This window comes from Gastrolobium bilobum, unplaced genomic scaffold, assembly GCF_033153095.1.
Source record: "Gastrolobium bilobum isolate Gb01-03AN ecotype WA unplaced genomic scaffold, APGP_CSIRO_Gbil_v1 utg54096, whole genome shotgun sequence".
Taxonomy (NCBI): domain Eukaryota; kingdom Viridiplantae; phylum Streptophyta; class Magnoliopsida; order Fabales; family Fabaceae; genus Gastrolobium; species Gastrolobium bilobum.
The window spans coordinates 47,026-191,204 of NW_026896312.1; the positions used below are offsets into that span (position 1 = coordinate 47,026).

Here is a 144,179-nt window from a genome sequence, read left to right on the forward strand (position 1 = left end):
TTTCGTCAATCTAACGGTTATAGTTTATTGAAAATTATTTAATTTCCAATAAATTATAATTATTAGATTGACGGAAATCAACGATGATTAAGTTTGTTGTAAAGGTAATAAACTTTTTTGGTAATAAATATATTCTGCCCCTTTTATATGAGGTAATTATCTCATATTATCTCACTTCAAAAATTTTATCCACTCTTTTTCTTTTTTCTTTTTTTATCCTTTAATGGTGGCCCCACGTGGCTTCTCTATGTAACATGAGAGAACTACTCTCATGTAAAATGAGAGTAACATTTTCCAAAAATAAAACCCATTTTTTGATTAAAATATAAAACAAACTTCAACTATATTTTACTTTTTAAAAAAAAAAAAGGATATTTTTTGTGTTTGAGTTAAAGAATTTGATATTTCTTATATTATAAAAGATAATTTTATATTTTATACACATATAAAAATATATTGATCCTATATAGAGCAATATGAAAACAAGAAGAAAAATATATATGAATTCCATATATTTTTATACATGTGTAAAAAGTAATTTTATAAACCCTTGAATTAAAATGGAATATGTATATATTTGTGATTGTGTTACGTTTCATTGTTCTGAATCTTCCGAGAACTTTTTTTTTACTTATTATTGTTTGTAACTTTTTTCAAATTGAAAATATTTTAATACCAAGCTTGATAAAATAATTATTTACAGTTACTTTTTAATTTGTTATGGATGTCAGAGGAATTAAAAATTGAATGTAGATTGACTTACACAAGATATTGCAATTTTTTTCAAACTTCTTTGACGCGGTGATTTTGAATTCTTCTGCCAAAAAAATAGAGGACGGAGAAGGAAAGAGAAGAAGAAAAGTCTTCCAAAATAAAATAAAATAAAAAAATTTGCATCTTTGCCTTCTAGAATAATTTGTAGATTTTAATAGTCTACGAAAACCAGATTTATATTTATGACCCACACGTGTTTGAAATAAAAAAGGCAATTTTTCTTAAACAAATTTCTTCCTGGTGGCCTGGTGGGCGTGTGTACGCAACCATGGTCCGAAAATCTATGAGAATTACGAAATTTGAATTAACTGAATTGCAAAGTGATGTAATTATGAAACCAACAAGAGCTTATTTTTCCACCACCCTTCTCTTTGGGGTAAGAGCGATAATTTTCAACACGCGCGTATTAGTGTTTGTGTCTTGTTCCTGGCAATTTGTTTAAATTAAATAATTAAATATTTATTTTAAATTTATTTATTATTTTAAAAAATTTCAAGGAAAAAATGTGTATCATTTTTAATGATGTAAAGTTGTGTCATTTTAAGTGAGAGAAAGAGATAGATAAAGAAGGAGAGATAGTGGACAAAAAAATATAAAAGTGTGAGTCTCACCTCTTTGTGAGATGACACAAATTATATCATTTAAAAAGATAAATATTTTTCGCTTCTTATAATAAATACCATTTATTTTCTAATCAACACTAATAACTTTAGTTTTTCCTTCTAAAATGCAGTTTATTTAAAGGAGTCAAAATCCATCACAAATAGCCATGCATATATTCTTATCAAAGACTTAAAAAAGTAGTTTAGTGAAACATTCAATAATTGACTTCATGGTCCCTCTTAAAAGGTTGAGATTAGTGTCAAGTAATATAAAAAAAATATTATTTGCACAATATTTTATTGAGTGTTTGTATATCATCTTAGAATATTTTCATACATTTTCATAATTTATAAAGAATATTAAGAAAAGGAATATATTTTATTTTGGGAATATATTTTTATTTTGGGAACATAAAAAGTAGTTCATACTTTCTTCATTTGCTCTTTCAAAGAATTATTAATTGGATTAGTTAGAGGATTCAAACTAATTATACCATTTCATTTTTTAATAATAAAATTGTTATATCCTAGGGACAGAGATGTCCAGCTGAAGACTGGTATGTTAATCTTGGATTTAAACGACCTCTCTCAAGTATCCGTAGGGAAGATAACTATAGAATAGCAGATCACTGTGCACTATCATAATAACGGCATAGTCAAAGGGTAGAGTGTATGCACAGTGACAACTAAGAGAGAGAATTTAGAATATGTGTACTTTATTGGCTTAATCCCTTATTTATAGATGTGTTACCTGACAGAAGTGAACTTTTTGGTCTCTTAGGAATATTAGGGGACTGGTTCTTGATCAATTGCTACTATATTAGGATTAATACAATTAAGAAATATTTTCTTAATTTTCGTCTTAGCCGTTAGCCCTTCTTGGGCCTTCTAGAATATCGGTCTATTTGCCAGGTCCATAATAGTTGCCTCTCAGCCCGGTAGTCTGGATGTCCGGACTGTCGGGATGTATATTATGTCGGACTTTAATTCTATTTGACAGGGATAGTTGGGTCACTATGCATCATTCTGATCGTGTTCGTGATTATTTTTCTTGGCATTTGGAGGTCGACCATATTCTTGGTCCGAGCTTTGTTAGCCATTAATCTGTGGTATATGGCTTTAGCCATGATTGTGTTTGTTTATCATGAGTGGGTGGAAGATCTTTCCATTTGGCCCTTGGGGTAAGCCTTGGCACTGGGGAAACCTTTCGGTTGACAAATCCCCTACACTGTCAACATCTATTTTGAAGGGTTTTTCCATTGATTTTGATGTTGCTGGGTTTGTGCCGAGCAACCATGCCAATGTTCTGTCCTAGGGATAGAGATGTCTAGCCAAAGGCTGGTTATGTTAATCTTGGATCTAGATATTGTCTCTCAAGTATCTATAGGAAAGATACCTTAGAGAATAATGGATTACTTTGCATTATCATAATAATGGCATAGCCAAAGGGTGAGGTGTCTGCACAATGACAGCTAAGAGAGCGGTTTATAATGTATGTACCTTATTGACTTAACCCCTTATTTATAGATGAGTTCTCTGACAGGAGTGGACTTCTAGGTCTCTTACGAATATTAGGGATCTAGTTCTTGATCCATTATTATTGTATTAGAATTAGTACAATTAAAGAATCTTTTTTTAATTTTTCTCTTAGTCGTTAGTCCTTTTTGGGCCTACTAGAATATGGACTTCTATGTCAGGTACATAACAAAAACAAAAATTACATTCTTCAATACACAATTTTTTTTTTTCATTGTGATGTAGAAACAGCGAATTGCAATTGAAACATCAACTTGTTGAAAAAAAAATACATTACTTTGTTAATAAATCTATTTTGATAAAAAACATTAAAAGTACTTGCAATAATTTTTTATTTTTATCAATGTGTGTTGGTTCAAGTGAAAGGAATTTGAGCCTCTTAAACATATGATTTTAAGTTAAATTTCAGATTTACGGGTATAAAAGAATATCTTCATAAGGATTCTCACCTTTTGATGCTTGATAGTATATTAATAAATTTTTATGGGTACTTTATCATAATTTATCTTTTATTTTTTAAAAAGGTAACTTTAGTTTTTAATATGCAATAAATATTTGATAAATTGTTGGCTTATGCTTTTCTTAAGATTGAAGGAGTTGGCTACCGTAATGCATGATAATATGTGTCGCACTAAACGACACCGAAAGTCAAGCCGTCCAAGGCTCCATGTGCATTATCAGTTTATCACTAACGCGCAGATTCTATCCCATTGAATTATCCTAGGAATTACGCTTTGGTTTTGGAACGAACCCACATGAAAGGTTTCACAATCTTTTGAGATTATGACTTTTTTTTTTTGGTAAACGAGATTATGACTTTTATTTGTTATAAGATAATTTCTTCCATAAATAGAAAGGTTAATCTTACACGTAATACTTCTGAAAAATTAATTTTCTTATTATTAATTTATTATTGTATACACACCACCTATGTTGTACCGGCGCCGACACGGGACACGGTATACGACATGATACTCCGACACATCAATTCTAAAAAATATTAAATTTTGACAAGTTAGGACACGTTTTGATATTATATAATATTTTTAATTTATGCAGTATATATTATATTCAATATTCAATAATTTAACAAAAAAATAAAGCTAAACTTATAATACCCATCAATTTTGCAAAGAAACATAAGATATCCAAAATATTTATATTAAACTCAATAAAATTGTAATCATAATCTAACAGATCTAATAGTTGGAACTTAAAATACAACACAATATAATCTTTGAACCTTTTTTTAAGTCTTTGCAACGAGTATTGAAGTGTCAGGGAGAATAGTTGTTAAAATCTCGATTTATCACTACAATTTTACGTTTTTACGATTTTTTCCATCAAAACGATTTTACCAATATTCCAAACGCTTTTACGTTTTTACGATTTTTTAGGATTTTTTTACATTACGATTTTATGTTTTACGATTTTTTTAGTTCCCTTCCGATTTTACTTAGAATCTCGATTTTAACAACATTGTCAGGGAGTGTAGAAGTGCCGGGGAGTGTAGAAGTGTCGGTGAGTATCGGACACGACACGTCAGGGTTTTTGAAGTGTCGGTGCTTCATAACACATCATCCCATTGTTCTCAATTTTTTCATTATGCACAAAATTTACTATTACCTTGCCTTTTCCATAACCATCTCAGTTGATTAATCACGATATTCTTGAATCGAACATGTTTTAAGAAGAATGCATATAAAATCAAAATAATGTTGAATACACAAATGTGATCAGTGATAATAAACTCCGATCGGTCACTGACTCGTTGAAATACTAGGTTAATAGGTCACTGGTTCAACTGCATGAATTAAATATATATAATAAATAAAAAATAAAAAAATATGTTAGCTAATAATTAGAGTTATATTAATAGTAAGTGCTATTAAATTATAATTTATATAATTTAGAATCGAATCTCATTAGTGCTATTTTTTAAGTATTTTGTCAAAAAAATTATAAAAATAATTTTTTTAAAAATCGGTGCCGATTTAATACTGGTTGAACCTGATTTAAAATCAATTTATCAGTTTCATATCGGAACAAATACATAATTGATCCCATATCTAAACTGAATCGATTGGGATTCAATTTACTGGTCAACCGATCGAACTTATCATGTCGGTTTCTATAACACTACACGTCACTTCACATTTTTACCTTTTTCATCATGTGATTATAAATCATCACATCTTAGTTTCTAGAGATGGCAAAGTGGGCGGTGTTGAACAAGTGGCCTCAAACTCAAGAGGGGGGTGAATTGAGTTTTAAAAATATTTTCGAAAAATGCCTCACTTTCTTTCTTGAAAAAGATTTTCTTGAATTAATATGATCTATACACAAGCAAGGCTAAGAGAATAGAAATCAATACAAGCAAATAATATGCAAAGTGTAAATCTAAATAAGCTCAAGTAATCAAATAATGCTAATGTAACGAGATAAAAGGTTAGAGAGATTGCAAACACTATATATCCTGGTTCGGTCACCACCACCGTGACCTACATCCAGATTGAAGCCGCTCGTTCAACTTTCCACTAATGATCAAGCTTCAAGGGTGCTTGACAAACCACTACAACCTTAAAGACTTTTGGTTCTTGAAACCCTTACACTTCCACTCACTTTCTTAGGCTATGAGCAACCTTTACACTGGGGTCTCACTACCCTCAACTCAAATAAACAGAATGAAAGTGTTTAGAAATAGATTTGTACTCTTGAAGTACAGATTATACAAGTTGAAGCTTATCAATGACACAACAATAAAGCTCAGAGGAGTTTTATGATCAGAATGAGTAAGAACAAGCAATGAATGATTTTAATTCAATGAGAATGATCAAAGATGATTGCAAAATCAATGGAACAGTAAAACTTGGCTTGCTGGTTTGTAATAGATGAGTTTATATAGGTGTTGGGACGAAACTAGCTGTTTATAGTCGTTACACTGCTTACTGTCCAGTAAGTATTCAAATATTTTTCGTAAAGTATTCGAATACTTTTCTTAAAGTATTCAAATACTTTGTTCTCAGCACAAATATTCGAATACAGTCAAGAAAGTATTCGAATACTTTCTTGACAGAACATCAATAATGCAGTTTTATGAGTTGTTAAGCATTTCTTTTAGTCTCTAATCACTTTTAATGTATTTCCTTGACTTGTACAAAATGTTTTGAGGTTACGAAATATGTCAAGGGTCTTTTTCATAATAATTAAAGCTTTCAAGTGATTGATGACATGGATAATGCATGCATAGAATTAATATCCTTTGAGCTTATTTATCCATCATTAATCAATTACATTTACATTTAAATCTAAGCTATCATGAACATGTTGCAATGTTGATCTTGTGTATTGAATGATTTGCTCTTGTTGTCTTGTTGAATTGCTTCCTTGGACTTTTGATTGTTGCGAGTTGTATTATCTTTGATGTTGCTTCTAAGCTTGTTTGTTATCATCAAAACTCTTGTATAAATGAACTCTTCATTTTAAGTGCTTTGGTTTCACAATCTCCCCCTTTTTGATGATGACAAACTCAAATTGAGAAGAAGGATTAGCGTAGTATATATTTTGATAAGATAATATTAGGACTCCCCCTTAATATATGGATAGTTGAAAAAGCGGAGTTCTATATCTATATTTACCTTGTTTTTACCTTTCATGATTATGCTCTCCCTTTTTACCTTAGTTTATGCTCTTTTTGACGTAAAGGGTAGGTTGTGCATGTTTTTCTCAATTTGCAATTGCTTCTCCCTCTTTGGCAACATAAAAAACAAACGGATAATTTAACGCAAAACAAGTAGGAAATTGAAATGCAAATCATCATAGATAAAGTCATAGTCATAAAAAAATCAACATCCAACCAGATAATATAAGTAAACCCAAAAAGCAAAAGGCAGCATTAGAGGTTAGTGACATCAAAAAGATATAAGCCGCTCGTTCAACTTTCCACTAATGATCAAGCTTCAAGGGTGCTTGACAAACCACTACAACTTTCAAGACTTTTGGTTCTTGAAACCCTTACACTTCCACTCACTTTCTTAGGCTATGAGCAACCTTTACACTGGGGTCTCACTACCATCAACTCAAATAAACAGAATGAGAGTGTTTAGAAATGGATTTGTACTCTTGAAGTACAGATTATACAAGTTGAAGCTTATGGGTATTGATCAATGACAGAAGGATAAAGCTCAAAGGAGTTTTATGATCAAAATGAGTAAGAACAAGAAATGAATGATTTTAATTCAATGAGAATGATCAAAGATGATTGCGAAATCAATGGAACAGTAAAACTTGGCTTGCTGGTTCGTAATAGATGAGTTTATATAGGTGTTGGGACGAAACTAGCTGTTTATAGCCGGTACACTGCTTACTGTCCAGTAAGTATTTGAATACTTTTCGTGAAGTATTCAAATACTTCATCTGGTATTCGAATACTTTTCTTAAAGTATTCGAATACTTTGTTCTCAGCACAAGTATTCAAATACAGTCAAGAAAGTATTCGAATACTTTCTTGACAGAACATCAATAATGCAATTTTATGAGTTGTAAAGCATTCCTTTTAGTCTCTAATCACTTTTAATGTATTTCCTTGACTTGTACAAAATGTTTTGAGGTTACGAAGTATGTCAAGGGTCTTTTTCATAATAATTAAAGCTTTCAAGTGATTGATGAGATGGATAATGCATGCATAGAATTAAATATCCTTTGAGCTTATTTATCCATCGTTAATCAATTACCTTTACATTTAAATCTAAGCTCTCATGAACATGTTGCAATGTTGATCTTGTGTGTTGAATGATTTGCTCTTGTTGTCTTGTTAAATTGCTTCCTTGGACTTTTGATTGTTGCGAGTTGTATTATCTTTGATGTCGCTTCTAAGCTTGTTTGTTATCATCAAAACTCTTGTATAAATTAACTCTTCATTTTAAGTGCATTGGTTTCACAGGCGGCCCGCCCTGCCCTGCCATCAACCCATCAAAAAAATGAGCCAGCCCACCCTACCCCGCCCTGTTTGGTGGGTTAGGCGAGTTGGCGGGTTGGCACATCAGCCCGAGCCTATTTTACATTGACCCACCTCGATCCACCATTAACTCGTCAAAAAATGAGCCTGCTCCATCCCGTTTAGCGGTGGGGCGGATTGGCCCACCCAACCGAGTCCATTTTGTCAGCTCTATTAATTTCGTACACATATAATCAAATTTTGCCACATATACCTTAATACAAGGAGTTGTGCCTTTAAATGACGTGAAAAACATTATTATAAAAACCTTGAGTTATGTGTAGATGATGTCTTATACTTAAAATCAAAAGAAAATCAAAATAATTGTAAACTAATAAGTAATTATTTAAATTTTAAATAAATACAATAGTAAATTAATAGAAAAGTTACTAATATCATTTATACACAAAATTTATGTGTAAGTACTAAAAAATGCCGGAAGAGAAGAAATATTTTGCTTAACAATTATGTTTCACCCTTTTAACTTTAATTTTTCTTACCTTAAACTCAAAAATAATTTTTAGCTTAAAAGAAATTACGCCAAAAGGCATTAAGATAATATATCTTTCCATAGTAAATATTTACAAATTTTAATAAAATTTCATTTATTCAATGTTAAAAGAGAGAAATAAAAACAAAAATGTCACGTGATAAAGTTATATGCGATTTTAATCGATTCCATGTGACAATCAAGTGATTGATTAATGTTGAGATAATTTTATCTTCTACGTAGGTATAAACTATATTGCATCGATATCAATACGAGACACGGGATATGATATGACACGACACGTCGACATGTTAATTTTAAAATTTTGACGTATTAGAACATATTTTGATATTAAATAATATTTTTAATATATAAAATATTTTACATTTAATATATATAGCAGTCTATAATAAGTCATATAATCAATCAAATATTAAAATTTCATAACATAAATATAAAGCAAAAATAATTTTGATGCATTGTTAATTTTTCAAGTCAAATTTTATAACAGAAAATATTTGATTTATAAATTTTTTTTATGTTTAGTTAAAAAGATAAAATAAAATATAATTTGGATCTAAAAAAAAATATCGAAAAATGTTGATCGCATGTCAGAGCGTTGACCAAATGTCAGAAAATGTTGAACGAATGTCGGATGAGTGTCTATGTCGACTTTTTAATATATAAAAGTATGTGAAGTTCATGTGAGCCATATGAAAAGAAAAGAGAGGAAAAAATATAAACCCCATATATTTTTATGTATGTAAAAGATAAAAATATTTCTTATAATATTTTTTTTTGGATACAAATAAAAATTAAACTAATAACATAGTACAAATTATTTAAACCTCTTATCATTAGACCAAATTTAATAGCTTATTTTTTATAACATTAATCGATACATTAATCTTTAAAATACTAAATTAAAAAATATTTTAAAAAAAAGAAGTGAATGATAGAATGCAGCCAGCCGGCAAGGCAAGTGGTGCTCCACGTCACTCCAATACCATAACAGCACTTGTTGTTCCTCGTAGGGCCGCCAATTTGGATTCTCTGAACACAACACAACTCAAACTCAACGACTCACACCCACGCTCTATACCAAGCGCGTGTCACACAATCCTTGCCCCCTTTTGATTTGTCTTCTGCTATCACCTCAGCGAAGAAATATCCTTCTCACTTTCCCATTTTCTTTTCCATCTCGTTTCGTTGGACTTTTCAAAATCAAGAACCGCCACCCAAAATTCGCTGCCTTTCTTCGCTGTTCTCTCTCTATATAATAATGTTAATTATTCTTTGTATATAATATAATAATAACCCCATCTTTTAGTTCCAATTTGCCCCTTTAGATCGAGTTTGCTACCAAAAGAAATATCAAAAAGTTTCTCTTTTCTCAATTGGGTTTCCATAGTTCGTTGAATTTTCCATCTGGGTTTTGATTATCATGGCTCCAAAGGATCCCAAACAAGTTGCTGCTGCTTCTGGTAGTGGGGGTGGCTTTTTTGCTTCTATTGCTTCCAGTTTGACCAATTTTGGCAGTGCCATGTCCAAATCCGTTAATGGGTATGTGTCTTTTGGAGTTGAAATTTTAAAGTTGTTAAATTTATCTGTTTGGGTGTTGTATCTTTGTAATTCGTTTATGTGGGGTGGCTCGAGATCATCGATTTGCCCTTTCTGCTAAATTTTTTTTGTTTTGTAACAGTGTTAGATGCAAGCGATACTTGCTTTGGATGATCATCGTTCTAAATTTGTTTTGTTTGTTTGTTGGATATATTATGATATATCACCATCTTTACTGTTATGTGTTAGCTTATGGTTGTTTCCCACTTTCTAAATGAATGATTTAGTGTAAGAGCTTCTTGATTATGTTGTGATTTGTCCAGCTATTATGGTTTCAATTTTCAGTTTCAGCATCACTGGAAATGTGGCTTGTAATGATTTGATTCATTTCTTGAAGCTTGTGTTGGTTTGATTCAGTTTCATGAGCTGAGAAGATTTACTTTGTTGATAATTTGTGATGTTGTTACTCAGTTTGGTGGGCTACGAGGGGCTGGAGGTTATTAATCCCGAAGGAGGAACTGAAGATGCTGAAGAGGAAGCCAAAAAGGGACGATGGAAAGAAGAGGTATACTACTTATCAACATCTTTATACTGTATATCACAGTGAAAAGAAAGGTCACAAGGCTTGGACTCATGACTGTCCTAACAAAATATGATGACCAATAAGGAGTGAAAGAATCATCTGTGTCAAAGCAAATTTATTATGTGAGGAAGTTGTTTCACTGGTTGATTGAAGCAATCAAGATTAACTCATAGACATAAAATTACTGCCTGTCATTTTTGTTAAGAGAGATGCGAATGTGCATATTGAAACTTGATGTTTTTCACTTTATACTTCCGTCAACCTATCAGATTTGATGGCATGTTAAGGCAAGCTTCTTGCTATGTCATGCTATGATTTGCTGATGATATGCAGTGTAAAACCAATGGTCTCTTTGATTACCTGGATAAAAGTTTACATTTATCACATGGTGGACTTCGGAGAATTTATTTAGGGTTCCTCATTTCTGCTGTCACTGCTGATGGAAAAGCTTGCAGCAAATATATTTACATAAGATACGGAGCCGGATCCAGAAATTAAAAAATAAATAAAAAAATTCAGGATACGAAACCGGATCCTAATAGAAGTAAGTGTTGCTGTAAATTTTCTGATCTGCAGCAACATGAGAGCTATTAAAGCCATTTATTTATTTTTTCATATTTATAATGTATTGTTTCTGCATGTTATCCCTCTAATGTTCCTTTGTACTTTACAGGATCGGGATAGTTACTGGAAAATGATGCAAAAGTATATTGGATCTGATATCACATCAATGGTGACACTTCCCGTTATCATTTTTGAGCCAATGACAATGCTACAGAGAATGGCCGAGGTATGTTTTGTATCACATAACTTTGGTGCATTTGCTTTTGCTATTACATTCACACAAACTATTTAGCAAGTGTTCTGTCTGTAGAATCTCATTGGTTGTAACTTAATTTCACAGATTATGGAGTACACTTACCTCTTAGATATGGCTGATGAGACTGAGGATCCATACATGAGACTTGTATATGCTTGTAAGCATTACTTTGATACTCTCTCTCTCTCTCTCTATATATATATAAAATATATATATATATATATATATATATATATTCATTTGTGCGTACATTGGATGAAATATAACCGTACAGATGATTTTTGTAGCATCATTCTTTATATCTGTCTACTATGCTTATCAACGGACGTGGAAGCCGTTCAATCCAATTCTTGGTGAGACTTATGAAATGGTTAACCATGGTGGCATAACATTTATATCAGAGCAGGTGCGTCTAAGGTTCTTTTATTTTTCTGTCAGTTCTTTAAACAAAATGCTGAATCAACAAAGTTTCGGTGGCTTTCTTTATGTCATTTGTTTTTTTGGCTTGGCTTCCCTTGCTATCCATATTTTAATGGAAATATGCACAATTTTCAGTTATTTTGTGATGCTCTTATATTAGTTATGATTCTGACTTGTGGTTACCTGTGAAAACAAATTACTATAGGTTAGCCATCACCCTCCAATGAGTGCTGGGCATGCTGAAAATGAACATTTCACTTATGATATAACATCAAAGTTGAAAACCAAATTTCTTGGCAACACAGTTGACGTATATCCTGTTGGAAGGTAATACTTATTCTACCTTTATCCATAGCTCTTCTATTTTTGTGAGATTTGTGGAACTCAATGTTGATGTCGACTGCAATTCAGTTCATTAGCAAGCATTTTCTCTTATTATATCATTATATGCATATGTAACGTGCTCTTACTTGGGCGCAGAACACGTGTTACCCTCAAAAGAGATGGTGTGGTTCTTGATTTGGTGCCTCCTCCTACAAAAGTTAGCAACTTGATTTTTGGAAGAACTTGGATTGATTCACCTGGGGAGATGGTCCTGACAAATATGACTACAGGGGACAAAGTGGTGCTGTATTTTCAGCCATGCGGCTGGTTTGGGTATGACTACTTTCTCTTGAAGTACAGTTGATTTCTCCTGCCATCAAATGTTCACTTGTATCCTGCAGTCTGTGTAGTGGATTCCACACTAGCCTTTAGGACCTTTTTAAAAGGATCCGACACCATGTTGATTATATCCCTTGAAGTTGACCAGTGCCTCCACATTAGTCAATGTTCATATACAGGGGTTCCTTCTCTTCCATGTGCATCGTTTCTTTCGAGAAATTTCCCATTTACTTGTTTTCATTCTATTTAATGTATATTTTGAGTACTGAAAAGCATGAGTGGATTATAGCTTCCTCAAGCATTTACTAAGAAGCAGAGTTTTGTATATTTCTTTCAAACTGTCAAGAACCAATTCTCTTGAAAGCTTAAACTATAAGGTATAAGTCCAGAAATTAGCCTTTGGACTTGAAACATGGACACTACACATACCCAATTTACCTTATGCTGACTTTTAATTTAGTTATGAAGAGCGAGAGCTACAACGATTGAACTCCTGACATCGTCAAGGACCAACTCTCCTACATGCTAGAAATGGTTTTATTGTTATATCTCTAAAGTAAACATTATGCATATTTGTCTTCCAATTGACTTTTTGCTCAGCATGTCGATTTTTAATTTCATAACTTCTCCAATGCTGCTTTCATATATATTATCCAACTTAAGAGGCATTTGCATTTGCAGAGCTGGTCGATATGAAGTGGACGGATATGTGTATAATGCAGCTGATGAGCCTAAGATACTGATCACTGGAAAATGGAATGAGGCTATGAGTTATCAAGTTTGTGACTTAGAGGGAGAACCACTTCCAGGCACTGAGCCGAAAGAGGTTCGCTATTCAACTCACGACACTGTTAGACCTAATTTTTGCTGATTATAAAAGATGCTATGCTATCACTTAGTAGCATACTATATTCTACAGATTATGTTGTTACAGTTCTTCCTGAAATTGTAGTAGAAATTAGTGACTTGTCTGAAATTTTGTATGCAAAGCTCATCATGCTTAATGAGAATACCTACTTTATAGTTTACTACTTTTTTAACTAATGCTTTTGTAGGTGATTAGATTTGGATTATATGATTGGTTTGGTTCGCATGGTTGGATTGCATCAACTAATTCTGACTGAAGTCTAACTTCATGCAATTAAATGCTTGGTTATGGAAATCAGGAAATGAACTATTCAGAGTGTCTTTTGACACGTGTCATCACTCTTTAGTCTTCAACTCCTCATCCTTCATTGCACATAAAATTGTATGATTTTCAGGAGAGATGATAGTGTTTAATGTAAGAGGGCAAATCTGGAGCAGTGGTAAAGTTGCTCCTTTGTGACCGAAAAGTCATGGGTTTGAATTCAGGAAACAACCTCTTTGCAAATATGCAAAGGTAAGGTTGCGTAAAAGGATTACCCTTACCTTACCCTTACACTTGCTAGTTGGGGTTTAATGGGGAGTGTTTTTCTCCCCTACTTTCGCTAGTCGGGGTTTAATAAGAGTGTTTTTTTTTATGATGGTGTTTAATGTCAGTGTTAGTGTGGTTTCCTTTTTGTTGTTCTGGCAACTTGAATTGTTTATTTTGGAAATTAAATTGTTCCATTGTGCAGTCTTGGAGAATTGCTGATGTTCCCAAAAAGGACAAATTCCAGTACACATATTTTGCACACAAGATTAACAGCTTAGACACTGCTCCCAAGAAGTTGTTAGCATCTGATTCTCGTTTACGTCCTGATAGAATGGCCCTTGAGAAGGGTGACCTATCCACATCTGGCTATGAGAAAAGCAGGTAACTACTCTACAAAAAAAAAAAATATGAACAAAAGGGTTAAAATTTTGATTGTTTCTCTTAGGTTGTGTTTGGTAGGAGCTTTCTTGAAATTTACCTAGGCATATGAGATTGGCATTTTGAGTTTTCCATGTTTGATACAGGGTATTAAAATTTTTTCCTTGCTAAGTGATTTGCCTAGCCATTGATAATTGTTTGCAAAATCTGATAAAATGCATGGTACTCAAATTCCACTTCCAAGGTGGTATTTCACAATAACTAGGTAAATGAAAAAAATTTGGCACCATGACTACCAAAATTACCCTCTTGTAAAGCTACCTTCATCCTTCAGCCTAGGTACTGGAAGAAGAGTGCGTTGAACAGAGGCAATTTCTAGAGATTTGAATAGTCTAAATGATGTGGCAGTTTCTTAACATAACTCATATCAGAGCTGAATGGATGTTTTTGTGGCTTCTTTTAACAATCACGAGGCTGCATATGGTTGTTTTTCATTCAGGTTGGGAAGAACTTAAGCAAAAGAAAATACCAAATGGTTGTCCATGTTTTTGTGGCTTCTTTTAACAATCACGAGTCCAAGTATAAGCAAAAAAAAAATACCAGATGGGTTTGATCTAGATGGGAGAAGGTGTGAATGATTCATAAGATGTGAAATCTGCTTTCCAGTTTCTCCTTCACGAAAGTACTCTTCACACAAACAAACATATTTTAAAGGGTTATTTCGTAATTTTAACCTGGTTTCCCATCAATATTTTATCTTCAACCAAACATAGATTCAGAATATTTAACCCAATTTTTCCGGTAATATTTTGCCCAACCAAACAACTTTTTTTTAACTTTTCTACCTAACTCACTTTTCTTGAAGATCCCTGGTAATTACATTTCCATGGTAAAAAAAAATTTCACGTGTACTAAACGCTCCCTTAATTCTTTACAAGGTGTGCTTAGGGTGAGAATATGTGTTATTAACTTTTTTTTTTCTTCTCTCTTTTTCTGGAAAAAAAAAATTTTAATTTAACTTTTCAATTTTTTCGGTTATGTATTATATATATGGGAAATAATAGCCTCATGTTGCATAAGAAAGTTATCTTATTCCATACACTCCTAGAATTTTGTGTCAATTTTTTCTTTTTAAATTGTGGACACCACATATCTATGTCACTCACGTGAGAGTACTATCTCATGTAACATGAGATTAGTAAACCCCTATGGGAAATTGTTCTCTCCAACTGTAGGAGATAACTATCTCATGTTACAGAGACATAAAAAGATGTGCCAGTAATTTTTTTTCTTTTTTATTTTTCTTTGACTTGTGGGCTTCACATTTTTTGTTAGTGTAGGAAAAAAAACTTTTCTCATGTTAAATGAGAGATGTATTACCCTATATATATATATATATATATATATATTATTAATTTTTGAGAATGAGTCTTGGAACAATGGTAAAGTTATTTGTTTGTGACCAAGGAAGGTCACGAGTTCGAATGTATGAAACAATTTCTTTGTAAAAATGCAAGGATATGGTTGTACATAATCAACCCTCATCCCTACTCATAAAGTCAAGTAGCCTTTATGTAATGGGATTTTCCCTTGTTTATTTATTTATTTTCCTTAATTGTTCTTGCTTTTATGTGTTTGATCAATTGTAGACCGAGCTAACTTGGGATAAATGTGATATTGATGTATGTTAAACTTATTTTTGTAGTTTGGAGGAGAGGCAGAGAGCTGAGAAGAGAAACCGAGAGGCCAAGGGCCATAAGTTCGCTCCTAGGTGGTTTGATTTAACAGAAGAAGTAACTCCTACACCTTGGGGTGACTTGGAAGTTTACCAATACAATGGTAAATATACTGCACATCGTGCTGCTATTGATAGTTCACATTGCATTGAGGAGCCTGATAGCAGATCAGAGTTCAACCCGTGGCAATATGATAATTTGGATGCTGAATAACCATATCCTTGTGGAATTCTTTCTATTTTTTTTTTTTTTTTTTTTTAACTGTCATGTTATTATTAAGTTTGTAATGTATCATGATTTGAACGCTTGAGATTTCATTTTGTTTTTTGGGTTTTTTTTTTTTTGGTTATTGTAGCATTTGATTAATTAATATTAGCTATTTTAGTTCATCAATCTTATTTACATGGATAAATGTTAATGGAAAACTAGAACTGTCTTCCTTGCTCCTTGTGACCTTTCTTGCTCCCTTAATTGTATGGTGATATCACTTATTTACTCCACTTGTTCTTTGATGTAACGGCAATAATAATTCAGGGATAACTTCATTTATCTATCTTAATATTTTAGAGATGATTACATTTACATTCTTACTTTATTTTTTTAAATGTACACTTACTTTCCTTAGTTTTCAGTAATTACTAATATATATATTTTTTCCGAAAAGAAAGAAAATAAAATGACAGAAAACTTACGGGGCCAAGCAACACCCTTATGATTCCTATCTAATAATTCCAAGCACCTCTAAGGTGGGGAGGTAAAAATTGAGTCTCGATTAAAAATACAAGCTATACCAGTGAGTAGGGGTGCTAAATAAATCAGGAGCCTTTGGTTCGGCTCGTGAAGATTTGTGTTTATATGGTCTCTAAAATTGGTTGTTAGAACCAGACTTTGACTTGTATAAAAGCTCGTTTAATAAAAAAGTTTCAGGCTTCAATTTAAAAGCTCGGCCTTAGAGCTTCTGGCTGACTTAGTATATTAATTTTTATTTTTATTTTATATTTTTTATACTACTCATTATAGCTCTTTATCTCTTCTCAATCTATTTCACTCCATTTTATTGGTTAAACAGGCTTTTTGAATGATTTGGTTCTATATTATGCTGTTTGGATATACATTGAATTTATGAATCTTTGTAGAATTATTAGCGCTATTGATTGTATATTATGTTTGAATAAATTTTTGTTGTCTTATTTTTTTAACAGGCTAAACTAGACTTTTATTTTTTGTAAATAAATTAGGCTACAGGCCGATAATTATATTTATAATAGGTAATAGACTAGGTCAGACTGACATATTTAAATATAGACTTGATCTTTTACGACTTGACTCAGCCCGTTAACATCGTTACCAGTTAATTAGCTAGCTACCTCATTCCTTTCCCTATAAATAAGGACAAAAATAATTTGCCAAGCTTGGTTCAGTAAGTTATTGATTCTATTGATTAGGCTTGCAAGAGGATGATGGGGAGGGCAACCTACTTTGACTAGCTTAATGGCTACCTCAGAATCACCTTTTTAAAAATCCTTAATTCATGAATTTGCAAGTGTAGGAACAGGCCCCAAAGCCTAGCTTTGATTGAGCTACATGTGCCTAGATTCCTAGCAAAACCCAATAGCCAGCGCCCAATGTCATCGTGCAGAATTCCACCACACCCCACTTTGCCTATTATGTCTCAAAGCAGAATCATTTGTGTTAATGTTTGATCCATCCAAAGGGGGAGGAGACCACTGGATTAGGACCTCTTGTTTAATCTGTACTGTACTTTTAATAATTATTTTCTTAAAGTTTAAACTTTGATGATTTCTTTAGGGAATATTTGGTAGAAGAGAAAAAAAAAATTTACTAGAGAAATACAATCAATGGAAAAGTGATTTTCTGGGAAATTATAAAATAATTATTTGGTACGCTGAAATATTATTAAATTTTTTTTGATGTAAATTTACTATAAATTTGAGTTTGTTGAAAAAATTAAAATATCACCATCAAGGTGATATTCCCAAGTGGACATTTTCCTTAATTTTTACACTTCAAAAATTTTTTCTCAAAATTTTTTTCTAGATAAATTTTCCTGACGCCATATCAAATATGATCATTTGTGAATCCCATCTACCACTTTCGTAACATTATGGAAAAAATCTACTTACCAAACAGCCGGGCTACTCTCATCGTTGATTCTATAATAGCATTTGACAAGATGTATTAGAACTAAATAAAATATAAGAATTTTATTTTATGTTTGATTTATTTATTTTTTAAATAAAACTAAACATAAAATTAAAAAGTGATAATTTTATATAACAAAATAAAATTAATCAAGAACTGCTATCAATTCTTCATGCTATTACTAATTACTAAGGGCCGTTTAGATGAGCTTTTTTTTAGTCAAAAGTTACTTCTTCTTTTTTCAAAAAAAAGTACTTTTAGAGTCCGTCTGGATAAGCTTTTTTTTCTTCAAAAATTGTTTTTTTAAGAAAAAAAACACTTCTCAAAAAAAGTCTGTTTGTATGCCTGCTTTTAAAAAAAGCAGAAGTCATAAAAAAAATCAAAAACTTACTTTTTTCAGAAGCTAAAAATTTTAACTTCTCAAAAAAGCAGAAGTTAAAAGTCAAATATTTTTTTTAAAAATCAAATACTTTTCTAAAAATCTAAATAGTTGTAACTTTTATAAAAAGTACTTTTAAAATAAGGAATTGATAAAAGGACTTTTTTAAAAAGTGAATACAAACGGGCCCATTGTAAAGTATATTTGGATGTCTGCTTTAAAAAAAAAACAGAAGTCATAAAAAAAACCAAAATCTGCTATTTCCAGAAGCTATAAATTTTAGCTTATCAAAAAAGCAAAAGTCAAAAGGCATTTTTTTTTTCGAAAAAAAATATTTTTTAAAAAATTTAAATAGTTTTAATTTTTATAAAAAGCACTTTTAAAATAAGCGGGTATAAAAGCAACTTTTAAAAAAAAGGTAATCCAAACGCACTTAGGAACTTGAGATTTCGTAAGTTGTTTTTTAAAAAAGTTCTTTCTTACGAGGTTGACAAATGTCAGGGTCTGATTCCACAATCCAAGCAATTAAAAAATAAAATTAAAAGGATACCAAAAAAAAATTAAAAATAAAATTAAAGTGGGTTATATAGTTGTAATGCAATGTCTTCGTAGAGGGCGTAAAGAATTTATGTGTAGGTAATATTATTTGAGACAAATTATACTTATAATTTATTTTATTTTTATAGTTATTAGATTAAAATTAAATTAATACTTCCACTTAATATTATTTTATAATCATTAATATGATTTTGATCCAATAACCATAAAAATAATTATAAGATATTATTTATACATATTTCGTAATATATAATGAAGGTAAATGAAACAAAATATACTAAATGAACACGAAAAATAAAATAAGGGTGCATCAATTCAATAGTAAAAGACATTACAAAGGCATTATTGCATTGTCTCCATGTATAATTTCTTACAAGTAAACTTATCTACCTTTATGTACCATTAAACTATTTTCTTATTTATTTTCTTTGAAAATTGTCCACCAAGTATTATTTTTATTAAAGAATAATAAATAAAACTATAAAAGTGCATTTTAAGAGAAGAAAAGTACATACAAAAAAATGAGTTGACAGAGGAAAGGACCAAAGTGTACTTAGGCAAAGGAAGTGGAGCACCAATGTTTTTGGTCCACAATTGCAGGAAGGTAATTGGTATTAGAAGGTGTCAACTTAACATTAAAACATATATATATATTTTTTTTGTAAACAACTTAACATTAAAAACATGAAACAGAAGAAACACTCTCTTTTGATTTTCTGAGTGTCAACTTAATAGTTTGTTACAAAAGACCAGCTATATATCATTAGGCTGAGACTGGTTACTCTCCGAGTCTCACTATCATAATCTTCTTCCCTTCATTCACTTTCCACTTCTCATGTCTCACCACACAATGATTTATCACTCTTTCTCTTTTTCTTTTTTTGGAAATAATCACTCTTTCTCTTTCTCACCTGTGTCTTAGGCCCTTTTCTTTTTTATTGAAAATATAACTTTGAAAGCAATATTTTGGACTTTTTAATGCTTGCTTAATAAAAAATATGTTTTCCTTTTTTTTAGTGTAAGAAGAATCTTTTCTTAATTTATTTTTTTTGGTACATGTCTTTTCTTAATTATTAAAGAGAGAGAATAATGACTTACCCTTTTTAAATTAGGAAAAATTCTGTAAATGAATAAAAAAAAAGTTGAGCTGATAAATTAATCAAATGTTAAAGAAAGTTCAAAAAATATAATGCATTATTTCATTTTATGTTTCTTATTAAAGATATTTTCATAATTATATTATTTTTCATCAAATAACAGTTTGAACTAAAATTATTCTCCTTCCATCTCGTTTAAAAAAATAAATAATAATTAAATTATTTCCTTATTATACCAAGACTTCTATACTGAGAATAAAAAGAAAAGCACCTTCTTTTTGTTTTTAATTTCATTTATTACTTTTTCTTTTGGGTTTAATTTTGTGTTTCTTTCTTAGCAATGACATAATATTCAAAACATTAACTTGTATAAATTTGTGTTTCTTTCAATGCATCAGTATAAAAACATAAATAGCAGCAAATTACCAAAAATAGATTCGTGGCTAGTGAAACCCCATAAATATTTTGCTTTTTAAACAAGTATCGCTTTTTCTAAGAGAGGGTAGTATTTTCGGTACTACTATCGCACCAAGTGTTTAGTGTGACGGTTATAGTTGCATTATATATTTTTGAAAATATATAATACAAATATTAAAGTTTTTTTTTCTTCACATCAGTCGATAATTTTTAAGTACATAGAAAAAATAACTCTAATATTTATACTATATATTTTCGAGAATATATATATATTGCAAATATGGAGGTAGTATATTAAAATTTTCCCTATACTTTGTGTCATTATAATTTGGAATTTCAATTTTTAGCATGTGTTCATCTTTCAAATAAAAAGATATAGCATCTATTGAATGTAATGAAGCATTTGGCAAGTGAATTTTCTAAAAAAATTTAAATGTTTTAAAATTTAGTTGTTATGAATATGTTATATGGGCATATGAAAAACCATTTTTAAGTGGAATAAAATCTAAATCTAAATTATAAATAAATCTTTTAGATTTTTTTATTAATTCCCGCAAAATCTAGGCATGAACATTTAATGGAAATAAAAATTAAGTCCCTTATTTGATTTCATGCATGAATTAAGTTCCAATCTTAATCCAACATTTGCATTAATATCATTTTTTTTTTTCAGTGCCACTTTAAAAAAATGAAAGAAAAAAGTAACTAACCTCATTGAGATTACATTATAAATGATGAGTTTGAAAAAAAAAATTGGGGACTAGTTGGCAAAAATTGGACAAGTAAGAGGATCAAGTTTATGATACTCATTCAATCATTTGTGTGTGTTCTTTGTGTGAACGAGATAAGATGAACCCAAATGAGTGGAGAGTCTTCCACGTGGGAAACAAAGAACTGCCATAGAGAGAGGAGTGAGTGGATCACCCCAAACGAAGGAACTGGTCCAATCCAAGTGGTTTTGCTTAGACAACCTGCTATAGCCGGTATACTGACATAATGCTACCGGTTAGTCCCTTCCTAGGATGAGTGGTCAAACGTTTGCAAAACAGTTAGTTGGGGTTGTGAGGGGTTTAAGAACACAAGGTGTTTGGTGGTTTTCAGGGGGTTTTTGTTGATCAGACATAGCCCAATTCTCTAGGTGAGAATTATTTATTGCCTTTCATGAAAAAATAAATTCTTTAGACATAACAAAAAAAAAGGGTTGATGCAAAATAGTTCAACATTGATACAAACTAACAAAAGGTTTTTCTATTTGATGGTTTTTGTTCATCATTCCTTTAATGAAGCAATTTTTCATCATTTATGTTGTTGTTTTTTCCTCTTTGAGTTTAGGAATTTGCATTGCATATCTTATTTCTCCAATTCTTTTCTGGGTTCATTCATGTTCCTTTCCTAGTGCTTGATTCATTTCATTTTATCTATATTCCTTCTTTTACTGCTTTTTTTTTAAAAAAAAAAAAAAAAAATTGATCTCTCTCTGTCTTTCTCTTTCTCTCTCATATTGCATAGTGGTAATAAATTTATTAACTTGTCAGGTGTTGTCTCCTTAAAAGGGTCACCAGTGGTCTGAAGATCCATTTGGCCTATATCTTAAGTAAACTGATGATATGTAATATTTTTTTGCCCTGGTGTTGTCCAGTGTCTTATTTGCTTGTTATTGGTGTTATGTTTAATTGGGTTTAATATGATTGTGCATGGATAATTATAATCATTATGTTGCAATTCTGGGTTTTTTTTGTTTTTGAAAATTAACTAACAAGGCTTTATTTATTTTCCAAATGTTGAAGGGTATGTTATCTGCATGAGTTTCAAACCGGATGAGAGTGTCTTCAACATGGGGTGAAATGTTTTCTTCCAATGTCCACTTACATGTAAGTGTTTCAGTACCTTATTTTTGTGATTACTTTATAATGGCGGAAACTTATCTCAACTGGGGGCTTCAAGATTGCAGCAACTGCTAATGTCATAATCACACAACCCATTCCCAAAGATTTATTATCATGAATGTAATGCCATGCTATTATTCATTCAATTTTGGTGTAAATGTTGGTATTTTCTCTCTACTTAAATGGTTCATTGTCTGCTCTTAATTTTATTTCATTTATCCTTGTTACTTTGTAAAAAAAAAAAAAAAAATTCTTTTTTTTTTCTTTCTTGATTTTACCAATTGCATCAAATTTTCTTTATCAAGAATACTTACTAATTAGGCACTGTAAGAAAGCGGCTACTTTGCTTTCCTTTCGCAGAAATGCAAAGCTGATCCTTTGCATTAGAACTGGTTTTTGACTAAATGAAATAAACCCCTAAAAACATTTTGCATATGCAGCTTGGTACAATGACTCCTCTTGAGATTCATCAGTCTATTCTAGTGTAATAACTATGGGAAAACATTATTGCATGAGAATTCAATTCTCATGTTGTCACCCTTCGATTTGCGTGCACAATTTTTTTTTTTTGGTTTCTTTTTTTAATAAATGTGGGACCCACCACTAGTTGAGTCACAATACATGAGAAAATCAAACCCCAATAACTATTTACTGATATTTGATTGTGCTGACACGATTTGATATTGGAAGTTTGCAAAACTCAAGGAAGCTGGTTATATTTTATCTAGTGACTTTTTTCTTATAGGAATGATTGTCTGAGATATGGTGTTGCAGAAGAGGTTGAACTATGGTTTTAATGGCTATCAGGTGCCTGTCATTCCTAGAGCTTCTAGATCAGCTAGGGTAAGAAAATGATTCCCCCCCCCCCCCCCCCCCAACATTTCCTGCTAAATTGAGGGCAAGCCTTGGAGCAACGGTAATATTACTCCTTGTGACCAGAAGGTCACGGGTTCGAGTAAGGATATAGCCTCTTTGCAAAAATATAAGGATAAGGCTACGTACAAATGACCTTTACAAGTCATGGAGGCTTGTGCTTCAGGGTTTGTCCTTTTTATTTCCTTCTAAATTGTATTGTGTGTAGAGTTTCAAATCCTGATAATTACAATAAATGGTTTAGGGGAGGGGCGCAATCAGGAAGAAGCCTGACAGCAATCAGATACAGGCTTTTGAAATTTTGGCTAGTGTAGCTGGCAACTTTTTGCAGGAGAATGAGAGTTCCATTCCTGATAACGCTGATTCTGTGAAAGATCCTCATTCTTTTGCTGGTATTAACATAAAAGACAAACAAGAGGATGAAGTAGGGTCATTTAAGGAGAACCTATTTGAGCGTGGAACTTGTAGTGAAATTGCCTCTACCTGTGTCCCTGGTTTGAAAGGGAAACATGACAACCAAAGGTACTTGTTGAATGGCTATTTTAGTTCAATGATAAACTTAGTGGCTTTGGAAACTTGTCATTACTCAGATTATTATGTTGTATGAAACTTTGACCAGAGTCATGGATGATTCATCTTTTCTTGGCAATCATCTTGAAGGCCAAGGACAAAATGTCCTTGAGAGGGAAGATGAACGGATAAAAGGGGGATGCGTAAGTGAGAAAATCATCCACATTAAAGGGAGCTCTGATGGATTAATAGAACTAGGACATAGAGCATCTAAAGATTGCACTTCAGAAAATTATGTGGAAAAACCTTCATTGGAGGGACGCAGGAATCTTGATTCTTTACCCAATGGTTCCTCTGCTAGTAAATTAGTTAATAGAGATGATGACGATAACTTTGTTAGGTGCACTCAATTGAGCCCCAAGAATAAGATATCTGGCCAACCACCAGATATGCTAAAACTGAAGGATGCAAGTACTTTTACAAGTGGTATGTAGCTTTACTAGCAGTTGATTTTTAATTTAGTTTAAGTCTCACAACAAGTATGTTGTGTTTCTAATTATGAAGCAAGCAATCTCTATTGTTGCATGCATTCATAATAGTTAATCAACTTCATAAATTTGCACATTCTGTATGAGTATGACTATTGACAGTTCCATGAATTGTTGTGTTGTCATAGATGAGAACAATAGTAGGGACAATTCTTTGCTTGAAAATTCACAAAGGATGTATCCGTTTAAGAAGAGGAAGTTCTTCAATCAGACCTCATCATCTGCATCTGATAGGGGGTCTCACTGTCAAGGCATGTTTGATTCTTCTGACACCAGAGTTAATGGCACAAACCACAGTGCAGGTGAAACAATGCATGGCTGCCTGCTTTGTTTTTCTTTGTAATGTATGTTCCCTTTTAGGTTTGTATTCAGTTTTAGCTGAATGATCTAAACTATCACATGCAGCGATTGAAGAATCATCCTCTGTAGCAGGTCAACAAGTACATCCTGGGTCAAGAGGTTGTAACGGTAGGAAAGTTGGTGAAATGATTTACAACATTTAATCCATATTTTGTTTGACATCTTGCTATGTAAGGTTCTGACATGATTTTCATTTGTACTTTTCAGTGAAGCTTAGTATAAAATCCTTTAAAGTCCCAGAGCTTTTTATTGATATACCTGAAACTGCTACTATTGGTTCACTGAAGGTATGTGATTAAACTTTATCTTAGAGAGACACAATAATGACATCATTGACATGATTTATGCAAAATTTTATGCCTACTTTAGTTGAAGCAATGGAGGCTAACAATAAATGAAACTAAAGCAGCATGTTATGGACAATTTTATGGCATAATCTGAGCCTTAAACACTAAACCACCATAATATGTCCTCTTGCCTCCAGACCAAAGGCAAATAGATTTCGAATGGATAAAGTGTAATAACTATAGTAAGTGTTGAGATATATAAAATCATTAATGTAACTTCACCCATAGCTTAAGCTTTTGGGTTGAATTGGTTCTTTACATGGTATCAGAGCATTGTGTCCCAGGTTCGATCCTCGTCGCCCCCCACTTTCTTTCAAGTGGAATTTCTTTGTTCGCACAGGTAGGTGGACCTGTGTATTGTCCACCCTTCAAGCCCAGTGGGCTCTCGTGTGAAGGGGCGTGTTGAGATATATAAAACCATTAATGTAGCCTCACCCAATAGTTTAAGCTTTTGGGTTGAATTGGTTCTTTACAGTACCTTTCTCCAAGCTCAATAATGTGTAGTTTTGTTTTATTATTAATATTTCTTGCAGAGGACAGTAATGGAGGCTGTGACAGCTATACTAGGAGATGAACTACATGTAGGCATTCTTCTTCAGGGAAAGAAGGTACGAGATGACAGCAAAACTCTGATTCAGACTGGGATATCTCAAGATGACAAACGTCATAGATTGGGGTTCATGTTGGAGCCAAGACGTACTCAAATTTCTCCATCTTCATACAATGAAGACTCTTGTTTTCTAACCACTGGTTCCCGACAAAAATTTTCCAGGTAAACCATTCAACCAAGCATTAACTTGTTTTTATTTGATATATATCTTTCTTGGCCTTTTCATCAGTGGAATCACTTTTTTTTTTTAATCATTGTGTAAGTATCTGAGCAGTTACTAATTTGATCATCTTCAATAAACAGGCAATCAACATCTTTAATGCTACAACATGGAACATATAATGTATCCCAAGAGCGTTCTCTGATCAAAATTGAAAGTTGTGCTGGAGGTGATCTTAATGTTGTCTCATCTCTGGCAGATACTTCAGCTAACAATAACATGTCAAAGTGTCGCACTTTGGTAGCAGTTCCTGCCATTAACATGGAGGCATTAGCCATGGTTCCATTCCGGCGCAAACCTGGGAATCCTGACTTTGCACAGCGCCGAATCAGGAGGCCATTTTCTGTTCTAGAAGTAGAAGCATTGGTTCAGGCAGTTGAAAAACTTGGAACTGGAAGGTTTATTTAATGGAATTTTTTTCCTTTTTATCTTTGGTTAATTGAGTAGTGCTAATAACTGTACAGTATTAAGTATTACTTGTGGGTTTCAGGTGGCGTGATGTCAAACAACGTGCTTTTGATAATGCAAAGCATCGAACTTATGTGGATTTGAAGGTGAGGGATTCATGTGATGCACTGTGGATTGTAAGGGGTGAAATCTCCCACAAGAAGCTAAAATATCATAATTTGTATGATAGTCTAATCGATCATACTTTTCTTCTCAGCACTTGTTTACCTTTTCTTTCTTCTCAATGCTTTAATAAAAGGGCTATAGGTTGTTTTCTTCCGGTTAGAGATATATAAAAATCATTAATGTAGCATCTCCCACCAGCTTAAATTTTTGGGTTGAATCGGTTCTTTACATGGTATCAGAGTCTCGATGTCATGGGTTCGATTCTCACTGCCCCACTTTCTCTTATGAAATTTCATAGCACAAGTAGGTGGACCTGTGCATTGTCCACCCTTCAAGTTCAGTGAACTCTCGTATGAGGGGGCATGTTGGAGTATAATATAAATCATTAAAGAAGCTCTCACCTAAAAGCTTAAGCTTTTGGTTTGAATTGGTTTTTTACATGGTATCAGAGCCTCGGTGTCCCGGGTTCGATCCTCGCCGCCCCCATTTTTTTGTGTGGAATTTTTTAGCACAGGTAGGCTGGGCCTGATGCATCATTCACCTTTCAAGTCCAATGGGCTTTCTTGTGAGGGGGCGTGTTAAAGATATATAAAAACCATTAATGTAGCCTCTCCCATCAACTTAAGCTTTTAGGTTGAATCAGTTCTTTACATTTCCAAATAGTGGAGCAAATAGGTACTTCCATTGATGAATGATCTTCTCTAGTACTTTTCAAGTTGCTAATTATTTCTTGCAGATTTTTATTATTATTCTATGTTATAAAACTAATTGAAGTTGTAGGATGGTTGTTGTCCCTCCCTCCTCTGACGTATATAGAAAGGAGAGATAAAATTGAATATAGTTGAGAAGTATGCAGTATTTTCATTCTGTTAACTATGGGAATGCTGCAGGATAAGTGGAAGACATTGGTGCACACAGCAAGAATCTCCCCTCAGCAAAGGAGAGGAGAACCTGTTCCTCAGGAGCTTCTGGACAGGGTCTTAGCTGCTCATGCCTACTGGTCTCAACAACAATGTAAGCATCAACTTAAACCACTTTGAGCCTTTTTCAATATTGAAGAACGCACAAGAACAAGTACATTGCTGCAAAAAAAAAAACAGCTTTCAGAATGAAGTGAAGTGTCGTTATGCAAAAAGTTGTTAGTTAAGTACGTGTTAAATACATGTGAACCATAATTTAGGTTGTCTAAGCCTATTAATGGTTTGGTGATTTGTACATGATTTTTTGATCGAAAGGGAGTATGGTGTCACTCTTACCATTCCCTGTGGTCGTTTGTTGGTATGCTATCAAAAGCAGACTAGAATAATCATATATGTATAGAAGTTGACCCCTTATGAATTTGTTCTTAGGAACTTGGTTATCTTCGTAAGTTACAAACAATAATAAGGGATGACCTGTGAATAGATGCAAATGAATATCTTTCCATGCAAATAGATGAGATAGTTTCTCAAGCATAGTTGCTGCACTGATAAAGATGTTCTCTATATTTTATTTTATTTTTGTTCTTTGTCCCCATACAGTCAGGGGCTTTGCGGTAGTCATGTTACAGGAATCTCATTTTTATTCCTGCAACATACATATTTTTTTATTAAGTTATTTTTTTTTCAAAAAAAAATTTATATCAGTGGGCCCCACAAATATTGTGTCAGTGACATGATACAACATTTATCCTGTGACATGATGCTTCTATTACCCGTCAGTTATATAGTTCATTGGCAGTAACATTAAGCTGGTTAAATTTGTAAAGTATACAAAATGATATCAATAATAACTGACACGGCTTACAAAGTGGTTTAACATGCAACTTCCTTTTTTTGGCCTTGGCATTTTGCAAGTAATAATGGAACAAGGTGTGGACAACGAAAGAACATGCAGTGATTTTGTAAATTGGAAAATTGTGTACTTTTAAAGGACATAATACCGTTTTCATTTTAAGTAAAATAGTATTATTTTATTTAATATTTAAATTAATTTTTTTTATTAGAGTAAATATCTTTTTTGGTCCTCAGCAAATTTCACGATACCCGTTTTTGTCCCTAGCAAATAAAAAGGCTCATCGTGGTCCCTAAGAAATTCAAAATGGACCTATTTAGTCGAAATCATGGTCCTTCACAAATTTTAAAAAGACCCATATTAGTCCCTAAAAGGACTAAAATAGGTTCATTTTGAATTTCTTAGGGGCCACGACGGGCCTTTTTATTTGCTAGGGATTAAAGCGGGCATAGTGAAATTTGCTGAGGACCAAAAAAATTATTTACTCTTTTTATTAATAACCTCCTACTCTTTCCCATCATGATCTCTCATTATGTAATCGTCTTATCATAAAACATAATAATTTCAATTAAAATGACATAATATTATGTACTTTAAATGAACAAATATTTTTCCCTTGAACCCACCACTTCAAACCAATAAATTTCCAAATCCATTAATTCTTTGCAGACAACATAAACTTCATCTCACAATCTCTGAAAAATAAACCAATGAAAAAAAATAAATACAAATGTTAAATAGGCATTATGTTAGTCTACTCTTGGAATTGGATAAGTAGCAGCTCCTGAGAAGCAAACATGAAACTACATACCAAATCTGACAGGCAAATTAGTTTCCAAGATGCTTTAAAGCATTGAATTACATAATAGGTCAGCTTTGTGCATGAAACTGTATTTGAAGATGATCTGCAGATGGCAACATTTTCCTTGAGCAAATATAACTTTTCCACAATTAATACTTGTGACTAACCAGGTCATAGAGCAACAATCTTGCTGTTTAAAATCAATTTGTTAGTAAAATTGTACAGAGAATAATTCTTTTGTTCCAATTATGTAAGAACTCATGGCAGGCACATTTTGTAATCCTGTAAAATGAGGAGCATAATTGTTAGGTGTAAAATTAAATTGTTTAAAAACCTATATTTTACTTCCTATTGAGCTGTGAAAAAATTAATAAAACAGGTGAAAGGCCTTAAAGGTAGGGAAATCAGCCCATGAAGGTAAAAGTAAAAAAAGAGAAGATTTAGATAAATCCACTTTCTGTTGTTATCACTCCATTGCAGGAATTAAGAGCACGTGAACAATTGGCTGAGTTGAAAGATCTAAACCTACTTAAGCTTTCATCATATCAATTGGTAAAATATTCCACATAGTAGTCTCCCACTCTAACTATTATCCATTGTCAGTAGTCTTCCACTCTAACTATTATCCATTGTCCTTAACGACCTAAACTGCTGACAACTATCAGGTTATCACTCAAATACCAGGAAAGCATACCTAGTATTGTTTCCTATTGTAAATGGGTTTTTTAAAGTGTCATTATGCAAAAGAAGTGGGCCAAATTACAAAGAAAAAGCCCATGGTGGTATATGGCTAATTGAATGACAACTTTTGTAATTTTTGCTTACTATTTGGGCTTTATGTTGCAGGCAAAAGTCACGTGGGCAGATTAGTGAGAACTGAGGAGATGTGGACCGTTGGATCAAAGGAAAAAGAATGGATGGCTGACAAATGCTTTGGTGTTTTTAGTTTTAAGTAGGAGTCTTAGTCTTATATAGACTTAGCCTTTGAAGCACACAGACGGTTTTTTTGGGGAAAAAATGCGTGTTCGACACGCGGTCAACTTTTTGAGACACGTTGACTAGGGGGACACGCGATTTTGACCGAATCCGACACGCGGTCAATGTATGTGGACACGTTTTGGCATTTTTTGTAAAAAAGAAATAAAATTACAATTTAAAAAAAAAAGGGTAAAAATATTTAATAAAAATTAAAAAGTTTAGAACCCTATCTTATCTCGTTCACGCTGGACGCTGCTAGCCACTCCTTCTCTTCTTCGTCGTCGGCCGGCGCTTTTCGTCTCATCTCTGCTTGTTGTCTCTTCTTCCTAGGCTTGTCGTCTACGTCTCCGGTCCTAATTAGAAACCCTGTAAGTCTCTTTTGATCTTGATTTCAACTGTTTCTTCCTTATGTTGATGCTTTTCTCTCCTTTGAGATTGGATGCATTAGCGTGGTGTTTCTTTCTTGATGTCTATGCTAGTTGCTCGTTCCATTATGAAAATTTCATCAGTGGCTATTTTGTGTGATCCAAGGATGTTTTGCTGTCATGATGTGAGGACCACGGTTCTCATATGATTCCTGCATTGATGAATTAGTTGGTTCATATTTTGTTTGTTTTTTTAGTTGTTTTCATTTCATCCATTTTTGAAGGCGAGGCCCTTGCTTCATTAAACAAACCCTCTTTACGAAGCTCTTATATATTATGACATTTAATCGACAACCTTTAATAAGAAGATTTGCAGTCTTTAGTTTTCCTTCCACATTTGCACAAGCCAATGATTATAACAGTATATGTGCTCACATTTCAACGCATTCGTTAGCCAATAATCACATTTCATAACTCAATTGCCTTGTGAATAAGGAAATGGATTATCTCATATATAATGATTTGATTTGGTCATCAGAAAATTTTGTGACTATCTCTTTTGTCATAAACATTTCACAAATGTTGATTGAGTCTCACCTATTTTATCTCTTTCTTCATAGAAATATCACGAATGTATATTGAGTCTCACCTATTTAATGATTCTAAAGAGTTAGATAGACACAAAATATGTTGAGTATGTCTCATATTTCGCATGCTGATGAGGACTCTTGTTGTCAGGGTCATCAGAAAGTCAACTGGGGTCATGCTCATATAGCTAGCGCCCCCAGCCCCCAAGCCCGTAGAGGCTAGATATTGTTGTGGGTCTCTGATTTATTGTAATTTTTTTAGTAGGACTCATGAATAGCTGCTATTAGGATTTTCTAATTCTATTTATATTTTTCTTGAAAATCGAGTGACTTGTAACGAGTGGTGGTGAGCTAAATATAGTACAGACAAGCTGTATGTAGTCTATATTGGATGAACCAGGATAAATCACTGTGTCAATCTCTCTTCTCTTTTCTCTTTTCTGTTTTGCCGATTTCGTGTTATTGTCGATTTCCAACAAAATTTATATATGATCATATTATGTAAAATTTACACTTGAGAGGATTGACACCCTTATAATAATAATAATAATAATAATAATAATAATAAAGAAATGATCCGTTTACAAATATTTTTTACAAATTTTTGCAAATTATATTATGTACTCCCAGAAAAACATAGCGTAACCTAGTGTTCTCCCGTGAGAACATAATGTATAGTTTGTAAGAATTTGTAAATAAAAAGTTTATTGTTACGGATATGAATATCATATCCCAACTACTCACCTAAGAATCTACTAAGAGATAGATTCATGAATATCTCAACAACATTAAACAGTCAAGAGGCACAAGATAGGGATCATATCTCAACATAAAGGGAGTTAAATCCTACTGCAGTTGAGGGTGCTCAAAAGGCCCAAGCCTAGGAAGGTAATCCTATAAATAAGAGCCTAAGGACCCCAGGTAAACACTTGGAACCTATTTACTAATACTGCCCACATTGTGCACACACTTACCCCCTTGGCTTTAAGCCTGTTACTTGTGCACAGTGATTGGGACCTCGGCTATAAGCTTAGTATACAGTTGATATACATTATCTCTGAGCGCATACCATACGGTATAGTAATATGGTCAATCAGGACCTAACATTTATAAATATAACCCTCATAATAATAATAATAATAATAATAATAATAATAATATAAGTTAGAGTATCAGGAAATAACTACTTTCGGCGATTTATTTTCTTAAAGAGCGTCTTGGCATCACTCAACCTACTTGCAAAATCCATTGATCGTAAAGTTGTAAGTATGAACTTTAAGCGCTATACCCCCTTAACATCTCTACTGGATAAGATATCATGTTTATATTTTTTTATGTATACTTTATTTATTCATTTTCAATATTATTAGATCAGAATATCAAAAAAAAAAATGATTAAGATTAATTAATATTTTGATCTAACAATATTAAAAATGAATATGTAGAATAAATATTATGTAGGACTGACAAAACAAGCTCGACCCGGTGGGTCAACTTGCCTTACCTAGTAAACAGGGCAGGGCGACTAAGTTTTACAACCTACCCAGTCCGTTGGGCCGAGTTTTTTTTTTAATAAAACAGATTCTTGCTGTGAAACGGAATGGACTGAATTTTTCAATTCACTTTTAAAAATGTGGTGTGCAGGTCACCGGTTTTGGCACCTCTTCCAGAAGTAACAACATCGGGCTTCTAACCTGTTGTAGCCATCATATCAAACACATATTGAGCTTCTCTGACACATCCTCCTCTCCGTAATGCATCGATCATTTGGTCTCACCTACACGTGACAAAGTGAATAATAAGTTGACAAAAATAACTGAAGGTATAAATTGGGCTAACAAATTTTAATCCTGGATGCTTTTACCCAATCGAAATATAAATTAAAATACTAGCATTTTACAAATTTAAAATTAATGTTTTAAGAAAGATTTTAATTAAAAGTTTATGTAATGTATTCTACAAAAATCTTAAATAAAAAGAATTACAACTCGTATAAAACTGAGTTAGACTAACAAATAACTCTCCCAAGTTAACATTAACTCAGCCTAGTCCAATTTTTTTTTTATATATATAAGTAAAAAGTTTAGATGGGATTAGAGCTACCGGTATCCCAAAAAATTTACCCAGTGATTTAGTCCAAATTAACACAATTAGGTTGTGTTTGAGTTAATTAAATATTTTTGACAAATTAAATTCAACCTAAGTCAAACTTAGTCAATTAATTTAAACTTGTAAAGAATAATTTTAATTCAAAAACTTAGGTTGTTAGGTGATTTATATTAATAGTTTTATATTTCTCTATCATATCTCCTCGTACAAAAATTTATTGAGCTTGGAAGATAGACGATGCATCAGGCTTAATGTAACTGTGCTAAAAAAGTACCATAATATAATATTTTTATTAATACAATGAGAATCGAACTTGTGATAATAGAGACCAATCTCTATATATATATATATATATATATATATATATATATATATATATAAGGGTTCGTTTTTTCTGCAGTTACTGCAGATAATTTATCTGCAGTAAGCCCAATACGACGTCCTTTTAGGGCGGAAATCATGGTGCTTTTGTAATTTTGATTTATTTCAGGGTTATAATAGTCTTTATATTTGTAATTTTTTAAGATTTCAATACCAAAACGACGTCGTTTTTGGGAATAAATGCAGATAACTTATCTGCAGTAACTGCAGAAACATTTTTCCCTATATATAATTATTTATTTATTTATTTAGTTTAGGAACTAGATCCGACTCATGTCAATCTATAAGGTCTTTTATTCTTTTAGGAGACGTTTGGTAGGGGTGAAATTTTTTTTTACCAGAAAAATACAATTACTAGGAAAATGGTAAGAAAGTAAGTTTGATAGAAAAGTTTAAAAAAAGATGTTTGATTGACCGAAATATTACCGGAAAAATTTGCAAGAGTGTTATTGTGAAACATTTTTCATTACACCATTTTTTCACTTCCCCGTCCATTTCCAAAATACCACGCTAAGGGTGTAAAATTGGTCATTCATGAGCATTTGGTACATGAGAATTTTTTTTTTTGTCCGGGAATCTCAATTTTTAGAAATATGATTTTTACATTCAGTTTACGATAATATCTGAAAATTAAAAATTTAGAAAAATTCAGTTTCCCGGGAATCCCCATGAATCTCGCGTACCAAACGGGCATGTGTTCGAATCTAGGAAACAGTCTCTTTACAATTATGCAAAGGTAAGACTGTGTACAAAGATTTTCTCCACCCACATTGCTAGTCGGGTTTAACAGAGAGTATTTTTTGTTATTGTGCCAAAAATCAACATAAATTAGTCTCCTATCCATGCAAGGTGCCTGGTATTTTTTTTTTTCAATAACTTGTACCAAGTGTGGTATACACTAATGTCTACCCGTACTTTACCATCAAACTCAAAATAAAATTTGTACCAAACACACTAGGGATCGGTGACTTTCTTACATTTTCCCATGCCATTAGATACTTTTTTCATGTAAAAAACAAAAAAGAAAGGAAAAAAAAAAAGAAGAAAGAAAGAAAAGAAAACAACTTTGGAGCCATCATCCTCGGCAAGTAGCAACAGCCGTCAAAGTCATGACAAAAGGTGGCATTCCTAAACACCACTGCTATTAAATTTGACCCGCATCAATTCGATTGGATACTGAATTACTGGATCACTAGTTAGATTGATTGATATGGATATATAATAGATATGTAAAAATATATATAAATATGAACATATAAATTTAATTATATTCTTCATATCTAAAATGAATTAAACAAGGTTCATTAAATAAACTCAAAAACAATAAGCATAAATAAATAAAATGCATGCTATTACTATTTCAATTTAAATTGCAACTCAGAATTTCCATAAACATACCTTTCAATAACATAACATTGAACTCATATTTTTCAAATTCAACTACATTAAAAATGACATGTCATATTCTCTTAATTTATTATTCCGCAAATTGCTTTAGTATTAGAAGCTGAAATTTGAGGTTATTGTAGTATGTAGAAGAGTATACTAGCAAATAAAATTACAAAAAGTTTTTAAAATGAGTTCTATATTTTTTTGACAAAATGAAACAATTTTAGCTTTTTGATTTTTTTTTTTAAATGCATGACTCGATCGGATCACTCGGTCACCGAATCTCTGGGTTTGGCCGATTTTGTCCGGATTTTGATTAAGTTTGACTGGGTCGATGCATGACCGATCCAATGTTTGACCCAAACCCATCTAATGACCGGTTCGCCGGATTCCGAACCGAGTCGGACCGGATTTTACAGCTATGCTAAATACCGTTATATTGAAATTTCGAATTTCGTATAAGATCTAAAAAAAATATTCCGTTTAAGACTTATTCTTAGAATCACGATTGACGAATATTTCCACGTTTCTATCGGTACGTGTATCAACGAATATGGTTCGGTTCAAATTGTTTTAAGCGAAATCGAATTTAATAGATGTAGCAATTGGATTTTTTGAACTGAATAACTTTGAAAAAAATCAGTTTTTAAATTGTTTTGAAAAATATAATTATTTATGATACGATTAGATTCAACTCTTTTAATTTTGTTTACTTGTCCAAGAATGAATACGGGGTTAACAATTTGATTATTTTTTTCTTAACTGAAGTGGTTATATTCTCTAAATCAAACCGGTTTTAAAAAATTATTTGATTCTTAAATTGATTAAAAATATATTTAATTTTAAACTAATTAAAAAATATAATTATTGAAGACGAAATTTGGTTCGATTAAATTAATATCTTAAATTCCATTACATGAGATACTTTATGCAAAGTGTTTATTCTTTTGTTGTCACATCAAACACCGACCATTACATTAGCCACAATCACAATCAGTTATTGTCCCTTTCTCAATGCCACCAACAGAGTCAGACTTATGTCCAAAAATATTTGAGTCAATTAATAGACTTTTATTGATTAATAGACTTGGACTCTTATAAATGATTTTATTCATAGTTCATTAGTAAATATCATTATATGACATTATTAAAACATAATATATTTTAATCTCGGAATAGTCAATCATCTCCCTCTACTTTAGAATGTATATTTAAATTTACATAAGAAACATATAAATAATTTAGGACCCGTTTGTTGAAATTTTTTATTATAAAAAAGATTTTTTTAATTAAGAATTATGTCTTAAAAAATTATGATAATTGAATAAATAAAAAATCAGTTTTATTGTTTTTCTTAAAAATTAAAACAGAAAAATATTTATGCATTTATTGCAAATAAGTTAGGGTTCGCTTTATCTGCAGTAAACCTAATACGATGTCGTTTTAGGCAGAAATAATAGTGTTTTTGTAATTTTAATTTATTTCAGGGTTATAATAGTCTTTATAATTATAATTTTAAAATATTTTCAATCCCTAAAACGACGTCGTTTTGAAAACAGATAACTTATCTGCAGTAATTACAGAAATATTTTTTTCAATAAGTTATCTGCATTTGTTTCTAAAACGACGTCGTTTTGGTATTAAAATCTTAAAAAACTATAATTATAAAGACTATAATAACCCTGAAATAAATTAAAATTATAAAAATATCATAATTTTTGTCCCAAAATGACATCGTATTGGGCTTACTGTACATAACTTATCTCTAATAACTGCAGAAAAAGTGAACCCAAATTAAAAACATTAGCTTTTAAAAATAATTTTTTTTAAAATTATTATAAAAGTGTTTTAAAAAACTTATCCAACAGCAACCATATCATTATCATTTAAATCAATGATTATTAGTGTAATTCTTTTTCTTGCTCAAAATTATTGTATAGTGCATTATAACTTTTTTTATACTTAAACCGAGTGCGCGTCTCTCAGCACATGTCAACTATTGCTTTTGTTTGTTTCTGTGGTCCACTTCACAACCACCAAATCCCCAGAATTAAGGTAAACCAGAATCGCTAAAAATTTATGCAATCAGATTAATTAATAAATTAAAGGCATTTCCTTATTCAACGCATATATCATATATGTATAGTTTTTAAACTCAACCAAAATATTCGGAACTAGTGGGAACAAAACAATAAATAACTAAGAAGGAAAAATATTATATTATAACCGAATAAATAAATAAATTAGAAATTAGACCAACAAGCTTTCATGTGATAATGTCAGAGATAGATTCCATCTTTAATTAGGCTTTTTTTAACATATAAAAAAAAAGTGATAAATTTCGTCCACCTAGTTGGATCGAAAAACACAATGATTTAGGTCTTCAGATAGTCTTACTAGAAAAGCTGACGATTTTATAGTTAAAAAAGGACAAGTGTTCCGGTCATTTTGATAGAATTGTAGCATATACATCAAAATTAATCTGGGAAATATGTCTCTCCCACATTAGGAGAGACAATATTTTTCTTATAGATACATTAAAATGTGTCTTTTTTTTCTTTTCTTTTTTTTCTTTTTTATTTATTGTGGTGGGACCCACAATGCCTTTGAATCTGCAACATAAGAGAAGATGCCTCCTACTATATAAGAAAATACAAACCCATACAATATAAATGCATTAATTTTCAAGAGTTGGTGTGGTAGAAATAGGTCTGTTTTTTAGATGGGATAAGGTATATTAATGTAATAATGTTTTTTTTTTTTTTTTTTATAAATCAGATATATGAATCTAAATTCAAAGATGAGTCAAAGTGACTTGGCCAAAGCGAAGGTTCTTAGGAGGTGATATTTCACTGAAGTAATGCACATGAACGACGGAATGAATATACAAAAGGTGCTTCTTTAATGAAAGAAGAGAATATATATGTGGAAAATATATTTTAATGATGAGTGAGAGTATGAATCATAATTGTTTTATCCTTGTGGATCCCATGAGGTGTGACACAAGTATAATATTCATCAGTTAAATACTAACTTGTGCTAAGTTATAATTACAAATGTATATTAAGAAAATGTGTTTAATGTTTCTCATATTATAGAAGATAAATTTATCTTTTATATATACATAAAAATGTATAGGGTCTATGTAAGAAGAAGAAAGAGAAAATAATATATGGATCTCACATATTTTTTTTTTTTTTTTTTAATAACAGGATCTCACATATTTTGATATATGTATAGGAGAGAAATTTTTAATATGGTCCAGGCCACCATGGTCCTTCCACTAAAAATTTGACACCTGGATTAAATTTTTTTTCTTCCTTCTCTCTCCTCTCTTCTCAATCTTTTCTCTCTTTCTCTTACCTCAGTCCTACCAAACTTTTGTTGGTCCGGAGCACACTAATTTTGCTCGTATAGGAGATAAAAATTAATTCTTATAATATAAGAGACACTAAACCAAGAAAATATGCTATTAATTAAGGGTTTTATAAGAGTTATGTTGTAGAAAAAATGATTGTGTAATGTTATAGAGATTCGTTTTACGTGCCATAATTTTTTTCTTTTCTTTTTTCTTCAAAAAATGTGGGCTCCACAAAATATTATGTGTATAAGAAACTTTGTTGTGTCATATTAAATGACAAATACAAATCCCATTAACTAAAATACTAAGCTACAATTTATGGACCATAAGCTATATTTTGAGCTGAGCTTCACAGTAACTCGTTAAGCTTTAAATCTTAAATCATAATAAGACAAAAATAATTTTAGGAAAAGAAATAACTACTTATTATATTCAATGTGATGGCATGAACTGTTGCAATGGCTTACCAACTTGTTTAGGAGATATTAATTTGATCTAGATCCAATTAGGCTCCTTCTCCACTCTTCTCATTCACTAAAGGAGAAACCTTAAGATTCCATAGGACATCCTCAAGCCTAGGGCAACAACCTTTTATATACGTAAGGCCTTCACCCTCATCCATGATGCTCTCAAGTATTTGTATATCTTACCGTTTACACTCTATATTTGTTCATGCATTGACTTGAGTATTGAAGTCTCTGCATATGTATCACCCTTTCTTGTCCACCACAGATAGGGATGTGCGTGGAATGGTTCATAACTGGTTTTAACAAAAATCGAACCGAACTAGTTTTAAACAGTTTGGTTTTCAAATCGAACCGGTTTTCAATCAAAACCAGTTATGAACCATAAACCGGTTGTTAAGTTTAAAACTGGTTTTTTAACAAATTCAAAATCGATTTTTAATGGATTGTGCTATTTTTATAAGTAGTCGTTTGTTTCTCCCAGTTATAGGTAGTTGACCAACTATTTCTTGCAAAAATCTTCATTGTTTTGGAACTCTCAGGACGAAATGATTCTTATAGAAATTGTTTCACATTGTTTTGAGAGTGATTGGTAGAAGAATAGTTGAATTATTTTAAAATTATAAAAAAAATTGCTCTTCGTTCTTTCAAGATTTATGTTACTAAGAGTTTCATTTGAACTATGGAGGAAGGTATGGGTAAGGGTGTTCAAAATGTCCAAAAGAACTAAACCAATCAATAAACTAGTTGCTCCACATTTTAAAAACCGATTATTTTTAAAAATCGGTTTCATATGAAACTGTATTTTATTTTTTATAAACTGGTTATTTACCAAACCATAAAAATAATTGGTTATCCATAACCAACTCTTTTATAATTAAAGAACAGATAAGTAAATCCATTATGAGTTGTCCTTTTAACGGCGCTCTCTCAGAGACGTTAAGCTAATTGATTAATTTAGTTGCCCTTTTCGTTCAAATTTTTTAACTTTATCTTTGTCATTTCAAAGTCTTCGCCTTGTTAAGTTATGAGTTTGCCAGGAGGCCTATATGTGGTTATTTTATTTTTTTGAGAAAACAAGTAGTTACGTTACATAAGAAGTGCTTTTATTAGGATGGGACCTTTCGATTTATGTGTAATTTTTTTAAATAAATGTTTTCTACTTGAGCTGCTTAACTTTTTTTTTGCTAGTTTATTGTTTGGAAGTTTGAGTCAATTGACTAATATAATAGGCATGATAAAAGATAATACTTATTTGTTATTTAATTGTAAAGTAGTTTGGTTATCGATAACCAATTATTTTTATGGTTTGGTAAATAACCAGTTTATAAAATAAAATGCAGTTTCATATGAAATCGGTTTTTAAAAATAATCGATTTTTAAAATGTGGAGCAATTTGGTTATGGATGAGTTTGATTCTTTTGGACATTTTGAACACTCCTAACCACATAGAAGCTACCTTTGATCGATCAATTCTCTATCAATGGAAGTTTACAGATAACTTTAATCTTATCTAGATATTTATATTTAAACAAGTGGCATGACAACCGATCGATGTGCCCATGGAAAAGAGAGACAATGGAGAGTGAAATTTTTGGAGTGCAATGTTTGTGTAACAACTATCTTTCATAATACCATTTTAGTTAATTATTAGATTCATATCAATTAATTATGATTCATATCAATTAGTATTAATAAAATGATTAGAGTGATATCAATTATAATTCGGCTGATGACAACATAATTGATTGGCATCAATTAGGATTATTATCATTCATTGTCATTACTGTTTTATCGTAAATTCTTGTTATAAAAGGCTAGTTAGCTGAATGGAATAAGCAACAAGGAGAAAGTTAGGATTTGTTTGATTACATTTTTGTTTGTGTTTTTTTCTTCATTCAAAAAAACTGTTTCAGTATTAGGTAATGTTACATTAATAATTTTATATTTATCCAATAGTAATATATCATCATAAACTTTTCCTCCCACTCAAATAAAAGTTTATTTTCATTGGGTATTTTTTTTTCTTTTTTCGAGGTTGTTACATTGAAGAGAGTTGCCCCCATCTTTTTAAGGATTTAATATTTCTACATTAAATGTAAATAAATTAAAATTATCTACATTCGCTCCCGACGTCGTTTTGGGTTTAAAAATTTAAAAATGATAATCAAAAAGACTATTATAACCCTAAAATAAGTTATAATTACAAGAGTAAATATCCTTTTAAGTCCCTAACAAAAAATATGATCTCCACTTTAGCCCTTAAAAAAAAAATTAGTCTCGAGGTCCCTAAAAAATTCAAAGTGGACTCATTTAGTTAAAATCGTGGTCCTTCACAAATTCAAAAAAATCCATATTAGTCCCTCAAAAAGACTAAAATGGATCCACTTTAAATTTCACAGGGACCAGACGACTAACTTTTTTTTGTAAGGGACTAAAGTGGGGATCAGATTTTTTGTTAGGGACCAAAAATAATATTTACTCTAATTACAAAAATATTTTGATTTTCACCTTAAAACGATACTGACGGTAGAAAAAAGGGAACTTTTTTTAAACAACAATTTACATGCAATTATTTTCTTCTAAACAAAAATATAAACTGTTAAACTTGTCCCTCTAAATAATGTATTATTCTTTGACCCCTCGTGGAAAGTTATCTTGCTTCGCCCCCAGTTTGTTATTGAGTTGGGTTATAGTTTAAATGGTGAAGGCTTAAGTTGTGCCATATCATATGAACCAATTCACATCTTTCACTTTTTCTCACAATGGGACAAGTGTTGTTGCACTTACATATTCTTTTTAAGTGGAGAAATGTTAACAATGTACTTTTAAACATTTTTTATTATTTAGTAAATGATATATGAATTCCACTAACAAAAATAGATTATTTAAGAAAATCATCATAAAATATAATCTAATAATAAAATTTTTTAAAAGAAAGTATTGCTGCCACCATTCCTCTTTTTTAAGTAAAGTAGAATAATAAATGAATAGATATTCTTTAATCTGAAGACAACAACATCGGACTCCCATAACAGGTGTCTCACTGACATAGGCTTTCAACCTTTTTAGGATTTCAACAAGCAACACTGATCATTTTGTCATGTTTGACAAATTTTTTTATCAAAATGTGTGGCAACAGTAAATTTTGCTAAAATATTACGCGGTATATTTCGATACACTGTGTAGTAAAATATATTTACAAGTAATTCGCTACATAGTGTAATGAAATATGCTATGTCAAGCTGCATAGTCAACAAAAATGACACATTCAAGCATAATTTGATACACAGTATATACAAAATGGTCACCCTTCCCTTCAACAACATGCTCCCATTAATGCCTCACTTTTTCTCCATTTCCACTGGCTATAGCCGGTCATCAATTCCAGTAAACAAAATCAACGGCTCTGATTACTCCTAATCTTTCCCACCACCACACTTTCTCTCTCCTTTTTCACTTCTAGACAACACTGCTACAAAAGCTACCTCAGCACCTTTTTCGCGCTCTCTCTCTCTCTCTAGCTCCTCTTATGCTTTCTCTGGGACCTTGTGCTGTGGAGTGTCTTTGGGAGGTAAGCAAGCTTGTCTCTCTTATGTGTCAAAGCTTTGTTCTGTGTTTTTCTGCTTTTTTTTGCTGTTCATTTTCATTGGCTTTACTGTTTCACTGTTTTGTATATGGGTTTTCATTTATTTGTTTTTGTTTTTGTTTCTCTCTTGTGCCTGTTTGATATTCTTCCACTTAATGAGCTTCATGTTTAAAACTTGGCCTCTTATTAGTGACTACTTTTTATGTGATTAGTTTCTTTTGTTTGGTTTGATGGTATTGGTGAAGTCTAGCACTTTCTCCCTTTTGTTTTCTTGTATTGATATCTTTTAAAGTTTCATTTTTTATTTTATTTTTATTATAGCCCACTTTATGTCTCATGTTCAGGGTTGTGTGTGTGTGTGTGTGTGTGTGTGTGTATTTTAATGATTCTGTTTTGGTTTTGAAGGAGTTTCTGTTTCTGAAAGAGAGAGTGACCAGGTGGTTTAATAAGAAGAAGGGGGTGTTTTGTTGAAGATTGTTTACGACTAAAGTTTGAATTTTTATGTGAAAAACTTTGTAAAAATAGATGATAATGGATCCACGTCTTCGTGGGTTTAGTAGTTCCACAAATGAAATCCGGTTGGGGAATCAATCTTTGCCTATTCTGCAGAGTCAGAGATTTGAAAATGGTTTCTTTGATCAAAATAGGGGATTTGGTTTCCTTGAGTCCAATCTAATACCAGCTAATGCACCTTCATCCTTGGTTTTGACACATGAGGAATCTTCCCCGGAGGACTGTGATTTTTCTGATGCAGTTTTGGGTTACATCAGTCAGATCCTTATGGAAGAAGAGATGGAAGATAAAACATGCATGCTTCAAGATTCTTTGGATCTTCAAATTGCTGAGAAATCATTCTATGAGGTGATAGGTGAAAAGTACCCACCTTCACCATTAGGTAATCCAACTGATGTGGGTGGAGATAATAACTTGTCTGAAAATTATGGTACTTATCTTGATAATGATGGTGATCTCAGTAGCATTGTTATCAATTCTTTGCTTCGAAACTCGGGGGAAATTCCTAACCAAAATTCTCAAGGCAATAGCATTCAACGGTCATCTTATAGCTTTTCAAATAGTTTGATGAGTAGTGTGGAAGGGCCTGTGGACTCTCCAAACAGTATTCTCCAGGTCCCTCATATGAACAGTGAGATTCAATCCATTTTGCAATTTCAGAAGGGTGTTGAGGAGGCTAGTAAGTTTCTTCCAAGTGGAAATGGACTCTTTGCTAATTTGGATGTGGCTAATTTTTCAACTCTAGAGCCTAAAGAGGAGACTGATGAATCTTTTTGTGTTAAGGTTGAGAAGGATGAGGGGGAGTCTTTTCTTGCTGTATCCAAAGGAAGGAAGCATCCTCATAGAGAAGGAGGAGACATTGAAGAAAATAGAAGCGCCAAGCAAGCGGCGATTTACTCTGAACCGACTTTGCGATCAACTATGATTGATAGAATCCTGCTTTATAGTTTAGGGGATGGTAAGAATTACTATATTTCTCGTCGTGAGGCTTTGCAAAATAAGAACCAGAAGATAGTGCTGCCAAATGGAAAATCAAAAGCTACCAATAGTGGGAAGGGACGAGGTAAGAAGCAAAACGGGAAAAAGGAAGTGGTTGATTTGAGAACACTTCTGATTCTTTGTGCACAAGCTGTTGCAGCAGATGACTATAAAAGTGCGCATGAGTTTCTGAAGCAGATCAGGCAGCACTCAAACCCTTTTGGGGATGGAAATCAGAGGTTGGCTCATATCTTTGCTGATGGCCTCGAAGCACGCTTGGCTGGTACTGGAAGCCAAATTTACAAAGGACTTGTTAGTAAAAAAGCATCAGCTGCTGATTATCTGAAAGCTTTTCATCTATACCTTGCTGCTTGTCCTTTTAGGAAGATATCTAGTTTTATCTCAAATGTTACAATAAGGACATCTGCAGCAAACTCAATGAGAGTCCATGTTATAGATTTTGGTATCCTTTATGGTTTCCAGTGGCCTACTTTAATACAGAGACTTTCATTAAGGCATGGAGGACCACCCAAACTTAGGATTACAGGAATAGACTTCCCACAACCTGGTTTCAGGCCTGCGGAGAGAATTATAGAAACTGGACGCCGCCTGGCAGCATATGCTGAGACCTTTAATGTGCCATTTGAGTATAATGCTATAGCAAAAAAATGGGAAACAGTTCAACTTGAGGAACTCAAGATTGATAGGGATGAGTACCTTGTTGTTACCTGTTTTTATCGCGGTAAAAACTTGTTGGATGAATCTGTGGTAGTAGAAAGTCCAAGGAATAATTTCCTCAGTTTGATAAGGAAGATCAACCCGGATATATTCATTCATTGTCTTATTAATGGGGCCTTTAATGCCCCTTTCTTTGTTACTCGATTCAGGGAGGCATTGTTTCACTATTCTTCACTTTTTGATATGCTGGAAACTATTGTGCCCCGTGAGGACTGGGAGAGGATGCTGATTGAGAAAGATATATTTGGGAGGGAAGCATTGAATGTTATAGCTTGTGAAGGGTATGAAAGAGTAGAGAGACCAGAGACATATAGGCAATGGCAAGTTCGAATTCTACGAGCTGGGTTTTTGCAACAACCTTTTGATCGCGATATAGTAGAGAGGGCAATGATGAAAGTAAGGTGTAGCTACCACAAGGATTTTGTAATTGATGAAGATAATCAGTGGATGTTGCAAGGTTGGAAGGGGAGAATTGTTTATGCCCTTTCTTGTTGGAAACCTGCATGACTAACTAAGATGGTACAAGTGCATCTCACTAGGGCTTTGTGAATTAATTTGACTTCTGAGGAGCTCAGGTACTGCAGTTACCCCATTTCTCAGTTCTATTCAACAATGCTGGTTCATGTCATTGTTGTTCAATGCATCTTGAACTAACCTTAATATGATAATTGAACTGGGTATGCCCAGTATGTACGGTTAAAGATCAAAAGTAAAGGTTCAAGCTTTGAGTACAATTGGATCGAACATTGTTCCTGTATAGCCTGGTAGGAAAGTTGACTATCTATTCCATTCAACAATAGATCATTTAGGAAGTCTGTTGTTTGATTGCTAAATTGAGGATTGTTAAATGAACATGATCCAATATAATTTTATAGATAAATTTAGCATGTACTAAGACCAATCCTCTGATTTGATTGCTGTTACTCATTTTGAGGTTTCTACCTGATAACTGAAGATGGTAGCTTGTGTTATTTCATCTTGTAAACATAATCTAATGAGCCTTATGTTCTTTGTTCCTCATGAGTATTAATGAATATTTACTTTGGAGAAATACATGTTCCTCACAAGATGGCATGGTGTTATTTGAACTAGTACCTAAAACAAAAGTTTAAGTAGGTCTATGTAACTTAGATGCTTTGATTACTGGGAAGGACAACCCATTTTCTTAATATAAAATTTGATTTGCCTAATATGGTATACAAATACAGAAATACTACTTTTATTTGGGGGGTTTGCATTTGTCATTTAACATGACACAACAAACTTTCTTACACACACAACATTTTGTGAGGCCCACACTTTTTGAAGAAAAAAGAAAAAAAGAAAATTACGGCACGCAAAACGAAGCTCTATAACATTACACAAACACTTTTTCTACAACATAACTCTTATAAAACCCTTTATTTGGACGTGTTCTGTAATATTGTTGATATATGTATATATATAGTTGGTCACCATTCCTCTCTTGATTTTTCCTTATGTGGGTTGCTGATGAAAGTTGTTTTTTGGTACAGTTGCAGCATGAAACCATTGAAACCCTTCAGCATTAGCTCATTGCCTCTATCTTGTAGTTATTGAAAGCTGACCAAAAGGAATGCTATTTATGCACCTTGTGTTCACAAATTGTTATGGACTTAATTTTGATTCATTGTCATAATAAAATTGTTCTCTACTACCATGCAATCTTAAAAGTGTTTGAATGATGCGTAAAACTTTTCTTTCTTTATTTTTAAAACAATGACAGCGGATTAAAATTACACGCAGTTGTTAATACATGCATTATCCTAATGGTATAGAACATTATATAGTGGTGGACCTCGTGGTCCTTCAAGATTCCTACGGCGAATTGAACTTATTCATTAGGCAATAGTAAGCAGGTGCACTGATAACTAGGCGTGTAAATAGATAGTTTGGACTTTTGTCTAAATAGATTAGGTCTAGAAATAATAGTATTTTAACTCATTAAGTGTAGTTTAATTGGCAACACAAGAGAGTTGAAGTTTGTGCGGATAATCGCGAAACCGACTTGTCTTGAAGAGATAATTATGGTCGGTATATTAAAAAAAATATATAATACTTTAAGTCTAATTTAATTTATTAGTCTGATAGAGCTTAAATTATATGCCTAACTTGAATTAATTTTTAAAAATAAAAGATCTGTCGTGATCTAGCAAGCTTATTAGAATGTTAATTGTATTAAATTAAATATAAATTGCTTGAGAAATAAGAATAAAAAATAAATAAGAATAATTCTTATAACAATTAATTAAACTTTTCAAAATATTTTTAAATGAGAAATTAAGTAAAAATAAATCTATCTCTTTAAAATTCAACCGGTGATAGTGAAGCCTATAATTACAAGTGACGTATAAAGACCGGCTTATAGATTTTAAGGCTCGTTATCATAATTTTTTTAAGTTATATTTTTTTTCCCTCCCCATATTTTAATAGTTATAAGGATTTAAAAAAAAAATGTATACTTGTTCGTTAGGTTGCACCGACACTAACATGGAACACGTGATACGATACGACATGACACTCCGACACGTTAATTCTAAAAAATATTAAATTTTGATATGTTAGGACACATTTTGATATTAATAATATTTTTAATTTATGTAGTGTATATTATATTTAATATTCAATAATTTAACTAAAAAATAAAGCTAAACTTATAATACCCATCAATTTTGCAAAGAAACATTAGATATTCCAAATTTTTATATTAAACTCAATAAAATAGAAATCATAATCCAACGAATCTAATAGTTGAAACTCAAAATGCAACACAACATAATCTTTGAACCTTTTTTTGAGTCTTTACAACAAGTATTGGAGTGTCGGAAAGTGCCGGTAAGTATCGAAAATGACACGTCAGTGACTTTGAAGTGTCGGTGATTCACAGCTTGTTCGGATGTTAAATAAATTACAAATACTTTAAAGTTATAGTAATTTTGACTTTAGAATGTTTGTGATTTTTTTAAAAAAAATTATATATTTCTCTCAAAAGAGTTATTAATCTTTTATTTGTAAGTGGTGCATGCGTATATAGCTGGAAAAAATGTAATGCACGTGAGAATATCTCTAGAAACCATAATCCTGGCTTTTCTAGGAGGGATAAGTGTTTTTTATGTTGTAAGAGATAATTTATTTATCTCCTATACACACATAAAAGTGTGTATGACTCATATTTTTTTTTTTCTCTTCTTTTCACATGACTCCATATATGGGTCCCATATACTTTTATATATGTGTAAAAGATAATTTTTATCTCCTACAATATAAAAAAAACATCAATCCAAAAAGAAGATATTATGTATAGAATTGTATTCTTTACGTGCAATTCATAATTAGCATATACAATTTTCCTTATAAGGAGCGACGAAAATTAGATGCCTGCCTGCTTCTATAGAATTTTATTTTTATTTTTTAATGTTTTTTTTGTGCGTAAGTTTCAAAGCTATGAGAAGCAAGTGAGAAGTCACAAAAATGTTGAATTGATATGAACAAAACCTTGAAAATAAGGAAAAACAATAAAAGCAGCGTGGCTAGCTCACAAAGAGACTCTCAGATTTTTCTTCTTACACATATTTATTAAGCGATGCAAAGAACTTGCTCGAGTTAGAGTGACTAATTATCCGATGGATATATGATACCCTAAATTTTTCTTTTGGTATCGATATTATTGATTAACTATATATAATTTTTCTTGTGAAACCTTATCTGAGAGCCGTTAGATCAAAAAAGATCAACGATTTTGATTTGTAAGCATGTGACATCATTGATCTTTTTTTATCTAACGACTCTTAGATGATGTGTCAAATTTAAACCCTAAACCCTAAACCCCAAATTTCAAATTTGACACCGGTATCAAAAGATCCTACCTCATACTTTTTTATCTGGGAATTGGTTTCGGCAATAAACATTTCGATTTAGTATAATTAGCAACTAATATAGATACTAATAAACTAATTAGCATTTCAAATTCTTTAAAGAAGATATTGATGGTGATTAAATCGAGACATTCATGATATATTGATATTAGTGGGTAATTAAGTCATGACTGGTGGGTGACTTTTGAGAGGAAGATAATAAATTCATTTAATGGCATTGCATAAATGTAAACCGTTTAAAGCATGGACACATAAGCTAGTTTTAATATTTCACATATACAAAAACAATCCGAGATATTCAACAATGCTATATGTCTTCCATATTAAGCCTGAATTCAACTTTTCTTGAGAAAAGTCTTCATTCATTTGAAAGAGAATGGCCAAAAGATACGAGGGACTTTCTATAGGAATTGACCTTGGCACAACCTACTCATGTGTTGCTACATGGCAAGAGCAAAACGATCGAGCGGAGATCATACATAATGAACAAGGGAACCAAACCACACCTTCTTGTGTTGCTTTTACTAATGACCAACGGTTGATTGGAGATGCTGCAAAAAATCAGGCTGCCACTAACCCATCCAACACTGTCTTTGGTAATTGATCTTCTTTTGTTCTTGCATGCCTTCCTTTGTTAGTTATTATTCTTCTTCTTTGCTTGGTAGAGTAGGAAAATTTTATGAGGGAGCGAGAAATTCAAAATTCACACATAGGTAGAGTAATACAATAGCATGTCAATATGTAACTAGATTTGAAGAACTTTCCAAGTTTTTCTTACATGAGGAATAATAAGAACGAAGGGGAATGCTTAGGGTTGGCTCAAGTGACAATATGAGCCCGAGGACAGATGATGTGTCAAAATAATAGGGGTTCGAATCCTAAAGAGAACCTTTGGGGCCAATGTTGGATAATTGTTATGTCGCTCGACTCGGGATTAATCCAACGCTTGTGCGGCCCCTTTTCCAGCATGGGTAGTGGGGTCAATGGAGACCTCAAAATTAAGGTCATGGAATCCAAAGAAAGAACGAAAGGGGGAAATTTATGTTACACTACCTTTCTTTTAATTCTGAATGTAGTTTAACACAAAGGTTTAATGAACTTAATGGGTCGACCACCCCTTTTAACGAATAAATCTTTGGTGCTACTGTTGCACCAAAGATTCAGTGCATCCCATCAATAGAAACATTACATGTCAGCCAAAATTTTCTCTTTTTTGTCAAATTTTTTTTCTCTCCTCTGATATGTAATACTCTTATTGGTAGGATGCACTGAATCTAGGTGCAACAGATGCACTTAAGATTTATTCCCTCTTAACACTTATCCAGCTCCACCGCTGGACAAATGACACATAACCATAATTTTTACTTTTGCAGATGTAAAGAGGTTAATTGGAAGGAAATATAGTGATTCCATTATCCAAGATGATGTAAACTTGTGGCCATTTAAGGTCATTGCTGGTAGTGATGACAAACCCACAATTGTTGTAAAGTACAAGGGTGAGGAGAAGCACCTTGCTGCTGAGGAAATCTCATCTATGATTCTCACAAAAATGCGGGAGATTGCAGAAGCATTTTTGGAGTCACCAGTAAAGAATGCAGTTGTGACTGTCCCTGCTTATTTCAATGACTCTCAACGTCAAGCTACCAAAGATGCTGGAGTCATTGCTGGCCTCAATGTTATGAAGATAATCAATGAACCCACTGCTGCAGCTCTTGCATATGGGCTTCAAAAGAGAGCTGATTTAGTTGGAGAACGAAATGTTTTCATCTTTGATCTTGGTGGTGGAACTTTTGATGTGTCTCTTCTCACAATCAAGGATGATACCTTCAAAGTTAAGGCCACGGCTGGAGACACTCACCTTGGAGGAGAGGACTTTGATAACAGAATGGTGAATCACTTCATGCATGAGTTCAACAGGAAGAACAAAGTGGACATCAGTGGGAACCCAAAAGCCATGAGGAGGTTGAGAACTGCATGTGAAAGGGCAAAAAGGATACTTTCATTTGCAACTGAGACCACAATTGAGGTAGATGCAATATATCAGGGTCTTGATTTCTCTTCAGTAGTCACACGTGCCAGGTTTGAGAAACTCAACATTGAACTCTTTAGAATGTGTATGGATACTGTTGAGAGGTGTCTTAGTGATGCTAAGATGGACAAGAATGAAGTACATGATGTTGTACTTGTTGGTGGGTCATCTAGGATTCCCAAAGTGCAAGAGCTATTGCAAGAATTCTTCAAAGGGAAGGACCTATGCAAGAGCATCAACCCTGATGAGGCTGTTGCTTATGGTGCAGCTGTGCAGGCTGCTTTGTTAACTAAAGGCAATAATAAGGTTGTTCCAAATTTAGTGTTGTTGGATGTTACTCCTCTGTCACTTGGTATAGCAGAATATGGAGATTTCATGAATGTAATGATTCCTAGGAACACTACCATTCCTGCAAAGAAGAAAGAAGTATTTCACACTGTTCAAGATAACCAAGATGAGGCCTTGTTTATGGTTTATGAAGGTGAGAGAGCAAGAGCTAGTAATAACAACTTGCTAGGTTCATTTTGTCTTTCTGACCTTAATCTTGCTCCTAGAGGCCATCCTATACATGTATGCTTTGATATAGATGATAATGGTATCCTAAAAGTATATGCTGAGGAAGAAACCACTGGCAATAAGAAAGAGATTACAATAACTAATCAAAATGGAAGACTGTCTACAGAAGAAATTCAAAGATTGATTCAAGAAGCTGAGATGTATAAGGCTGAAGATAGAGAGTACAAGAAGAAAGTCAAAGCAATGAATGCTTTGAATGAATACGCTTACAAGGTGAAGAATGCTGTGAAGGATTCCAAGTTTAGTGCTAAGATTATAGCATTAGACAAGCAGAAACTTAAGGATGCAATCAGAGAAGCCAGAAATTTGCTTGATGGTAACCTGCAGGCCGATTCATTTGTGTTTGAGACCTGTATGAACAGGCTAGTGAGCATTTTTGAACCAATTAGAGTGAAGTTGAACCATGGATGGAATGATGAGGAAAGTGATGTGGATGATGATTAATAAAAGTTTAGAAATTTGCTTTGGATGTAACAATTTGATGGTGTAAGTACTGTTGGAGTTGCTTCTTTCTTTAGCTTCATTGATTTTGTGTTCCTTAAATATTCTATAATTAGGGCTAGTACTCTTCGAATTTTAAGGGTTCAGACTTGAGATTAATCTTGTAACAAATGCAAATATCTCTATTATTGATATTAGGAAAAAGGGAAAGGATCTCTTTACAAACATTTGTTTACAAACTTTTACAAATTACACTATGTACTCCCGGAAATACATTATTGGCCGAGTATATTTCTGGGAGTACGTAGTGTAATTTGTAAAAGTTTGTAAACAAAAAATTAGTAAATATAACCCTCCCCTAACAAAAATACTCTTATTCTAATAATTGCCATTCGTAATTTTTGATTTCTTTTCTTTTTATGTACCTAAGCTAATAGCATACGTGAATATTTCGGATTTTGGTAAACCATGTAAGGATAAAATTGTTTAGTTAGCACATTAAACACCAACTTTAATAGCTCAAGTTGATTAAGACAATGACTCACAAGAGAAAAGGGATTTAAAAAAATGCAAACTATTTTAAATTCAGGAATAAACTAGGAAGGAACTACAAACAATTACACTTATCATTAACATGACAAGGGAAAACTGATGCGCCGATAAGAAGATAAGAGTTTTTCTCAAGCCTTGCAATAATGAAGTCTATAACTTGCTTTGGACAGTCTTTTACTAAATTGCCAAGACACAATGTAAATATGCTTTAGATAGCACTGATAGCTTTATGGTTCACTCCCAAATTTAGATAAGAAGGATTTTTAGACCATGACAACAACATTCAAAATTAAAAACGAGTAGTGATCTGGGAAAAGAAAGCCTTAAAGTCCTTTGTTGCTGAACCTGCTCCCTCTGGTTTTGATGCCAAGTCAAATGCCTTAAATTGAGCCTCCTCAATATTTAGTGCCTGTTAAACCAATTGAATGAAGGGACAACCAAATCAGAGTTAAGCAAGAATTAAAAAGATGGTGGATTTATTTTATTTTTCTTCCAAGGGAAGTGGAGAGCTTTATTTGTTTAAGTTTCGGATCAGTAGATTGGGTCCGTCATCTGGCCCAATACCCTCAGTCCCACACTATTATATTCCTCCTGGAAAAACCGTACATGGTTATTCCAGAGGATTCTTATGGTGTGGGACCAATATTATTGGGGCAGGTGATGGACCCAATGTACTCGTCTGGAATAGTTTTCATATAATAACAAAAATAGTATACCTGAATGCAGACTTCTGCAACATCAGGTCTAGGTATGGTTCTAGTTTCAGTCTGGAGAAGTTCATCATCCTTCCCTACAATGAGTTCCCGAAGACCTCCCTCTTTATCTTGCAACCCACCAGCCCTGAAAGTTAGAAAAGATGGGAAAGAAAAAAAAAAAAAAAAAATCTCAGCATGGTAGTAGATCTCTCATATCAATGTGCATGTATTTTATTAAATTTTAAACTGTTAATGATAAAATTAATGGTTATTAATGCCACACTTTACTCTTTAAAGTGCATGCCTTACTCTCTAAAGTGCAAGCCTTACTTCAAACGATTTGAATCCAAGTAATATATATTTTTTAGTAAATATGACTTTTTATTTTTATATGTAAGGCACACATTGAACCTAAGTATCGATATTAATTCAAAGATCACAATATGATAATGTTCACTTTTACAATTAAATCTATCAACAGTTCCTTTCTTTTTTCAGAAGTAATGCCAAGAATTTTGAAAGTGTTGTAAATATTAATATTATTTATTTATTTATTATTTGTTGTATTGGGCTTAGCCCATTAGGTCAAGTATTCTAGGTCTTGTATTCTCTATAAATAGAGAACCTTTGTACAAAGTATTTCCACAATTCTATAATATATCAGAATACCTTTGCTCAAGTTGGTATCAGAGCTCTCGATTCTGAGGGTTCTGCTTCCGCAAATCACCATCTTTAAAAACCAACCCTATTTGCCTCTCGCCGCCACAAAGCCGCTGCCGGAAAAAAAAATTCGGGGACCTTTTGGACTGTGAGGACCCCTGTTTCACTCCGTTTTCTTAGATCTATCATTCTACGAAGGTTTCTTTTTCATCAGACGACCGGAACAGCTCAAAAAAAATAATAATAATAATTTCCTGCTTGTTTTTTTGTCTCCTCTCCATGGATCAGCTTAAACCTGCTATTGATAATATGTGTAAGCCATATGACCGTTCTTTGATCTTATCTGGTAAGAACACACGTTCTACATCTCTTCTTGCTTCTTGCACTGATTTTAAAACCTCATGGATTTTGGATTCTGGTGCAACTGATCATATGGCTTGTCGTACTGAGTTGTTTTGTTCTTATCATCCTACTGTTGGTAGTCATACTATATCCGTAGCTGATGGATCCCATAAATCAGTTATTGGTTCTGGTAACATTCAAATTCAACCTTCCTTGTTTCTTAAGAATGTCCTTTATGTTCCTCAGCTTTCTACTAATCTTATCTCCACTCAAAAACTTACAACTGATTTGAATTGTTTTATCACATTTTTTCTTTCTCATTGTGTTATTCAGGATCTTACCACGAAGAAGACAATTGGAGTTGCTAATGAACAGGATGGGTTGTATCATCTCCTTCCAGACCATGCTAGCAAAAATCAGTTATTAATGACACGTCATCCTTCTACTGCAGAGTCTATGATTTGGCTCCATCACAAGCGTCTGGGGCATCCACCATTTAGTCTTTTGAAGTCTATGTTCCCCTCTCTGTTTCTCAATAAGTCGGTTGAGACCTTTCATTGTGATGTTTGTGAATTTGCAAAACACCATCGAGTGTCATTTCCTTCTAGCACTATTAAAAGCAAGGAACCTTTTTCTCTTATCCATTCTGATGTTTGGGGCCCTTCTAAAGTGCACAGTGTTTCAGGTGCAAGGTGATTTGTTTCTTTTATTGACGATTGTACTCGGGTAACATGGATATACTTGATGAAAGACAAGTCTGAAGTACCAGAGATATTTATTCGGTTTCATCACATGGTTGAGACTCAGTTTGGTAAAGGTATTAAAAGACTCAGATCTGATAATGGTACTGAGTACGTCAATCAACGCCTGTCACAATTCATTTCAGACAGAGGTATGATTCATGAGCTCACATGTGTTGATACCCCTCAACAAAACGGGGTTGCTGAAAGGAAAAATCGTCACCTTCTTGAAGTTGCTAGAGCACTACTTTTCCAGACATCTGTTCCTAGTTCTTATTGGGGAGAAGCAGTGTTGGCTGCAACTTTTTTGATCAACCGTTTACCTTCACGGGTCCTTAACAATATCAGTCCTATTCATTCCATGACTTCCTTCTTTCCTTCTGTTCCCATATTGCAGAGCCTTTCACCAAGAGTGTTTGGATGTGTTGCCTTTGTCCATGTTCATAAACAACATCGGAGTAAGTTGGATCCTAGGGCTCTTAAGTGTGTCTTCCTTGGTTATACCCCTTATAAAAAAGGGTACAAGTGTTATCATCCACCAAGTCAAAATTTTTTTGTTTCTATGGATGTCACCTTTCAAGAATCTGAATCTTATTTCCTGGGTCCTCATCGTCAGGGGGAGAACAGTTCTTCAGAAGACTCGTCCCCTTCCTTCTTTGAGCCTGGATCAGTCTTCTCTCTACCTAGTGTATCTGCTCCTGCTGTGTCAGAACCTTCAAATACACCTGAGATACGGAAAATTTTGACACCTAAATTGGTATATCAGAGGAGGAAACAACCCATACTGTCTCACCAGCAACCTCAATCGTCTGAACCACTGGTAAGTCCTGAATCTCCTGTTTCTTCTGAGTCTCCTGTTTCTCCTGAATCTCATATTTCTGATCATGATGTTAATACTTCTGATGAGTTACCCATTAATGTTGATTCTGATGATTTGCCATTTGCTCTTAGAAAAGGAAAAAGATCTTGTCACAAGAAAACTTGTTCCTCCTGTCCCTCTTGTACTCAATACCCTATCTCCCACTTTGTTTCCTCTGTTAATCTTTCTGTGCAGCACAAAAGCTTTGTTTCAGCACTAGATTCTATTGCAATTCCAAAATCAGTGCATGAAGCCTTGAAAGATGGGAATTGGGCTCAAGCCATGCAAGAGGAGATGAATGCGTTGGAGAAAAATAAAACATGGGAGGTTATTGATAGACCCAACGGAAAGAAAGCAGTAGGGTGCAGATGGGTTTATGCCCTGAAATATAATTCTGATGGCACTCTTGAGAGATACAAGGCTCGATTAGTCGCCAAAGGTTACACTCAAACCTATGGCATTGATTATGAAGAAACCTTTGCTCCAGTTGCAAAGATGAATACGGTGAGAATCTTGTTATCCCTTGCTGCCCATTACAATTGGGATATAAATCAATTTGATGTGAAAAATGTTTTCCTCAATGGTGAGTTAGAAGAAGAAGTCTACATGGAAATCCCGCCTGGTTTTGATTCTGTGAAGGGGGAAAATAAAGTTTGTAGATTAAAAAAGGCCTTGTATGGATTGAAGCAGTCACCTCGTGCTTGGTTTAGAAGGTTTACTAAGGTTATGATGACCTTAGCATACAGACAGAGTCAAGGAGATCACACTCTTTTCTTCAAGCACTCCCAAAATGGGAAGCTTACTGTGCTCCTTGTATATGTTGATGATATTATTATCACAGGTGATGATTTTGTGGAGAGACAGATTCTGCAGACACGACTTGCCTCTGAGTTCGAAGTCAAAGACCTTGGGAAACTGAGATATTTCCTAGGGATAGAAGTAGCTCATTCAAGCAAAGGAATTTTATCAGTCAGAGGAAATATGTTTTGGATCTTCTCAAAGAAGCAGGAAAGCTCGGGTGTAAACCCTCTAATACTCCTATTGAGCAGAATCACAAGATAGGCTTTGAAGAGGAGAGTCCTCCAGTTGATAAAGGACAATATCAATGGCTAGTTGGGAAATTGATATATCTGGCCCATACTAGACCAGACTTAGCTTATGCTGTTAGTGTTGTCAGTCAGTTTATGCATGATCCAAAGGAGAAACACATGCAGGCAGTGGAGAGAATTCTTCAGTATCTTAAAGCTACTCCTGGTAAAGGACTGTTATTCCGGCGAGATGACAATCTCTCTTTAGAAGTCTACACTGATGCTGATTATGCTGGATCTGTGACGGACCGTCGTTCTACCACTGGTTATTGTATGTTTCTTTGTGGTAACTTGGTGACATGGAGAAGTAAGAAACAAGATGTGGTTGCCAGATCAAGTGCAGAGGCTGAATTTCGAGCCATGGCTCAAGGCATTTGTGAGTTACTATGGCTGAAAATTATACTTGATGATCTCAAAATAAAATGTGAGGGACCAATGAAGCTGCTATGTGATAATAAGTCAGCTATTTGTATAGCTCATAATCCGGTTCAACATGATCGGACTAAACATATTGAGGTCGACCGCCATTTCATCAAAGAGAAACTTGATAGCGGGTTGATTACCACACCCTACATTCCCACCGGGCGTCAATTAGCTGATGTATTGACAAAGAGACTTCCTTCAGATAGATTTCAAGAGCTTACTAGCAAGCTGGGAATGATAAATATTTATTCCTCAGCTTGAGGGGGAGTGTTGTAAATATTAATATTATTTATTTATTTATTATTTGTTGTATTAGGCTTAGCCCATTAGGTCAAGTATTCTAGGTCTTGTATTCTCTATAAATAGAGAACCTTTGTACAAAGTATTTACACAATTCTATAATATATCAGAATACCTTTGCTCAAGTGAAAGTGTTCCACCTAAAACAATCAGGTATGATGATAAGATTATAGTATTGTGTTGGAAGAGTTTCTTGGTGCAACTGAGGTTGAGTGGATTAAAAGTATCAACATTTTGTATATAATACAATTCCAAGGAAATGGTAAAGCTGTATAAAATTTGATACGTTATTCCATTAAAAGAACACAACTAAGAAAACAAAACACAAAAAACCTGGAAATGCTGTCTCAGGATGGACAGGAATTGATGTACCTTATAATTGTATATGGAACGCCAGAATCAGCCAGATATTGCTCAGCCTTTCTTTTCCAAACCTGCAATCAATATGAAAACAATATTCTTTCTATCAAGGGGTGACTAATGGAAGGTTATGTGGGAAGAAAAAAGGTACTATACTTTTACCAAACTTGCTTCCTTCTCTAAAATGAAATGCAAGTTCTAATAACATAAAAGCATGGCGAGAATGCTATGGGTGGTTGTAGTTCAGAAGTAATAGAGAAAACTTTACTAACCAATATATTCCCATTACCCAATTTGTTCAAAGGATGGTTAAGGTCTGTTCCCCCCATAGACCCTACCAACACAATCTGTTTCACTCCTGCAGCTTTAGCTGTTCAAATACATAAATGTAATTTCAATATGTCAAGCATGAATGAGTGTGTATTATGATCTATGATTAATGGAAAGAATGTATGGATTCTCACCAGCATCTATTTGATTTTTCTGTCCAATCCAGTCAACCTAATGTGTAGAAATACACCAAATTGACCAAAATATAAATAAAAGGAGATGAATGTCAACAATTACTTAAGCATAACATATGGAAAATGTAATATTACCTGCTCAGGATATGCGCCATCATCAAATTGGAACTCAGGTCCTTTACCTTTGGTCGGATTAAACCCAGGTTTTATCTGTGGCACTGCACTTGTGAGGATTATGAGAGCATCTATACCTTGAATTGCAGGAGCAATACTTTCAGCATCTCTTATATCCCCAACAAAAACATCATCTGCAGCACCAATGTTCTGTTTGCTTTCTTCTGTTCTAACCAGACCTCTAGCTACATATTGGTTTGGCCTCTCTTTTAAATTTTTATAAACTATTTGTCCTGAAAAAGTAACACCAATGAAACCACATAAAGAATTCTTCATCAGTGATAAAATGGATAGTGTCTATCCTATTTTGGCTACTGTCATTGAAGGCATGTAGTCATGAATTGAAATTTACTACCGTTTTATAACATAGATTGACCAGAAAGATGACTGACTGTATGACATTTTTCATAATCATAGGTCAAGGCGTGTTTGTTTCTTGTCTATGTAACACATATATCATATAACAACAGGTGCAAATATATTGTCCATTCAAACAATGTGCTAAAATAGATTTGTTTGAAGCCTTGAAAGTACAAATATCATCATGCTAGACCTGTCTCTTCTATGCGTGCTATTGAAGACAGATTAATAAATTGAGTTCAGAATATAGGTTACAATCCAATCTTCAGGTAAGCTAGTACAGAAAAATTGAGTGAGAATTGTGTGTTTGAAGCTTTGAAACTACACATCTCAACAATGTGACCAATCATGGGAAAGGTTGCAATCTTATGTATAATATGCCAAAAATAATCATACATAATTTAAGAACTGCTTCTTTATTGATAAGGCAACATCAACCAACAACCTTAACAGCTTGAAACTAATATAACTAGAGAGATTTTAGAAGATGAAATGTATAGATTGTAACATCTCGGGCGCTAACGAGGGCGGGGAGTGATCGCCTGTGCAAAAGGGAATGGACAAGGAGCGGCTCCTGACAGGCTTCAGGCGGGGGGTTACATGAACGAATGAATCGGATCGACACCCGAAAGAGAGGGATTCCAAAGACTGTGCAGGTATGAGACTGCACAGTTTGGAATAGCTTATAAGAATTAATTGGTACTACCTATACTAACAAGATGCATCTACTTTTCGGTAGTCCGAAACGAAAAAAACTCCATAGTTAAGTGTGCTTGGCTTGGAGCAATTCTGGGATGGGTGACCTCCTGGGAAGTTTTCCCGAGAAGTGTGCGAGTGAGGACTAAGCACGCTGAAAAGTCTCGTATTAGTGTGTAGGGACATGCGTTACATAGATCCACACATTTGATACACTATCCTCAAGCTGATGCAAATGGTACATTAACATTAAACCCAAATAACTGAAACCCTATTCTTTATGGTACACAAAACCTCTGTATACTAAGGTTCTTACATGGTAGTATACGTTTCCATTTGCAAGCCTAAGGCTTAGTACCGTAGAGCTTGTGTAAATTACTAAACAAATGAGTAGTTACTACTGCAATGACTACACAATTTTTTTCCTTGTTGTGTCTTTATTTTATTTTATTTTTAGTAAAATCATATCATGCTGTATCATTATCCCTTACTCCACATAGACAATGTTCTTCTGTTTGGACAGCTTAAGTTTGTCTCAGAAAGCCACATTGTAAACAAATCCTATCATTACATTTGCAGTACTAACAGAACCCACAAAAAATGTCAGAATTTTTCAGTTAAAGTAAATTTAGAGACATTAACCCTGCGTCAGAAATATCAATGCATCCAGATCATCAAAACCCATATTCACAAATCACAACCACTAAATTTATAAATTCCAACAACCTAAAAATCACTGAACCTCAATTAAAACCCATCTAACTAACTCCCACGAAATCCACAAACCCCACGTTTTAAATTCCATATTTTTCACTCTTTTCAGCCAAAAAAAAAAAAAAGAAGCTAAACCTGAAATGTCATTTTCTGGTCCAAATTCTCTCTCTCTCTCTTTCTCTTTCCATAGCAAGAAAATAAAGAATTTGAGGGAAACCCATCAAAGCATAGAACAAAAAGTTTGCACCTGTGCGACCACCAGCTCCAGTAACAAGCACAGTGCTCATGGGGGACTCTGACATGGCTACAACACTGGTTCTGATTCCCACCCTCTTCAGACCCTTATGGTTCAACCGTGCTGCAAGTGACAACGAAGACAATGAAGAAGAAGAAAATTGAAGAGAGGGAAGCCTTAATGACGAAGAAGAAACTGGTTGAGGAAGTGACTGCGCCACCCAACTGCATTTAAGGCATTGGTTGGGAACAGTGGTAGCGGAAACAAAAGGGACACGTGTAGCCATATCTATCAGGTTAGTTCACACAGTTTTCATTCTGCAATATGGAAAAATTTCTGAAGTCAATGAAGAAGAATGAATCCTTAATGACTATCACTATAGCATGTTGTGAATCGTAGTCACATTCACAACTGAGACCAGACACCGTTGTTTCTGTTTCTGGTTAGTTGGTGGTTGGTGCCTTGGTGCACTGTGTCTTTGTTGTAGCACTTAATATCGGTTTTGCGATGATGTTTTTTATGTTTACCTGATCTCAGATTTTCTTATCCCTTCACCTTATCTCACATGATGGACATTACATGACATATGTAATTAGTTTTCTTTTTCTTTTTCCTTTTTTGTAAACTTAAATAATTTAATGTGGACGGATTTAATTTTGCCACGTTAGTAAACAATGCTGGAGTGAAATTTTAGGTTTATTTATCCTTGTCTTTGATTTTTTTTTTTTTTTAATATGTTATAGTAAAGTTGTATATTGTTTTTAATACTAATATTAATACTATTAGTGATATATTTTTGTTGATATTATATACATAACAAAAGTCGTAGTTGAGGATTACGATTTAAATGCAAAGTTATGGCATGTGACTATGATATTAATTGTATTTGAGACTTTAATTTATAAGGGATTTGATTTTCTCACGTTGTATGAGAATTGAATTCTCATGTTGTGATTCAGTTAGTGGTGAACCTCATATTTATTGAAAAAAAAAAAATTATACGCAAATCAAAAGATCACAATATTAGAATTGAATTCTCGTATAACATAAGAAAATATTTTTTCTTAATGAAAATCACGATGAAAATCACATGTAATTCCCAGTGTACACAAGTCTTTCTTATCAAGCAGTAAGTAGTTAATTAACGCTTTATTGTTTGTTTAAGCCCTTAAGATGTGGACTCCTCTCTGCACACTTTCTAATTACATGATTTTTAAAGTCTAAATCAATATAACATTGAGAATGCAGTCTAGTCATGACAAAAGGAATGGATCCATTCTAGAGTCCAAGTTACAAACTGTATGTAAAACAACAGCAAGGAACAGGGCAGCTTAAGTCTTGGGTCATTCCAGCACTCAACATACATGTCATTTATAAATTCACAAGCTCACATGAGATCCAAACAGCTGAAATCATTACATGACAACATTTGTACATAGAGCATAGGCAGAAAACATAACATTCATATTACATCTCTGTCCAATTAATTAAATAAATAAATAACAACATGACTATAACATGCATTCCACATTCCATGAAGATTACCATTGCTCAGCACCTGCAAAATAAGCAGCCCACAAAGGGGTGAGACAAAATCTCAATTAGTGGCAAAGAATGCATCAAAACACATAGTGCAACTCAAGGCACACAAATACAACATTATGCAACAGTTCAGCATTATCTTATTAACATGAAGCCATGGGGACCGTTCTCCATCAATGATATTTTGGTCTTTTAGCCACATGAAACCATGAATGAGGATTGCGCCTTCCTCAATGGTTAATTTGTTTTTACATTAGCGTGAAGCCATGGTCCATGGAGTGTGAGTTACTCCATGGTAATTCAACTTACAACAACATACAAATATAATATTCAGGCACTCAAGGTAACACCATAACATTTTACATCATGGAGATAACGTGTTTCTTAGTTAGATCTGTCAAAACGGGCCAGAGTCCAAGGGTCAGCCCTTCATCCTCATTTTTTAGCCCCATTTTTTTCAGCCCACATTTAGTAGGGTTATTTTTGACCCTAGCCCCACTGACCCTCATTTCTTTTGGGTTAACCCAATAACCCTACGGGCCAGCCCCATCCTTTTTCCTCTGAACCCTAATTATCTGATTTCTTTTTCTAGTTGAGGTTATATTCCTCAATTAATCCTAGCTACACGCCGACCAACATACGTACATATAGTAATATAATTCAGTTTGCTCCAACAAATCACAAATTATACATACATTCAGCAACATAATCAAGGTACTTATATTTTCTTTTCCATGACTTTAACATGCAGTCAAAATAAGAAGCACTACAAACCCAAAACAGCCCTCCTAAGCCACCAAACCTTTCTCCTAACTCTATTACTGAAAGCTCAAGAAAGATAAAAGAGTCCTATGATTTACCTTCGTGAACCTCTTCCAATGGCGAAGGATTTTTCAGCACCCAAACTCTTCAAAGAACGCAATGTTTTCCATAACTCAGATGTCTCCCATTCAGTTACCAATTTTCTAGCATTTGTTGCGAAAAATAATTAACAGCACTTAAATAAATAATTACTTAATACATAATTTAATGACCAACAAACAATAAGTTTTTACTATAACAAAAAATCATATTAAGGTGAAATCGGAATGTCACAGCGACCAAAACTAAAGTATGAAATAAAGTTAGATTACCAAAAAAAAAAAAGTATGAAATAAAGTCATGTACAATATGTGAGAGGTTTTTCACAAGTAAATAATTAGGGTTTCATTTTTCCTAATTTTCCTAATTCTCAAAATTAGTTAAAATTCAATTTCTTGATGGATGGTAATTAAAAGTTATAATAGCACAAAAATACTAAGGCAACAACGTAGCTTTGTAGAAGAAATAACTATAAATTACTTACATTTTACACCCAAGGTAGTTGGTAGTTATCGTTCATATTCTCTCAGAACAGCGTACACAATCTCATCCTATGAAGCTCAACATATATTAGAATTAATTGTAATTGAATTATTGAATTAAAAATATTTAATTATCTCTGTTGCGACTTCAGTAAGCGCACCAGTCGTACAAGTAATAAAGTGTATGAATACGAGATTGTTCCCACGAGAATTAGAATTCCAATTACTAATTTGCTATTTTCGCTTAAGTTGGATAATCAATTAAGAGATTTGAATGAAATCTAAATTCAAAATTAAAACAAAAAGATAAACTTTGAATTACTAGACAATCAAGAAACACAATTAGGAGTTCGATTTCCCCAAATTTCTCATTAATTCCCCTAAATTAGTTAAAACTCAATCCCTTGCTATTCTAACCCTTTACTCCCTTAAAAGAATCCTAATTCCTTGGTATTTCTCAAAAGGATTTAAGCATTAATATCAAGAATAATAAAAGTGGCATATGGCACAATTCATATATATACCAACGTAATGATGTATGAGTCAAACTAAATTTATATACCAAAATTCATATGGCACAGTTCCTAGAATCATACAAATTAATGATGTATGAGTCAAATCAAATTTATATACCAACATCATTATTGTCATATACAAATTATAATTCAATCTATAAGAACAACTCATAGAAGGCATTAAGCAAAGACACATTCATTCAATATAAAAAGAAAAAATTACATTAAAAATTAATTCAGAAACATAAAGATTCAATTGGGTTCCCTAACTACAAAAAAAAACTAGTCTGACATAGTGGAATCAAGAAAACAAAAAAGCTTCCACAAACTCCATTGATGTTATGGCACAATGAATCTTCAAGGTTGAAGACCTCTTAAGCATTATGGAATAAATATTTTGATGATGACAAAGGGTTTACAAGAAGTCTCAAATTGAAGATGGAGTTTGAAGATACAAGTAGTTAGGTATTTTTCTAGAATTTTGTTACACACAATATTATATCATATAATATCTTCCTAAGCTCCAATGCATATCATTGCATTTCATGCATTTAATTTCATATTAAATAATAATGATTAGTTTTGTTTGTTATGGTTAAGATTTAAAATTTGAGTAAATCAAATAAGTATTATAGGTTTGGTTAGAATTAAAAACTAAATCAATTAGATATTCAATATAACTAAAATTAAAAAAAAAAAGTATGTTACCTTTTCAAATTTTAATAAGGAAAGCAACAAGTAAAGCAATTTGCATTCACGTGGATGCACAAGTTACTATAAAAAATAAATAAAATAAAAAAATTGGTTTTTCAAAATTTAATGTAAGTGGTCTGCATTTGTATCTACTTTTACATGTTTGAACTTTAAACTTTACTCATCTTTCCTTTTCGTAATATATACGCCGGTCTTTAGTGCTTTCTCACAATAATAATAATAATAATAATAATATAAAAAGAAATAAAAAAAGAAAAGAAAGAAAGCTATCAGGTAAAGCTATTAGTTATCATATACATTCACGTGACTTTCAAATCAAAAAGCAGTATATAAAGAAAATAATAAACAAATAAGAGATGTTACTTTTACAAAAAAAAAAAAGAAGCTCAATGAAAAAGAAAAAAAAAGTTCTCACTCTCTCTGATCGTCCACATACAACAAAACAACGCTCATTCATTTTCTTTAGGAAACAACTTGAACAGAACCTCTTCTTCGACCTGCACACAGAAGCGAAACTCATTTCTCTCGGATAATCGATTTGAAGGCACAACAAAAGAAAAAGAATAGCAAACTCTTTTTCTCACTTTCTCTTTCTCGCGATTAATTTTCATTTTTCTTTGTGGTGGCTGCATATTGTCTTGGGAAGAATTTGAGGATCTTTGATAAAGAATTTAGGGCTACATTGTGGTATTTTCTAACCAACTCAAATCTTTTATGAATCTTTGATTTGAAGCATTTAATCTGAAATTTCTAGATCTATTAGTCATATGCTTCAAGGATTTTGAGTGGTTTAATCTGAATATTAAATCTGTTGAGTTGTTTATTGATTTAGGGATTTATTGTTAAAATTCTGAATCTGATTTCTCTATTCAAATTGTGATATTTTATTTTAAATCATATTTCTTGGTACTCATTGATTAGAAAATTAATTGTCTAATATACAAGCTCCTTGATGCAGTAATTTTAGAGATTTTGATACATATGTCATTGGTTTAATTTTCTGCATATGGCATAAATTTGTGGAGCTTAGTTTGATATTACCGTGATATATTTGGTGTGATAAGACATTGTATTTTTGGATTATTTCACTTGTTACAATTCTGAAAAATTCTGTATTGGTTGTTAAAGTGGAGTAGTTGCAAGCTGTAAATCTGTCCTAGATGTGTGGGTGCAACTGTGTGGGTTGGTGACCTTGTGCTTGGCTTGAGAGTGTGTCTCAAGGCCTGGAGCCTCAAGAATCCACTAGAGAAAGTGGAGGTCTTGTGAGAGAGGAGTTGGTGAACTCCGTAGGTTCGGCTTGAGATTATTCTCAGAGCTTGGAGCAGTGTAGGCACTAGGAAGGTTTTTGATATCTTGTTTGATTGCTTGTGTGACGCGTGTTTGTAAAACAGGTACACTTGTGATAAATAAAATATATGCAGCTACTTCAGTATGGACGTAGCACCCTACTTAGGCTTAGTGGGTGTGAACCAGGATATATCGTGTTTTCCTTGTCTCTCTGATTTAATGTCTGAATATTTTGTTTAGAGACTGACAATTACACTGATTATGGTTTGAAAGTGTTGTAGCACCTTATAGGTTCTGATATAATTGTTGTAGCACTTGAACTAATTTCTTCTGGTATTTGGAAATTAATATTTTTCTGTTTTGTTTAAGAAAATTACATTACTGCGTTTATACTCTATAAATTGCTAAGGTACGCTTTCTGTTACTACATTGTTCTTAGCATTGTGAAAAATTATTTTGGGCATATAGGGACCGAAGAAAAATTGTGTAATTGTTTACTGAATTTAAAAAGTGTTTGAAAAAATTTAGAACACCTATTCACCCCCCCTCTAGATGTTCCGTAAGCATCCTTTGTAAGAAGCCACTTGCCCAACAAGTGGTATAAGAGCTTCGTGCTCTGAGTGATTGGCCATTGCCAAAGAGTTAAAGATCCTATGGCTTCTTTCCATCAGGATATTCCTCTTGAGGGTGGTTCCACCTATCGCCCTCCGTTTTTCAATGGGATTGATTATCCCTACAGGAAAACAAGGATGCAGATTTTCCTTGAGTCAGTAGATCTTAAAATTTGGTATAGTGTAGAGGAAAGATATCAACCTCCAACTAGACTAGATGACAACGGTAAAAGTGTGCTTAAAAAATACACAGAGTTTAGTAGAGCAGAATTAGAGAGTGCCTAATACAACTCAAAAGCAAAGAACTTAATGGTTAATGCACTTGGTAAGGATGAATACTACCGAGTATCTTCATGTAAGACCGCACGTGAAATGTGGCTAATTTTAGAAACAACCCATGAAGGTACTAGTGAAATAAAACGTTCTAAACAAAATGCATTATCTAGAGAGATTGAGCTCTTTGAGATGTATGATGGTGAGTCTATATTTGACATGCAAAAACATTTCAGGCATATAGTTACATCAATGAATGCTTTAAATATTTTTCATGATGATGAACTGTTAGTTAACAAAATTTTGAGATGTCTTACTAAGGAATGGGATGCAAAGGCTTCGGCAATTTATGAAGCTAAAGATCTCTCCACAATGTCCATTGCTACCTTATTTGGAAAGCTTCAGCAGTACGAGTTGGAATTAAATAGAAGGGCTAACCGTGACCTTAACAAGAAGAAACAAAAGAGATTAGCTCTCAAGGTATCATCATCTTATTCAAAGGAAAGCAAGGAAAGTAAGAAAAGTACTGATACTTCTTCAAGTGAATCAAGCACCGGTGAAGACGATGAAATGACAATGTTCGTGAAAAAGTTTAACAAGTCGTTCACCAAGTTCTTCAACAAGAAGTTCAACAAAAGGAAAAGAAGGGCCAACAACCCAAGTAGAAAAGAAAGCAATTCAAACAATGCTTGTTTTGAGTGTGGAAAGGAAGGTCACTTCCAAAAGGACTGCCCAAACAAAAAGAATAAATATGAAAACGACAAGTTCAAGAAAGGTAAGAGCAAAAAGAATAGAGCTTACATGGCATTTTCGGATGACACTTCAAGTACTACAAGCTCCTCATCAAGTGAACAAGCTAACCTTTGCTTAATGACACAAATTGAAAAAGATCAAAATGAGGTACATTCTAGCCATTCTTCTAGTTCTATGTGGAATTTTGATTCGGTATGTGATTCTAATTCAATGTGTAGTTCTAGCTCCTCTTGTGATACCTCTTCTATGGTTGGTCCATCATATGATGATTTGTTGTATGGCTTATAAATGTTTGCAAGTTGAAAATGAAAAATTAACCTCTAAGGTTAAGAAAATTAAAAATGAGAAAAATTGTTTGCAAGACAAAGTTGATAGTTTGACCACCATTGTAAATGATCTAATGAAAGACAATTAGGATCTTAAAAATGAAAATCTTTTCATGAATTGTCTTATTGGATCATGTGATGATGTGAATCCCCCTTCCACTATTTCATGTACTAAATGTGTTGAATTATCTAATGAAGTAGATAGGTTGAAAATAATGGTTGATAGAATGACTAGTGGGAGAGACAACTTGAATGTCCTCCTTGGTAAACAAAGGGTTGAAACTACTAAACATGGACTTGGTTTTCAAAAACCTCCCTTTGCTCAACCAAGAAAGACAAACCAATATCCTCCTACGGTCATGTCTAACTTACCATTTAAGAAATGTACATATTGTTGCATGAGTGGTCATCTTGTATATCAATGTAATATTAAGAAATATGGCCTAAAAGGAACTAATCTTAAGTGGGTTCCTAAGAGGACTATAGATGTGGGAAACATTGCTTCAACATCTTATGGACCTTAACCTAACACATCTAGCATGTTCTTTAGCCTCAAGGTTAAGAACATGATATATGTTCCTAAGAAAACTTAGTAAGCATGTATGCATCATGTGCCATGGACTGTTTTATTTGATAAATCATTTCGCACATGATGTCTAGTTGTTATTTGGTGTTTAATATGACATGCATAGACTGTTTTTGACACATCTTATGTTGTACATGTTCAATTTAAATGTTCTATATGTGGACAGAAAGCTTACTTCATGCACTACATGCATATATACTTGAAAAATTCACTGTTTTACTCTTATATTCAATTCTGTCCAAATAGGACAGCAAGATCATTTGCAAGATCTTCCTTTATAAAATGTCAATTAGCAATTTTTTAGGAAATATAAAATTGTTGTGTGAATTAGATTACATGTTTTATATGATAAATGCTTGATTTTGCTAATGTGCCTAGAAAGGAAAGTGTGGAAGATTATCTTGTAGGTGTTTGAGAGAAATTGGAAATGAATGAAAAGATGAAGATTACATTAAAGATGCTAGCAAATTGAAGGATCTCTTAGATTAAGCCCAAAAATTGCAAAGAATCAATACTTGATACAAGACAAGGGTAATCTTTGGATATATGATATGCTTGTTATATGCTTTATCCAATATTGTTCCTTGCTATATGCTATAATTGATTTTGATGATGTCAAAGGGGGAGAAAATATGAATATCATCAAATTTAGCTTATGAGTTTATTCATATTGTAAGTGGGAGTTTTGAGAACATATGTATGCCTTACTTTTGATTAGCATAATAATTCTTAGAATGCATATGTTTAGGGGGAGTATGTGATTACATGATTTTAATATCTTATGCTACTAACCTTTCCTTTCTCAATTTGAGTTTAAGTTGCCATCATAAAAAAGGGGGAGATTGAAGACCTCTTATGCATTATGGAATAAATATCTTGATGATGACAAAGGGTTTACAAGAAGTCTCAAATTGAAGATGGAGTTTGAAGATACAAGTGGTTAAGTATTTTTCTAGAATTTTGTTACACACAATATTATATCATATAATATCTTCCTAATCTCCAATGCATTTCATGCATTTAATTTCATATTAAATAATAATGATTAGTTTTGTTTGTTATGGTTAAGATTTAAAATTTGAGTAAATCAAATAAGTATTATAGGTTTGGTTAGAATTAAAATCTAAATCAATTAGATATTCACTATAACTAAAATAAAATAAAAGTACGTTACCTTTTCAAATTTTATTAAGGAAAGCAGCAGGTAAAGCAATTTGCATTCACGTGGATGTACAAGTTACTATAAAAAATAAATAAAATGAAAAAATTGACTTTTTTTCAAAATTTAATGTAAGTGGTATGCATTTCTATGTACTTTAACATGTTTGAACTTTAAACTTCACTCTTCTTTCCTTTTCGTAATATATACGCTGGTCTTTAGTGCTTTCTCATAATAATAATAATAATAATAATAATAATAATAATAATATAAGAAGAAATAAAAAAAGAAAGAAAGTTATCAGGTAAAGCTATTAGTTATCATATGCATTCACGTAACTTTCAAATCAAAAAGCAGTATATAAAGAAAATAATAAACAAATAAGAGATGTTACTTTTACAAATAATAAAAAAAAGAAGCTCAATGAAAAAGAAAAAAAAAGTTCTCACTCTCTATCGTCCACGTACGAAAAAAACAACGCTCATTCATTTTCTTTAGGAAACAACTTGAACAAAACCTCTTCTTCGACCTGCACACAGAAACGAAACTCATTTCTCTCGGATAATCTATTTGAAGGCACAACAAAAGAAAAAGAATAGCAAACTCTTTTTCTCGCTTTCTCTGTCTCGCGATTAATTTTCATTTTTCTTTGTGGTGGCTGCATATTTTCTTGGAGAAGAATTTGAGGATCTTTGATAAAGAACTTAGGGCTTTATTGTGGTATTTTCTAACCAACTCAAATCTTTTATGAATCTTTGATTTGAAGCATTTAATCTGAAATTTCCAGATCTATTAGTCATATGCTTTAAGGATTTTGAGTGGTTTAATCTGAATATTAAATCTGTTGAGTTGTTCATTGCTTTAGGGATTTATTGTTAAAATTCTGAATCTGATTTCTCTATTCAAATTGTGATATTTTCTTTTAAATCAGATTTTTTGGTACTCATTGATTAGAAAATTAATTGTGTAATATACAAGCTCCTTGATGGAGTAATTTTAGAGATTTTGATACATATGTCATTGGTTTAATTTTCTGCATATGACATAAATTTGTGGAGCTTAGTTTGATATTACCGTGATATATTTGGTGTGATAGGACACTGTATTTTTGGATTATTTCACTTGTTACAATTCTGGAAAATTCTGTATTGGTTGTTAAAGTGGAGTAGTTGCGTGCTGTAAATCTGTCCTAGGTGTGTGGGTGCAACCGTGTGGATTGGTGACCTTGTGCTTGGCTTGAGAGTGTGTCTCAAGGTCTGGAGCCTCAAGAATCCACTAGAGAAAGTGGAGGTCTTGTGATAGAGGAGTTGGTGAACTCCGTAGGTTCGGCTTGAGAGTATTTTCAGAGCTTGGAGCAGTATAGGTACTAGGAAGGTTTTTGATATCTTGTTTGATTGCTTGTGTGACGCGTGTTTGTAAAACAGGTACACTTGTGATAAATAAAATATCTGCAACTACTTCAGTCTAGACGTAGCACCCTACTTTGGCTTAGTGGGTGTGAACCAGGATATATCGTGTTTTCCTTGTCTCTCTGATTTAATTTCTGAATATTTTGTTTAGAGACTGACAATTACACTGATTCTGGTTTGAAAGTGTTGTAGCACCTTATAGGTTCTGATATAATTGTTGTAGCACTTGAACTAATTTTTTCTGATATTTGGAAATTAATATTTTTCTGTTTTGTTTAAGAAAATTACATTGCTGCGTTTATACTCTATAAATTGCTAAGGTACGCATTCTGTTACTACATTGTTCTTAGCATTGTGAAAATTTATTTTGGGCATATAGGGACTGAAGAAAAATTGTGTAATTGTTTACTGAATTTAAAAAAAAAAATTGAAAAAATTTAGAACACCTATTCACCCCCCCCCCCTTCTAGGTGTTCTGTAAGCGTCCTGTGTAAGAAGTCACTTGCCCAACAAAGGTTTGCAACGTAATCTTGAATCTGACTCGTCTCTGCCTCTCGAAAGCATGTACTACGTGCTTCTATGATCAAAGCTCTGCTGTTAGCCGTCAAGTGATATCAGTTTCCTCTGAAAATTAGATTAAATATATGTAGGAACCCTAACTTTGGTTGAAAATCCCATAATGGGCTTTAGTTGGGTCACAATCGGGTGTTAAAACGCTGTGGAGAGCATTAAACGCTCATTGGCTGAATTCAATCTATGTTGCAAAGCGTTAAAACACTCTGGAGAGTGTTAAAACGCTCTCGTTCAGTAGTTGAGTCTCTCTTTTCACGTTGTAGAGCATTAAAATGCTCTTTTCCAGTAGCTCAATGTGCATTTTTCATGTTCAGAGCGTTAAAACACTCTCTTCCAAAATGCTTCCCTTTTCCTTTATGCATTTTTTGATCCCATTCTAACTCAGTTTTCACCTACAAAACAACCAAGGATCATGCACATTAGTCAATAATTCAAAAATTCGTGTTTTTTATCCAAATAATCATGAGTTTCCATGCTTTTGACTATATAATAACGTGATTTCAGTTCTTAAAACATGATAAACTATGGGTCTATCAATCTCATTTTCTAATTCAATTTCTTTATGCTTTCTCGATTGTATTTTTTTTTTTAAATAGTTCATCAAACAAATATAATTCGATTGTGAATGAATCGATCCATTTATTCACTTTACATATGCTTAAATTAATTTTGGTTATGTATTAAACACAGTAATAGAGTGTGAAGAATATTATGGATCTGTTTCTTGAGATCAGAATCTGACTTAGTGCATATCAGTTTATCACCCAATGGCCCAAATTGTCGGGCCCAGCTTCATGATTAAAGCATCATTAACATAACCTAGCCCAAATGATTGAAGTTTAACAAAGCCCAATTTCAGAGGAACTAGAGTGTTGAAATAATAAGTAAATAAAAAAAATAGAATAGACAAATTAGAGTGTTAATGCTTGCTCTTACCTTTAAATTAGTATTTGAAATCAACTGTTACGACAAAAAGAATGGTGATCTTTCATTGATTCCTTTTGTTGTTTAATATCCTCTAAATTTTTAAGTAACATCATATAAATAATTATTTTTAAATTTTTATTAATGGATAAATCTAAACATCTATACTTATTAATTTAATTAAATTCTAACATCAACGCTTTACTTCATACCTTTTAGTTGTTTTATTTTGAAATATTATTATTCAATCCAATAGAATAATTCAATCTCAATTGAAAAATTAAAAATTATATTAAAAAAATCATTATATCATGTACTAAGCAGAAGTTTTGTTTACATTGTTATCTATATTGATAAAAATTTAGACTAGTCTTATATAAATACTAGTACTATAAATAGAATACAGATATATTTCAATAATATAAAGTAATTAAGTGAAATTATAAATTTTATTTAAAAGCTTATGAATAAAAACTTTGAGGACTTAGAAAATATATAATAGGACTTATAAATATGTATCTATATATATATATATATATATATATATATATATATATATAAAAGGTATTTTGATTTAAAAAAAGGAATTTTACTATTGCTTTTTTTTTCTCTGTTTAAGATTAATATAAATAGTAATGCATGTATTTTTTTCATAATTGATTACAATTAGTATAGTTTTAATTGTGAGAACAGGTTTGTGACAGACAGCTTTGCTAAACTAATTATAAATAATTAGTTTACTATTGCTTTTTTTTTCTTTGTTTAAGATTAATATAAATAGAAAAATATTTTTGCAGTTAATGCAGATAAGTTATCTGCATTTACTTCCAAAACAACATTGTTTTGGGATTGAAAGATTAGAAAATTATAATTATAAATACTACAATAACCCTGAAATAAATTAAAATTACAAAAATACCATGATTTCCTCCCCAAAACGACGTCGTATTGAGCTTACTGCAGATAACTTATCTGCAGACAGAAAAAAGCGAACCCTAATATAAATAGTAACGCATGTATTTTTTTTCCATAATTTATTAAATATTAATATACTTTTAATTGTGAGAACAGGCTTGTGACAGACAGCTTTGCTAAACTAATTATAAATTATAATGATTGACGGAGCTTTGATTTAAGAGTATAACATTAGTTTATTTAAGCAACTTGCGTATAAACCAAACCTCTTTATGGATTGAAATGTGATGTGCATTTAAAACACGTTATCCAACTTAGGAGTTTGTTTAATATAAATAGCGTGCCAAGAATTCCAATACATTGACCACTTCATCATTTTCTAATTATGATTGCTATGAATTGATAAAAATAATGATATGAGACAATTCATGTTGAATGATTTGCAGTTAATTAATTCTTGAATTAGAGTGAACGTCAAAATCTTACAATGACATAATTGAAAGGAGTTGAACGTATTTACATCCAGGGAAAGCTTTTCTGGAATTATACATCACGACAAAAGTTAAATAATGCTATTTGCAATTAATCTTTCACGTTAAATAATGCTATTTGCAATTAATCTTTCACATTTCAATTTCACCCTCAATCATATATGAATTTCCTAATGAAATATATTTCTATACTTACACACTAACAAACACGGACACGTTTTTTTTTAAATTTGTGCGACACGTGTCTGAACACGCTCCGACACGTGTCTGACACGCTCCGACACGTTCTGACACACGTCTGACACGTGGTCAACATTTTGGGACACGCAGTCAACGTTCCGGTACGTTTTTTCCAACACGCTTTTTCGACACGCAATCAACTTTTTTCAACATGCGATCAATGTTTCGACACTTTTTTTTAGGTCTAAATTTTATTTATTTATTTATTGATATCCTATTTTATTTTATTAACTAAACATAAAAAAATAATTTATAAATCAATTTTTTCTGTTATGAAATTTGACATGAAAAATTAACAAAGTAAGAAAAATTATTTTTGTTTATATTTATATTATGAAATTTGAATATTTAATTGTTTATATGACTTATTATGGGTTGTTATATGTATTAAATATAAATTATATTATATATATTAAAAATATTATTTAATATCAAAATGTGTCACAACGTATCAAAATATGACATTTTTTAGAATTAACGTGTCGGCGTGTCGTGTCTCATGTCAGTGTCAGTGCATCATAGCTTACACATGATGTCGATTTTCAATTTAGTTTGTTTATAATTTTTTATACTTTAATTCTTATATGCATAATTATTTTTAATTTGGTTCTTGTCCTTTGTTGTGTTATAATATCATTTGTTAGAGTTATAACATATCAATTAAAAATAAATGTCATGTACATAAATGATAAATATTATGCGTATTAGAGTTAAGTAAGTGATAGAAGGACTTCAATTCGATCCGACCAATGTCATCTTAAGTAGGAGTTTAAAATCTTAATCATTGACTCGCCTCCTCGTCTCAAATAAGTAATTAGGATCGATTTCCAAAACAATATATATATATATATATATATATATATATATATATAGGGCATGATATTTTTACACCGATGTAAGAGTTACATTGATCTACTTGTATCCAACGGCTCACATTACTAAAAAATTTAAACCATTAGATATAAGTGGGATCAGCGGACAAGATTAAGTGCATGTTTGGATCCTCTTTTTTTTAAGCTAGAAGCTACTTATAAGTATAAGCTAGGTCAAACAGGTTTTGGAAAAAACTCTTATTATGAAAAGCTCTTTTTTTATAAAGAAGAAAAAAGCTGAAAACTAAAAGCTTCTAGGAGGAGCCTTTTTTTTAGCTCTTATCTGTTTTTCTTGAATTGTGTGATTTTCTTTTAAATGAAGAGTTATAAAAATAGAGAGAGAAATAATTTTCTTGAAACATGTGCTTTTAAGTAATTTTTAAGCTAAATTTTTTATGTAATTACCAAACAGCTTTTAGAGCCTGTTTGGATCCTCTTATTTTTAAGCTAGAAGCTACTTATAAGCTAAAGCTAAAAAAAAGAGCTTAAAAAAAGAAGCTAAAAGCTGTTTGGAAATTACATGAAAATTTTAGCTTAAAATTTACTTAAAAGCACATATTTCAAGAAAATTATCTCTCTCTCTATCTTTATCACTCTTCATTTAAAAAAAAACACACAATTCAAGAAAAACACAGACAAGAGCTTAAAAAAAAGCTCCTCCTAGGAGCTTTTAATTTTCAGCTTTTTTCTTCATTATAGAAAAAAGAGCTTTTCATTATAAGAGCTTTTTCCAAAACCTGTTTGGCCTAGCTTATGCTTATAAGTAGCTTCTAGCTTAAAAAAAAGAGGATCCAAACAGGCACTTAGCTTCTTTTTTTAAACTCTTATTTTTAGCTTTAGCTTATAAGTAGCTTCTAACTTAAAAATAAGAGGATCCAAACAGGCTCTAAGCGAATGTAACTTATACTGGGGTAAAATGATCCTAATTAACAATATATATATATATATATATATATATATATATATATATATATATATATATATATATATATATCGTGATCAGTTCAATGCATGGGTGGGGCTATTGACATTAATTTTTATTTATCGTGATCAGTTCAATGCATGGGTGGGGCTATTGACATTAATTTTTATTTACGTACACACCTTCATAATTGTATTTAATTTTAATTTTCTTAATTACCCTTAATACTTTCTACATTATTGTCTATTCATTTTTTACATTAGTTGTAATTAAATTTTTTACTCTTTAGAATACGACATGAAAATATATTTTAAAATATTCTTATATGATAATATTATTTCTCATAAGGTTATAAATAAATTAAATTCTGAAAATCATCTTTGAATAATTAAGTATTTTAATTATTTTATATATTATCATCATTGAATAATTAATTTAGTAAAAAAAATTTAAGCCTTAATATGAAATAAAATTTATGCTCCGAAAAGTTTATATTAAATTAATTATTAAATCACTTACTGATTTTTTTTAGTGAAGATTTTATAACGTAAATATTTCATTTAGCTCATTTTTTAAATGTAAATTCTATTGTATTTTCAACAAAATATAACTTAGGGGGCGTTTGGTACAAGATAAATTTTTATTTGTCTGGGAATCTCGATTTTCAAAAATATAATTTTTGCATTCAAAAAATTTAAAATTTAAAAAAATTCAATTTCCCAGGAATCCCTCAAAATCCCGCGTACCAAACGCCCCCTTAGAGTTTTCTGTTCTTTATATAATAACATAAATTATCATAATTTTTTTTTATTTTATATATTTTAGAAGTGTGTTATTAATAGATGAGATTTTTTGTTTAGATACGAACACATTAGATTTTAATTATATCAATCATAAAAACACTTACATCTAATAATTAAAGAAAAATAAATTTTGAAAATATAAAATGAATCTAAGAAAAATATTCACGAAATTAACGTTTAAAGTAACTAATAAAAGTTGTAAACAGATAAAAGAGTGTACGATTTCTTAAAAAATGTAAAATTATTTTACTTTGATATGATTGTTGATATATTTAAGAAAGGGAAAAGTGTGTATCATTTTAAACGATGTAAAGTTGTGTCATTTTAAGTGAGGGAAATAGATAGATAAAAGAGGAAAGAGAGTGGACAAAAAAATATAAAGGTGTGGGTCCCACCTCTTTGTGAGAGTGAAAGGATATAAGTTGTGTCATTTAAAAAGATAAACATTTTTTCAAAATTTATAATAGAATTATGTCCAGTTATTTAGTGTCATATTACTGAGAGTATTCTTATAAATCCGTTATCCCCTGTGCAAGTAGGCTTACGTTACCATATTAGTCATTAGAGATGTCAATCAGTTGAGCTGTGTACAAAGTGATTTAAAGTTTAAATATATTAATTAGGGAGGGGTTATATTTACAACTTACAAACTCTTACAATTATATTTTAACCGTTGATTTTCGCCAATCAATGGTTGTCATTTATTGTGATTAATAATTAATTAATAAATTTATTTTGTGAAAATCTTAACCGTTGATTGACGGAAATCAACGGTTAAGATATGGTTGTAAGAAATTGTAAATGAAAATAGATTGTAAGTATAACTTTCTTCAATTAATATAATTTTAATATTAATTTATTTAAATAAGAATATTAAAGTTTGGAGGATAATTGCTACTTAAAAATGTTGCATAGTATTTTTTTACTGAAAATAACATTCAACTATATAATTATATACTTATTCAAAGATTATTGGAGAATAAAAGTTAATTTTGATTTTATAAAAAATGATATTAGCATATAAGAATATCTAAAAAGTATTGACCTGTCTTATTTTAAAAAAAAATTATTTTTCCTGTTTGAACTCAACACCATTCATTAAAAGAACGTAATGATTAATTATATCTCATTGTAGAAGATAAATTATATATTCATAAAAATATATGAAACTCATATGCGTCTATGTGAGGAAAAGAAAAATAAAATAAAATTAAGAGTCACAGATATTTCTATATATGTGTAAGAAATAAATTTATTTTTTTTACGATACTTATAAGATAAGTACACAAGACATAAAAGGAGAATCTAACATTCTATATTAATTTTATTATAAATATGATCAACGCATCTACGTCAGCTTTCTGCATCCTAACTTGGGGAATTCCCAATGGGCTTCTCTTTTTTATTTTTTATTTTTATTTTTTGAATTTTTGAATTTTTTTACTCATCAATGATTAAGGGGATTCCTTGAACATAGTCCTAAGCAGTCACAGATGTCTCCACAGCAAGTTTGGCAGGATAAGCAACTTCTGATTTTATGTCAGCTTCCCACAGTTCAGGCAGTGCCTCCTTAAGGTTGTGGATGCTTTCTAACGCATAATCTGCACCTTTTATTCTCTGAGATGTGCCAACCTGTGTGTATGTATGTATTAATCAAATTATTTGAGGCTCATATTAGTTTGGCACATAATTTGGCAATATGTTCCATACTACAAAACAAAATTACACTTGACTTACCAGCACAGTGTTAAGACCCACACGTTTTCCAGCTTGTATGTTGCGGACACTATCATCAAAGAACAACTGAAAGTGACATACATGAAACAAAGTAAATATAAGAAAGAAATTAAGATGCAACAAAATTAGATTGTAAGTTCAATAGGGGGTGTGGTTTTCTTACAGTTCTTTGTGGATTAAGGTTGGCTATTTTGAGAGCTAACTCAATGGCATTTTCTGATGGTTTGCAAATAATTGGTGTCTTTGGTAAAACTGCACTTGGATTGGGTTGAGCAAAATGTTCAATGATGTCAAATATTTGGAAGCTACTAGTACTGTTTTCTGTGGTTGGATTGGTTGTGCTTGAACCGACAAACTCAATGTCATCTTCGTCATCAGAGACAGTGTTCTTGTGGATTGGATTAAGGGTCTCAAAGCATATAATTCCTTCAAAGCAGTCTTCTAATCCAAGCCTGCTAAGTGCCTTAGCTGCATGTACTTTGTCTGAGTTTGTGAAGATCTATAGAGAAAAGAATAGAAGACTCATCAGATTATATTCAATTATGTTCTGTCTTGATTCTACTACTTGCTTCCATTTGGTTATAAAATAACTTACAAGTTTCCTGTAGGGTAGGCTCAGCAAGAGGTTCCTCAAAACTGGGTCTGGTTTCAAGTTCTCATAAGGTAATCTCCCATGAACATAACTGAAACGGCAAAAATTCAAAAATCAATGTCAACACTTCAAAACACACATAATAAAAATAACACATTAGCAATTTAGGGGGGGTTATAAAGTTTTTAAAAAATGTACCTATGATATTTATCATAATCAAAGTCATATCCAATTGCCTGAAATGACAACGAAACAAAAGAATCATAGGTTATGAGTGAGTTCTGAATTGAACAATGAATTCCCATTTTGAATAAGGAAATGATCAAATCATACCCTTAGACCAGCCATAGTTGTTCCATAGTTCTTGTAGAGAAGGTTGGACAATTCATTAATTTCGCTTCTATTTATGCCAAGCTTCTCGACCATATAGTCTAGATCAACAGTACTACTCATGTCAGCACCCAAAAAAAATGCAGCAATGAAGAGCAACCGATAACACTATTGGCAAAGAGACTCTTACCTTTAATATTTTGGCCGCATGCTTTTGCTATACCAGAGCTTAGTGGATACAAAGTATCATCTAAATCTGCAGAACAATATCAAAGTTACAACCACAACCAGATGAAAATTCCAGATTTTGCAATTAATGAACGAATGATTAGCTAACTAAAAGGCTTACCAAAAAGAAGGCAATCATATTTTGGTCTCTGGGCCTGTCTGAAGCTGTCATCGTACTCCATTTCAAGAAGAAAACCTTAAACAGACAACAAAAGGAAGTGAACACTTTGTTGCATGATAACATGAACTTATCAAAATTTATATGGGAATTGATTGTGATTCACAACCTACAATCATCATGGCTTTAGCAATAAAAATAAAATAAAATGGTTTTATTGACTCGGATTAGCACCAAAAGTAGAAAACACAGTATAAAGGCAGACAATCAAGGTGGTAATCCAATCTATTTAGGATAATGCTTTGTTTAGATTCTGAGTGGACAATCCACGACCAGTGAAATAGATTGAATTAAAAAAAAAAAAAGTGCAACAGTATCCCTTTGAGGCACAGAACTTTAAGAAACATAAGAAAGTTCAAAAGCTTCATTCAATTATTATACTTCGTAACCTAAAATAAAGGGACCCCCAAGAAAGAAAAGCATATAGGAAGTGGCACAAAACCAAAAATCCGTTATTATAATCCTTTGATCAGAGTTCATGAGACAGAGAAAACCCCTTTACAAAGTGCATCAACTTTTGGAATCATTCAATCACCCATTTGACAAACTCTCTGGATTAAACTGAATATATAATCAAAATCAAAACTTTTAATAGCAATGTAGATTTTTGAAGCCTCATAATAAAAAGAGAAAAAAATGGGGGTAAACATATTGTCAAGAACAGGGGTATGGTTATCAATTCCGATCATTTGTTCACTGCTGAATGAATTTTGAGAATTCAAAAAGCAAAACTTCAAAAACAGACTCATGATTTAGATGGGTATTATTTTTTGAATCAATAAGAACCAATGGTTAGAAGGATTATGGACAATGAATGATGAATGAAACAGAGAAAAACTTCAAAAAAATGCTAAGAGAACATAAGAACAATTGAAGTCATTGGCTTACCAGAAAGAGAACAATGAATGGATGAAGAAGAGGGTATAAAGAAGCAAATATTAGAGAGCAATACGTTACAATGGTAATTGAACGATGCAAAGGTTAAGAGGGAGGAGAAACCAGATCGCCTGTAGAAGTATTTATAGATAGATAAACGGTTGCTTGTAGAATATTTTGTATATATTCTATAAAATATTCTATAATAGAATATTATTTATATTTTCATATAATAGAATATTCTTTTTCTTTTTATAGAGTATTAGTTGTATGTAACTATTTAATTACATTAATACTAATATCATTCTATAGAATATTCTTTTTCTTTTTATAGAGTATTAGTTGTATGTAACTATTTAATTACATTAATACTAATATCATTCTATTTAATATATATATATATATATATATATTCATTTTATTATTACACTCTATATATTATTATTATATTACATTAATTTATTATTCGTTCAGTTTAAATTTTCAACTACAATAACCAATAAAATTGACACAATCATTACCTTGATTTTTCACTTCTCTAAGAAAGTGACAGCAAATTTAAATTTGTAGAAGGCTTTTATTTTTATTTTTATTTATTTATTTTTGCCTTTAGTACCTTGATTTTTTATTATAGATTTCATGAGTCCTATTTAATACAGGAGTACAAAACATTTAGTCATATTGAACTAAGCATACAATGGTTAAATAGATAATAAATTGGTAGTGAATTTTTATTTTTTTATTTTTTTGTGTAAATGGTAGTGAAATTTTTTGATAATGAAAGTATCCCTCCTCGTATATTAAACTGGTGGGTAAAAGTAATTTTAAGTTGTTTCATAATAAAGTTTGTCTCTTTCTCTCGTAATTATAACCTCGTATCTCAATCAAATGTGAAAACCATATGTAAAGTTTTCATACATGTTAAGTGTATAACATTTAAGTACAATAAATGTAATTTTTTAGATTAATCTCATTTAAAAGTTCTATCTGGATAAATATTATACAAATACAAGATCCAGAATTAAAGTTTTCACAATGAAGCAAAGCCTTAGTCCAAAAAGACTGTAAGCTCCATAATATTAAAAGCACCATGACAGACAGCAAGCTCCATGACAGCCATCAAACTGCATAATATTAATAGCCTTATCTCATCAAAACTCCTCAACATTAAACATGGCAGCTCTATTACTTTGCCTCCAAGACAAAGCAAACTTGATCACTAAGTAACATCTCCTCAACTGCTCATCCTTCCACTATAAATACATACCTATTAACACTAAGGTATATATCTTCTTCTACATAATAAAACCTGCTTGGACAATAACTGACTTGAGCGTCGGAGTGTCTTGCAGGTACACCCCATCACGTTCCATAGAAGACCCATGGGTTAAAGCTGCTCCAAACTCTAAACTGCAAGATGCTCTGACCCAAAGAGGTTCCAAGTCTTTGTGTAGAGGAAGATCACATGATCGACCAAGTTATAAAGATTTGGTTTGATCAGGTTCCATCGTGAGATTTTGAGTACACCAAAATGTTTTTTTAAAAGCTTGGCATTTTAATTTTTTTAGTTGTGATAAAACATTCCAGACTGTGTCAACAGTCTTCTTCAACTAGTCCAACTTCTATTTTTACACTAATCCTATTGTTTGGATTAAAAGAAAGAAAAAAAAAGAGCGAATTGTTAAAACTTTGAAAATTTCTTTTTATTTTTTTAAAACAAAAAGAGAGATATAAGTAGAGAAGAAAGGAATGTTCAGACCAAAAATTCAAAATATTTCTTCTCAAGTTTTTTAAATTTCAAATTTCAAATTTTGAAATTTTTGTTCTTCTTTTATTTTTTTATTTTCATTTTTTCCCTCTCATCCAAACTATATATACACAATAGCAATCTCTCTATTAAAGCTTTATTTGCTAAAAAAATATAAAAATGGAAAATGAGTGAGTTAGTTCGGTAAAATGACATTTTAAATTATACCTTTGACAGATATACTAAGGCCCAATGGCCCAATGGCCCATATGTATCCAAAACAGAATTCAACAGAATTCTGTTAACCCAATTGTTAGTTAGTTATAAATAGTGAGTTAGCTATTATTAACAGATCTAAGTATAAATAGATCTCAAGTGTAACTGATCAATCAAGCTTTTCATAATTCACTTTTGCAATTACAGTTTCTTTCTCTTTCTTTCTCTCTCTCTCTGATACCTTTCATGGTATCAGAGCATACTCGATCCATGGCTGTGCAAACCACCACCATTCACACGTTCTCTAATCCAGTGTCTGTTAAGCTGGATGAAAACAACTTTCTACCTTGGAAGCAACAAGCTTTAGCCACTATCAAAGGCTATGATCTTGACAAGTTCATCACGCAAGAAGTGCAAGATCCCACACCTGCTGCAAATAACACTACTGGTGAAAGTGTTGAAGGCAATACTGCAACAACCAATGGAGGCACACAAACTTCCAGTACACAAAAAGCTGCAAATGATCACCAAGATCAGCTACTGATGTCATGGCTACTCTCCTCAATGTCAGAAACTTTGTACACTCGTATGGTAGGCTGTTCAACCTCATTCCAAATCTGGCAGAAACTAGATGAATTTTTTGTCTCTCAAACAAGAGCAAAAATCAAGCAACTGAAAGTACAGTTGAAGAATTCCAAGAAAGATGGAGATGTATCAACATACCTACTCAAGATCAAGAAAGTGGTAGATTCCTTAGCAGCTTGTGGTTCATCAGTTGATTCTGAAGATCACATAGAAGCTATACTTGATGGCTTGAATGAAGATTATGATTCGTTTGTCACTTCTGTTATTTCAAGGACAGATCCTTACACGGTTGGAGAAATTGAAGCTCTCTTGATGGCTCAAGAACAAAGATTAGAGAGGCATAGAAAAAATGTAACAAATACTCTTCAAGCCAACATGGCTCATCTTCAAATGAGAAGATCCAGTAATTCTTCAAACTTCAGCAGAGGAGGTTATACTTAGAATAGAGGAAGGTTCTATGGAAATAGAGGACCAAATCAATTCTACAGAGGGAGAGGAGGTCGATTCAATCATAATAACAGACCTCAATGTCAAGTCTGTGGCAGATATGGTCATTTGGCTTTGGATTGCTTTCACAGGTTCAATCAGCACTTCACAGGTTCAAACAACCAAAGTCAGTATAGCCAGAACAACAACTCGAGTTTGCAGGCAAATATAGCTGTCACAAATCAGAATGGTGGAAGGCAACAAGATGAAAGTGCCTCTGATTTCTTTTCAGTAACTGACAGCAGCTGGTATCCAAATTCTGGAGCCACTAACCACTTCACACCAGATCCTCATAACCTGCACAACAAAATATCATACAGTGGTCAGGATGCTGTTCAAGTTGGTAATGGCTCTAATCTAAAAATCAAAAGCATAGGACACTCATTTTTGCATTCATCTGTTAATTCTTCAGTCTTTCAACTATCCAATTTGTTACATGTACCTGGCTTATCTAAAAATCTATTGAGTGTATCTCAATTTGCAAGAGAACACAATGTCATTTTTGAATTTCATGCTGATGCGTGTTATGTGAAATCTCAGGCTACCAAGGAGACTCTTCTCCAAGGCAGACTTAAGAATGGCTTATATGTTTTTGATGGAACTTCAAAGTCCAAGCATATTTCCTCTGCAGAAAATTCACATCTGAATAGCTCTATTTCTTCAATTCAGCACAAATATCCTACATGTAACCATACCTCTAGTATTTCAACCTTAAGTCTTTGGCATTCTAAGCTGGCTCATGCCTTTCTTGATACTGTAAAGTTGGTACTTAGACATTGTAAAATACCATATATAAATAAAACTGACTCAAAGCTTTGTTGTGCTTGTTGTATGGCAAAAATGCATCAACTCCATTTACCTACTACTACCACTGTCTATTCTCAACCTCTTGAACTAATCCTTTCAGACATATGGGGTCCAGCACCTATAGAGAGCACATCAGGTGCAAAATACTACATAATATTTGTTGATGCTTTCTCAAACTACACTTGGATCTATCCCTTAATAAATAAATCACAAACCTATGAAATCTTTGTTCAGTTCAAAACTATGGTTGAACTCCAATTTGACAGCAAAATAAAAGCCTTGCAAACAGACAATGCAAAGGAGTACCTTAAACTCACTCAATATCTAAAACAACAAGGTATTATCCAACGACTAACCTGTCCATATACACATCAGCAAAATGGAAACCAGAGAGGAAAGATAGACACATAGTGGAAACTGGATTGGCCCTACTAGCACAATCTCACCTACCCCAAAAATTCTGGGAGGATGCTTTCCTCACTGCCACCTATGTTATAAACCAATTACCTACACCCACTTTGAATCAACAATCACCTTTTGAGACTCTTTTCCACATTACCCCTGACTATTCCTTTCTAAAGACATTTGGTTGCAGTTGCTACCCTTACTTAAGACCCTATAACAAACATAAGATTGATTTTCGATCAGCCAAGTGTACCTTTATTGGGTACAACACTCACCATAAAGGCTATAAATGTCTAAGTCCAGCTGGTCAAACTTTCATTGCTAGACATGTCTTGTTTGATGAAACTAGTTTTCCCTATCTTCTTAAGTCACCTAATCCCATCTCTATCCCAACACCTACTAGTCAGACTTCAAGTCCCATAATTCCAATAAGTCCCATAATTCCAGTAGGTCCTTTAATTCCAGTCAATTCACACACTACTCACACTAATTCCTCACTGCCTCTGAACTCGAATCCTACTATATCTCCTTCCACCAACTCTATATTGGGTCCTCCACCTATTCACTCGCCCAACCATCACTCCAACAGTACAAACTTGAGTGTTCCATTGCATGATTTTTTTGTTAGGACTACTAATTCTACTTGCAGGTCCTCTACTGATACACATCCTCCTCAAGCATCTGCTCATCCCATGACTACCAGGGCTAAAACAGGCATCTTTAAACCAAAAGCCTACTTGGCAAGTCTAGAACCTACATCTACAGCTGCAGCTATTGCTCAGCCTCATTGGTTTAAAGCTATGCAAGAAGAACACTCTGCTCTTCTACGCAATCACACATGGGAACTGGTCCCTCTTCCTCCAAACAGATCTCCTATTGGCTGCAAATGGGTGTTTCGTACAAAGTTTAACCCAGATGGCACCATCCTTAAATATAAGGCTCGCCTTGTAGCTAAAGGCTTCCATCAAGAAGAAGGGTTTGACTATCAGGAAACCTTTAGTCCTGTAGTCAAGCCAACCACCATTCGTGTTGTCCTCACTACTGCACTCTCGAAGAATTGGCCCATTCATCAACTGGATGTTAATAATGCATTCTTGAACGGTGAGCTTCAAGAAGAGGTCTTCATGCAGCAGCCTCCTGGCTTCATTCACTAAGACAAAACACTGGTCTGTAGACTTACCAAAGCACTATATGGTCTCAAACAAGCACCTCGTGCTTGGTTTGAGAAACTCAGCAACACTCTCCATAGACTTGGCTTCACCACAGCAAAGTGTGACTCCTCCCTGTTCATATCCATTACTCCAACCACCACTCTCTTTGTTCTAGTTTACGTTGATGACATCCTTGTCACTGGATCTTGTTCATCTGCTATCCAATCCTTAATTCATTCTCTGAATCAAGCCTTCTCCCTTAAAGATCTTGGACTTCTCCACTACTTCCTTGGTATAGAGGCCACAAAAACAACTTCTGGAGGATATCATCTTCATCAGTCAAAATATATTCATGATCTTCTTAAGAAAGCTAACATGCATGACTGCAAAACCATGCCTACTCCAATGATCTCCAGCTCCAAACTCTCTTCTCGTGATGGATCTCCTTATTCAGACCCTACACAGTACCGCTCCATAGTTGGTGCCCTCCAGTACGCTACAATCACTAGACCTGAAATAACCTTTAGTGTTAACAAGGTGTGTCAGTTCATGCACAAACCCTTAGACACTCACTGGAAGGCAATCAAGCGGATCTTGCGTTACCTGAGTGGTACGGTGTCTCATGGCTTAGTCATCAATCCTTCCTCCAACTTCAACTTAGCTGCCTACTGTGACTCTGACTGGGGTTCGGATCTTGATGATCGTCGCTCCACCAGTGGCTTCTATATCTTCTTTGGCTCCAACCTGGTTACTTGGTCTTCGAAGAAACAACATGTTGTCAGTAGATCTAGCACCGAAGCTGAATACCGGTGCTTGGCTGCTACTGTTGCTGAGCTCACCTGGATCCAGTCACTTCTTTCTGAACTTAGAATCACCATTCCACGTCCTCCTACCATCTACTGTGATAATATGTCAGCTGTTCTTCTCACTGCTAATCCCCTTTTTTCACAATCGTACCAAGCACTTTGAGCTTGACCTCCATTTTGTACGAGAAAAGGTGTTAGCTAGGCAAGTATCAGTTCATCACGTACCTGCTCCTGATCAGCTAGCGGATGAGCTCACGAAGGCTATCTCCACTTCATCTTTCCATCAGTTCAAGTCCAAGCTGTGTGTCCTTGCCTCCAAGCCCACTCAGCTTGTGGGGGGATGACAGATATACTAAGGCCCAATGGCCCAATGGCCCATATGTATCCAAAACAGAATTCAACAGAATTCTGTTAACCCAATTGTTAGTTAGTTATAAATAGTGAGTTAGCTATTATTAACAGATCTAAGTATAAATAGATCTCAAGTGTAACTGATCAATCAAGCTTTTCATAATTCACTTTTGCAATTACAGTTTCTTTCTTTTTCTTTCTCTCTCTCTGATACCTTTCAACCTTCGTAAACATAATTGGACCTGAATAACATGCAAATGCAATATAAGTTACTTAAAAAAGTTTTTCATTAATAATTATCCAAACAAATCTATACAATTTTCAAAAGTCAATTGAGCGGATTAGTAGATAAGGAGAAAGAAAATGTTTGAAGTGTTCTCTGTTCTTTAACTTCCTATAACTGTTAAAAACAAGGGGATTGTTTTTCTCATTTAAGAGAAAAACAATCTCCTACACACATATGAAAAATAAAGGAAAGAGAAAAAATTTAAAGTGGGTCTTACATCCAATTTGTATCTTGTGCATGAGATAATTATCTCATGCAATATGAGATAATTATTTTCCTAAAAACAATCTCAGATGCATGAAGTGCATATTTTAAATTAGGGTTTAGTGAGTGTATTTTTAAAGAAAATAAATTATATTTTTTTAACAGTTTTAATTATGTATTTTTAAAATATATAATTATAATTATAATATTATATTTTTTTTTCTCTTCAAAAATTGACTGTTAATTTAAAAAATAAATAAATAATATAATTTTAATATTATAATTATATATTTCCTAAAGTATATATTTAAAAACTATTAAAAAAATATAAGTTTGTGTTATTTAAAAATACACTCCATGGCTATAAAAAAAAAAAGTACACTCCTTAGGGTACCAAAAAAAAAAAAAAAGTACACTCCTTTTTCCTTTTTAATTAATGCTTTTCCTTTTTAATTAATGCTTTTCCTTTTGTTTAGCTGATATGAGTAGGTACACGCAATAAAGCAAGGAAAAGAAGATGCTTATTAATTATGTTGCATCATCACAACTTTGGTCCACAAATTTTCAGGCTTTAGTACCACCATCCATAGCCATAACACATGGTCAATATTAAACCCCTTCAATTTTTGAATATCGGGGCATTGCTCCCTAATATGGAAATAAATTCTTAGCCACCTGTGTGACAAGGTTGAAGATCAATCTTAATTAAATTCTGATTGTAATCATATAATAATGAAAAGGGCATTTACCCTTTTGCGTATAGGACTCTTTTTTTACCTAAATACATGTTCTGGAGGGTAATGAGTGCTGACATTAGGACACCCGAATTTGTATACAGCTTGATTTTACTGTCAACAAAATCCCTGCTATTTTGGGGTGGTGAATTTGAATGAACTTTCCTAAAAGGGTGGTGAATTTCAAATTATAAATGATTTTATCTTAAAATGGATTTAGTTCAGCACAGATATTTTAGGGCATTATGGTCAAAAAGGAAAGATTGTACATGGTTACATTACCATACACCTGGACTCTTCTGGATGCATGATGCACGAATTGGACTAATAAATTCTAAGAAGCAGCTTACAGGCTACAGCTAATAGGACCACCATTTTTTATGTTCTTTATATTAAGGACAAAAGTTACGGTTTGTGCAATTCTGATTAATGATGAAGATACTTTTGTATTTTTCTCATGCACAGGATGTACTAGAAGGAACTGATAAATTAATCACATTTATTTACTTTTATGTCGTACACTTTGTGATCACATGAAGATTTAAATATATATTTATATAGGGTTTTATTATTCTCCTTTTACATAAGATAGTTATCTTATTTTGTAGAGAGAAAATGAGTGGGTCCCACCATTAGAAGAAAAAAAAAATGAGGTGCAAAAATCGAAATGAAAAAATAGAAAAGAAGTTATCTTATGTAAAAGGAAAATAATATTACCTATTTATATATGGTCGGTAAGTATTTTAAGCCGTTGAATGCTTAGAAAGAAATGACCATGATTCATATGTTTGTATATGTTTTTAAAAAAAAAAAAAAAAAAACTCTTTTATCATTATGGGGAAAATGCCCTTAATTATTACTAGACCGTCAAGTTTGAGATTATGTGAGTAGGAAAACCTCATATTAGGATGTCTTGGAAGAAATTCTCATTCATTTATTATTATTATTTTGGAGAATTCATTCATTCATTATTATTATTATTTGGAGGGGGTGTTTATATAAAGAGATTCTTAATTGAGTTGCATTAATGATGATATATAGTGTTACCCTTTTCATCTATCAATTATATATCGATGATATACTGTATGTAAGTCATTATTAACTTCAACACCCGTCACTGCTTTCTGTTCTTGAATCACTGTCACCAAACAAGGTCAATCACATTGCCTAGGACCTCACCTAGGGAAAGTGAAAGGAAAATATCCAATATCTATGAAGAGAGAAATCAATCATTAGAGGGAGAAAAACTTTCAATGCATGAAGACAACCGAATTCGATATTTTCTTTCATTAAATAGGAAAATATTTTGAAATTTAAAAAAAAATATAAATAAATATGGATAAAAAAAATTCTTTTTTAACAGAAGGAAACACCGAGTTTGGCTCTCGGTTAATGCTATTAAATTTGATCCGAAAATCGATTCGGTTGACTTAAAATATATATATATATATATATATATATATATATATATATATATATATATGAAAAAATATTTTTACAATCATTTTAAATAAAGTTATCTACAGCTATTATTTATAATTACGTTCTCTCGGAATCTGTCCCTATGTCAAACAGAGCTTCAATTTCAAGGTCAAAGTTACCTACATTGAGTTTGATTGGGATGTAGAATTTTTGAATTGTTAATTGATTAATTAATCCTAAAAATTCTTCATCTTTTAGATTTTTATCCTCATCTGGTTTAGACAGTATTTTCCATACTCGTTCCTGTTGATTCTTCATTTTGTAATTGAAGAAGAATGTTTTGATGAGTTTGTTGTTGTTCTTTGATTTGTTTAACTTCAGTTTTGAGGATATTGATCTCATACTGAAGATCTTGGACAGTTATAGGTTTGACAGTAACACTCTTTTCTAATTTTTTAAGAGTATTTTTAAGATTAAATTTATTAGGAACCAACAATTCTCTAGATTTAGAAGAACTGATTTTCAAGGATGATTTTAACTTCGCTAAGTAAGCTCTCTTTTCTTGAGGATCACAGATTGAATCTATGACTTTGAAGAGAAGAACATAGTTATAATATTAAAGTTATTTTTTTTCTCTCCTCATCAGCGAGAGAAAAAAAAAACTTTAATGTTATAACTATGTTCTCCTAGGAGAACATAATTATAAATAATAGCTGTAGATAACCTCATCTAAAGTGGCTGTAGAAATGTTTACCTCATATATATACATATATATAAATTTTAATTATATTCTTTGTATCTAAAATGAATTAAATAAGGTTTACTAAATAAGTTCAAAAATTATCCAGTCACACTTTTACAAGTTCATCAAGCACAAATAAATGAAAAATACATATTATTACTATGTCAATTAAAATTGCAACTCCGAATCCCCATAAGCATACCACTCAATGATATTAAACTCATATTTTTCAAATTCATCTACATTGAAATGATATATGTCACATTCTCTTAATTTATTGTTTCACGAATTGCTTTAGTATTAGAAGCGAAAATTTGAGGTCATTGTAGAAGAGTATACTAGCAAATAAAATTACAAAAAAATTTAAAATGAGTTTTGCAATTTTTTATGACAAGATGAAATAATTTTGATTTTTTATTTTTTTTTATTTATAAAAATCTATGACCCGACTAGGTCACCAAAGTTGCCCGAATTTATCCGAATTTGGCCAAATTTTAACTAGATCCAATGGATGACTGATTTAATGCTTGATTGAACCAATTCGCCCAATTCCGAATTGAGTCAACCGGCCAGGTCGAATTTTACAATAATGCTGTGGATACTTTGAAAACTTTCTCCATAGGAGGATCCAGGACAGCTGTTTCGCATTTCGCAATACGGATTCAATACCATGAGTTTTTTGTTTTTTTTTTATTGTTCTTGTTTTTCATAACTATGCAATGTAGAAAATTTAAATATTGAACTACAAACTTTAAAAACAAAAACTACAGATGTTATTTCACCAAAAAAAAAAAAAACTACAGATGTTATATCCAATTGAGTTTATTTTTTCTTTTTTACATAAATTTACCAAATAAAAAACACATAATTCTAGCTTAATATTTATATAATTTTTTTACTATTTTAGGAGTGCAAAATTCATTGTTCTTTATAAAAGCAATGAATTAATCCAGATTGTATTTATATCTTTCTCACTAGAATTTCAAAAGATCCAAATCGACCCATTTCTTTCAATTTTATTTTATTTTTTTCGTGTAGGAGCTAAAGGAGTAGGAGCAGCATAAGTTATGAATTGTCATCTCTTTTTTTTTTTTTTTGGATTACTGAATTGTCATCTCTGTCTTGTTAGTAATATTAAAATTAAAAGATCTGCCAAAATCCATTGATTTAACGTGATATACATATATATAATGATTAAAATCTGAGCAGCCATAATTATGCAACAAGCCCCACAATGCAATGCATAATGGGTTTAAATGGTCTCCTTTTATATAAGATAATTATCTTATGTCAGTGAGATATAAAAACTTGTGTCATTTTTTTTTTTTTTAAATGGTGAGATCCACATAACTTGTTTCTATGCATGAGGTAAGTTATCTTTTATTGAAGGAGATTAATAAATTCTTAAATAATAGGAAAAAAAATGTTTCTGCAGTTAATGCAGATAAATTATCTGCATTTATTCCCAAAACGACGTCATTTTGATATTGAAATCTTAAAAAATTATAAATATAAAGATTATTATAACTCTGAAATAAATTAAAATTACAAAAATACCATAATTTTCGCCTCAAAACGACGTCATATTGAGCTTACTGTAGATAAATTATCTGCAATAACTACACAAAAAGCGAACCCCTAATAATAATAACAATTGTAGTAAATATCCAACATAAACCTATTAAGCAATTTGTTCAAGGTTTCGGTATCTTTTGATTTCATAATCATCCAGAGAATTTTAGATTAAGCCCTCTATGATTGAGGGGTTGAGCAATTAAATGTATAGTACAGTCACACTGTGGTCTGTGCATAGGAACTTCAGTGGAGAAATATGAGCAATTAAATATGAGGAAAAAAAGTTGAGAAAAAGATATATAGAAGTACTGAGTTTGTAAGATTTTTTTTTTTTTGTGTGTAAACATGTAAGATATTTATTTGTGAAAATATCACAACCCTAAGATTATATTCCAGAGATTTCCTGATCTTTTGCATTTGAAATAACTCTCCCAATTTGTGAATGTAAAAAAATAAAAAAAAAAAAATTGAGAGCTATCCTCACAAAATTATGAATATTCTCAGTTCAAATATAATTGTCTTCCTAAAAAATACATGTGATTTATAAAAAAAAATAGTTTGTCCTTTTAAAAAATTTAAATTACATCTTTTTAGCTGCTTATAACTATATATTTTAAAAAGTATATTATTATAATATTAAGTTATATTTTTTTTTCTCTTCAAAAACTGTCGGCTGATATAAAAAAGTGAAAAAAATTATTATAATTATATATTTCCTTAAATATATAGATATAAATAGTTAAAAGTAGAAAAAATTTATTAAAACAAAATAACCCTAACTAGCTACGTTGACCCTAGAAGTGGCTATATATGCCCAGTTTCCAAAGCAAAATAGGTAATAATGCTTCTATCGAATATATGATGCAACGAAGTTCCTAAATTATTTTCCTAAGTTTCGGGTGGCTAAATGCTGACCATTCGATAGGTAGGTGTCATTTAGTTTATAGGGTGCTGTGTTGTCAATAATTAAGTGTAAATGATCATCTTATTAATACAAAACTTGGCACGTTTGTTTCCCTTGTTTAATTCAATGGGAGCAAATAATTGGAACCCAAGGTTCTTGGGAAAAGCAAATCTTGAGTAGATGAAAAAAAGCTAAAAAGGAAAAGAAGAAAAATATACATTAATTTTTGGGAGAATAACTTATCATGTTGTAGGATAAGTTCTCTCACTTCTGACGGAGAAAAGAAAATGGAGAGAAAAAAAAAATGAAGAAAGAAAAAATAAAATATGCGGATCCCACTTTTTATATGTGTCTGTAGGAAAGTTAAATTTTTTCTTATAACGTGATACATATATAACCTTTAATTTTTTTTTTCAGAATGAGCTGATATGCTTAATAATTTTTACATGAATAAGTGATGTAAAATTTTCATACGAGAGGATTCATTATTATCACCATTAAATATATTAAATTAACCAATTATGTCAACCAATAATTCCAACCACCTGGGTTGGCTCTGATTGTGACTTTTAATTTAAGCTAATTTGTTAATATTAACTATTCTAAAGTCTGTGTACAGTACATTATTTTGTTGCACTGATGTAGCAGCTCAACAGTTGACTGTTTGTGAATCGTTGAATTAAATATCAATTTAACCTCTTAAACAAAAAAGATGAATGATGTGTGGAAATTTTTACTACTAAAACGTAACATTCATTCAAAGGGAAAAATTAATTAAAAACATTAAATAAATTAAATTCAATTTGTAGTTGTAGACTCGAAAAGCATTCATTCATTTAAAAGCATATTTGGATCGAGGGTTGGCTTTATAGGCAACGAGAAATTAAGGAGGGTCAATTTTTTATTTTGAGTAAATATTTTCCTTATTTGAGAATATTTTAAAATTAAAAGAATTTATATTATAGTTTATTATATAATCTTTTAATAATCTCTTTGTTATCGTATAGTCGCTTTAGTGTGTCTTCCAACTTTGTTGTTTGATATAATTAATTTTATTCAAAATCATATTTGTTAGAATCAAATTTAATCTAATGATACACAAACAACCAATTGGAATATTAATATGTGCTAGGGTGTTGATATATCATCCTCAGATCATGGGATGCTATTTTTTGTTTCACATAAAGGATTTTTTAATCAAAAGAGCATCATACTATTAAATTGTCATTTAATTATAGCTATGCCTATGCTTATTGTTGGAGATTTTTAGCGTCCTATATATTTTTACTCAACGAGAAAAATGAAAAGAAAGGAGCTTGGCTTCACTAGGTGAAATTGGTTGACCCATAAAGCTACAGGAAACAAGAGACTACGTAAAGTATGATGTGGAAAGCAATTAAATATGGTAACAGAAAATGCCATATCGACAACGACAACGATATTTAACTTTTACTTTGACTTTAAGCATCTGGGAAGTTCACAGATTTCAAAGTTTACACATCATTATTATATTTTGTAAAAAATAAATCTTATCTTATAAGAAAATCCTAACCTCATGTCATATATACATTAAGTGTGAGTCTTACTTATTGAATAATAACAAAATATAAAAAAAAGAGTGACACATATTTTTATCGTATGTGTAGGAATGGTTTGTTTTCTCACGTAACATAAGAAAAAACAAAACCCTTATATTTATTCTAACATTTTAATTGAATTCTTCTAACACAAAAAAGGAAAAAAGAAATATCTTTTGAAAGGATACAGATGATTTACACAAAGTATGACTGATAAGACTTTGTATAAATCTGAAAAATTATTTTTTTTTTCTCTTCAATCACATGCTAACGTGTAAAGTAAAAAATAATAATTTTTTAAATTTATACAAAGTCTTACCGGTCAGGACTTTGAGTAAGTCACTAAAAACACATCGAAGACTTCTACGTTTAGTAACATCCTATCTAAATACCAGAATTTGATCTACTCAAAAAATTGTGAATTTGATTTTTAGGATTTGCAATTACTAAAAAGGATAAAGACTCAAATCCGAAACAGCATTAGTGGAGCCCATTAAAATTTTAAACACCTATTGATATTTATCAAAAAAAGTCTTTATACTTGTTACTTTATTTTTATTTTTTTAAAAATAATTTCCTAACTCAATGCATTTTCACTTGCTGTGAAATCATAATCTCCATTATCCGACAAGAGGAAGTTGTGCGCTTATGAATGATTCCAATATTGCATACATAAGATGACATAAAGCCAAAAGTTTACTTTCTTTTGTCAAATTATTGTGAGAATGATTGATAATCAACCCAACCACTAAAATTCAATTCAAGCCCTCCATGAAGGCCAGATATATATCCGTTATTAAAGTTCTAAGCCCATTTTATGAATTCACCACCTCCAGATAAAGTTTGTGGTCGAGAGGAGAGATCCAGATCCATAAGTATCTATGTGCTTATTTTGTGCACTAGAGTTATGATTATAACTTCAATCTTCGTCACTTATCACTCATTTAATTAATTCAACCCTCAAATCAAACCAAGTGATGATGTGAACGCCTTTTGGTTCTATACACCACAGGTTTGTGAGTTCTACCATACACACACACATCACCATCAAAGATGTGTAACATGTGAACAAAGGCGCCCTTGTGGGCCTACCCATCATTATTCAACAACCAAACCCCAGAAATTAAAATTGGAAAATGACGAGAGGTAAAGGTGATGATGAAAATAATAATATCTGTATGAAAAATGTTTTGTTGATAAAGATAAAATTTACTTCAGTGATTTTTATGTCTCAAAAGAATTAATTTTCGGTTGTCGGCTGGAGATACGTTGAAGAAACTCAAAGGTGATGATGACAATAACTATATTACAACAAATGATACTAATGAAATTTTTTATCATTAAATAAAAAAAATCTAAGGCTACTAGATTTACAATAATAAATCTCAAATAAAGAATATAAGGGATCAACAATTTCAAAGTAGGTTCCCTTAGATATTTTCATATTATACTCCAAGCATATTCACACCACCCAATCGTCATCAAGGCTTGTTATTTGACCTTCTGTTAACAATTATGGACATTGTTCGCCAAAAAAGAAGAAAAAAAAAAGTAAATTTTAAATCATTTCGATCTTATATATACTGTAAAGAACCTTGAGATACACCACCCCAAAAGCTAGCTCAAAGGGTGAGAGTGCCAAGACCTTATAAACTCCACATTAGTTGCACATACAACCAATGTGGGACTATATATCTCAACACGCCCTCTCACACGAGAGCCCATTGGGCTTGAAGAGTGGACAATGCAACAGGCCCAGCCTACCTGTGCTAAGAAACGCCACAAGAGAAAGAGGGGAGCGGCGAGGCTCTGATACCATGTAAAGAACCTTGGGATACACCACCCCAAAAGCTAGCTCAAAGGGTGGGAGTGCCCAAGGCCTTATAAACTCCACATTAGTTGCACATACAACCAATGTGGGACTATCTATCTCAACACGCCCCCTCACACAAGAGCCCATTGGGCTTGAAGGGTGGACAATGCAACAGGCCCAGCCTACCTGTGCTAAGAAACAGCACAAGAGAAAGTGGGGGACGGCGAAGCTTTGATACCATGTAAAGAACCTTGAGATACACCACCCCAAAAGCTAGCTCAAAGGGTGGGAATGCCAAGACCTTATAAACTCCACATTCGTTGCACATACAACCAATGTGAGACTATATATCTCAACATATACCAAGATCTATATATATGGTTCATATAGAAAGGACACATTGCGTGAGTTAAGGCAGAAAACCATGTCCTAAAATCATTTATTATAACAATTTGCTGAACAAGACATCAATTGAGAAAAAAAATGTCTTGTCATTATTCATATTGTTGAGATATATAGTCCCACATTGGTTGTATGTGCAACTAATGTGGAGTTTATAAGGCCTTGGGCACTCCCACCCTTTGAGCTAGCTTTTGGGGTGGTGTATCCCAAGGTTCTTTACATGGTATCAGAGACGTTTCTTCAAGAATATCCAGAGCATATTTCCTCTGAGATATCACAACACCAGCTTTAGATTAGGCCACCTAGATTCCTAAGAAGTATCGAAATTTCCCAAGATCCTTAGTCTGAAAATAATGACATAAGTGTTGTTTCAATCGAGTGATCCCATGCTGATCACTGCCTGTGATGACAATATCATCCACATATACCACTAGATAAATAGATCCAGAAGCAGAATGACGATAAAAGAGAGAATGATTAGCTGCACTCCGAGTCATGCCAAATTGTTGAACAACACTGCTAAATTTACCAAACCAAGCTCTTGGAGATTGTTTGAGGCCATAGAGAGACTTACGAAGACGAAAAACAAGACCTGACTCCCCCTGAGCAACAAATCCAGGAGGTTTCTCCATATAAATTTCTTCCTCAAGATCACCATGAAGAAAAGCATTCTTGATATCCAGTTGGTAGAGAGGCCAATGGCTAATAGCAGCCATGGCAATAAAAAGGCGAACAGTAGACATTTTCGCCACAGGAGAAAAAGTATCAATAAAATCCAAGCCAAAGACTTGAGTGAAACCCTTCGCCACCAAGCGAGCTTTAAGACGATCCACTTGACCATCAGGTCCAACCTTAACAGCATAAATCCATCTGCAACCAACCACAGATTTTCGAGAAGGAAGAGGTACCAGGTCCCATGTGCCATTATAATGAAGAACACTCATTTCATCAAGCATAGCTTGTCTCCATCCCGAATGTGAAAGTGCATCACCTGTGGTCTTAGGAACAGATACAGAGGACAAAGAGGAAAGACAAGCAAAATATGATGGAGAAAGACGATGATAACTAATATTGACTGTATACCTGGCCGGAGGGCGAGTATCACGAGTACCCTTACGAAGAGCAATGGGAAGGTCACTATCCGAAGGTGTGACCGAAGCCGTGGGAGGAGATGCAGTTGAATGTGAGTCCACAGATACATCTGACGAACTATGCTCGATCTCATCAGCAGAAGAGGTGATAGAAGAAGAGTCAGAAACATGGACGGGTAAAGAGGTGAATGGTAATCGCATGCCATCATCTGTTCTCAATAATAAGGTACCTCACTCTATTTTATTTTTCCATCTAGCTTTATATCCTTTAACTCCACATATGTTTGGTTCTACGTGTTTTGTTCATCATCTTGGTCCAGGTTTGGATAAATTAGCTCTCAAGTCTCATAAATGTGTTTTTCTGGGTTATCCTCGGTCTCAGAAGGGTTACCGTTGCTACTCTCCCACTTTGCGTCGATACTTTATCTCGGCGGATGTCTCCTTTTTTGAATCAGTTCCCTTTTTTGGAACCTCTACTACTCCTGTGGATACTGATTCTGTACAGTCGTCCTTCCCAAGGTTCTTTACATGGTATCAGAGCCTCGCCGCCCCCCACTTTCTCTTGTGGACTTTCTTAGCACAGGTAAGTTGGGCATGTTGCATCTTCCACTCTTCAAGGCCAATGGGCTCTCGTGTGAGGGGTCGTGTTGAGATATATAGTCCCACATTGGTTGTATGTGCAACTAATGTGGAGTTTATAAGGCTTTGGGCACTCCCACCCTTTGTGCTAGCTTTTGGGGTGGTGTATCCCAAGGTTCTTTACACATATACTGGCTTTGGACACTATTTAAATTTGCGAAAAGTTGTTACAACACATAAGAAACGCGTTTATGCATGAATCCTTCTTAATCATTTGGTGTATAAATAGAGGCATTTCCTCTATGTTTTAAAGCATCCTAAAATTTCAACTTAGAGAGAAAAACACCAAGTGTCTTTTGAGTGTTATTTTCTAGAGCAGCTAAATGTAAAAATTGCTTTTCTTCATATAGAACTTGAAAAAGAAGTATATATTCTCCAACTAGAAGGTTTTAAAGAAAAAGGAAAAGAAAACTTGGTTTGGAGGTTAACCAAAACTCTGTATGGTTTAAAGCAGGTGCCAAGATGTTGATACAAGAGATTTGATGTAACACTTCGTGTATTCCCGGTTTGTTAACATGTCATCGTATTAAGCCACTCTTAATTAAATATGCAGAATATTCTTTTTCTTTTCAATTATGACATCATTATCATTACCAAGTTGAATTACTTAATTCATTTCTAAAACATTGCCTGTATGTAAATGCAAAAGACAGATATCTATACTGAATAACCCCATATCATAAATAAGATCATTAACTGAGTCTCTAGTCATGGCACTACAACACGTAAGCCGGACAACCTTGATAGTTTATACAACTCAAATCTAAACAACGATACATAATCAAATGTGGAATGGACAATCCTCATGCTCACCAAATAAGGAAACAAGGCCCAACAAAGTCTCAATTCAATAACATATCATGAAACTAAGAGCATAATAACAACAGGCATAATCCAGCATCCAACATAAGCAGCAAAACAACATATAAATCAGCTAAGCTCCGGCCTCCTGCCGCTAGAGGTCTCAACCCCCGCATTACCTGAACCTGAAATATGTGCCCCAAACGTGGGGTGAGATCTTTAAACAGAAATCTCAGTAAGACAAGGGGTCCTCAAGGATTTTCCACCCCAAGCTCACTTACATGTGCAATATAAGTTCTAAAAGCAGTAATTCAATATCAGTTCCAAAATCAGTGCACTGCAGCAGATAATCATGTCAAGTGTGTTATAACTAATCTACTGGCCATAGAAATACAAGAATACGTCTATTACCCACACTAGTGCAAGACGCCACTTGCACCCACCCACAGTGTCACCGTCTTGTATGACGCCACATACTCAGGCTTACCGTCTAAGTGGAACAACACATACATATTATAAGCAATTGCACATAAAGCTCAACAACATTTTCAATTATCAAAGCATGTAAACACAACATGCATGTAAACCATCCCCCATGGGATATGGTGGAACAAACAATGGCTAAACCGAGGACACGAAAGCTTACTTTGCAAGCTAGCTATCCAAGTCAAGAGTCCACACAAGCTCAAGTCCAAACACAGCAGAATCACAATCTGTTTTGGACCAGCAATCATATCAACAACTATATGAAGTAAACCTGATGGATATAATAAATTTATATTATTTATTCATTTTATATAGTCCTCATAAGCTATCATAAGGGGGCTTGAATTAAGATTCAATCAGATAGGATTGGAAAATCTTCTTTCAAAAGTAGCTCTTTGCCTCTTTTACATTTTCTAAAAACATTAGAGTTAGTCCTACCAATGATACATGCCACTAGCGAACACCACAATCACCAGCTACTATGATTGCCCCCGATCAACCATTGCCCAACTTGAAATGTTTTTTTATTAATTTTCACAAAATAATATATCTCTAACTTTATCCAAATAATGTGAATTTTTTTGTTATTGTTACCGAATTTATTTTTGTCGTGTTACATACATAAAGATTGACAATCAATTTAAAATTTATATTCGAAAATTTATTTGGTAAAGATATAATTTTTTGTTTTAGAAAATTTTTAAATTTATTTTATATATTTTATTTAAAATTATTACTTTTAGAATTTTTGATACAAAATTAAAATTGGAAATAATCTATAACTAAGTGAAAAGAAAAAAGCAAGAAGTTCAAAATTTAATTTTAAAATAATATATATAATTATATTATTAAAGAAATTTTTGTCTATTTATAGCATATATTGACATTATCTAGTTTCTTTCAAACACAATATATCATTATTGTCATGTGGGTCTAGGGGAGCCCATGACAGGAAACCACCATCAATGAGCTAAGGTTCACTAACCATAGCAAGTGGATTTGACATCATGTTTTAACCCAAAATCTTAAGACATTGTATTCATGGATCCATCCACTTATATGGACTTCATTTAGCCCATTACCAACCAATCTAGGACTCAATCACACTTGAATATCCCAACAATAATCGTATCAAATAGTTTATCTATTACACATTACACATTGGATAGGATAGGAACTTATCAGGCCCATATCATTTTCTGCTTTTATATAATCCTCTTATCCTATCTGTCTTTATTATGTCATGTCCACCAAATAAGCCCTATTTCTTTTTTCAATTTGAACAGAGTTTCTCTTTTTCCAATACGATTGATGTTTTAGACTAGTCATTTAGGTCTTTTATGTAGCTCACTCCCAATACATGACAAAACATCCACATCAGATTACCCCTATATTTTCTTGTACAACCATATTCAACTACATTGCTATGTGCTTATCCCCACTATTCACTTTACTTCTGTTGGATTTATGCTCTTTCACTTAAAGCCCAATTGGACTCAGTGTATAAGTAGAGCCCAAGAAGCTTAGGGTTAGGATTTCTTGGTACTTATATATATATATATATATATATATATATATAGATACATACATACATACATATAGGGTCAGGGTTTAGGGTCATACATATATATACATACATGCAGAGTCAGGGTTTAGGGTCATACATATATATACATACATATATACATATACATATACATATACATATATACATATACATATACATATATATATATATATATATATATACACATATGTAAATACGTATATCCTAAACCCTAAACATATATATATATGTATGTATATATAGGGTTTAGGGTCATACATATATATATACATAGATACATATATATACATACATACAAGGTCATGGTTTAGGGTCATACGTATATATACATACATACATATATATGTATGTATCTATGTATATATATATATGACCCTAAACCCTAAATGTATATATATATAGGGTTTAAAACATACATATTTACATATATATATATATATGTATATATTCGACTATTGTTGTTGTTGTTGAGGTTAGATCAAATCAGAAATTGAGAGTACCCATACACTTGCCCTTTTCCTCTTGAGGATAGTCTGGAAGATTTGCTAGAAGTCATCTTCAACAAGGAGATTATTCGTACTGAGATGCTGAGCAAGTCAGTTCGTGAAGCCACGCCTTGCACAAGGGCAATCATATTAAGATCTGCGCTACAAGAGGTAACATTCTCTGAAACAAAAAAATTGTGAAGATATGTTATATCCCAAACCACAATGGTTTTCACGCTTCCGCAAATCCAATTGCGCCATCAATTGGTATCAGAGCCAAATTGTGAGTTTGAGTGTGGATCTAGTTTTTGGCTTATTCTTTTTTTCTCATGCAATTAGTTGGCTTCATGAAATATGGCACCTAGGATTCTATATTTATTGCTATATGGTTTATAATTTGTTTCATTAAAAATTGATGCTTTTATTTTGGTTTTTGACTTTAATCCATGGTAGTGATTTCTTTGTATTTTTCTTAAGTTGTAACAAGGAGGCTAATCCTTTGTGATTAGGTTTTCTCCTTGAATTTTATTTCAATTTTGTATCGTTTTTGATATCTTGTAAATTTATATTGAAAAAAAGATCGAAAAGAAGCCAAAAAGAAGGATATCCAAATTTGTTTGGACACGTTCGTGATCAATCGTTGACTGATCAGAGAAACCAACACCATGAAGTTAAAGAGGACATAAAATCAAGCAAGACGACAATCGGGTCTGGCCAAAAGGAGGTCGGACGCGCCTACACGTGTCTCCAGAAGTGGTTGTCCATGGGCGCCATGTGCCGGCAAAGAAAAAGGCATATAGTAGCACATGGGAGCTTCAATTAATGTCGTTCAGGTGGGGGGACTTTGTCTCTTCAAGGCAGTCCTAACCTTAGATTGACGTGCTGAGATGACTTCGTGTGACAGCGTAATAGACGTGACAACTGGGGTTCCTAAGAATGGCTTAGCGTTTCTTGCCAAAGTTTGGTGTTTGAGGCCTATGTTACCATAAAGGGGCTTGAACTAAATCCCTATGGACTCAGAGGAAGAACGAGGTGAACATTCAAGCTGGAAGAGTTTTTTTTACTTGTAATTCTATTTTACTTTATTTTTATTTTCTAGGAAACCATGGATTAAAATCTATTTTATAATTGCTTTATTTTATAAATGGATGAATAATATGGCTTGATAACATGTAACATGTCATATAGAGTAGGTGATGTCATATTGTTGCATGACTTGTTAATTACATGAGCACAATAGCTATTATGTCTTCAAACGACTAATATGATAGTTAATATGGGATTATTTTGATTTTGAATTATTCCAAAAAATAATCAATAATTATTATGATTTTTAAAATCTAGATTAATAATTGAATTAATTATTTTTCGATAATAAAAATAAGGCAAATAATCAAGAAAATTTTCTAAGAGAACCATTTATTTTGCGCGTAAATTATGGGTCCTCTAAAATGGTCATGTGTAAACACATGTTGCATATCCTGATCATGTATCATGATTTTGTGTCGCACACACTGCTTATTATGACCGAATTTTAGGATGGACCTTAAAGGTTTAAAATTTTTAATAAGTTAAGTGATGCACGTTCATCGACGCACTTACTTTAATAGTTTTGAAATCAAACAATAGTTACTCTCACTTGAACAATTCTTGGAAATTGAAAATTTCTAATTTTAAAAAAAATATAGAATGGGTGAAGGTTTTAAATTAAGATATTAATTTTAAACCGGCAAGCTGCATTATGGGTCCATTAATAAAATGGTAATGTGAAGTCCCAACAGATAAGTATGACCGAAATTTATTTGATTGGACATTAATAATTTCAAAATTTTAGTAAAGTGTTGTATGGATCAATGTTGGAAATTCTTGGTACTAAGAATATTTTTTTGAAATTAAACAATGGATAATTATGTTCAACTTTAGTAAAATTATTAACCCTCCCATCGAAGCTCTGGTAATTGCACTGAAGGCCCAAATAACAATTTTAGTTTTTACAAGTGTCTTGCCCAACATAAGCTTGTAAATAAAACTAAAAGATTATTAACAATAAACAATAAGTAGTTATTAGAATCTACTTGAACGTAATCTTTTATTGCATCACCTGTTTGTAAACTATGTGTTTTCTATATTTTTTCAGAAAATGTTATTTTTCAATCCTTTAGCTATAATCTTGAGTCAAAAAGCAATGGATGGTACCAACTACAAACAATGAAAAACCAACTTAGATATTGTTCTGCAATATGAAAAGCTCAACTTTGTCCTAACTACCCTAAGCTAGCACAAAGTACAAAAGAGGCGTATGAGGCAATTAAGACATGATTTTTGAATTGGGAGAAGGCAAATGTTGTAGTTTGTTGCTACATTCTTTCCAATCTCGCCAATCACTTGTAAGAACAAATGAGCATGATTTAGAGTAGAGTAGAAATGCTCCAGACTCTTGATGGCATGTTTGCTACTTCCAGCAGTTCTGCTAGGCAGAATGCGCTGAGTGCTGTCACCAAAACCTTGATGACTGGAGGAAGTGTGCAGGGTAATTGTTTGGCAATGTCAACACATTTCAAATGAGAAATGATCATGGGATCAAGTTTGAACTAGAGGTAAAAGTTGATATCCTTCTGCAATCACTGGTTGAATATTTCAACCAGTTCAAAACGAATTACAAGATGAATCTAGATCTCACTCAGTTGATGCACGAGCTTGAGAGTGCTGAGCAGTCTTTGGTCAAGATGGGCCATTAACACTTTGTCGAGAGTTCTGTTAAACCTGAGGGAAAGCCCAAGGGAGGTAACAAGAATATGAAGTAAAATACAGGTATACCAATTGCCAAACCCAGTTGCAATGAAGCAGCCAAAATGGGCAATGGAAGAAAAATTGGCCATACTTGAACTGGCCAGGTATAGGTAATTTGCTTGTGATTGAGGCTTGCTTAGTGGAGAATTATAATGATAAATAGATCAATGATTCAGGAGTCACTAACCAAGTTTGTTACTCTTTGTAGTGGTTCAAACATAACTTGCCTATCAACCGACGACCAAGAGTTTCGAAGCTTGGAAATGAGGAACTTGTGTCTGCACAAGCAATAAGACAAGTTATTTTATCTTTTGATAACTATAAATCTTTGATTTTGGAAGACTGTTTATTTATTTCGAATTTTAACAGGAATTTAATTTTTGTTAATTGTTTAGTTAAACATGGTTTGACGGTTTAGTATAATTCCTCAGTTCCAATAAGTTCATCTTCTTTTATATGTTCTGGTACCTTGTTTAATGGTCATTATTTTCGTTGTCCTATACTCCATGAAATTATTAATGTTGAATAGGGAATGATGAGCATATTCATTTACCTAAGAAAAGAAAGGTTTCCAATGAAACTTATCTTTGGCATCTGCGATTAGGTCATATTAACTCTAACAGGATACAAGGTTCGGTCAAGAATGAGATTTTAAAATCTCTGGTTTTTGAACTGGTACCTATATGTGAATCATGTTTAGAAGGTAAAATGAATAAGTGGTCTTTCAAGGCCAAAAGAACTTGTGCCACACTTCAGCTGGAATTGGTACATACTGATGTATGTTGACCAATAAATGTCCAAACTAGAGGCTGGTATGAGTATTTCATCACGTTAACTGATGATTACTCAAGATTTGGATACGTGTACTTGATTCGTCATAAGTCTAAAGCTTTTGAAAAATTCCAAGAGTTTAGGACTGAGGCAGAAAACCATCTTGGTGTTAAAATTAAAACTCTTCAGCTTGACTGAGGTGGTGAATACTTATCCGAAGAGTACAGGTCTTACCTGACTAAGGATGGAGTTGTTGAAAGGAGAAATTGAACCTTTTTAGAAATAATAAGGTCTATGCTCAGTTATTCATCTCTATTTGAATCTAATGAGGATATGCTTTAGAAACTCCCAAGTACTTATTAAACTTAGTTTCATCCAAAATTGTTTGAAAGAAACACACAGAATTATGGAATAATCATGCACCCAATTTGAACCATATTTGAATTTAGGGTGCTCCAGCATATGTGTTACAATAGAAGCCAAAGAAGATGGACTCATCTACAAAAGTGTGCATGTTTGTTGGCTATCCTAAAGGAACTAGAGGTTGGGTATTTTATTGTCCGAAAGATAATAAGGTTTTAGTGAGTAATCACATGACTTTCTAAGAGGAAGACTATATGGAAAATTACTAGCCTGGGAGTACTATTATTCTTGATGAGCTTAGCTCAGGTCAACTTTTACCTCAAACTCAAGTAATTCCAAATTATGTTCCTGTGATTGTTCAAAGAAAGGAAAAGGTACCTAAAGGCGAAAAATACACAGGAACTAGAACCAGAAGTTCAACATGATGATTTACAAGTGGAACATGTAAAAATACAAGTACCATTTGTAGAAGAATAAAATCAAGAATTAGTTAACCCACCAATGTGGATCCTCAAAAAATTATTGATCCACCAAACTTGGATCCTCCTATAAGTGCATAAAAACTAATGCGGCGTAGTCGTGTGGGAGAGAGATTCGTAAACTCGCAATATACCTTTTGTTAGGTGAAACATATCAGGCCGTCACCATAAAAAGTGATGATGATCCCACTAGTTACAATCAAGCACTAGAAAATATTGATGCTCACAAGTGGCTTGGGGCTATGAGTCGTGACATGGGATCTATTTAACTCAATTTGGTCTCTTGCAAAAGAACCTAAGTTGGTAAAACCCATTAGGTGTAAATGGATCTAAAAGAGAAAGAAAGAATCACACAGGAAGGTTGAAACTTTCAACGCTAGATTAGGGATGAAAAGGTATACAAATAGAAGGTGTAGACTATGAAGAAATCTTTTCGCCTGTAGCCATGCTTAAGTCTTTCTGGATTCTCTTAGATGTTGTAGCAAGTCTCGATTATGAGATTTGCCAAATGGATGTCAAAACTGCTTTTCTAAATGGATATTTAGAAGAGAATATCTATATGTAGCAACCAAAAGAGTTCATAGCCAAAGGGCAAGAACACATGGTATGCAAATTGCAAAGATTTATTTATAGACTCAAGCAAGCATCCAGAGCATGGAACATCAGGTTTGATCAAGCCATTAAATCTTATGGTTTTGAGAAAAGTCCAGATGAATCATGTGAGTATAAAAGGATCCAAGCGGAAGAAGTAGCCTTTCTAGTACTTTATGTAGATGATATACTCCTTATCAGAAATTATACGAAGGTATTGTTAGGAATAAAGACTCGACTGAGCAAGCATTTTGCTAATTATATTCTTGGTATTAAACTCTTATGAGATTGGAAGAATATGTTATTGGCATCATCGTAGGCCACTTATATTGACAAGGTCCTTGCAAAGTTCAGCATGGAGAATTATAAGACATGAATTATACCCTCTCTAAGGTGTATTCTCCTAAGACTATTGGGCAGAGAGAACGTATGAGTAGAATACCTTATGCTTTAGTAGTAGGTAGTCTCATGTATGCTATGTTGTGCACCAGACCAGATATTTATTATGCAGCGGAAGTGGTAAGCCGATACCAATTTGATCCTGGAGAGGAACACTAGATAGAGGTTAAGCATATACTCAAGTATCTTCAAAGAATGAGGGATTATATGTTGGTCTATTCTAGTTGGAGTCTGTAAACCATTGGTTACACATACTTAGACTTCCAAGGGGACATTGACTCAAGAAAATTGACATCAGGCTATGTGTTTACTCTTAATAGCGGGGCCATTTGTTTGAGGAGTGTCAAACAATTGTGTGTGACTGACTCTACCATAGAGCCTGAGTATGTAGATGCATTTGAAGCTGCAAAGGAAGTCGTATGGCTAAAGAAGTTACTTATGGATCTTCAGGTGATACCGGGTGCTAATCGTCCCATTACACTTAAGTGTGACAATAGTGGGGTTGTAGCACAGTCCAAGAAATCGAGGTGTCACAAAAGGTAGAAACACATAGAAAGGAAGTACCACTTGATCTAAGACATCATTGAAAAAGAAGACACAGTGGTAAGCAAGATAGAATCGAAAGAAAACCCTGCTGACCCTTTCACCAAGAGTTTTCCTGAATGCGTATTCGAGAGGCATGTTACATCTGTGGGTCTTAGGAGGATTCCAGACATGTTATAGCCTTAGGAAATTGATTTTTAATTTTGTGCTCTTTGAACAAGACATTATGACAATGTATCCTTTTCTAAAAGTTATAATTGAGGTATTATTCATTACATTTTTGCATTTAATTTATAAACACTAAGGTTCAAATCAATTGTGCAGTATGATCATTTGGATACGTTCATGGAGGACATGATCATAGGTTCTCACAATTGATGAAACAAATTCACAGCTATTAAATAAAGTTGGGCGCTATATTTAGGATGCAATATTTTATTAAATGATTTGTCCAAATTATTTTAAAATATTGGTGTGAATTAATATTTATATTAAAAGGATCAAGGAGAGATTTGATTAAGATTATTTTCTGTCATAAGGTATCAAATATCCAATTAAATAAAGTTGGGCCCTTTATTTAGGCTTCAATATTTTATGAAATGATTTGTCCAAATCATTTCAAAATGTTGGTGTGAATTAATGTTCATATTGCAAGGATTAATGAGAGATTTGATTAAGATTATTTTTCTGTCATAAGATTCAGATCTCCAATTAACTGTAATTATGTTATTACTCTTAATCCCGAGTTTATTATAAATAGGTAATTAAACATTATTTATAGAGAAGTGTTAAGTAAAACACTTTATTTTAATAATTGTTATTTGTAAAAAAAGTATGAAAAAATTGAATCATGTTGGGTTACTTAGAAGGGGAAAAATTTCCCACTACTTCACATTATGCACATTACTTAAAAAACTCAATTAATAATAAAAACCTCAGTTTTAAAAATTAATTTAATCATATAAACAACTTTTTAGCTGATTACATTTTAATTTTTTTTATGAAAATCTATTTTAAAGTTATGCTAATGTAATTATAGGTTTGATGTTTCTAATGTTTTAGATAACGGTGTTAACGGGCCGAGCCGAGCCAGACTTTGGTATTGAAAGGGTAAGTCTGTGTTTAAATATGTCAAACTGGCCTAACCTGTAACATGTTATAAATATAATTATCAGCCTATGGCTTGACTTATTTACAAAAAATAAAAGTCTAGCTTAACCTGCTAAAAAAAAAAGACAACAAAAAAGTTATCCAAACAGAACATACGATCAACAACACTAATAATTTCACAAAGATTCATAAATTAAATGTATATCCAAATAGTATAATATAGAACAAAATCATTCAAGAAGTCTGCTTAACCAATAAATTAAAATAGTACAAAATTATGCATCTAAAGGAAAGTATTATAACTTGAATAAAAAATTTAAGTTATAGGGACTTCAAGCATTTTATCGAATAGGAAAATGGCAACAATAAATTATACAAAATATACTAAAAATAAAAATATTGATACCAAACGTATGGCAAAGAAAACAAAAACTCAAGGAATATTACAAAAATTATTTAAACCATTCCCACTTCAAAATACAGAAAGATGGAACTATACATAACAACCCAAGCCAACTTATTAAAGGGGATTATTACACACTCTAAAAGAACTCTAAGTGAGAGATTGAAGAGCGTGAATGTAATGCCCCATTATACACCCGTACCGTTAACATTACGTATGATATTAAGCGCAGTTACAATCACAACAGTTCAATTAAAAATACGGGTAAACTTTTTCTTTTTAAACGTTATACGTTCCATTGATAATCATTATCGTATTTAAAATAAACCGAAACAGTAATTGTAATTCAGTGATATTGCGGAATAATTAATTTTCGCGTAATAATATCACACTGGTCCTATTAGACATTGTTATGGGGTTCCAATAAGCCCCACAACCTTATTTTTCTTTTTCAGCAAACCGGGCAGCTTGTTGGGATCCTCGCTAAAGCGAGCTCCCCAACAAGCACATTGCTCCGCTCGCTCAAGCGAGCACTATAGTGAGCAATTTAAATCCCCAGGCAGTAGCTACTGCATAAGTGCTCTGTTTCCTCGCACCCTCCCTCGCTGGAGCGAGGCCAATAGCGAGCAAGCGAGCTCACTAGCTCACTCAAGTGAGCTTATGAGCAAGGAGTCCTTTGCTTTGAGTTAGTTTCAGTCTCCATTTTATTTAGCTCGCCAGCGAGCAGAGCCAAAATTTGGGCATGTCCCATTTGTTTCTTGGCTCTTTCCTTACACAATTGGCACACCTTTTAGTACCTAATATACATGGAATGGAAACCTCTAGCCTAACAAACTACGGTGCACTTACATGCCACCCATCCTCATAGTTTAAGACATTTATCTTATCTTTACTTGAATTCCAAGGTATGTACCTTTAACTTAATCTGCAATAATTTTTGACAACCTTGCATAATTAATTATACATTGTCAAGATGTAAAAGTAAAGTACATATGTAATAGACTTCCAAACATGCAAAATAGGCATCCATGCCCTTTCATCATATATGCATAAAGTCCATCATTACTTAATGTCCAATTACATCAAATGATTCAATTTCATATATTGTAACTTAGCTACACAAAATGACTATGATCAAACTCTTGGTTCCATCCAACAACATTAGGATACCAAAGGAGAGTGATCATAGGTTAAGTCCATCAAAATAAATCATGATACATCAAATGGGCTACAAATGTAAATCACATACATGTTCAACTAACATATACATAGGATATCCTAAAATACTTCAAAATAAAGCATCATCATGCAATCTATTGTGACCTCCTGCCAACAGATACTCCAACATGATCTATACGTGAAATGGGGTCCCCATAACAAACGGTGAGATAAACATCTCAATAAACTATGGGTCCTTGGAGGATTTCTCCACCCCAAAGTTTACTTCAGGGAACATGCAATAAACAACATAATCATGAATATATGTATGCATGTAAAGTGTGCAAAATAACTGTTTAATAAAACCTGCTAGTGCCTCGCACCATCCATAGAATACAAGTGACAATGTCCTAGCCATCCCTTGTGATAAACATACCTTAAACATACCTTACGCAACTGTGCAACATACCATATGAATTACGCAAGAACCGTCTTGCCATATACCCGTGTAACAATCCCTCTTACACTACACAACAAGTATCACACAACATGCATTATATCATTGCACAACCATATAAACCAAAATTCACACTGGTTTGGTGGAACAATCAAGCGAAAGCTTACCTTGGAAGCCTCATAGTCCAATGTTTGCTCCAAGCACCCAAAATCCTACACTAAATGTTTATTCACAAACACCACCTAATCAAAAGGTGCACTTGCAATAAACAATTGTCAACAACAATCAAATCTAATTGCAAGCTAGTGAGCATACACATTCACAACATACCAGATAACTCAACCAACCAATAAGTCATGACTTACCTAAGCTTGAGACAACTCAATTCTCCAACTCAAGCTCCATTAGCTCCCCCAATGCTTGGATGGTCCACAAGTTTCAATCCTAGAAACGACATGGATACCATCAATACAAGCCATTTACATTACTTGCAAGACAAGCAACCTCAATACATAGGCATGCATTTTATAGAAAACTAGGAAGATTACTCAAACAGATTTCTAATCACATTTTCACCGATTAAATGTCATCCTAAGCATTTTTTCCAACATACACTAAGCCTCATTCACTCTCCAACGTAGCCAATCAAGCCACATTTGCATAAAAACCTTAACTTTGCATTTCTACTCAAAACATAAAAAGTCAAGGATTCTCACCTTAAATTGCTCCACAATGGCACAAGGAATGTCTTCCAACACCTGATGAAGCAATGTAACACCTCTAACTCCTTAGAGTGTCACAAATTCGCCACTTTCCCAAGCCAAAATCTCCACCCACAAGCATCCACCATGGACTCTAAGTCTAAGGTTGTGTTTTCCTTGCAATTTTAAGCAACTTTGCTTCCAACCACAAGTGATTCCATCAAGTAACAAGGAAGATAGGTTTTTGGAGGTCCTCAATGCTCGTTAATGGCTTCCTCTGTGTTTCTCTTTTCTTTCCTTGAAGTCTGTCTCGATTTCACTTAATTAAACAAGTTTCGCAACTGTTCGCTGACTCCTCGCTGCAGCGAGCTCCCCTGCGAGGAGTAGCTGACAGACCCTTTTTGTAAAAAGCCCAAATTACTCATTTAAGCCCACTTATCCATTTAACCCAACTGTTTTCTTCATAAATCCAACTCCACATTGATTAAACTAAGTATTCTACTTATTTTATCTACAATGTGCTTGATTAATATTTAATCTAATCTTTTATTAAGCCTCTCACTTAATTAATCTAAATTATACATGATTAAATAGTTAACCCAATGCAATTAGGCATATTACAAATTAGGGTTATTAAAGTGAAAGTGATAAAATCATATAATCTAAAAAAAATCAGCAAAAATAAAAATAAATATAAAAATAATAATAATAATACGTCTGTTTTTTCAATTATTACATATGAAAAATGAACAACACTAGCAAAATAGGAATAAAAAAAAATGCTAAATTGCCTAGGCAAACAAATCAAAGTTAACATTATGCAAAAATATATCAATAATAGCAAGATCATGAGGATACCTTAACTTTGGACGGTTTGATCGTTCTTGAGATCTGACCCTTGTAAATCAGACGCTGTTGATCGATGGCTTGAGCGGGCTAGGCTCAACGATGATAGTGAAATTTAGGTTAGTATAAAAAAAAGTTAGTAAGCCAGCCTGACAGGCTTTAAGACCGAGATTTTGAATTGGGGTCTGAGGCCTTTTTATTAAATAAGCTTTTATACAAGTCTAAATCTGAATCCAACAACCAAAACACACAAACCAAACCAGGCCAATACGAGTCGGGCCAAAGACCCTTGGCTCTTTTAACACCCCTAGTTGTAGAAGATAATTTATCTCCTACACACATAAAAGTGTGTAAGGCTCATATGGGGTCATGTGAAGAGAAGAGAGATAAAAAGAAAACATAAAACATACACACTTTTATATATGTGTAGTAGATAATTTTATCTCATATACCATAAGAGATATTAAACCCATAATTTATTCATAATTATTTATAACGAAATAACCAATGTTATTAAAACCGGCTCGGACCGGCCGGTTCGACCCGGAAACCATTCAACCGGTCCCCAAGTCGGTTCGAGTTTTCTATTGGATCGATCATGTCTCTAAACCGGTGCCACTCGGGTTGGACCGCCCGAGTTTGTAAAAACCCGTGACCCAGCGAGTCAAAATCAACCCGGTTAACTAACAACACAATATTTCCACGCGAGACCTTTTCATGCCAACAGTTGGTTTCAAATGGTTTATAAAGCATTGCTTACTTTATATTAAGGCCGATGTGGGACTTAACTTTAGAATCTCGTTTGAATCCCAGGTTCACACCCATCAGCCTCTTATCAAAGACACTCAAAGTATGATCAATCCTCTCAATGCCACACAAAATGTTAACGGAGGAGGATCAACAATGGCAGAATGTTGGAGCCCAGATTCGCTGTTGTTATTTACGTGTGGATGTTGGGCAGAATCAGCAATATGGGTTAACTGGGGCATGATTTCTTTTTGTTAACTATCAGAAATACAAGAGGCATTTGACTGTAATCCTTGTGTCTACTACACGAAAGAGATTTCATTTATATATTAAACCAAATAAGAAATACAAAGACATATACACAATGTGGGACTTCTATACTATTTATAGCAACACTCCCCCTCAAGCTAGAGCATATAGATCGTATGCACCAAGCTTGTTACATATCTGGTCTATCCTAGGTCCTCTTAAAGACTTAGTGAATACATCAGCTAATTGATCATTGGAGTTGACAAAACGAGTGACTATATCTCCTGAGAGAACCTTTTCTCTAAGGAAATGACAATCTATCTCAATGTGCTTAGTCCTTTCATGAAACACTGGATTTGAAGTAATATGCAAAGCAGCTTGATTATCACAAATGAGAGATGTTGGCCAGTGTCTCCAAACTTGAGTTCCTTTAGTAGCTGTTTTAACCAGATGAGTTCACAGGTAGCTGTGGCCTATGAAGCACCGATACTCTCAATTTTTTTTCCAATGTATCCGATACACGTATCGAAAACGTATTGTATCGTATCGACGAATTAACGGTCGTACCGAGAACGTATCGGGAACGTATCGAAAACGTCGTGTCGAAGTCGGTGCTTCATAGGCTGTGGCCATGGAGCGATATTCTGCTTCAGCACTTGATGTAGCAACTACACTTTGCTTCTTACTTCTCCAGGAAATCAAGTTATCTCCAACGAATACACAATACCCAGAAATGGATCTCCTATCAATAGGAGAACCTGCCCAATCAGCATCTGAGTATCCTACAACTCTGGTATGACCTTTGTTTTCATAGAGAAGACCTTTGCCAGGAGCAGTCTTGATGTACTTGAGGATACAGATTACTGCATTCCAGTGATCTTCACAGGGAGAATTCAAGAACTGACTTACTACACTGACTGCAAAGGAAATGTCTAGTCGAGTAACTGTGAGATAGTTCAGTTTCCCAACCAATCTTCTATACCTTTCTAAATTAGAAAATAGCTCCCCCTGATTTGGCAAAAGCTTGACATTTGGATCCATAGGAGTATCGACGGGCTTAGCATTCAACAGTGCTATCTCCTCAAGAATAGCCATAACATATTTTCTCTGTGATAGTACAATGCCATCTTTCGATTGGGCCACTTCTATCCCTAAGAAATATCGGAGTCTTCTAAGGTCCTTTGTTTGAAAATAATGGCACAAATATTGTTTTATCTGAGTTATGCCATGAGTATCATTACCTGTAATGACGATATCATCAACATATACTACCAAATAAATAGTACCTGAATCAGAATGTCTATAAAAGACTGAGTGATCAGCCTCACTTCGAGTTATGCCAAACTGTTATACAACAGTGCTAAACCTTCCAAACCAAGCCCGGGGAGACTACTTGAGACCATACAAGGATTTTCAGAGACGACAAACTAGGTTAGACTCCCCCTGAGCAATAAACCCAGGAGGTTGCTCCATATAAACCTCTTCCCGCAGATCACCATGGAGGAAAGCATTCTTTATGTCCAGCTGATACATAGGCCAGTGATGAATGGCTACATAGTAATAAAGAGGCGAACATAAGTCATTTTCGCCATGGGAGAAAATGTGTCACCATAGTCAAGGCCAAATACCTGAGTATAACCTTTAGCCACCAAGCGAGCCTTGAGACGGTCCACCTGACCATCAGGACCAACTTTGACCGTGTATATCCATCGGCAGCCAACAACAGTCTTTCCAGAGGGAAGGGGAACCAGATCCCAGGTACCACTGCTCTGAAGTGCACTCATCTCATCAATCATAGCCTGTCGCCATCCAGAATGTGATAACGCCTCACCTGTAGTCTTAGGAACAGATACAAAAGAAAGAGAAGAGAGACAAGCAAAATGGGATGGTGAAAGACGATGATAACTCAAATTTATTAAATACCTGGGAGGGGGACGAGAATCACGAGTACCTTTCCGGAGTGCAATGGGTACATCAATGTCAGACGGAAGGATCGGAGCTGTCGGAGGAGATGATGACGAAAGTGAGTCCACAGGAGCCTCAGTAACAATAGGGGCAGGGTCTTGGGGGGCAGGGTCCTGGGGAACAGGTGGACGTTGCCGACGATGATAGACCTGGAGGGGGGGAACATGGGCGGGAACAAGGACGGGGACATCTAAAGAAGGAGATGGGGAAGGTATATATTGAACTGAAACAGGGGGTAAAGGTAGCTAAGTGGCAACATAATCACTGGGAAAAGAGGAGGAGTCAAAGAATGGGATAGACTCAAAGAATATAACATCCGCCGAGACAAAGTAACGACGAAGACTGGGAGAGTAACAATGATAACCCTTTTGTGAGCGAGGGTAACCCAGGAAAATACATTTATGTGACTTAGAAGATAACTTGTCAAGACCAGGATTGAGATTATGGACAAAACAAGTGGAACCAATATTGTGAGGAGTGAGTGGGTACAAAGGTTGATGGGGAAACAACACAGAATGTGGTACCTGGTTATTAAGTACAGAGGAAGGCATGCGGTTAATGAGATAACAAGCTGTGAGGACAGTATCACCCCAATACTGGAAGGGGATATGACCATGTAACAAAAGTGTCCGAGTAGTTTCAATTAGATGACAGTTCTTGCGTTCAGCAACCCTATTTTGTTGAGGGGTGTGTGAACATGATGTCTGGTGAAGGATGTCGTGAGATGCAAAGAAGGTTTGAAACTGATGAGACAAATATTCACGAGCATTATCACTTCGAAAAATGCGAATCGAAACACCAAATTGAGTAAGGATTTCATTAAAGAATTTGTTGAAAATAGAAAACAATTCAGACCGATTTTTCATTAAAAATAACCAAGTACATCGAGAAAAATCATCAATGAAAGTTACTAAATATCTGTACCCCATAGTGGAAAGGGTACGACTAGGACCCCAAATATATGAATGAACTAAAGCAAAAGGAGACGAAGACCGACGACTGACACGATCGGGAAACGAACTACGAGTGTGCTTCCCTAACTGACATGACTCACAAGACAAACTAGATAAATTAGAGAAACGTGGGACCATCTTCTGAAGCTTAGCAAGACTTGGATGACCCAACTGAGCGTGGATAGTAAGCGAAGAATCCACAACAGAGCACACTGGGACAAAAGTCGAAAGCTGATAAAGGCCATGAGACTCAGATCCGACGCCAAGTGTCCTCCTCGAGCTCCGATCCTGCAAAATGACAGACTCTTTAGTGAAAGAAATAATATAGTCAAGGGATTGAGTCAAGCGACTAATGGAAATAAGGTTGAAAGAAGAATTAGGAACATAAAGCACATTCTTAATGGGAATAGAAGGAAAAAGGAGAACAGTGCCAATCCCTTGGAACGGAAGCAGTGACCCATTAGCCATAGTGATACTGGGTAGGGGACCAGACATACAGAGAGAGGTGAATAAAGACTTATTACTAGAAATATGGTCAGATGCACCAGAATCGAGAAGCCATGGACCAAGAGAGGGTGAGTGAGAAACACCAGCAAAGGAATTACCCGTGTATGCACCAGAGGCAGTGGTACCAGGAGGACGCTTCCTTTCATACCATTGCAAGAAGTCAGTGAGAACAGACGGAGGTGGCTGTGGTCCAGCAATCAAAGCAGAGTCCGAGGCAGGAGCAACACTCTGAGCAAAATGAGCAGAGCGATGAGGGCGACCGTGAAGATCCCAGCAACGATCAATAGTATGGTCCGACTCGTTGCAATGAGTGCAGAGAAAGCGTCTCATAGAGGGTTTTCGTCCACGTGCATAACCCTTGGAGACAAGGGTAGATGGGTCAATTGAAGAGGGAGCAGATACTGCAGGCTCCATAGCAGACTTCGGTGGAATTCGAAGCAATGTAGACCAAATAGAGTCCAGGGATGGAACAGTAGGAGAGCCCAAGATCTGATCCCGGTTGACAGAGTACTTCGGGGGCAAGCCATAAAGAGCCATGAGCATGAAGAATGTGCTGCGTTGCTCAAGTTCCTTAGCAGGGTTTGCAGCAGGCGACAAAAGTTCATTGAAATCATGAAGGATACCCTAAACTTTTCCCAAATAAGAAGACATACAGACATCAAGGTGTTGAGCAGCAATAGTAGTGATCAAATTTTGACAAACACCATAGAGTCGCTGAGTGTCATTGGTGTAAAGTGACTTGGCCTGACGCCAAACAGACTCACAAGTGACAAGAGCACGAAAAATTTGCTTCAACGACGAGTGGATGGTAGACTTGATGATACTACATAACTGAGCATCAACCTTTTTCCAATGAGGGCGTACATCTACCGAGATGGACTCACCCTTAGTAATGAGATGGTCAATATAATCCTGTCCATTAAGCCAAAGTCGGAGATCAGAAGCCTAAGAATCATAATTGGTGCCATCCAACTTGTCGACGTGAAACAGAACATTAACACAATTGGAAAAAACAGGCGTGTCATTCTTTTGAGAACCCTTGGATGCATCGTAGAGTGACGAATCAGCCATAGTTCACCTGAAACAAAAATGAACAGCAACGAGAAGCAAAGAAACAAGTGTGAACAGTAACCAACAAGGGAAAAGACACAGTAGGAAGCCGAAACAAAGTCGTAACAACAAAGCGAGGGCAGATCCAGGTGCGCAAGAAGGAGACGAGGTGAACCGTGGTGGTCGGAAGTCCAGCTGGAGTTGCACGCTCCTCCACGCGCCGCTGTAAGGGAGCGGACTTTAGCGGCTTTCTCACGCGCGGGAGAGCGTGTGGCTGAGTTGTCGGCGATAGGTCCTGGACAGGAAGGACCGCCTGGTTGAGACGATTCGAACGGTGGGGGTTTCGTCGGAAAATTTGCCAGAAAAGTCATCGGAGACAGCGGTCAACGGCGGCCAGCGGCGGTCAACGATGGTTTCTGATAGCGAGAGAGTTCCGATAGGTTCTTAGATGAGAGAAGGAAGCCGGAAACGGACAGATATGACGGTTTCCGAAAAAAAAAAAATTTACTCGGCGGACAGTGGTTCACCAGAAAGATGCGGATTAGGATTCCTCTTGTTAGGCTCTAGATACCATGTTAACTATCAGAAATACAAGAGGCATTTGACTGTAATCCTTGTGTCAACTACACGAAGGAGATTTCATTTATATATTAAACCAAATAAGAAATACAAAGACATATACACAATGTGATACTTCTATACTATTTACAGCAACACTTTCCAAGAGTTGAAGCTTTGCCATTTTTATTACAGGTATGTTGCTGTTCGAAATGAGCCATTCCTTACGAGTTTCAATGGTCAATTTCAGAACATGGTTATGCCTGCGATACTCAATCTACAGCAGTCTTTAGTGAAAGCAAATCTTGTTGGTTATGTAAAACTAGTTGTCCCATGAGATGTTTCCTCACATATACTTACCAAGTCATACGGTTGAACCAGTGACTCATTGACCCAGTACCTTGGCCGGGTCAATGATCGGTTTGGGTTTTACAACATTGGGAATAACCGTGGTTATTTTATCATAAAAATTTGAGAGTAAAATGGTAGAGCCTTTCTTTCCTTGGATGGTGTGACATAAAAACTATACTATTACATGATATTATTAAATTCACATACACAAAACAATTACAAGTGCTAGAATTTAATAAGTTTAAAGTTTCTAAATCTTTACCTATACATATTTAATTATAACCTAAGTGCTGGAATTTAAGCCAATGGTATAACAGGAGGTAGAATAACCAGAAGTCCACATAGGAGGTAATGTTGGAGAAGAACCGTACGAAGAACAAGAAAACTTCGAGTAAGCACTATTGGTATTGTTTGTGGGGTTCCTAACCATGAATGGCACCATGTCTTCAAGCAGCCCTTGGGAGCCCAAATTTTCGTGGGCCATATCTTGTGGAGTGTCAAGTAAAGTGGATGATACAAGGCCCAGAGGAGCTTCTTCTTGGGCTTCTTGAGTATTCAGGCCTTCATGAACATGTTGTTCTTTATGGTCTTGGGCTTGGCCTTGTGAAGAGGTAGGCTTGGACTTCTTGATTGGTTGATGGGAATGGGAATGAGATTGGTCTGGTTGGCCATTGAGAAAGTAAGGGTAAGCAAAGTGCAAGTGGAGCCCTTCATATGTGATGATAAGAGTGTCTGGGTCTTCATTGGATCTCTCAACCTGCTTCTTGGCACTGCACCTTGGGTTGGTGCACCTATAGTAACTCCTGTTCCATGGATTCAAAATTAGTAATCAACAATAAAATTTTGCATTATTAATTAACTTGGTTTAATGAATAGGACTCTTAAAAATTGAAGTGAAAACCCAAACTGATTGCCAAATCCTGAGGAGAATTTTTGGAATTAGAGTTGATAGTTGTTATGTTACTTGATTCAGGATTACTCTCATACATGTACATATCTCTTTTCGTGTTGGGGTCGTAGGAATATCTAGGGACTTGACTCGTCCTAAAGAGATAACTAGGGTATGGAATAAAAATAAAAAACTTAAAGTGAATTAACTCAAGATACTTAGGTTTTAATGAAAAGTTGAATGTTTAAGGGAATTAAATTTGTGTTGCAACTGTCAACCCAATTTGCCATATCTATGGCTAATTGGCTATGACATGAATATCGTAGGAAACTTACTGACGTGTAAATATTCCTCATCCTCTTCTTACCTTTTCTGTAACATCTCTATCACACATCACAGGGCTATCAGATGCACTTTTCTTGGATATAATGACAAAGAGCCCCACTCATCTGATTGTGAAAATCCCTAGTTAGTAACTAGTAATTACTAAGCATATTAGTTGTCTAGAAAACCTATGAGCCAATTTATTTTTGTGGGGCTTTCACATTTATTCAGATTTTTTTTTTAGATAATCTGGAGGTATCTCCACTCAACCTCCTCCAGCCATCTTGTCCTCGGAGTATGGCCTTAACGCAAGCTTTTCATTGAAGCAGAGAATGTATTGAACTACTGTCACCGGAGGAAGAGTGAGACTAATCTCTCTTTGAAGGGAGACGGTTTCTCTCTGTCAACCTGAATGTTTTAGGTTGTGTTGCAACCGTTTGTAAATTATAAAGGTGGGACAAAATTTCCAAATGATATAATCAATTGAAAATAATGAAAGACTACTGTTTTAGGTGAGCTGATCCATTTCCTGGCAGGGAAGCCATATAATTACTCTCCTTTATCTATGGGAGGAAAAAGTGGTATAACTTTTATTGGAGTGCTTATGAAAAGAGCTTTGCATGAGAAGCAAACAGTTAAGTTTAAGAACCTATGTCCCTTTGTCTTTCAGTTAAAGATTTTAGAAGTGTTGCCAAAGTACTATATATGCATAGTAGAAGAGGTTCATGGAAATCTCTGCAGCTTTTTACAAGCAAATCTGTAAAGGGAAATGCTCCATTTTTTGTGTGCACCTGTCTACATATATCAGAAGAAAGAATTTACCTAGGATTTGAGCTATTCTTAATGGATTTCTGTCCATACTTCCTCCACTTATATCCATCATCACCCATTCCATTGCCAAAGCATTTGATTTTCAGTGTATACTTATTTTCAATCTTGCTCAAACCTCTTTCCAATATGGAAACTCTGAAATGAAACAGAAACTTGCATCAAATGGGACCCCAATTCAGCAAACTCAAGCCATATAGAAAGGAAGTAATGGAAATTGAATTTTTCATACCTTGTTGATGAGAGCTGTTGGAAGTGCTCTCTTTGTTTGGTGACTGATAAAGCATTTTCAATATCTGTGATGGTAGGCCCTGAGTTAATATTGGAGATGAACCTATTAAAAGCTTGGTCACTTAAAGAAGCATTTGTGTTGGGTTCAGTTGTTGCCTCCTCTTGCAGCATAAGAAGAGAAGACTCTTCATCTATTAGCTCTCTCACAAGGTCATCCTCTGACTCATTTGACCAAGTAGCCATTACTTCCTCCATCATTGCCTTTGACATGGTTGACTCAACCATTTATTAGACCCAAAGTAACAAGATCCTTTTAGCAGTTGAAAGAGGAAGCTGAAGAAGATAATAGACTAATGATAAAGGAAAGAGTGGAGCAGATGAAGAGGTGGTTGTGAAGTATATTTGTTACCCCTCCTTGACTTTTAAAGTTAGGAAGTTGTGGCTATGTTTTGTATGTATTCTACGTTGACTTCCTTGGAGATTTCTATTCCAAACAATCTAGCAACAGTGCTTGTTAACTGCAAAATGTGTCATCACTCACCATTTCTATTTGATGGGGCCTTTCTACTATGCATTTGCATGTGTTGTGGTAATCAACTAAATGGAATCTAAGCATTGAATTGCATGAGGTCTCTTTTGTTTTTTTGTTGTAAGTCGAACAATTGTAAATTTCATTCCTTCTTGAAATATCTCATTTTCACATATTTTACTAGATCTTGGTCAATTTGATATATGGCTATGCTTTTAGATTAATTTTGGGAACTGAAAGGTTGGAGTCCATACAAGAAGATATGGTGCTGAGTCATTAAAGATGAGGGGCTTTGACATTTTTTAAAATTTTATAGTACTGATCTGTGTAGGGCTGTGTTTTCATTTAAATGTTTATTTTGTCTTGTTATGTGATGGGATAGATGCATCATAGTAGACAAATGCTACTTGACCACCCCATTTCAACCAAGGCAAGAGTCAACCTTTGAGAATTATTAATCATATACCTTCAAAATATTTAGAGATGTTATTTGACTTCTGTGACTCTTTTTCTAATACTTCTTCTCAGAAGAAATATTTATAAGGGTAGGTGAGCTTGCATTATTTGCTGCTATAGATTGAAATGGTAGGTTACTTACTACTAAAGTTTGATTCTCCTTATGAAAAAGTAATATTAAGAAAACTATTGAAGCTTTATATTTACAAATTTTATTTACAAATTCTTACAAATATATTATGTCCTCTTAAATAAAATTTTACTGGTAAGACATAGTGTAATTTGTTAGATTATAAAATAAAATAAAAAATTGGCAATATAACCCTCCTCTGGTCCAATAATTAAATTGAAAATATTATAAACATAACATTTTGGGAGAATCTTGTTGGTGAGTAATCTGTAATTTCTCACAGAAATTCTTAAAGAGGTTGAGAGATTTGCCCTGACCCTGGTGGGATATCAATGTCCAACTCCTTATAAACTTTCATTAATAATAAAAAAAGAAACATAACATTTAAAGCGGAGAAAATGCTCCTATTGGCTAGAATTTTCAGTTGCATCCTGGGTGGTGAAGTAATTCTAGCGTAGAAAGCAGAATAATTAGAAGAATGTGACTAGCTAAACCTTATGTAAACACTAATGAGATGAATGATTAAAACTTGTAGCAATTCCTCAACAATTTTGAAAAATGGTAAACTCTAAAGACAGAGAGTAGTTTCCACTAATTGTTAATGTTTTCTTTCATAAAACCAACCAAAGACCTAAACAGTTATTCTATGAAGGCCTATTGCAAATTCCCCGGAATTCATAGGCTTAGAATTTTACCTGCATACTTTTATCAACAACAAGAAGAATTTGACCCAAATTGTAAATAAAGTATGAAGTGAGTAAAGGAGTGACTTTAATTGTACCCTTCAGATGCTCATGTCTAAGTTAGTAGATTATTCTTAGTTATATCAAAAACTTTTTTGAATGGTTTAATGAGTTTACCTAAGAAAACAATCTTGTATAAACATGGTACACCCAAATTTAATGTACTAGACTAATAAAATATCAATAGTATTAATCGATGACTAACTGCTACAGTTAATCAATTTAACTACTACAATTTTGAGAGAAATAAGATTAACTACCACAATTAATGACATGTCAATATTTTATTAGCATATTACCCCAAACTTAAGTGTACTAAATTTATATAAGAATGTCTCCCACCTTAGAATCGGTGATGGGTTTGTGAGGAATTCATGCAAGTATTATTATTCAATTTCATAGTAAAAAAACTAAAAAATATATATAAAAAAAAAAAACTAATAATTCCAAGGAACAAAATGTTGCTGATTCCCATACCCAGAAATAGACAAGGAAGGCCTACCCCCTCTTAATTAGTGCTATCTACTCTGCAAATAAATCAAAATTATATGGCTATTTCTGCATCATTTTGATCCATAGAGACACACAAGAATCATGATGCGCTTTCTTCTTCTCAATCAGCTGTTGGGTTGCTTTAAAGTTAGGAAATTATTTGTTCTTATATGGCTTTGACTTATTGAATCCAAACAAAAACAATAAGAGGGCACTATTAACAAAATTAAAAGTTTAAAAAGAAAAAAGAACAAATAATAAATCATAGGGGACCCTATAAGAGCGTTGACTGTCAGAGTAGGTTTACGTTAGCTGCACGGCGTCGTTTAGCGATGAATTGGAGTGCGTGTGGGACCCATTTGATGAGAGACTAACCATTGCTCCTCATGTTGATGCTTCCTTCTCTATCTATCAAAAGTCAACCTCAGATTTTTGGGACCCACATGTGGCGCGTGAGAGTTTGACGCGTGTGGAGGATGGGTCCCGCACGTGTGGAGGATCACGTGTGGAGCCCCTAAGCGCTGGATCCAAGTGAGATGAGCCCATGAATGTGGATGTGACGGTGCAACTACAATAGAAGCCCAATGAGGGATGAACCGGCATTCTAACTATTCAGATAAAAGGTATTAGGGAAAAATATCTATTATTTTAAAGGATATAAAGTTGTGTCATTTTAAGTGAGTGAAAGAGATAGATAAAGGAGAAGAGAGAGTGGACAAAAAAATATAAAGGTGTAGGTCTCATCTCTTTGTGAGAGTGAAATGACACAAGTTGTGTCATTTAAAAAGACAAACATTTTTCCCAATATATTATTACAGGGGTTTGTTTTTCTCATATTGCATGAGAAAACAAACCCTTCCTACACACACCATAAAAAGGTGTGTCACTCATGTTTTTATTTTTATTTTTTTTTAAATAAGTGGGTCTCATACTTGATGTATCTATGACATGAGGTTAAAATTCTCCTACAACATAAGATTTATTTTTCCATTATTATATAGTGTTAGATAAAAAAAATTATAATTTAATGAAATTAAGAAGATAATAATATAAGAAAATACATAATAATATTAAGATGAATATTAGTTTTGATTGATAAAAAAATACTGGTGAAAATAGTGCTCAGCATTTAAATTTAAAAATACTAAATTATGGTGATATAATATTATCAAAGTTGAGATTTGATTAAGATTAATTGTAATTTTTTGAATTCAATTTAGTATTCAATTCAAAGAAAAATCAAAGATTAAGACATCAAATGAGCATCTAAATAATTTGTACTTCGATCAATTTAGAAAAGTTTGATGTTAATTAATTAGAAATTCAGAATGAAGAGTGTAACATGTGTCATTACAAAATATCAAGTTAAAAATAATTGACTGGAAAATAATATAAAAATAATTCAATTAAGGAATAAATATGTCAACTTTAGAATTTACTTTGGAGAAAAATAAAAATAAAAATACTAAATGAACTCCTCATAATTAAAAAAAGTAATACAAAAATAAAAGCATAATATAATAGAATCAACTTAAAATATATTATTACATTATTTTTTAAATTATATACAAGATAAAGTTACAAATTTTTTTTTACTATTACAATATTTTTTAATTACATGACATGATGTTTTTTGTTCCCAATATATTAAGTACTTGTTTGCCGGTTTTTTCTTTTAACTTCTTTTTCTTATAAATAGAAAATCAGCTAAATTTATTTTTATAAAAATTCTTTTCATAAAAAGAATTTTTTATAATGAATAAAATAAGAAAAAACTGAATTTCCAAAGAGGAGCTTTTTTTTAATATGTACACCACTTTTTCTGAGTACACATTTTTTTTCTGATTATACCCTTATTCTAAAATTGTATTTATAAAAAAAAAATTCTAACTTAATAACAAATCATTTGATGTCATTCTTCTCCCTTCCAAAATATTGAGAACTCAACAATAAAGATAAATAAATGGTATTTTGTTATAAATAAAAAATAAATAAAAAAATAAATGGTATTTTATTCTTTTTCGATTCTATTTTTTTCTTTAAAATCTTCATCTTTAAAGATTGTCTTTTGTTTTTTTTTATCATATTTGTGTTTATGTAAATAATAAATATTTCTAATACTCTTTACGGAAATTTCATTAGAGAGATATAATATAAAATCATTTATGGATCTTCATTTAACAATTTGAGTTGTCGAGTGAGATGGTTACTTAACATGGTACCAAAATCTTAGTGATCATGAGATAACAAGTTTGATAAAATTAAGTTACTGTTACATAGAACTAAAAAAATGATCCTATGCAATATTTACGTTTTAAACTCAAAGGGCTATTTCACAAGGGTGTATGTATCTTTATTTAAAGAGTTATTTTATGAAATAGATCTTACAAGAGCTATTTTTCCAAATAACTTACTTTTAGTTTGAATGTAAATTTTAAGCTAAATTTTTTTCATAACCACTACAACTTTTAACTATTTTTTTTTTTTTTTTTGGTATCTACAACTTTTAACTTTAACATAATAATAACTTTTACTTTAAAAAAAGCGTTCATCAAAAGGCTATTGTGGTATAAAGAAACAGTTAAATCTCAAATTTACCATGAGAGAGTCATATACTAGTAATGGGGAATAATGGGGGCTCAGGCAGTAATTGTAACCAAGAAATTTAGGAAAAACATAAAAGTCAGAGTCGTCTCACATTCAGGCCAAGGCATACCAAAACTTCCTATATATGTTTTAATTCTTCTACAATCATTGACTTTTATTAAGAATTAATAGAATTTTATTTCTTTCTTGAAGTTAATAATTAATTTGAAGATAAAATCAAATAAAAGATTTTTACCTAGGCATTGCCAGGGTTAAAATATGAATGATACAGTTAAAATAGTATTTAAGACGAAAATAATTTAAAACACAAGAAATAATTAAATAAATAAAAATACAAACTTGACGGCACTCTAATTAAATTGCTACTTTTTAATTTTATGAACTTAAATAAAATAATTTATTCATTTTTATTTTTATTTTTATTTTTCTGCTTTCATCCACATTCATATAATAAAATAAAGGATTTAATATTTTTGTTTTTGTTACATAAATACTTTTTTAGTATACTCACATAAAAGTAAGTGAGTTCATTCATAAAGAGAAAAAAATAAAACAATAAATAAAATTCATTCACTTTTATATGGATGTATCAAAAAAAAGTAATCCAACAATAAAATTAGAAATATTTCCCCTTAAAATAAAGTAGAATCCTCCTCTTCAGATTGAATAAATATTCTACTATACTCTTTTCGGGAACATTGGCCAAAGTGTCACTTTTTGGCAAAATTTTTACTCAAATGTCACTTGAACAGTACTTTTTACTAGACTGTCACATGGCATAAATCGCTACGACTGGTAGCAAATTATGTTCGCCAATGATTTTGTGACACGTGGCCATATTGCAAACCAAATTCGCTACCACTGGTAGCGAATTATGACGCGTTAACTTTTTTCTACGAAAATGTGCCACGTGTCACAAAATCATTGGCGAACATAATTTGCTACCAGTAGTAACGAATTAAGTCATGTGGCAGTCTGATAAAAATTATTGTTCGTGTGGCATTTGGATAAAAAATTTGCCAAAAAATGACATTTCAGTCATTATTCCCTCTTTTCGCGTGATCAAGACACATGACATCCTCATTTCAAAAAAAAATTATATGATTTTCAAAAAGTTTCAAATTATTAATTGGGTTATAGAAATCTTATGTTATAGCGGAGTGGACACAATGAAGATATAGGGTACATATATTTTTCTTTTCTTTTTTCTCATCTTATTTTTTCTCTCCTCTTCATTATGTCTGTAGGAAAATTGCACTGTGGTTACGGGAGTTAACGGGCCGAGCCGAGCCAAGCTTTGATCTTAGAAGGCTAAGCATGTGTTTAAATGTGTCAGTCTGACCAAGCTTATTACCTGTTACGAATATAATTATCAGCCTGTGGCCTGACTTATTTATAAAAAATAAAAGCCTAATTTAACCTGTTTAAAAAATAAAACAACAAAAATTTATCAAACAAAATATACAATCAACAGCTTTAGTAATTCTATAAATATTCATAAATTCAATGTGTATCCAAACAACATAATATAGAACAAAAGCATTCAAAAAGTTTGTTTAACCAAAATGGGGTGAAATGGATTGAGGAGAGAGAGATGACTATTACAAGTAGTATAAAAATATAAAATAAAAATTAATATATTAGACAAGCCTGAGAGGCTCTAAGGCCGAACTTTTGAATTGGAGCCCGAGATCTTTTTATTAAACAAACTTTTATATAAGTCCAAGCCTGGTTCTAAAAACCAATTTTAGACATGTAAGATCAGGCCTTCACGAGCCAAGTCAAAGGCCCCTGAAAGACCTCTAATTCGTTTACCACTCCTAATTGTGGTCCTGCAACATAAGATTTATATAACTCTTATTAATTATTTTCTTTTTATGCTAAAATTTCAACTGCTTTAATTTTAAATTTTTGTTAAAATTTTGGGAAAATTGTGTATCATTTTAAAGGATGTAAAGTTGTGTCATTTTAAGAGAGAGAAAGAGATAGATAAAGGAGGAGAGAGAGTTGACAAAAAAGTAAAAGTGTGGGTCCCACTTCTTTGTGAGAGTAAAATGACATAAGTTGTATCATTTAAAAGGATAAACACTTTTCCCTCAAATTTTATTTCTTTTTTTATCAATTCTGAATTGTTCTTCAGTACTTTTTCTAAATAGACTGGAAAATAATTATTGCTACAATACAAGTTATATGACTGGGACTATTACAACAATGTAGCTTAAGTGTACAATAACTGTTACAAGACTTTTTGCTACAATAACTGCCAACACTTATGATTGCGTCACTTTTGCTGACATCATACTCATGTCATTCTGTTGCTAGCTCAACTATAGTGATTATCTTCAACACACACACACACACATATATATATATATATAGCAAAATGATTTGTCATGTGACTGGATCTAAGATTTGGTGCGGTCAAAAAATTGTACTACGGATAGTACATAGTTATAACATTATGGTTGTATTTTTTTTCTCTCTGCAAAAATTTAACTATGTACTACGGGTAGTACATATTTATAATATTAAAAAAAAATTCTTTACTACATAATCCGACAACTGTATGAAAAGTTACTGAGGAAAGAGAAAAAAAATAGCTTTAGTATTATAACTATATACTACCTATAGTACACAGTTAAATTTCTGAAAAGAGAAAAAAAACACAACTTTAATATTATAACTATCTACTACCTGTTGTACATAGTTATACTTTTTTTATCGCTCCAAACCTTAGATTCGATCACTGTACATTCGCTAAACCCTATATATATATATATATATATATATATATGGTTTAATGTCTCTCATGTTGTAGGAGATAAAATTATCTCCTACAAAATATGTGAGACCCATATTTTTCTTTTTCTCTTTCTTCTCTTCACGTGGCCCCATATGTGTGTAGAAGATAATGTTATCTCATACGTCATGAGACACATCAAACCTATATATATTTATATATGGGTTTGATGTCTCTCATGACATAGGAGATAACATCTACTACACATATATAAAAGTGTATGAGATTTATATTTTTTCTCTATATTTTCTTCACATAGCCCCATATGGACCCCACACACTTTTATATATGTGTAAGAGATAATTTTATTTCTTACAACATAAGAAACTGAAAGAAGTAAATTACGAATATTACAAGAAAGGAGAATTAAAAAAGAAGAGAATAAGAGAGAGAGAAGAGAATTGAGGATCAAATATTCTTCTTTATTCAATTCATTTTCTATAACTAAAGGATAAGAATAGAATTTTAAACTAGTCCTAATATAATTTAATTATTTTGAAAGCGATAAACAAGATAAGCTAGGCTAACTAATTGTTGAATTTAAAATGCTTAGCAAAACAAATTATCTATCTAAGTACTAAGCTTTAGCTATTGAGCTTCACTTGCTATAATCCAATAAATATTTAGGCTCCCTAGTACGCCTCTGGGCCTACTCCCACTTGGGTCTGCTATAATTCATGGCCCATGAAAATTGACCTTGTCCTCAAGGTCCACGATAATTGGGCTGGTCATTGGATGCTCATGATGGACGGCTATCATGGACTTGGTAGGAGGTGCTCATTTTAAGTTTCTTGCGTTTTTTGTAAAGCAAAGGTGCGCTCAGCCAAGGTGGAATCAACAGCTCCCAATGGAGATAGACCTAGAGAGTAACGAAGTGTGCATGGCAAAGGTTGCTTCATATGGAGATAGCCCAATACTTCTATTGAAGGCAATGTTATAATGATATTTTGCTAAAGGTAACATCTTTACCCAACTAGTTGGTTTGTTGAACACAGAAGCTCATAAATATTGTTCTAATATTTTGTTAACTATTTATGTCTGCCCGTCTGTTTGAGGGTAGTATGCTGAGGTGAAATGTAGTTGAGTTCCTTGTAGTTGAAAAAGTGACTTCTAGAAAGCGCTCAGAAATATGGGGTCCCTGTTAGACACTAAACTATTTGGAGGTCCATGCAATTTACCCACAGAATCCTAAACGGCATGTGCGACCTTTGTAGCTGTGTATCGTGTTAGAATAGGGATGAAATGGGCACCTTTGGTGAGCCGATCGACTACAACCATGATGACTACGTAGCCTTGAGCCAAGGGAAGGTGAGTGATAAAATCCAAGGATAGTTCAAACCAAATTGCAGATGGTGGTGGCATGTGTTGGAGTAACCCGTAAGGTGAGTGATTGTTGGGTTTAATTCTTTGACATGCATCACACTATTTTATAAGTTGTTGGACATATTTCCTAACATTCTTCCATGTATAAAACGTGCAAAGCTGAGACAAGGTTCTATGAACTACGGTATATCCCCCCACAGGAGTACAATTGAATTCAATAAAGAGTTTGGGAATCAAGGTTGATCCTGCCGGTAAGAAAATGCTTCCACAGTGAAGTAATATGCCATGGGTTAGGTGTTTTATTCTTGGATGATTGTAATTCTTGTATAATCGTATATGCATAGGGGTTCTTCTATAATTCAAATCGTAATAGTGAAGAATAATTTGAGTGTGACGCAATGAGGACAGTGAGATTAGCAACGGGGGACCCAACATCCCCTTGGAGTATGCGTGAGACACAATCTGCGGCAGCATTCGATTTACTAGATTTGAAAGTAATAGTATAATGGTAACCTAACAATTTAGCTAAAAATTGTTATTGTTTTGGTGTCTGAATAACTTGGGATATCAGATAATGCAAGCTCTTATGATCCGTTCTAATAATGAACTGGGATCCTAGGAGATATTGGCGCCAATTGACTATGGCTAAGGTGATGGCGAACATCTCGCGAATATAAGTAGACTATTGTTGCATGCGCTTAGATAATTTTCTACTATAAGCAACTACTCTGCCTTCCTGTAATAGCACTGCCCCAATTCATGTACCAGAGGCATCAGTTTCAATAACAAATGATATATTAAACTTTGGGAAATCAAGGATAGAAGCCTCAATCAGTTTCTATTTTAGACATTCAAAAGCTTCAGTGGCTGCTGTTGTCCATGTAAATTTGCCTTTTGTAAGCAAATTAGTGAGAGGGGAAGCAATCCTGACATAATGATGGATAAATCATCGGTAATATCCCAATAAGCCTATGAATGCTTGGACTTGAGTTGCCAATGAAGGCATCGACTTGTCTTTAACTGCTTGGACTTTTTCTAGGTCGGGGGAGACTCCATTAGCAAACACAATGCGCCTCAAAAAATGCACAGTATATGTTACAAATAAACGGTGAGTATGAGGGCCTGTTTGGTGCGATGTTTAAGGCCTGATAGTATAAGTTTATACTATACGTTATAACATTTTTAGTTGCTTGGTGTGACCATCGTATAGTATAAGCTTAAACAGCAGGATCCTTTTATACATTAAAATGATGTATAACTTAATCAGGCCTAGGAGGGTAGGATTAGGCTTGATAAGGGGTTGATGTATTAACCAATGTAATTTTTAAGAATTAATATATTATTTTAATATTAGTATATTAAAATAAAAAATAATTTTTCAATGTATAATTTTTTAAAATATTGGACATTTTTATTTTTATAAAAATTAATATATTTTTTGGACACACTGATCAACATATTTCTATAAAAAATAATATTATCTGATATATTTGGAAGAATTATGTAAATTCATTATTAAAAGGTATTTTTGAAAAAAATATTTATTTTTAACCTATCTAGTATTATACAGTGTATTACCAAACATTGGATGATATTATCTTATACAATATATTATCTTATACAATATCATGTCAAACGCTTGATATTATTAAAATTTAATCAGGTCTTATACAATAATGCCTTATACTATAAGGTTTTATATTATCAGGCCTTATCCTATACTATGTACCAAACATGCCTGAAAGGGTTGCCAGAACCTATTGTAGATTAATAACATGATCTGCCAAAATAAGGCGCATTTGGGTGCTTGGTCGTGCCCAATCTGGGCATGACTCATCTAGTGATGACACGTGACAGTCAAAAGTCAATAGTTTTATCGTATAACTATAAAAGGCCATATCTTTTGACTCGAGTATCTAAATGAGGTGATTCTTTTTTATTCCACATAACTTTTTGATTACGTTAACCTGAGCCAACAATTTGGTACTCCTTTTTCGTGATTTTTAGTCTATGAAGCAACCATTCTTTTAGCAGCAAGATCAGTACTCTAGGGCTTTCCGTAAGAAGAAACATTGTTGTTATTGTCCTTCGTTACCTATATGTGTAGATTGAGAGGAAACCACTGTGATGATTAGAAACATTCCTAACAAATAAATGTATGTTGTTTTTCTTTTGAAAAATTTTGCGAGATAAACTGCTCTTGTGGTGACACCATTATTGCAAATTCGAAAAATTTGGAATTTTTTGACCAGATCTATTTCAATGAGATGTCATTGCGTAGATCTCGAAAAGTTATGTAGAGTAAAAAAACTACCTGATTCTAACACCTGAGTTAAAAGTTATAGTCTTCCGAAGTTTTACAGTAAAACTCTTAACTTGGTGTAAGACTTCTTTATATATATATAAGGGATAGGATATTGTGACACCCAAGTTATGTTACGCCCATGTGACACCTAGTCAATCTCACCGTTAGATCGCTTATGTTGATCCAACGGTTATATTTATTTCCATCTTTGTATGGTTATGATTTCCCAAATTTAATATCTTATATTTATTTCTACCTTTGTATGGTTGTGATTTCCCATATTTAATTCTTTCACTATAAATTTGAGAAATCATGACCATACAAAGATGGAAATAAATATAACCGTTGGATCAACATAAGCGATCTAACGGTGAGATTGACTGGGTGTCACATGGGTGTAACATAACTTGGGTGTCACAATATCTTATCCCTATATATAATAAGATTTCTTAAACAAAATCTTGGTCATTAATTTGCTTTCATCTAATGGCTAAAATATATAATAAATTAGAACCGTTAGATATAAATATGATCAATAGCCATAATTAAGAGTGTAACTTACACCGATGTAAAATAATCTTGATATATATATATATATATATATATATATATATATATATATATATATATATATATATATATATATATATATATATATATATATATATATATATATAAGATCAACTTACACCGATGTAAGAATAAAATCTTATACTAAATCTTAATCGTTGATTTCTGTGCATTTAACGGTTGAGATTTATTGGGAATTAAAAATTAATTAATGAGTGAGACCTAATAAATCTTAACCATTAAATGCACGGAAATAAACGGTTAAGATTCGGTGTAAAACATATTATTTTTACACCAGTGTAAGATGACCCTGCCCTATATATATAGGACTGAATATTTCTCAAGTTGTTTGAGATAACTTTATTTCCGGCTACTAAATCCTAACCGTACAAAGATGGATCAATGGTGATAAAGGAAAAGAGAGAAAAAGAAAATCATAATCATTCAAAGGCGAATCAATTAATATAAAAAGGGGGTGTATTGGAGTTAGATTTCAAAGGATTTTAATGGATTATTTTTAGACAAAAAAATCCATTGGTATTCAATTAGAATTTTAAAGGATTGAAAAATAGTCACATGATATTCGATTAGGATTAAGAAAGATTATTTTAGAGTCCGTCCAAATTCGTTGGTATTCAATCAGAATTTTAAACAAAGAAAAAATAATCTTGTGGTATTCAAAAATCTAACGATTTTAATAAATTTTTTATTGGTGTGAATTTTGTGAGACTTTTTAGTAAGAAATATAAATAGGACGACTCCCTCACAATCTCACCCTAAGATTTCTCTGTTGCAGTATTTTTCTTCTTCCTTTGGCGGATTGACCCGCTCAAAATGAGGTTCCGCCATGAGAGTTTCATTAAAGCTCAAAAACAACAAATTTTTGAGCGATTTTCATCACAAAACAATCCAGAAACAACAAACCAACAAGATTCTATTATAATCCATCTCAAGCTATGAGTCGTGATTTTTTTGGCACAAAAATATGTGATCTTTATATTAATAAAAACATAAAACAATAGAAAAATAACAGGAGAACGAAAACCCTCAAACCAATTTTTGTTTTATATCAATGAAACAATATCAATTTAATGAAAGATTAAAATTTTCAATATACGAACCTTATATTTCGTAACAATACATTAATAAATGAAATTCCTTTGCTATAGAAAATGATTTCAAACAATTTTTGTGTCAATAGATAACTAAAGACTTATTTTTCAAAAGCTCCAAAGCAATTTAAGATTTCAATGTTATTGAAAATAATTTGAGAAATTTTCTAAACTTTCATGAAATAAAACCTAGAAATTCAGATTCGAAATTTTCTTAGAATACTCAATGAAAATATGCATATGATATATGGTTAGAAAACTCTCATCACGTAGAACAAAAACCCCAAAGTTTCCAAGATCAATTGCAAAAATTTTCAAACGAAATTTTGTCATGAACTTTAGGTTCTATATGCAAATTTAGAATTATTGTAATAAATAAAAAATTGGGTCTTATAATCATATATGCATAGCTCTGATACCAAATGAAGAAGATAATTTTCAACCCATTGGTCAAACCTAAAAGCAGGAGTGTGAAAATGCTAATGCGTGGAGAACTAATATAACTTTAGATATGTGGAGTTGTCGCTTAGTAATTTTGAATGTTTGTTAAAAGTTATATTATGTTTTACTGATTGAGAAAATTATATTAGGTTTTATTTTTTTTATTAATATCATTGCATTTCTTTGTTATTTGTTTTATTGACTCTTGTAATTTTGAATGTTTGTTAAAATTTCATATGTTTTTTAAAATCTTATAAATCCATATTGTCCTTTCAAATCTTATAAATTCTATTAAAATTCTTTAAAATCCAATCTTATGAAATCTTGATTATAAAAAAAGTTTTTGAAAAAGTCTTTAAAGTCCCTCCAATTCTAAATAGTCTTTTTAAAATCTATAAAAAAATTTATCTCCAAAAAGTCTTTTAAAATCCTAATTCAATACACCCCCCTTAATCGTTGATTTATGTGGATTTAACGGTTGAGATTTATTGGGAATTAAAAATTAATTAATAGTGATACCCCAAAGATGGATCAATGGTGATAAAGGAAGAAAGAGAAAAAAGGAATTATAACCATTTAAAGATGAATCAATTAATATAAAAAGGGGGTGTATTTGAGTGAGATTTCAAAGAATTTTAATGGATTATTTTTGGACAAAAAAGCCCATTGGTATTCAATTAAGATTTTAAAGGATTGAAAAAATGTCACGTGGTATTCGATTAAGATTTAGAAAGATTATTTTAGAGTCCGTCCAAATTCATTGTATTCAATCAGGATTTTCAACAAAGAAAAAATAATCTTGTGGTATTCAAAAAGCTAACGATTTTAATGGATTTTTTATTGGTATGGATTTTGTGAGACATAATGGAAGGTTATATTTACAATGTTTTCATTTACAAACTACACTATGTCTGACTGGTAATACACTCTTGAGTAGAGTATTACCGGTTAGACATAGTGTAATTTGCAAGTTTGTAAAAAAAACAGTTTGTAAACGATCCTTCCCCATATATATATAGAGTATTTTTCTTTTTTTCTTTTTTCTTCAAAAAGTGTGGGCCACACAAAATGTTGTGTGCGTAAGAAAGTTTGTTGTGTTATGTTAAATGACAAATACAAACCCATATATATATATATATATATATATATATATATATATATATATATATATATATATATAGGGTTTGATGTTTGTCATTAGATGACATAAGTTATGTTATCAAAAAAAAAAATGACATAAGTTATGTCATTTTAGGAGAGAGATAGACACAGGAAAACGAAAATCATGGGAGAGAGAAAGTGGGTGATTTTTTTTAATTTAAAATTCAAATTTTCTGTGTCTGTATCTCTCTTAAAATGACGTAACTTTCTGTCATTTAAAATGACAAATACTTTTCCCTTATATATATATATATATATGAGGCAGGATCCTTTGACACCGGTGTCAAATTTAAAGTTTGACACCTCATCTGAGAACCGTTAGATCGAAAAAGATCAACGACTCTGATTTGTAAGCATGTGACACCATTTATCTTTTTTGATCTAACGGCTCTCAGATGAGGTGTCAAACTTCAAATTTGACACCGGTGTCAAAGGATCCTACCTCTATATATATATATATATTTCGATCTAACGGCTCTCAGATGAAGTGTCAAACTTTAAATTTGACACCGGTGTCAAAGGATCCTACCTCATATATATATATATATATATATATATATATATATATATATATATATATATATATATAAATAAGGTAATAGATAACCGATGAGAAAATCAACATTGGGCCGGGTGATTCTTCAGTGCAATGAATTTTGTCAACACTTCAGCCCATATCCCGACTACACGACAAATAGGGCCCATACTAATTGGGCCCCACATTGCATTCAAAACCCTATCAATAACAGCAGCACTAAACTCACGACCCTCTAACAAAAACTGGGAACGACAGCTGCACCATCAACCGTTAATTCTCTCCGGGACCCACCTCTGCACCACACCGTGATTCACTGCTCGGTGATGTTTCCAAAATAAATTTGCTTCTTCCCGCGCAAACACCGACTTGGCGCCGCCTAATTTGAACCCAAACCAAAAAAACGCGGCGAAACGTGGCCTACATGGAGCCACATCATCCACTCATAAAACGACACGTGTTAAGTTTCAATGTCTCAGCTTAGCTGTCACCTACTCACACCGTTCGTTAATTCCGCTCCTCCTTACACCCATCCCCACACCGCCCACTTTCCCCTCTCATCCCATCAATTTTTCAAAATTTCAAAAATATTTGAAATTAAATAATAAAAATTATCTTTTTTTTTTTTTTTTTTTAATTATTCCTATTTGATTTTCTCCAATTATATATACCCATCTTCTAAAAAAAAAACTCTTTAACGTCTTGAAAGTTTGAAAGTTCACACTTTTATGGTGAGAATTTGGGATTTTCTGGTTCAACTTTGATTTCCCTGTTGTGTTGGATTCTGAATAGAAGGGGCAAAAGGGTGTCTGAATATATAGTTGAATTGTGATTTGGTTGAGTAGGGTGCCATGGATGAAGGTGGAGTAATGAGGGAGTGGGAAGAGGAGTGCAGGACGCCAAGGTTACTGCAGAATCAGATTCCAGCGGTGTTCATTTGTCCGCCGCCGCCGCCGAGGAAGAAGCCGGTGGCCGGAAAGAGACGGCCGCCGCCCAAGGAAGGGTACTTCCACCCTCCTGATCTTGATTCCTTATTTCCTCTTCCAGCCAGAAAAGAAGCATGTGCTTAACAAAGTAGCGTTTTTCTTTTTTTGTTTGGACTTTTGTGTTTTAAATTTAATTTGTAGTTTGTAGGAGTGAAGTAGAGTATCTATTAGTTTTATGAATATAATATAAGAATAATTTTACATAGTGTTATTAGGGGGCATTCCTTGGCTGATGATTTAAGAAACAAATTTGTTATACAGAATGCTGACTTTTGGTTGGAAATATGCTTTGTTTCAATGTTTACTCCGAGATTTTGTATGATATATTTGTTCCATTTTACATTTTGACTTTTGCAATTTCCTTCATGGTTTCTTTCCTAGTTGGCTAGTTCTAGCATAGCTTCATTCTCTGACATTTACTGCTATTTATGTTTTGGTCTTCTAATTCTCGTTTTGCAGTTTTCCTTTTCTTGTTTCATATGCATCCGCTGTTGTAGTATGAAAATATTATTATGTATTAGCAACTTCTTTGCTGCTAAGGCTAGTAGTACCTTTTACTCTCTCTATATCTCATCAAGGTGAGAGAGGCTTATACGTTGATTTGATTTAAGGGAATAAAAGGAGATTTTGATGCAAATTAATCTCTGAAATTATTACAATGAAAAGAGAAGCCTTTGAGGGGAGTTTACTTGTAATGGAAGGGGAGGTTTGTACTTAATTATTTGACTTTGATTTGATTTCAACATATTTTATTCATGATAGTCTAGTTGTTTGTGCCGATCCAAGTGTTTCCAATTTTGACAATTTGACTTGGTACTCGAAAAGCAAGCTGATTGATCATTTTTTTTTAGATCAATATAAGGATCCGCAAATTTTTTTAACGTGGGTAGAAGGCATGAGGCCTTTTCTTTTTGTAATATAGTAGAAAGCAATCAGGCTTCACGTGAAGACAAAATAAATAGCTAAAAAGCTTTATCTTGATTAATATGAAAATTCATATGAAAATATCCTTAGTGTTGTATATTGTGGTAGTTTACAAATTTCCATTGCCTTAGTATGCATGTTCGATAAGAGCAGTTAATGACACCTTTTGGTAACACTATATTTCTCATAAAAATTATGTCATAGTCCAGACATTATTAATTGAGAGATGAGTTTCTACGAAAATGTATGTTGAGACATGATCTTCGTGAAAGTATGTCTCATTTGAGACGTAAATTCTCATGAAAGAGTGAATTTTACCTGAGAAACATCTGATTGATAGTGATAACTACTTATGCGCGTCTTGATGGCCATAACTACATCTTGTAAGAACATGTCTTCTCATGGAAGTGAGTTTCTTAATTAAAATGTATTTATTTAATGACGTCTCTTGATCGATACACGATAGAACATGTCTACTACGCTAGAAGGATATTCGAATAAGTCTTAGTTATAACAAATCAAAGATGTTATATGTAACAATGCGTTACGTACCGGTAATATTATCATTGCATATGGTATTAAGCGCAGATATAATTACAGTAATTGAGTTAATTAAATTACGGGTAAATTTTTTCTTTTATTACATTCTTATCTTTAAACATTAACCATTTTCATAATCAATTAAAAACAACACTGTAATTGTAAATGCAAAACTCGCGGAAACACAAAACTTCTTTATTATAACCCTTCCAAGCAATGCCATTAACTTTAGGTGATAAAATGACATATTTTCAAAATTTGCACAGTGGGAATCGATTCCCAACCTCAAGGAACCGATTCCCAGCAACTACAATAACAGACAGAAGCTTCATTTTGGCTCTCCTGATTTTAGGAATCGATTCCCAGCCTTCACAGTGGCTGAATTTTACGTCCTTTGTTTTAGGGAATCGATTTCCACACTGAAGGGAATCGATTCCCCTACTGGGTAATCACATTTTGACAGCTTTTTGACTTCAAAGGGAAACACTTCTTTCACTCCTATCACTTTACTACTTATTATAACACATGTACCATTACTAATGTAGGCTCTAGGCCCTTCCATCATGCATAATCTGATACCAATGTATCATTTACATGATTCACCATTTGTTTTGCTATTTACACATCATATGGCTCATTTACATCATTAAATCTCTAAGTGCCTCAAAACATAATGTGTGGCCATGGACAAGTCCCATGCTCACCAAAATGTCAAAGAAAACAATAGGCATAAATATACATCAACTACATAGACTTAGAATCTAGTCATGAACACCAAAAAAACATGGAAATCTCAACATGCAATATGTTCATGATCTAAGTCCAAAATGCTCAATGTAATGCTATGTGCATCAAATATACTCCTCCAAAATGCCATGCTCTCCATATGCACATTATGATCCAACTCCTCCACTAAGTGGCCTCTTGCTCGATGGTCCATCATGCTCACTATAACCTGAAATGATGTCCCCAAACGCGGGGTGTGATATACACATATATCTCAGTAAATCAAGGGTACTGGAGGATCACTCCACCCCATGGCTCACTCAATGTGCATACAATGATCATCATATAAAATGCATAACATACAAAATCACAACACACTGGACTCACATCCAAGAACATCCACACACGGATTCCGTTCAAGGACCCCCATCATATAACTCCCGGGAAGCTTCCTGGTGCCTCTCCCATGGATGAGACGACCCTATGGCAAAACCCAACTGGAACTCCTCATGAGCCCTATCCAGTGGAAGTCCCATGTTTGGATCATCTTGATACCGCTCCCAGAGACGGCCCCACGGCAAAACCCGACCGGAATCCCCCAAAGCGATATCTTCAGCGGAAGTCCAAACCACACACATCTACTGGCCAAAGATCACAGATATGTCACACAATCAAAGCAATAATGCATGAACATACAATTTCACACAATGTCAAAGAGCACAAAATCAAACCACGACCTTCCACTAGGTGTGGCGGAATACACAAAGGATAAAACCCAAGTACCAAAAGTTTACCTCAACTCCGAAGACAATGCTCCTCAACGTAAGCTCCAAGCTTATACCACTTCTATTGGTTTCGTGAAAGGCAACCTATATGATCAACAACAATGATCAACAACCAATTTCAATGAATCAATCAATTTACAATAATATTACCCAATCTAAACACTTAGGCCTAATGGTCATCTTGCACTCATCTCAACTAGCTCAACCATTTTAATCGTCAAACTAATTCCCCATTCCACCACTCATGCACTAAAGCATCAACCATTAATTAAACCATATTTTCACCTCATTTTCCCTCCAAACACTCTTTGGTTCGAATTCCTCAAGGACTCATGCTCCAAGGTTTCCAATCTAATTCAACACTCACGCATATCATACAATCCTATTATTAACTCATACCAATGCTCCACCACTCAATTATTCAATCATACAATCATCCTAAATCACAAAGTATTGAAATTCAACTCAAAATTTCACTTTACAAATCACCATAAATTTTATTGCATCAATCATCAACATTCATCATTTTAAGCATTTAATTCCAAAGGAGGCATAGCATTTAACGCTCTTAACTACCACAACCCAACACACATAATCAAAAACCCTCACCATTTTATGATCTCGTGAAAAACTAAATGAGAGTGTGAAAACTTACCACCAATAGCTTCCTAGGATCCAAAGGGATGATCTCCAACCAATGAATCAACAAAAGAATCCCCAAAAATTCTCCAAAAAGTCACAAATTTCATGGCTGATTTTGGGGTGTATCTCCTTCCACAATGCTCCCCACACGATGCACTCTACATGAAAGTCATTCACAAGAGGGTGGGGAACAACTTTGTAGTTGGGGATTTCTCCAAAAAATGGCTAGAAAAGGGAGTCGGAATTCAAAGAGCTCAAGCCCCTAACAAAGGAAAAGGTGCACGAAGAGAAGGAGAAAGGGAGGAGAGAGAAATTATGAAAAGTGTGACCTTTTGGCACTTTAGTCACTTAAATCACTTAAGTGGGTCCCACACGTCAATTAATTTTCTTAAATCACCCAATTTAACTCACAAATTCATAACCTACGTATTTTTCTCGTTCACGTCATACTTTTACTTCCTAGAAATACTTATCGGTACAATTATAACGCAATATTTTACACCGGTAAAATCATTATTCATCAAATTTTTCGAAACTTGCTTATCCACTCGATTTTTCGTTCTGAATCCATTTCTGGTATTATTTTTACCATTTGAGACCTTCTACTCAATTTTTCTTGTCTCGGGTTACGTGTTTGGTAAATTACAATTTTTCCCTTTTTACGTATTTTGCCCCTTATTTTAGGATTTTCACTAATCCTACCCCTTAATCCACATTTTCACATATAATTATACATTTAGAAATACGAGGTATTATATTATAACAATACAAACCCTCTTATTTGGAACTATATGTTAGGACAAGTAACAATTTATATCTTGTCATTTGTTATACTTGTACGTGTATATATTCAGCAGTTTGTCAATAATACAATCAATCATTTTACCATAAACAATTGATCTTATTAAATAATCTAGTTAAATCGCATAGATAAGTAGTATTCTCTTGTTCTTCTTTTACTACTTCGGAGTTTTGATTAGTACTTTATGGTTATTTGTAGTTTAGGGGGTATTTGGTACATGAGTTTTTTTCGGTTACTGAAAAAGTGGGATGGGGAAAATTATTTTTTCACCTTTGGTAGGAGGAAAAGTAATCCCATGTAAATTTTTTTCCCATGATTTTGTTTTACATTGCGGATTCCCATCGGAGAATACCATGGATGGGATGAAATATTTTTTCCCCATGGGATGGGAAATTGGTCGCTTATTCTCATACGAAAATACCTCCATCCACCAGCCACCATTGGGACCACCATGCTTCACAATAGACACCGCTGAACCACCATCTCCACAAAAAATCACCAGCCATAAACCCCAACATCTCCTTTCTCCTAGACCGCCGACCATGGCAACCACATCCCTCATCGCCGCCAAGCTTCCACCGACAACCACGAACCCCAGCTCACCTCCGCCCTTTTCTTCTCCATTTTCATCATCCTCTGAACCCTTAACTAATCGACCCTCTACAAACCTCTCTAAACCCAACCACCACCGGTCATCGCTTACCTCCACATGTCCGACCATCAACCAACTCCTTCAATCGTTCATTAGATCCTCCATATTTTGCCATTTGCATTAAAATTTTGCATACTTTTGTTGGCACTGGTATTTTTTATTTTTTATTTTTTTTTGTTTCTAATCGTGTTTTAAATGTTAGATATTATAAGGGTAGTTTCGTTAATTTTTCTCATATTTTCAGCAATATTGTATCATCAACCAAACATACACTCAGGAAAATTAACCAATATTTTCGGTAATATTTTGGCCTACCAAATAGTTTTTTGGTAACATTCTCAGAAAACTTTTTTCCCAATCATGTTCTTAGTAATCCTGATTGCCGGATAAAATTTTTTTTCCTTCTGTACCAAACACTACTAAACTATTGTGAAAGGGGTTTTTGGTTACGAATTCATTTTAAATTTAAATATTAAATTTATTTCAAATGAAATTTTATAGTTTGTTGTCTTTTTAATAGAGTTTGATGGATGAGATTAACACCACATAACTTGTACAAAGAGGTTACCTTTCCATTGGATAATTTTTTGTTTTTTTTAAGGTTTGTGACAGCGACTAGGTTTTTGAGCTAGTCTTTCTTCAATCATAAACACCTTGTTTCATACTTTTCAGTAGTCATCCTTTTGATCGTTACATTTATTAATGTAAATTTATAGTTATAAATATTAATATAAAAACAATTAATGTAGTTTCATTTGTCAAGTTAAATTATTGGATTGAATTAATTGCATTATTTGATATCAGAACATTTGTCTAAGTAATTACGGATTCAAATCTAATCATCATCGTTGTCTAATAAAATTTTAAAAATAAGCTCGCTAATATAAAAGTAATTAATATAATCTCACTTAATTAATTAATTAATTAATATTAAATTTATGTAGCACTTCTAATATATATAATGAAAATTTCATGTTAAATATAATGATCCCAACTGGTAAATCTTAATTAGAGATTTAATTTAAGAATTTAAATTTCATAATTAGATTAGAATGCGATTTTGAGTATTTTGACTGTAATCATGAACAGTGCCTTCTGTCGGGTATTCTGCACTATGTGTAGCAACCGATAGAGCTCGGAAATGAGCAAAATAAGATTAGAGACCTAATTTGCCAATTCTAATGCCAAATACGAGTTCAGAATGAAAAATTGTATAGTTTGACACTTTCCGTGAAAATCTCATGAATAGTGTTTCTACCGGGTATTTTGTACCGTTGTTTAAGCAACCAGTAGAGTCCAAAACTAAATAATTGATGTAATAAGAATAAGAAAGTCCAATATATGCCAAACAAGTCATAATAGATCCAAGAATGATAAGCTTATAAGTTTTAAGTTTTCGTATGCAAAAAGTGCACAATAAGTGATTCACAATGCATTTCGTCAAAAACGGTGCAGAAACCCTACTGTGAATTGAAAATACTATTACTGTGGGAATACAAATTAGAAAAATAAAATTATGTCCACAACTTTGAGTTAGTACCGGGTCAAGTTAAGTGAAATTAAGTGAGAAGAAAACACCCATTAAAAAGGCACATGACCATATAAAGCCCAAAGTCATTTAAACTTTGCACTATTCACTCATCATCTCTCTCTTCTTCCACTCCAAACCCGTGACTGCCATGGTGAAAGGGGGGGGGGGGGGGTAAGGGTTTGTTTTTGATTTTCTCTCTTTCTCACTCAATTAGCCATAAAAACTCATGATGCCATACATGAAAGTTTAAGTAGGAAGGCTAGTGAATCAATTCCACCACTTATTTTGGGCTGAAAGTGCTTGTGGGAAGAGTTATTTCTTTTCCCCTTTGCGTGTTACTATTCATCCAAGAGAGAAATTGTGGTTTTTGGTGGAGCCAAGCTTGGGTTTTGTTCCTTGGACTTGGTATAGGTGATTGGAGGTAAGAAATCTTCATTCCTATGGTTTAAATTTCTTGATTTAAGTTTTGAATAGTATGAGCACATTTTGGTGGAAAATTATTGAGTTTGAGATTTGAATT

The 144,179-nt window shown here is 33.1% G+C and overlaps 7 protein-coding genes across 9 annotated transcripts; 4 read left to right on the forward strand and 3 right to left on the reverse strand.

Moving 5' to 3' along the window:
- The first annotated feature begins 9,602 nt into the window (after positions 1-9,602).
- LOC133298873 (oxysterol-binding protein-related protein 3A-like) lies at positions 9,603-16,367 on the forward strand. The gene is made up of 10 exons (XM_061498254.1): positions 9,603-9,961; positions 10,430-10,523; positions 11,215-11,331; positions 11,446-11,518; positions 11,649-11,767; positions 11,987-12,108; positions 12,262-12,438; positions 13,126-13,270; positions 14,043-14,221; positions 15,924-16,367. The coding sequence occupies exons 1-10, from the start codon at positions 9,843-9,845 to the stop codon at positions 16,165-16,167; spliced, it is 1,389 nt and encodes a 462-aa protein (XP_061354238.1). The 5' UTR covers positions 9,603-9,842; the 3' UTR covers positions 16,168-16,367.
- A 5,234-nt stretch (positions 16,368-21,601) lies between these two features.
- LOC133298874 (telomere repeat-binding protein 5-like) lies at positions 21,602-27,897 on the forward strand. Of its 2 annotated transcripts, none has more exons than XM_061498255.1 (12): positions 21,602-21,706; positions 22,356-22,439; positions 23,200-23,297; positions 23,572-23,849; positions 23,947-24,323; positions 24,514-24,687; positions 24,791-24,853; positions 24,953-25,032; positions 25,626-25,864; positions 26,006-26,320; positions 26,413-26,476; positions 27,386-27,897. In XM_061498255.1, exons 3-12 carry the CDS (start codon positions 23,217-23,219, stop codon positions 27,533-27,535), a joined length of 1,821 nt encoding a protein of 606 aa, XP_061354239.1. In that variant the 5' UTR covers positions 21,602-21,706; positions 22,356-22,439; positions 23,200-23,216; the 3' UTR covers positions 27,536-27,897. The 2 variants fall into 2 exon arrangements, with proteins under 2 accessions (XP_061354239.1, XP_061354240.1); XM_061498256.1 differs by lacking the exon at positions 21,602-21,706 and adding an exon at positions 22,086-22,177.
- A 14,302-nt stretch (positions 27,898-42,199) lies between these two features.
- LOC133298871 (scarecrow-like protein 9) lies at positions 42,200-46,156 on the forward strand. Its single transcript, XM_061498251.1, has 3 exons — positions 42,200-42,278; positions 42,699-45,097; positions 46,037-46,156. Exon 2 carries the CDS (start codon positions 42,819-42,821, stop codon positions 45,027-45,029), a length of 2,211 nt encoding a protein of 736 aa, XP_061354235.1. The 5' UTR covers positions 42,200-42,278; positions 42,699-42,818; the 3' UTR covers positions 45,030-45,097; positions 46,037-46,156.
- Positions 46,157-48,791: 2,635 nt separating this feature from the next.
- Positions 48,792-51,464, forward strand: LOC133298875 (heat shock 70 kDa protein 4-like). Its single transcript, XM_061498257.1, has 3 exons — positions 48,792-49,011; positions 49,789-50,728; positions 51,116-51,464. Exons 1-3 carry the CDS (start codon positions 48,792-48,794, stop codon positions 51,462-51,464), a joined length of 1,509 nt encoding a protein of 502 aa, XP_061354241.1.
- Positions 51,465-52,069: 605 nt separating this feature from the next.
- LOC133298870 (uncharacterized protein At5g02240-like) lies at positions 52,070-60,417 on the reverse strand. 2 transcript variants are annotated; one of them, XM_061498250.1, is made up of 8 exons: positions 60,349-60,409; positions 60,136-60,318; positions 58,080-58,351; positions 57,945-57,981; positions 57,753-57,850; positions 57,493-57,554; positions 52,730-52,853; positions 52,070-52,422 (listed from the first exon to the last, which is right to left on the reverse strand). In XM_061498250.1, the coding sequence occupies exons 1-8, from the start codon at positions 60,407-60,409 to the stop codon at positions 52,303-52,305; spliced, it is 957 nt and encodes a 318-aa protein (XP_061354234.1). In that variant the 3' UTR covers positions 52,070-52,302. The 2 variants fall into 2 exon arrangements, with proteins under 2 accessions (XP_061354234.1, XP_061354233.1); XM_061498249.1 differs by having other exon boundaries at positions 60,136-60,417.
- Positions 60,418-77,605: 17,188 nt separating this feature from the next.
- Positions 77,606-80,451, reverse strand: LOC133298872 (uncharacterized). Its single transcript, XM_061498253.1, has 9 exons — positions 80,335-80,451; positions 79,390-79,464; positions 79,231-79,296; positions 79,044-79,141; positions 78,909-78,946; positions 78,714-78,801; positions 78,282-78,617; positions 78,119-78,184; positions 77,606-78,013 (listed from the first exon to the last, which is right to left on the reverse strand). Exons 2-9 carry the CDS (start codon positions 79,448-79,450, stop codon positions 77,861-77,863), a joined length of 906 nt encoding a protein of 301 aa, XP_061354237.1. The 5' UTR covers positions 79,451-79,464; positions 80,335-80,451; the 3' UTR covers positions 77,606-77,860.
- Positions 80,452-118,878: 38,427 nt separating this feature from the next.
- LOC133298877 (probable WRKY transcription factor 49) lies at positions 118,879-121,212 on the reverse strand. The gene is made up of 3 exons (XM_061498258.1): positions 120,869-121,212; positions 120,631-120,774; positions 118,879-119,398 (listed from the first exon to the last, which is right to left on the reverse strand). Exons 1-3 carry the CDS (start codon positions 121,150-121,152, stop codon positions 118,879-118,881), a joined length of 948 nt encoding a protein of 315 aa, XP_061354242.1. The 5' UTR covers positions 121,153-121,212.
- Positions 121,213-144,179: the final 22,967 nt, after the last annotated feature.

What these genes read in the sequence shown, in the direction of transcription:
- LOC133298873 (XM_061498254.1), top strand. Translation starts at nt 9,843, where the DNA reads ATGGCTCCAAAGGATCCCAAACAAGTTGCTGCTGCTTCTGGTAGTGGG. An exon ending in ATGTCCAAATCCGTTAATGG is followed by an intron (nt 9,962 to 10,429) that starts GTATGTGTCTTT and finishes GTTGTTACTCAG; the next exon opens with TTTGGTGGGCTACGAGGGGC. An exon ending in TCTGGCTATGAGAAAAGCAG is followed by an intron (nt 14,222 to 15,923) that starts GTAACTACTCTA and finishes TTATTTTTGTAG; the next exon opens with TTTGGAGGAGAGGCAGAGAG.
- LOC133298874 (XM_061498255.1), top strand. Translation starts at nt 23,217, where the DNA reads ATGGTGTTGCAGAAGAGGTTGAACTATGGTTTTAATGGCTATCAGGTG. An exon ending in CTACTATTGGTTCACTGAAG is followed by an intron (nt 25,033 to 25,625) that starts GTATGTGATTAA and finishes TATTTCTTGCAG; the next exon opens with AGGACAGTAATGGAGGCTGT. An exon ending in GAACTTATGTGGATTTGAAG is followed by an intron (nt 26,477 to 27,385) that starts GTGAGGGATTCA and finishes GGAATGCTGCAG; the next exon opens with GATAAGTGGAAGACATTGGT.
- LOC133298871 (XM_061498251.1), top strand. Translation starts at nt 42,819, where the DNA reads ATGATAATGGATCCACGTCTTCGTGGGTTTAGTAGTTCCACAAATGAA.
- LOC133298875 (XM_061498257.1), top strand. Translation starts at nt 48,792, where the DNA reads ATGGCCAAAAGATACGAGGGACTTTCTATAGGAATTGACCTTGGCACA. An exon ending in CCCATCCAACACTGTCTTTG is followed by an intron (nt 49,012 to 49,788) that starts GTAATTGATCTT and finishes TTACTTTTGCAG; the next exon opens with ATGTAAAGAGGTTAATTGGA. An exon ending in GCAGCTGTGCAGGCTGCTTT is followed by an intron (nt 50,729 to 51,115) that starts GTTAACTAAAGG and finishes TCAAAATGGAAG; the next exon opens with ACTGTCTACAGAAGAAATTC.
- LOC133298870 (XM_061498249.1), bottom strand. Translation starts at nt 60,409, where the DNA reads ATGGCTACACGTGTCCCTTTTGTTTCCGCTACCACTGTTCCCAACCAA. An exon ending in TGGAGCTGGTGGTCGCACAG is followed by an intron (nt 58,352 to 60,135) that starts GTGCAAACTTTT and finishes TTACTTTTTCAG; the next exon opens with GACAAATAGTTTATAAAAAT. An exon ending in ATGGCGCATATCCTGAGCAG is followed by an intron (nt 57,982 to 58,079) that starts GTAATATTACAT and finishes TCTACACATTAG; the next exon opens with GTTGACTGGATTGGACAGAA.
- LOC133298872 (XM_061498253.1), bottom strand. Translation starts at nt 79,450, where the DNA reads ATGGAGTACGATGACAGCTTCAGACAGGCCCAGAGACCAAAATATGAT. An exon ending in GATTATGATAAATATCATAG is followed by an intron (nt 78,802 to 78,908) that starts GTACATTTTTTA and finishes TTGCCGTTTCAG; the next exon opens with TTATGTTCATGGGAGATTAC. An exon ending in TGGGTCTTAACACTGTGCTG is followed by an intron (nt 78,014 to 78,118) that starts GTAAGTCAAGTG and finishes ACATACACACAG; the next exon opens with GTTGGCACATCTCAGAGAAT.
- LOC133298877 (XM_061498258.1), bottom strand. Translation starts at nt 121,152, where the DNA reads ATGGTTGAGTCAACCATGTCAAAGGCAATGATGGAGGAAGTAATGGCT. An exon ending in CAACAGCTCTCATCAACAAG is followed by an intron (nt 120,775 to 120,868) that starts GTATGAAAAATT and finishes GTTTCATTTCAG; the next exon opens with AGTTTCCATATTGGAAAGAG. An exon ending in AAGAATAGCTCAAATCCTAG is followed by an intron (nt 119,399 to 120,630) that starts GTAAATTCTTTC and finishes TCCATGGAACAG; the next exon opens with GAGTTACTATAGGTGCACCA.